The 144,179-nt window shown below is 37.5% G+C and overlaps 2 long non-coding RNA genes and 1 other non-coding gene across 5 annotated transcripts; 2 read left to right on the top strand and 1 right to left on the bottom strand.

Moving 5' to 3' along the window:
• Positions 1–1,407: 1,407 nt before the first annotated feature.
• Positions 1,408–1,543, top strand: LOC112132885 (U8 small nucleolar RNA). The gene has a single exon (XR_002914587.2). It is a non-coding gene; the product is annotated as a U8 small nucleolar RNA (small nucleolar RNA).
• Positions 1,544–45,962: 44,419 nt separating this feature from the next.
• Positions 45,963–116,531, top strand: LOC129058686 (uncharacterized). 3 transcript variants are annotated; one of them, XR_010139269.1, is made up of 4 exons: positions 45,963–46,346; positions 67,595–67,755; positions 77,942–77,998; positions 116,279–116,531. It is a non-coding gene; the product is annotated as an uncharacterized LOC129058686 (long non-coding RNA). The 3 variants fall into 3 exon arrangements; XR_010139271.1 differs by lacking the exon at positions 116,279–116,531 and adding an exon at positions 92,508–92,613; XR_010139270.1 differs by lacking the exons at positions 77,942–77,998; positions 116,279–116,531 and adding an exon at positions 69,270–69,376.
• LOC129058687 (uncharacterized) lies at positions 64,376–126,742 on the bottom strand. Its single transcript, XR_008523976.2, has 4 exons — positions 126,487–126,742; positions 125,690–125,745; positions 84,827–84,891; positions 64,376–68,323 (listed from the first exon to the last, which is right to left on the bottom strand). It is a non-coding gene; the product is annotated as an uncharacterized LOC129058687 (long non-coding RNA).
• Between the last annotated feature and the right edge of the window lie 17,437 nt (positions 126,743–144,179).

The following is a 144,179-nucleotide window of genomic DNA, read 5'->3' as shown; positions in this document are numbered from 1 at the left end:
TACCCTTTGATGTATTGCTATAGAGAATGGTATCTTTTTCTTTTACATTTTGTAATTGCTTATTAATGGTAATAGAAGGGCTTTTTTAAAAAATTTTATCTTTTGTGGGTACATATTAGGTATATATATTTATGGGTAACATGAGATATTTTGATGCAGGCATGCAATGTGTAATAATCACATCAGAGTAAATGGGTATCCATCACCTCAAGCATTTATATTAATATCCTTTTAGTTATTTTAAGAAGAGCAATTCAATTATTTTTAGTATAGTCATCCTGTTGTGCTAGCAAATTCTAGGTCTTATTTATTCTTTCTATTTTTTTTGTATGCATTAGCCATACCCCCAGAAGGCCTATTTTTGTTCATTGACTTTATTATATATTCAGCAATCCTTAACTCTGCCATTAATTTGAATAGCAGGTTTAAGAATTATCTTGGATTTTCTGTGTGGACAATTATATTGTCAGGATATAAGTGCTGTTTTTTATCTTCCTTTCCTATTACTACTATCTTTTCATTTGTTTTTCTAGGTCTTCCAAAAGGCTGTTGAATGGAAGTCATGATGAATATATTCTTGTCTTGTTTCTAATGTTAAAGAAATGTCTTCAAAGTTTGTTTGGCTTGTTGATAGATATCCTTTATCAAGTTATGTTGGTCATTACTCTTTGTTCTTAGATCTCTGCCTTTTCCTTGCAAACTACATCTCCCAGACACTCCCAACTGGGTTTCTTCTATGTTTGGCCAATAGAATGCACTGTTAGGAGACAGGAGTGGAAGAAAAAGTGAAGTTGGGAAGTTTCTGTCCTACTCTTGATGCTTCTTCAGGTAGTATCTGACAGGAGTTCCATCTCCTAGAGACAGTTCCTTTTTCCAGGGTCCTAGTTCATACCAGAGTCTTTATCTACATCCAGCCCTTGCCTGGTAGCCTTAGGTCTTGGCATCTACCTACATTACCTCCTCCTTTTGTACCTCACATTAAGAATGTTATAGCTTCCTGCTTCATTAATATCTGTCACCTTTTAGGACTTTGCACTCTCTCCACACCTCTGTAACTAGTTCCCTATGTTAAATTCTTTAAACAGGACAACTTGGTATGGGATCTATCTTATTGACTGGACCCCAATAATACATCAGATTAGAAAAGTTCCAGTCACTTCTTTGTTTGCTAGTGGTTTTGTTGGTTTGCTTTGTTTTTTGTTTTCATATAGTGAGATTACATTTTACCAAGTCATTTTTGTTATTGAGTTGCTATATGTGAACAACTGAGAATTGTACGTATTATTTCTCTTTTATTCTGTTAATGTGGTATATTAAATTTAATAGACTTCCTAAAGACACTTCATTTTTGCACTCCTTGGGTGAACCCTATTTGTTTATGATGTCCTTTTAAGAACATTGTGCTGATCGTCAGGTGGGAGAATTCTTCCGTGTTCCTCCTTTTGCAGGGCAGATTAGAACACGATGACTGGGGTTCGCATAATATGTGATTAATGTTTCTGTGTAATCAGGACTTGCAACATCCCGAATGCTCTTACCTGACACTTCTTAAAAAAAATAATAAATAAAAACACAGTGCAAAATTTTATTGTTTGCTATATTTTAAAAGAATTTTTGCATCTGTGTTCATGAGTGTAATTATTCTATAATTTTCTTTTCTTGTATTGCCCTTATCTAGTTTAGTAATGCAATTTCAGTGCTCATTATGAGTGTAATTTGTGTTCATTTCAAAGGTAATTTGTTATTTATTTCAGCTTTTAGGACTCTTCATCCTTGACAATTACAGTTCTATTATGATTTTACTCTTTCGAATAGTTATCTCTTTAAATATTACTTCCACATTGTTTCCTTCATGCTTTTATTATATTCCTGTGAGATTTACATTGGACACACTTTCACCTCTGTGTCACTTAAAAATGTAATTACTTCTTTTAAGTAATACCATGTTTTTATTTTTGCAAGTTGAATGTCTTAGATTTTAATTCTTTTTTCATGGATATGATTTGCTTGTCAATTTAAATACTGTAAATATTGATTATACATTCTTTGTCAGTTTTTTAATAAAATTAATTTATCTCCAGTATATTAACATTCTGATTATATATTTTTTCTGTTTGTCTTTCTGGGCTTTAGATGTGGTCCTAGTATTTTGATTTTTAGCCTCATTTTGAATGGTAGTTTCTTTCCCCCTTTTATCTCCTTCTCTGCTTGCTCCTCTCTAATAAGTGTGTTTTTGTTTCCACATAAGCTCCAGGTCCCCAGCGAGAACCAAGTGTTTTAATGTATTTTGGTGCCTGTACACTGATATAATTTTGGTGATATTGCAGATCCAATCACCAAGCCAGCTATTGGCTTAGTTCTATTTCTAGACTTTAGCCTGGGTTGTGTCCTACTACCTTGCCAATTGTGGTAGGCAGAATAATGGCTCCCAAAGATGTGCAGATCCTAATCCTAATCCTTAGAACCTAGGAATCTGCTACCTTATCAGGAAAATAGACTTTTGTAGATGTGATTAAGGTTAAGGACTTGATATGGGGAGATTATCAAGGTGGTCCAATCTAATCACATAAACCCTTAAAACCAGAGAAACTTTTCTAGCTGTAGTCAGTCAGAGATAAATGTGATGACCAGAAAAAGGGTCAGAGAGTTGCTGTCTTTGAAAATGAAGGAAGGGGCTCAAGAACCAAGAAATGATGCGTGGTTTCTAGAAGCTGGAAAAATAAAACAAATTATCCCATAAACCTCAGAGAGGAATGCAGTCCTGCTGACATCTTAATTTTAGCCCAGTGAGAACTGTGTCAGCGTACAGAAGTGTAAGATAATACACTTATGTTTTTGAGGTAATTCGTTACAGCAGTGATGGAAGACTGATAATAATTAGTTTTATAAACCAATTATAAACGATATCCTCAGTAAGAGGTGTACTTCTTTTAAAAGTACTTCCAATACTATAAAAGTACTTTTACATACTTTTTAAAGTACTTTTAATCTAATGCTTTTAAAAGTTCCATTTTATTTCCTTTATTAGCTTTTTAGCTATACCTCTTTTAAATGTATTAATGCTTGCTCTAGGAACCCTTAATAAATAATTACATTACAATAAAGATGTATTACAATGTGCATCTTTAACACAGTCTACATTGAATTAATATTATACCACTTCACACACAATCTAAGAACCTACATTTACCCCTCCTCTCCTTTGTTTTATTATGTATAACTCTTCCATCTATATTATAAACCCCACAATGCAGTCTTGTAGTTTTTACTTTAAACAATTATTTTTGAAAGAATTAAATAAGAGAGTATTTTTAATTTGCCTTCAAATTTACTGTTTCTACTGTTTTTCACTTCCCTGTAATTCCAAGTTTTCAATAGCTTAATTTCCCTTCAAATTAAATAACTTTTTAAAGTACTTGTAAAATGAAAGTATTGGCAAACATTATTTTAGCTTTCCTTTATCTGCAAATACTTTTATTTCACCTAGGTTTTTAACGTATATTTTTGATGGATATGGAATTTTAGGCAAATAGTTTTTCTGCCAGTACTTTATAGAGGGCATTTTATTGTCTTCTGGCTGCCATTGTTTCTTATGAAAAGTCACTGATGATTCTTATCATTGTTTTTCTATATGCACTGTGACTTTCTCCTGTAGCTGCTTCTAAAAACTTTATCTTTTATATTTAGCAATTTAACTATGATGTTTGTAGTTGTGGTTTCTGTTAAAATATTTATTTTGCTCGGGATTTGTTGGGCTTCTTGAATCTGTGACTTGAGGTTTTGCCCATCAAATGTGCAAAATAGTACAATTTCTTCCAAATATTTTTCTGTTTTATTCCCTTTCTCTTCTGTGACTTTAATTATACATGTGTTAGACTATTTAAATATATCTTACAGAATGCAGATGATTCTCTCCTTACAAACTATTTCATTTTTTTCTACAGTTTATGTAATTTCGATTGGCCTGTCTTCAAGTTCACTTAGCCTTTTATGTACTATGTGTGTGCAATTTGCTGTTAATCTTATCCAGTACATTTTGAAATGTAAAATACAGTACAGTATTTTTTTTTTTGGTTGTAGAAGTCTACGTGATTTTTCTCTCTTTAAATGCTCTTTACCTACTATATTATTATTTAATATATTAACAATAATTGTTTTAAAGTTCTATCTGCACCTTAGGTAATGGGGTCATCTGTAGTTCTGCTTATTGTCTATTTGTGTTCCAGACACTGTGATAAGAAGAGCAATAGAGGTGTTTCATCTCTCAGACAAGGTGATTGCTCAGATTCCTTTTATAGTTGAGTTTTTCCAGATTGGGCCACAGCTTTAACTAGATTGAGTTCATCTGCGACTAGCCCAACTTCCAATATCTAGTACAGCTGCCTTTTTTTTTTTTTTTTTTTTTTTTTTTTTTAATCTTAGCTATGTTTGAGCTGGGAAGGGGCTGAGCTGCAGTTTTGGATTTTTAAACTTTGTCGTTATACTCACTCCAACTATGTTCCGGGAATCCAATCACTGTACGAGTATCTAGAACTATGGTTCCAGACTCCTCTCCACTGCAGCTATGACTGTGGGAAAGAAGGTGAATTGTGGGAACAAATACATTTTTTGTGCGAGTGTGATTGCATTTCTTCCAGGTTTCCCCCTGTTTGGCTGGCCCACACTATCTTCTAGAAGCTTGTCTAATTTCTCCTCTTCCCTGTAAAATGTGTCAAGACCAAGGGAAAACTTTTCCTTTACTCTGTAAAGGTTCACTGAAAATCAACTCACGAAAGGCAGTTTAATAGGAGAAAAGGCATACAAATTTATTAACATGTACAGGAGGACTTTATGAAATCTCAGTATAAGATCTCAGAGAAAAGGAAGATTGTTGACACCTTTACATCACCTTGAGATTATAGAAAAAAATAGAGGTTTGGGTCATGGCAAAACAGGTTATTGAAGGAAGAGAAAAGGAGGCCTGGCTAGCAAATGTGGTCTTGTTATGCAGACAAAACCTCACAGGAAGCAGCCCTGAAACAAAATAAATGTTTCTTTCAGACCTCAGTTAATCTTTCCCAGATCAAACCAGGAAAGGTCCTCAGATAGAGCCTGGCTGCAGCAGTGCAGACTTTCTCTAGAGATGCAAATCTCCCACAAAAGACAGCTTTTCAGCTATTCTTGTATTTCCAGCCCTCTCAATAGTCATCTTGAAATACATCAAAAAATATTTTAGGGTGAAATATTTGGTTTCTTTCAAATGTCTTGGTCTGTGGAAAGTCTGATACCCTATGTTCCAGTCCCTAAACCAAGCACCCATCTCCAGGTATGGAAATTTCTCCTAAGAAGGGGTCTGGTTGAAATTTCTTTCATTCGACCACAGATAAGCCATGACTATGCTGATGCTCTATTTCATTGTATAATAATGTTTAAAATTGATTTTAAGTTAAAAAATGCAGACAAATAAGAGACTCAAAAACAGTTTTGTTAGAGTTGCCTGAGACATTTCAGTTCTATTTTATTTACCGTTTGTTTAAAAAAAAAATTGTCTTTTTTCTCTTTAACATCATAAATTGGTCCCCTGATTTTTTTTTAATGCACTATTTATTTTAGTTGGGACTTAAGTTTTCTCATGTGGATTGTCCTTTAACTTTTTTATGTCTTTTTTAGTAATTATAATAAATTTCCACAAATCATAGAGTGGGCTTTATCTTCCGTTTTTTGTTTGTTTGTTTGTTTGTTTTGAGACGGAGTTTCACTGCCCAGGCTGGAGTGCAATGGCGCGATCTCAGCTCACTGCAACATCCGCCTCCCGAGTTCAAGAGATTCTCCTGCCTCAGAGCCCTCAGTAGTCGGGATTACAGGTGCATGCCACCATGCCCAACTAATTTTTTTTTTTTTTTTTGAGTAGAGACGGGGTTTCACCATGTTCGCCATAAAATATTCTTCTGTTAGTCTCTCAGTTGTATCCAGGCATCATGCTATTTTATCACTACTTTAAAAATGGGATGGTTTTCCTCAAATGGCCCAAAGGGTTTATTGATGTGAAAAATTTTAGAATGGCTATTTCATAAGGCATTTTAGAGACTCACATAGTGTGGATGACAGGGAAACTGTAGGGGAGTAATAGTGCAATTTATTTTCACTTTTCTTTTAATTGTCAAAAAATCCCTAAATATAAATGTATTAAAATATGAAGTGAGAGTTCTTCTTTTCATACAGCTGTCACTAAATTATCAAAGCTGAAAACAATTGGCTAATCTGTACCACTCCTTGTATCACATACTGAGTGCCCAGGTAGGAATGGGGTTGCTTGGAGACCCTTTCTATCTGTTTCACTGCTGTACTTGTCTGTCTGGGTACCAGGCATGTCCAGGTGTGTATTTACTTTTAACTATACTATTCAGTAATTAGTATGTTCTTTATATGTGAGGATTACCTTTTTCTGCAATTCGGAAAAATCAACAGCAGTGTATTTTCAGCTGTGACTTCTTACTCATTCTCACTGATCTCCATGTCTGGAATGCTGATTAGCATCATGTGGGAGCATTTTAGTCTATCCTCCAGGACTCTTAAATCCTTTTCATATTTAAAAACAATCTTCATATTTTTATGCTGGCTTTGATTTAATTTTTCTATAGTCTCCTCCAATTCATTAATACTCTTTGGCTAGGATTTATATAATCTATAATTTTTTAATAATAATGATTAAAATTTTAATTCCTAGGATTACTAAGGGCTGCTTCTCCTCCCATTCATATCCTCTCTTTCTCCTTTTCTTCTTTCTCATTGCTTTTTCAAAATCTCTCCTGTCTTTGATGCATAGCTACTTAAGTTGTATGTAGTTTTTATTTTGGCTTTTTGGGATGTTATTCCATTTTTAAAACTTTTGAGAATTTTAAGGACATTTATTTTTCTAGAATACTTTTAGATTATTTTTTATTTGCTTGGAATTGGGTCCTCCCGTTTGTTGAATGTTTTACAATTATTTTGGCCATCTTTCATCTTATTCTGTTATGCGTTCTGATTTTTTTTGTTCGTTCATTTTTGAGAAAAGTCTCACTCTGTTGCCCAGGCTGTAGTGCAATGGTGTGATCTTGGCTTACTGCAACCTCTGCCTCCTGGGTTCAAGCGATTCTCATGACTTACCCACCTGAGTAGCTGGGATTACAGGTGTACACCACCACACTCAGCTAATTTTTGTATTTTTAGTAGAGATAGGGTTTCACCTTGTGGCTAGGCTGCTCCCAAACTCCTGGCCTCAAGCTATCTGCCCACCTTGGCCTCCCCAAGTGCTGGGATTACAGGTGTCAGCCACCATGCTTGACGATGTTCTGGAATTTTAGTTTGCAAGTTCATCTTATGCAGAAGTTTCTTCTCCACCTTCCCCATCTTTCTGTCATCTTCCTGACTCTTGGTGTCTGGTGCTTCCATGGGTTTCAGTAGGGTTCCCCATTCAAAAACAATTTTATATTGGTGGATCAGGACATTTTTTTGAGGAGCTAGTGCTGATCAGTAATAAGAAATTTGGTCCAGTTCCTGTTGTTCTTTCTTGGCCACTCTAGGCAATGGCTCTGTGAAGGCCTCCAATAGTGATGATGCACTGACTTTGGTTAATGGGTTGGGGAAGCCCTCATGGCAGGACAATCTGGCTTGACTCAGTGGGCCTGTCTGCTCTCTTTCCCCACAATGATTAGGGAGTTTCATCCTTGTTGTCATAGTAGAGGTGAAAACTGTCTGCCTGTTTAGGATTTCAGAGCTACTACTTATATCCTGCTTATATCCCTGTATTTTTTTTTCTCTGTTTTTTTTCTCCCTCTGGAGTCATTTGTGTGTGAGGAAAAGTATGTGTTTGCATATTTTCTTGTATTATATCTTTGCTATTTTGGAGTGAAGGCAAGAGGCGGAAAGGTGGTCTTCTATGTGAAATATACAATCTTGACCAGAAGTTCAGATTTATATTTTAGAAAGGTAAGTCTGAAATAAGTATATAGTAGGCTAGAGGGCATTGAAGCCTGAGACATGAGTTCCTTTCTAAGAGATTTTAGGACTTTTTCCTGAAAAAGATAAGAGCGTTCTGTGACAAGAATAATGGAGGAGAAAGAGATAAATTTCAGAGATTTCAAAAACAGTATCCAATTAGAGATGAACAGTGGTTCTCAACAGGGCTACACTGCCCCCCAGGGGGTGTTTTGGAAATTGATGGTAGTATTTTGGGTTGTCACGGTTATGGTGGGAAGCTTTTGATATTTAGCAGGTAAGGTCCAGGCATGGTTAATTTCCAGGAATGTGCAGGACAGTCTTGTTCAACAGTCTTGTATGTCCTGAATGACTTTCAAATGTCCCAGGCAGACACTCATATGGGTGAAGCACCTATTTAAAATCATTTAAGTGCAAACCTATTTTACAAGTTAATACTATGTATTTTTCACAAGACTTTATTATATACTGAAATTTCCAGGAAAACTACAATATTAATTCAGTGAAGATTATACTTTTTTTGTTTGGAACTTCACCATGAATTATTCACCATTTCAGAAAATCATTTCACTGACAGCAACAGTGATTATGGTATTAAATTACCATAATAACAAATCTGAACTATTTTGTTATCTGTGATGTTCATTCACAATGGAGAAAATAAAAAATTCTTTTGAATAAACTTAAAATTAAATATTATTTAATGAAATCACATGAAGAATGAGGATTTCGTTAAATTTTATTGTTTCTTAAGAGAGTTTCATATTATGAAACTGGTGGATCAGGACTTCTGTTTGAGGAGATAGTGTTGATCAATAATATGAAATCATTATTGATCATATTATAGTCATCACATATATTCTTTATCTTTTTTAGTGACACAATGATAAATATATATATTGGAAATTGCATAATGAAATTAGTTATTGCTTTTGGGATCCTGTTGCTCTTCAACATTACTCTAATACTGTCTCCAAAGGCCTAGCACACTGGTTCTCTTTAGTCTTTTGTACTGAAATTCCTTTTTTAAAAATGACCCTTTATTTTTATCTATTAAAAGCTATGATTTCTAGAGTCTTTGTAAATTTTGAGACTAAATGCATGCTTCAACATGTAGGGAGATTTCAGGAGAGATGATAATATTTTTGCGCTGTCTCATGTCATAACAAAAGGATGCTTTTGACACTACACTTATAAATACAGCTTAGCTTATTTGTGAGAGTATCTTTGTGAGGGTATCCTACTTTCACTCATTTCTTCCACTTTGAAAGCATGTAACTAATCTTGGTATTTATCCTTACTTTATTCGATGTTATTTTTCTCTTTCCCTTATCTTACACACACAATTTTGGTGTATCAATACGTATCTTACCAGGTTTTATTCTAGTGCTATTCATATTGCTGTTCTTTTCTTCTTCTAACTACCTTGAATAGTTGGCTTCTGATCATCTTTCTTTTCTTAAATCTAAACATTCTCGTTATAAGTAGATGCAATCACCTGACTACTTCAAAATGTCTTCTATTGTAGTGATGTCTGAGAAATTATATATTGGAATACATGTGATTTTATCATAAATTTACTTTTAAAAGTTTTCCTTTTATACTATAGTTAGGACATTATACTGATTATTTGGTGGACTGAATTTTGTTTTCCCCTCAAATTCATATGTTAAAGTTCTAACTCTAGTACAACCCTCAGTGTGATAGGGCCTTTAAAGAGGTAATTAAAGGGTTAGGTGACATCATCAGGGCAGGACCCTAATCCAATACGACTGATGGCCTCTTAAGAAGACGAAGACTCACTAGGGATTAGGGATAGGCACACATAGAGAAAAGACCATGTGAAGACACAGAGGGAGGCCTTCTGCAAGCCAAGAAGAAAGGCCTCAGGAGAAACCAAGTGAACTGATATCTCGATCTTGGACTTCCAGCCTTCAGAACTGTGGGAAAATAAATTTCTGCTGTTTAAGCCAACCAGTCTGTGATATTTTGTTATGGCAGGACTAGCAAACTAATACAGGTATTATATCTGTAGGCAGGTGAAATTGTCTGTACTTATCGCTTTCAAGCAAGTTAAGAGGGTATCACAACACATTTGTTACAAATGAGGTTTGGGAAAGTCATGGAGTACTCACAAATAGCCACATGCTCTCTCATATTCTCCAGCCCCCAAGCAGCTTGCTGGAGCCATAAAACCAGTATTACTCCTGGCTGTGAGCAGAAATACTTAACGTTATTTCCGGTCTGAGCTATAGATGAGTCAGAATATAACTTCTAGCGGTGTCTTTTTACCTGTGACAGCAATGAGCAAGGTCCTGCATTCAGATGGTGGAGCACAAGGAGCTAGATCTGAGACAGCCGCTGTTGAGGATTGAAAAAATTCATATTGGACGTTGTGTGAGTAAGAAACACACTTTTCTCAGGGTCACAAGGTTTATTTTTTAAGATAGCAAAACTTATTGCTACTCTGATTGTACAAAATTTGGCATAGGAAGAGGGGTGCTATCATAACAAAAGCTGAAATATCTTTTGTTGGCTGCCCTGTCAGGTAGTGGGTAGCAGGAAGACTAGTGGAGTCCAGGAAAATGGTGATCTATGTTATACAGAGTAAAAATATATTAACACCACTACCTTTGGTAATATAGAAGGCTAGCAAGTTTAAGGAAGTAGTTGGAAAAGAGAACATTAACTATGTGTACTGGGTGCTATGGGTGACTTTCAGGAAGATATAAGAAAAGAGGTGAAATGAGTAAAGCATTGTAGTGAATAGAGGGAGTTCAGGACGTTGCAGTGATGGAGAAGCCAACTGCTTTGAGATCCTAGATGAAAGAGGTATTTAAGCAAGCCTTCAGAAATCAACACCCTGAAAACCTCTCAGGTACCTAAAAAGCTTCAGGGAAGAGATGAGATAGAGAATTTGGTCTCCCCATAGTAGCCCAGCAACTTCAAGGTAGCAGCCACCAAGTTAAAAACAAGCAAATATACAAAGAAAAAACAAACAAACAAAAACCCACCAAAAACCTCACATGGGTAAGGGAGAAAATAAGTACAGATTAATGACATCACAAAAAGATCCAAAGTTATAGTTTCTGGAATATTGTTCTTAAAAGAAGCAGATAGATAATGAGACATGAGTCTGGTATTAAAAAGCTGTGACTATTAGATATTTATTTATTTTAATTTTTATTTATTTGTTTTAATTTAATTTAATTTTTATTTTTCCCCATAAGTTATTGGGATACAGGTGGTATTTGGTTACATTAGTAAGTTTTTTAGTGGTGATTTGTGAGATTTTGGTGCACCCATCAGCTGAGCAGTGTACACTACACCATGTTTGTAGTCTTTTATTCCTCGCCCCCCTCCCACTCTCCCCCCCAGGTCCCCACAGTCCATTGTATCATTCTCATGCCTTTGCATCCTCGTAGCATAGCTCCCACATATCGGTGAGAACATACGATGTTTGATTTTCCATTCCTGAGTTACTTCACTTAGAATAATAGTCTCCAGTCTCATCCAGGTCGCTGCAAATGCTGTTAATTCATTCCTTTTTATGACTGAGTAGTATTCCATCATATATATATTATATATCAAAAATATATATATATATCACGAAAATATATATATAAAATGGTTTCTTTATCCACTCATTGATTGATGGGCATTTGGGTTGGTTCCATGATTTTGCAATTGTGAATTGTGCTGCTGTAAACATGCGTGTGCAAGTATCCTTTTCATAAAATGACTTCTTTTCCTCTGGGTAGATACCCAGTAGTGGGATTGCTGTATCAAATGGTAGTTCTACTTTTAGTTCTTTAAGGAATCTCCACACTGTTTTCCCTAGCGGCTGTACTAGTTTACATTCCCACACAGTGTAGGAGTGTTTCCTGATCACCGCATCCACGCCAACATCTACTGTTTTTTTAATTTTTCGATTATGGCCATTCTTGCAGGCATAAGATGGTATTGCATTGTGGTTTTAATTTGCATTTCCCTGATCATTAGTGATGCTGAGCATTTTTGCATGTTTGTTGGCTGTATTAATCTGTTTTCATGCTACTGATAAAGACATACCCGAGACTGGGAAGAAAAAGAGGTTTAAATGGACTTACAGTTCCGCATGGCTGGGGAGGCCTCAGAATCATGGCGGGAGGTGAAAGCCACTCCTTACATGGTGGTGGCAAGAGAAAAAATGAGGAAGATGCAAAAACAGAACCCCCTGATAAAGCCATTGGATCTCGTGAGACTTATTCACTACCACGAGAACAGTATGGGGGAGCTGTCCCCATGATTCAAAATATCTCCCACCAGGTCCCTCCCACAACACATGAGAATTATCGGAGTACAATTCAAGATGAGATTTGGGTGGGAACACAGAGCCAAATCATATCAACACAGAGCCAAATCATATCATGATGCCCCGGGCCCCTTCAAATCTCATGTCCTTACATTTCAAAACCAGTCATGCCTTCCCAATGTCCCCCCAAAGCCTTAACTCATTTCAGCATTAACCCAAAATCCACAGTCCGAAGTCTCATCTGAGACAAGGCAAGCCCCTTTCTCCTACAATCCTGTTAAATCTATAACACGCTAGTTACTTCCTAGATAGATACAAGGGGGGTACAGGCATTTGGTAAATACAGCCATTCCAAATGGGAGACATTGGCCAAAACAAAGGGGCTACAGGGCCCAAGTTAAGTCCAAAATCCAGTGGAGGAGTCAAATTCTAAAGCTCCAGAATAACCTCCTTTGACACCATGTCTCATATCCAGGTCACGCTGTTGCAAGAAGTAGGTTCCCATAGTCTTGGGCAGCTCCGCCTTTGTGGCTTTGCAGGATATAGCCTGCCTTCTGGCTGCTTTCACAGGCTGGTGTTGAGTGTCTGTGGCTTTTCCAGGTGCGTGGTGCAAGCTGTCAGTGGATCTGAGGTCAGGAGGATGGTGGCCCTCTTCTCACAGCTCCACTAGGCAGTGTCCCTGTAAGGACTCTGTGTAGGGGCTCTGACCCCATATTTCCTTTCTGCACTGCCCTAGCAGAGGTTCTCCATGAGGGCCCCACCCCTGTAGCAAACTTTTGCCTGGGCATCCAGGGGTTTCCGTACTTTTTCTGAAATCTAGGTGGAGGTTCCCAAACCTCAATTCTTGATGTCTGTGTACCCACAGACCCAACGCCATGTGGAAGCTGCCAAGGTTTGGGGCTTGCACCCTCTGAAATCATGGGCCAATCTGTACTTTGGCCCCTTAGCAATGGCTGGAGTGGCTGGGATGCAGGGCACCAAGTCACTAGGCTGCACACAGCATGGAGACCCTGAGCCAGGCCTATGAAACCATTTTTTCCTCCTAGGCTTCTGGGTGTGTGATGGGAGGGGCTGCCATGAAGACCTGTGACATGCTCTGGAGACATTTTCCGCATTGTCTTGAGGACATTTGGCTCCTTGTTACTTATGCAAATTTCTGCAGCCAGCTTGAATATCTCCTTAAAAAATGGGTTTTTCTTTTCTACTGCATCGTCAAGCTGCAAATTTTCTGAACTTTTATGCCATTACCCTTTTAAAATGGCATGTTTTAACAGCACTCAGGTCACCTTTTGAATGCTTTGCTGCTTAGAAATTTCTTCCACCAGATACCCTAAATCATCTCTCTCAAGTTCAAAGTTCTACAAATCTCTAGGATGGGGCAAAATGCCACCAGTCTCTGTTAAACATAACAAGAGTGGCCTTTGCTCCAGTTCCCAACAAGTTCTTCATGTCCATCTGAGACCACCTCAGCCTGGACCTTATTGTTCATATAACTGAGTATTTTTGTCAAAGCCATTCAACAAGTCTCTAGGAGGTTCCAAACTTTTCCACATTTTCCTGTCTTCTTCTGAGCTCCCCAAACTGTTCCAACCTTTGCCTGATACCCAGTTTCAAATTTGCTTCCAAATTTTTGGGTATCTTTTCAGCAACACCCCACTCTATTGGTACCAATTTACTGTATTAGTCAATTTTCACGCTGCTAATAAAGACATACCCGAGACTGGGAAGAAAAATAAGTTTAATTGGGCTTACAGTTCCACATGGCTGTGGAGGCCTTAGAATCATGGTGGGAGGTGAGAAGTACTTCTTACATGGTGGCAGCGAGGGAAGAAATGAGGAAGATGCAAAAGCAGAATCCCCTGAAAAGACCATCAGATCTCGTGAGACTCATTCACTACCATGAGAATGGTATGGGGGAAACTGCCCCCTTGATTCAAATTTTCTCCCACTGGGTCTCTCCCTTAACACCTGGGTATTATGGGAGGACAATTCAAGATGAGATTTAGATGGGGACACAGAGCCAAACCATATCATTGGCCATTTGTATATCTTCTTTTGAGAATTGTCTATTCATGTCATTAGCCCACTTTTTGATGGGATTTTTGTTTTTTTCTTATTGATTTGTTTGAGTTCATCGTAGATTCTGGATATTAGTCCTTTGTCAGATGTATAGATTGTGAAGATTTTCTACCACTATGTGGGTTGTCTGTTTACTCTGCTGGCTGTTCTTTTGCCTTGCAAAAGCCCTTTAGTTTAATTAAGTCCCAACTACTTATCTTTGTTTTTATTGCATTTGCTTTTGGGTTCTTGGTCATGGAATCTTTGCCTAGGCCAACATCTAGAAAGGTTTTTCCAATGTTATCTTCTAGAAATTTTGTAGTTTCAGGTCTTAGATTTAAGTCTTTAATCCATCTTGAGTTGATTTTTGTATTAGATGAATGATGGGGATTCAGTTTCATTCTCCTACATGTGGCTAGCCAATTATCTCAGCACTGTTTGTTGAAAAGGGTGTCCTTTCCCCGCTTTATGTTTTTGTTTGCTTTGTTGAAAATCAGTTGGCTGTAAGTATTTGGGTTTATTTCTGGGTTCTCTATTCTGTTCCATCGGTCTATATACCTATTTTTATATGTATAAAATGCTGTTTTGGTGACGATGGCCTATCGTATGGTTTGAAATCAGGGTAGTGTAATGCCTCCAGATTTGTTCTTTTTGCTTAGTCATGCTTTGGCTATGTGGGCTGGCTCTTTTCTGGTTCCATATGAATTTTAGAATTGTTTTTTCTAATTCTGTGAAGAATGATGGTGGTATTTTGATGGGGATTGCATTGAATTTTTAGATTGCTTTTGGCAGTATGGGCATTTTCACAATATTGATTCTACCTATCCATGAGCATGGGATGTGTTTCCATTTGTTTGTGTCATCTATTTCTTTCAGCAGCGTTTTTAAGTTTTCCTTGTAGAGGTCTTTTGACTCCTTGGTTAGGTACTTGGGAATACCCAAGTATTGTTATTTTTTACAGTTATTGTGAAAGGTGTTGAGTTCTAGATTTGATTCTTCGCTTGGTCGCTGTTGGTGTATAGAAGAGCTACTGATTTGTGTAAATTAATCTTATATCCAGAAACTTTGCTGAATTTTTTTATCATTTCTAGAAGCTTTCTGGAGGAGTCTTTAGGGATTTTGAGATATATGATCATATTGTCAGCAAACTGTGACAGTTTGACTTCCTCTTTACTGATTTGGATGCCCATTATTTCTTTCTCTTGTCTGATTGCTCTGGCTAGGACTTCCAGTACTGTGCTGAAGAGGAGTGGTGAGAGTGGGCATCCTTGTCTTATTCCAGTTCTCTGAGGGAATGCTTTCAACTTTCCCCATTCAGTATTATGTTGGTTATGGATTTGTCATGGATGGATTTTATTACATTGAGTTATGTCCCTTGTATGCCAATTTTGCTGAGAGTTTTAATCATAATGGGATAGTGGATTTTGCCAAATATTTTTCTGCATTTATTGAGATGATCATGTAATTTTTGTTTTTAATTCTGCTTATGTGGTGTATCACATTTATTGACTTGTGTATGTCAAACCATCCCTGCATCCCTGGTATGATACCCACTTGATCATGGTGGATTATCTTTTTGATATGTTGTTGGATTCGGTTAGCTAGTATTTTGTTAAGGACTTTGCCATCTGTGTTCTTCAAGGATATCAGTCTGTAGTTTTCTTTTTTGGTTATGTCATTTCCTGGTTTTGACACTAGGGTGATGCTGGCTTCATAGAATTAATCAGGGAGAGTTCCTTCTTTCTCTATCTTGTGGAATAGTGTCAATAGGATTGGTACGAATTCTTCTTTGAATGTCTGGTAGAATTCTGCTGTGAATCCATCTCATCCTGCGATTTTTTGGTTGGTAATTTTTAAATTACCATGTCAGATGGCCAATAGGAACAGCTCCAGTCTACAGCTCTCAGCATAAGCGATGCAGAGGACAGGTGATTTCTGCATTTCCAACTGAGGTACCAGGTTCATCTCACTAGGGCTTGTCGGACAGTGGGTGCAGGACAGTGGGTGCAGCCCACCGAGCATGAGCTGAAGCAGGGCAAGGCATCGCCTCACCTGGGAAGTGCAAGGGGCCAGGGAATTCCCTTTCCTAGCCAAGGGAAGCTGTGACAGATGGCATCTGGAAAATCGGGTCATTCCCACCCTAATACTGCACTTTTCCAACAGTCTTAGCAAACAGCACACCGGGAGATTATATCACGCACCTGGCTCGGAGGGTCCCATGCCCATGGACCCTCGCTTATTGCTAGCACAGCAATCTGAGATCGAACTGCAAGGCGGCAGCAAGGCTAGGGGAGGGGAGCCCTCCATTGCTAAGGCTTAAGTAGGTAAACAAAGTGGCAGGGAAGCTCAAACTGGGTGGAGCCCACCACTGCTCAAAGAGGCCCGCATGCCTGTATAGACTCCACCTCTGGGGGCAGGGCATAGCCAAACAAAAGGGAGCAGCAACCTCTGCAGACTTAAATGTCTCTGTCTGACAGGTTTGAAGAGAGTAGTGATTCTCCCAGCATGGAGTTTGAGATCTAAGAATGGACACACTGCCTCCTCAAGTGGGTCTCTGACTCCCGAGTAGCCTAACTGGGGGGCATCCCCCAGTAAGGGCAGACTGACACCCCACACGGCAGGGTACCCCTCTGAGACAAAGCTTCCAAAGGAACGATCAGGCAGCAACATTTGCTGTTCGGCAATATTCACTGTTCTGCAGCCTCCACTGCTGATACCCAGGCAAACAGGGTCTGGAGTGGACCTCCAGCAAACTCCAACAGACCGGCAGCTGAGGGTCCTGACCGTTAGAAGGAAAACTAACAAACAGAAAGGACATCCACACCAAAACCCCATCTGTACGTCACCATCATCAAAGACCAAAGGTAGATAAAACCACAAAGATGGGGAAAAAGCAGAGCAGAAAAACTGAAAATTCTAAAAATCAGAGCACCTCTCCCCCTCCAAAGGAACGCAGCTCCTCGCCAGCAATGGAACAAAGCTGGATGGAGAATGACTTTGACGAGTTGAGAGAAGAAGGCTTCAGATGATCAAACTTCTCTGAGCTAAAGGAGAAAGTTCAAACCCATTACAAAGAAGCTAAAAACCTTGAAAAAAGATTAGATGAATGGCTAACTAGAATAACCAGTGTAGAGAAGTCCTTAAATGACCTGACATAGCTGAAAACCATGGCACAAGAACTACGCGACGAATGCACAAGCTTCAGTAGCCAATTCGATCAACTGGAAGAAAGTGTGTCAGTGATAGACGATCAAATGAATGAAATGAAGCGAGAAGAGAAGTTTAGAGAAAAAAGAGTAAAAAGAAATGAACAAAGCCTCCAAGAAATAAGGGACTATGTGAAAATACCAAATCTACATCTGATTGGTGTACCTGAAAGTGACGGGGAGAATGGAACCAAGTTGGAAAACACTACGCAGGATATTATCCAGGAGAACATCCCCAATCTAGCAAAGCAGGCCAACATCCAAATTCAGGAAATACAGAGAATGCCACAAAGGTACTCCTTGGGAAGAGCAACTCCAAGACACATAATTGTCAGATTCACCAAAGTTGAAATGAAGGAAAAAATGTTAAGGGCAGCCAGAGAGAAAGGTTGGGTTACCCATAAAGGGAAGCCCATCCAACTAAAAGCTGATCTCTTGGCAGAAACTCTACAAGCCAGAAGAGAGTGGGGGACAATATTCAACATTCTTAAAGAAAAGAATTTTCAACCTAGAATTTCATATCTAGCCAAACTAAGCTTCATAAGTGAAGGAGAAATAAAATCCTTTACAGACAAGCAAATGCTGAGAGATTTTGTCACCACCAGACCTGCCCTACAAGAGATCCTGAAGGAAGCACTAAACATGGAAAGGAACAACCAGTACCAGCCACTGCAAAAACATGCCAAATTGTAAAGACCATCAATGCTAGAAAGAAACTGCATCAAATAACGAGCAAAATAACCAGCTAACATCATGATGACAGGATCAAATTCACACATAACAATATTAACCTTAAATGTAAATGGGCTAAATGCTCCAATTAAAAGACACAGACTGGCAAATTGGATAAAGAGTCAAGACCCATCAGTGTGCTGTATTCAATAGACACATCTCATGTGCAGAGACACACATAGGCTCAAAATAAAGGGATGCAGGAAGATCTACCAAGCAAGTGGAAAACAAAAAAAGGCAGGGGGTGCAATCCTAGTCTCTGATAAAACAGACTTTAAACCAACAAAGATCAAAAGAGACAAAGAAGGCCATTACATAATGGTAAAGGGATCGATTCAACAAGAAGAGCTAACGATCCTAAATATATATGCACCCAATACAGGAGCACCCAGATTCATAAAGCAAGTCCTTAGAGACCTACAAAGAGACTTAGACTCCCACACAATAATAATGGGAGACTTTAACACCCCACTGGCAACATTAGACATATCAACGAGACAGAAAATTAAAAAGGATATCCAGGAATTGAACTCAGCCCTGCACCAAGCAGACCTAATAGACATCTACAGAACTCTCCACCCCAAATCAACAGAATATACATTCTTCTCAGCACCACATCGCACCTATTCCAAAATTGACCACATAGTTGGAAGTAAAGCACTTCTCAACAAATGTAAAAGAACAGAAATTATAACAAACTGTCTCTCAGACCACAGTGCAATCAAACTAGAATTCAAGATTAAGAAACTCACTCAAAACCACTCAACTACATGGAAACTGACCAACCTGCTCACAAATGACTGCTGGGTACATAAGGAAATGAAGGCAGAAATAAAGATGTTCTTTGAAACCAATGAGAACAAAGACAGAGCATACCAGCATCTCTGGGACACATTTAAGGCAGTGTGTAGAGGGAAATTTATAGCACTAAATGCCCACAAGAGAAAGCAGGAAAGATCTAAAATTGACACCCTAACATCACAATTAATAGAACTAGAGAAGCAAGAGCAAACACATTCAAAAGCTGGCAGAAGGCAAGAAATAACTAAGATCAGAGCAGAACTGAAGGAGATAGAGATACAAAAAATCCTTCAAAACATCAATGAATCCAGGAGCTGGTTTTTTGAAAAGATCAACAAAATTGATAGACTGCTAGTAAGACTAATAAAGAAGAAAAGAGAGAAGATTCAAATAGACGCAATAAAAAATGATAAAGGGGATATCACCACCCATCCCACAGAAATACAGGCTACCATCAGAGAGTACTATAAACACCTCTACGCAAATAAACTGGAAAATCTAGAAGAAATGGATAAATTCCTGGACACATACACCCCCCCAAGACTAAGCCAGGAAGAAGTTGAATCTCTGAATAGACCAATAACAGGCTCTGAAATTGAGACAATAATTAATAGCCTACCAACCAAAAAAAGTCAAGGACCAGATGGAGTCACAGCCAAATTCTACCAGAGGTACAAGGAGGAGCTAGTACCATTCCTTCTGAAACTATTCCAATCAATAGAAAAAGAGGGAATCCTCCCTAACTCATTTTATGAGGCCAGCATCATCCTGATACCAAAGCCTGGCAGAGACGCAACAAAAAAAGAGAATTTTAGACCGATATCCCTGATGAACATCGATGCAAAATCCTCAATAAAATACTGGCAAACCAAATCCAGCAGCACATCAAAAAGCTTATCCACCATGATCAAGTGGGCTTCATCCCTGGGATGCAAGGGTGGTTAAACATACGCAAATCAATAAACGTAATCCAGCATATAAACAGAACCAAAGACAAAAACCACATGATTATCTCAATAGATGCAGAAAGGCCTTTGACAAAATTCAACAGCCCTTCATGCTGAAAACTCTCAATAAATTAGGTACTGATGGGATATATCTCAAAATAAGAGCTATTTATGACAAACCCACAGCCAATATCAAACTGAATGGGCAACAACTGGAAGCATTCCATTTGAAAACTGGCACAAGACAGGGATGCCCTCTCTCACCACTCCTATTCAACATAGTGTTGGAATTTCTTGCCAGGGCAATCAGGCAGGAGAAGGAAATAAAGGGTATTCAATTAGGAAAAGAGGAAGTCAAATTGTCCCTGTTTGCAGATGACATGATTGTATATTTAGAACACCTCATTGTCTCAGGCCAAAATCTCCTTAAGCTGATAAGCAACTTCAGCAAAGTCTCAGGATACAAAATCAATGTGCAAAAATCACAAGCATTCTTATACACCAATAAGAGACAAACAGAGAGCCAAATCATTCACAATTCCTTCAAAGAGAATAAAATACCTAGGAATCCAGCTTACAAGGGATGTGAAGGACCTCTTCAAGGAGAACTACAAATCACTGCTCAACAAAATAAAAGAGGACACAAACAAATGGAAGAACATTCCATGCTCATGTATAGGAAGAATCAATATCGTGAAAATGGCTATACTGCTCAAGGTAATTTATAGATTCAATGCCATCCCCATCAAGCTACCAATGACTTTCTTCACAGAATTGGATAAAACTACTTTAAAGTTCATATGGAACCAAAAAAGAGCCTGCATTGCCAAGTCAATCCTAAGCCAAAAGAACAAAGCTGGAGGCATCACACTACCTGACTTCAAACTAAACTACAAGCCTACAGTAAACAAAGCAGCATGGTACTGGTACCAAAACAGAGATATAGACCAATGGAACAGAACAGAGCCCTCAGAAATAACGCCACATATCTACAACTATCTGATCTTTGACAAACCTGACAGAAACAAGAAATGGGGAAAGGATTCCCTATTTAATAAACGGTGCTGGGAAAACTGGTTAGCCATATGTAGAAAGCTGAAAATGGATCCCTTCCTTACATCTTATACAAAAATTAATTCAAGATGGATTAAAGACTTAAATGTTAGAACTAAAACCATAAAAACCCTAGAGAAAACCTAGGCAATACCATTCAGGACATAGGCATGGGCAACGACTTCATGTCTAAAACACCAAAAGCAATGGCAACAAAAGCCAAAATTGACAAATGGGATCTAATTAAACTCAAGAGCTTCTGTACAGCAAAAGAAACTACCATCAGAATGAACAGGCAACCTACAGAATAGGAGAACATTTTTGCAATCTACTCATCTGACAAAGGGCTAATATCCAGAATCTACAGAGAACTCAAACAAACTTACAAGAAAAAAAAAACAAACAATCCCATCAAAAAGTGAGCAAAGGATATGAACAGACACTTCTCAAAAGAAGACATTTATGCAGCCAAAAGACACATGAAAAAATGCTCATCATCACTGGCCATCAGAGAAATGCAAATCAAAACCACAATGAGATACCATCTCACACCAGTTAGAATGGCGATCATTAAAAAGTCAGGAGACAACAGGTGCTGGAGAGGATGTGGAGAAATAGGAACACTTTTACACTGTTGGTGGGACTGTCAACTAGTTCAACCATTGTGGAAGACAGTATGGCGATTCCTCAGGGATCTAGAACTAGAAATACCATTTGACCCAGCCATCCCATTACTGGATATATACCCAAAGGATTATAAATCATGCTGCTATAAAGACACATGCATATGTATGTTTATTGCGGCACTATTCACAATAGCAAAGACTTGGAACCAACCCAAATGTCCATCAAAGATAGACTGGATTAAGAAAATGTGGCACATATACACCATGGAATACTATGCAGCCATAAAAAATAATAAGTTCATGTCCTTTGTAGGGACATGGATGAAGCTGGAAACCATCATTCTCAGCAAACTATCGCAAGGACAAAAAACCAAACACCACATGTTCTCACTCATAGGTGGGAATTGAACAATGAGAACACTTGGACACAGGAAGGGAAACATCACACACTGGGGCCTGTTGTGGGGTCGGGGGAGGGGGGAGAGATAGCATTAAGAGATATACCTAATGTAAATGATGAGTTAATGGGTGCAGCACACCAACATGGCACATGTATACTTACGTAACAAACCTGCAGTTTGTGCACATGTACCCTAGAACTTAAAGTATAATAAAAAAAAATTAACATTTCAATCTCACTGTTTGTTTTTGATCTGTTCTGGGTATCTAATTCTTCCTGATTTAAGCTAGGAGGGTTGTATTTTTCCAGGAATTTATCCATCTCGTCTAGGTTTTCTAGTTTATGTGCATAAAGGTGTTCATAGTCTTTTGTATTTCAGTGGTGTCAGTTGTAATGTCTCCTGTTTCATTTCTTAATGAGGTTATTTGTATTTTCTCTCTTGTTTTCTTGGTTAATCTTGCTAATGGTCTATCAATTTTATTTATCCTTTCAAAGAACCATTTTCTTGTTTCATTTGTCTTTTGTTTGTTTGTTTGTTTCAAATTCATTTAGTTCTGCTGTGATCTTGGCTATTTCCTTTCTTCTGCTGAGTTTGGGTTTGGTTTCTTCTTGTTTCTCTAGTTCCTTGAGTGTGACTTTAGAATGTCAGTTTGTGCTTTCAGTCTTTTTGATGTAGGCATTTAGTGCTATGAACTTCCTCATAGCACCAACTTTGCTGCATCCCAGAGTTTTTAACAGATTGTGTCATTATTGTTGTTCAGTTCAAAGAATTTTTAAGTTTCCATCTTGATTTTGCTTTTGACCCAGTGCTCATTCAGGAGCAGGTTATTTAATTTCTACATATTTGCATGGTTTTGAAAGTTCCTTTGGAGTTGATTTCCAGGTTTATTCCACTGTGATCTGAGAGAGTGCTTGGTATAATTTCAATTTTCTTAAGTTTATTGAGGCTCGTTTTATGGCCTATCTTAGAGAAAGTTCCATGTGCTGCTGAATAAAATGTGTATTCTGCAGTTGTTGGATGAAATGTTCTGTATACATCTGTTAAGTCCATTTGTTCCAAGGTATAGTTTAAATCCATTGTTTCTATGTTGACGTTCTGTCTTGATTACCTGTCTAGTCATGTCAGTGGAGTATTGAAGTCCCCCACTATTGTTATGTTGCTGTTTATCTCATTTCTTAGATCTTTTAGTAATTGTTTTATAAATTTGGGATCTCCAGTGTTAGGTGCATATATGTTTAGGATTGTGATATTTTCCTGTTGGACAAAGCCTTTTACCATTTTATAATGTCCTTCTTTGTCTCTTTTAACTGCTGTACTTTAAAATTTATTTTGTCTGATATAAGAATAGCTACTCCTGCCCCCTTTTGGTGTCCATTTGCATGAAATGCCTTTTTCCACCCCTTTAAGTTTATCTGAGTCCTTATGTGTTAGGTGAGTCTCCTGAAGGCAGCAGATAGTTGGTTCATGAGTTCTTATCCAGTCTGCAGTTCTGTACCTTTTAAGTGGAGCATTTAGGCTATTTACATTCAATGTTAGTATTGACATGTGAGGTACCATTGCATTCATTGTGCTATTTGTTGCCTGTGTACTTTGGTTGTTCTTTTGTTTTTGCTTCTTAACTTGTATTTTTGTTTTATAGGTCCTGTGTGATTTATGCTTTAAAGAGGTTCTGATTTGATGTGTTTCCAGGATTTGTTTAAAAAATTAGAACTCCTTTTAGCAGTTCCTGTAGTGGTGGCTTTGCAGTGGTGAATTCTCTCAGCATTTGTCTGAAAAAGAGTGTACCTTTCCTTCATATATGATGCTTAGTTTTGCTGGATACAAAATCTTTGGCTAAATAATTGTTTTGTTGAGGAGGCTGAAGATAGGGGCCCCCAATCCTTGCTAGCTTGTAGGGTTTCTGCTGAGAAATCTGCTGTTAATTGATAGGTTTTCCTTTATAGGTTACCTGGTGCTTCTGTTTCACAGCTCTTAAGATACTTTCCTTTGCCTTAACTTCTGATAACCTGATGACAATGTGCCTAGGCGATGGTCTTTTTGTGACGAATTTCCCAGGTGTCCTTTGTGCCTCTTATATTTGGATGTCTAGGTTTCTAGCAAGGCTGGGGAAGTTTTCCTCAATTATTCCCCCAAATATGTTTTCTAAGCTTTTAGAATTCTCTTCTTCCTCAGGAACACCTATTATTCTTAGGTTTGATTGCTTAACATACTCACAGACTTCTTGGAGGCTTTGTTCATATTTTCTCATTCTTTTTTCTTTGTCTTTGTTGGATTGGGTTAATTTGAAGCTCTGAATTTCTTTCTTCTACTTGTTTGGTTCTATTGCTGAGACTTTCCAGAGCATTTTGCATTGTTATAAGTGTGTCCAATGTTTCCTGAATTTTTGATTATTTTTTCCTTAAACTATCTATTTCCTTGAATATTTCTCCCGTTACTTCTCATATTGTTATTTTAGATTTCCTTGCATTGGACTTTGCCTTTCTCTGGTGACTCCCTTATTAGCTTAATAACTAACCTCCTGAATTCTTTTTTAGGTAAATCAAGGTTTTCTTCTTGGTTTGGATCCACTGGTGGTGAACTAGTTTGATTTTTTTTGTGGGGGTGTTATTTTTGTCATATTACCAGAGTTGGTTTCCTGGTTCCTTCTCAGTTGGGTAGTCTCTGTCAGAGGGAAGGTCTAGGGATGAAGTCTGTTGTTCAGATTCTTTTGTCCCATGGGGTGTTCCCTTGATGTAATACTCCCCCCCTTTTCCTCTCAGTGTGGCTTCCTGTGAGCCAAACTGCAGCGATTGTTATCTCTCTTCTGGGTCTAGCTGCCCAGCAATTCTAGCAGGCTCAGGGCTGGTACTGGAGGTTGTCTGCAGAGTCCTGTGATGTGAACCATCTGTGGGTCTCTTAGCTGTGGATACCAGTGCCTGTTCTGATGGAAGTGGCAGGGAGGTGCAATGGACTCCGTGAGGGTTCTTAGCTTTGGTGGTTTAGTGCTCTATTTTTGTTCTGGTTGGCTTCCTGCTGGGACATGGTGCTTTCCAGAGAGCATTAGCTGTGGTATATGGAGAGGAACCAGCAGTGGCTGGGGCCCTAGTACTCCCAAGATTATATGCCCTTTGTCCCCAGCTGCCAGGGTGGGTAGAGAAGGACTATCAGGTGGAGGCAGGGCTGGGCATGTCTAAGCTCAGACTCTCCTTGGGCAGGTCTTGCTGCGGCTGCTATGGGGGATGGGGGTGAGGTTCCAGGTCAATGGAGTTGTGTACCTAGGAGGATTATGGCTGCCTCTGCTGAGTCATGCAGGTTCTCAGGGAAGCAGGGGAAAGCAGGCAGTCACAGGCCTCACCCAGCTCCCATGCAAACCAAAGGGCTGGTCTCACTCCCACCGTGCCCCCCTTAATAGCTCCAAGTCTGTTTCCAGGTGTTGAGTAAGCTGGGCTTGAGAACTTGCCCCAGGTTACCCACCTCCCAGCTTCAAAAGAAAAGGGCTTAGTTCTTCTCCTGCCTGTGGAGTCTGCACACTGGATTTGTGCCCTCCTCTGAGTTCTGGCCAGGAGGCTTCTCACCCAGTTCAAATTGTTACCAAGTTACCTGCAGATTTCCTTCTCCCTGTGGTGTTCACCCCTGCCCTCTGGCTCCTCTGTCCACCCTCTTGGTGGATCCCTGTGGTGCCATGCAGGAATGGCCTGCCTCGGGATCCGGTGAGCTCCCAGGGCCTTTCTGCTGCTTTCTCTACCCCTGTGTTTTGCTTGGTTCTCTAAATTGACTCAGCTCCAGGTAAGGTCAGAAACTTCTCCCGCAAACAGACCTTCGGTTTCTCCAGTGGGGTGTGTGTTTTGGAGAGGAGGCTCTCCCTTTCCCACTTCTGCAGTTGGCGCACTCACAGTATTTGGGATGTCTCCTGGGTCCTGCAGGAGCAGTCTGCTTCCTTCAGAGGGTCTGTGGATCCTCTTGGATTGCTGGTTTGTGCTTGCAGTTACGATGTGAGCCTCTGCATGCTGCTCTGTCCGTCTGAGTTGGAGCTACAATCTATTCCTGCCTCCTATCTGCCATGATGATGACTTCTCAGGAGATTTAATACAAAACTTAACTACAGTACGATTTTGGTGGCTTTATACAACCAACTTTTTTTTTTTTCTCATTTACCTCAGATCTGATGCTAGTATGATGCTTCACATTTATTGGCCCTTTGAATTTCATCTTCTATTTATATTTTTTGGCTCATTTTTCTCTTGGTATTTAATTCTTTTTAACTGATTTACATACTGTACCTATTAATCTTGTGTCTCCATGTAGACTCCAAATATTTTCCCCATTTTTCATTTGTTTCTTAACTTTGTTTACATTGTCACTTTTTTTAACATAAAAGTTTTAATTTTTCATGTGATTCAAACTGTCAGTCTTTCACTTTATGGCCATCTAAACATTTCTAAGTGTTCCTTATATATAAAATACTCTTTTTCTTATCTTATTAGGCCTGGCCCTCTAGAAAAATGTCAAAGAGTGGCAGTAATAAAAGTCATCATTGCCTTGTTCCTGGTTTTAATAGGAATATTTCTAAAATTTTACCATAAAATAGTATATTTGCTATAGGAATGACTTGCTTTAAGTATTAGATGAGGTCCTCAGCACATAAGCTATAAATAATAGCTATAATTTATTATTTGGTGAACTGCTTGAATTTCTGTTCCAAGTCTCTCTACTAGTAAACAAGGGATTGTGTCTGGATAATCTCTAAGGTTCTTTCCAGCATAGTGAGTCTTGCAATTCCAGGGTAATTTTTTTTTCTTTTTTTTGAGATGGAGTTTCACTCTTGTCACCCAGGCTGGAGTTCAGTGGCGTGATCTCTGCTCACTGCAAACTCTACCTCCCAGGTTCAAGTGATTCTCTCACCTCAGCCTCCCAAGTAGGTGGGATTATAGGTGCCTGCCACCAGGCCCAACTAATTCTTGCATTTTTAGTAGAGACAGCGTTTCACTATGTTAGCCAGGCTGGACTTTAACTCCTGACCTCAGGTGATCTGCCTGCCTCGGCCTCCAAAAGTGCTGGGATTACAGGCATGAGCCACCATGCTTGGCCTCCATGATAAATTTTCAAAAAGCTTCATGTCATTTTATCAACCTAAATAGTCACTAATCTTATCTATAAAACAAAACACATAATCTCAAAGCCACATAAACACATAAGCACAAGACAGCCTCTCAGCCACCTTAGTAACTCATATTTAGATATATAAAGTGGTCTTGGTAAAGGATTTTAACTTTCCTATATTTATAGTCACTTTATAAAGTTGCTTGGCAACTTTTATTAAAAGAGAAAAAAGAAACTGAGAGGAAATGAAAGCGAAGCAATGATTGGAAAGTCACTGGTGAATATCGCAGTATCCCAGCTTCAAAAGCCAGCTGCAATCTAGTCAGTGTTAGAGTAGAAGTGCTGGGGCTCAGAAAACAACACCCCAACAAAAGGCCTAAGGAACAGCCTTAGAAGCAAAGTCTCTGTCTGACCTTCTGTCTTCTTGTCTCTTCCCCCTCATTCTCCCCTGAGGCAAGGCATAGAAATGAGAATCTCTCTTCCCCTGGGCAGGTCAGAGAAACCAGAGCCATTTTTTCCCCAAAGCCAGCAATAAAACCTAAAAATATTACTCTCAGCTCCCAGCAAACTGCCTTTCTGTATAACAGCTGGTCATAAAGAAATTAAGACCCCATTTCAGAGGGGTCCTACCCCATATCCAAGAGGAAAAAATGCTGCACAGAGAGTCCAAAAGAAATTTTGGACAGGTCTTGCTGATTTTCCACACTCAAGTCTCTTGGCATTAGATTATACCTATACCTGTTTTGTCCTATCATATTTTTACATGGCTGTCCGTACTCTATTCAACCTAAGCATAAATCTTGTGTTACATAAAACTCTGATCAAATAAGTCTGTCATGCTTTTCTCTTCTGAACTTTTCTTTGTTAGAGTAGTGCCGGCCGTGACCTTTATGATGGGGAGGAATGGGATCGCTCCCTTTCCATTCTCACAAAAGCAATTTTAAAATTATTATTATTGTTATTCTTACCCCCCAGTGGGGTGGAGACTCAATGTCTGGGAGGCATTGAGAGGAAGAATACCAAAATTGGGAATAAACAATTTCCTATCTCCCATAAAGATACAAGAAGCAAAGGAAGAAGGCAAATGCTCATTGGGTGTAAGCAACTGAAATTGCTAAAGAATGAGAACTGAGAAGCAGCCAGAAATTATGCTGAGCGGAGGAGCAGAGATTGTGAGAAATTGGCAGGCAGTCACGATAGATGAAGCCAGGAAGGAACACACAAAGGGCCTGAAATGAGTCAGACTTTATAAAAGGAGTTATAGGGGAGGGAGCAATAAAGCATGAATGTGGGTGCCTGCCTGGGACAGAGGAGGGTGAGAAGGGTAAGGAAAGGGTCAAAAATGCAAGGTTAAATCCAGTTCAAGAAGCTACCTAGAAACAAAGGTCTAGTTAGCAGATTGTCAGAGAGCAGATTGTGGATAAAAAATGCCCAACAAATTGGAATACATGGTGCCATCCAAACTCTAAGAGGCAGGGGAAACATAGTTAAGATACAGTGAAGTTAAGAGCAAAACCACCTCCAGTGAACCAGATATGGCAAAAGCTATTATGGGAGGCAGGACTTTGATGAGGAACAACCCTCACATTGTTTTATTTTCAGAAAAGGAGTAAGAGAACAAATGGAAGCCCACATTTCTCATGGTTAAATATTTAAAAGTTATAAATGAAGCTACCAGACTGTTAAATAAAATGTTCTATTTACCCATCTTGACAAAACAGCTTCTTAAGGACATAAAAAATCAGATTCCCATTTAGTATTCTTAATTTTTTTTTTTTTTTTGAAACAGGGTCTTCCTCTGTCACCAAGGCTGGAGTGCAGTGGCACAATCATAGCTTACTGTAGCTTTGACCTCCCTGGCTCAAGTGATTCTCCCACGTCAGCCTCCTGAGTAGCTGGGACTACAGGTGTGTGCCACTATGCCCAGCTAATTTTCATTTTTGGAGAGATGCGGTCTCCCCATGTTTTCAGGGCTGTTCTCAAACTCCTTGGCTTAGGGGATCCTCCCACATTGGCCTCCTAAAGTGCTGGTATGACAGGAATGAGCCACCTTGTCCAGCCTCTTAAACTTTTTGAAGTTAGCCAGATTGTGGCAGTATTCAAAGAGTTGAATGTTCATGGTCCTGGGGCCTTGACCTCTATTCTTCTCACCTTGCCTTCAGCCCTTCTCTTCCATCCCTTTCTCTGTTCTGCACCATGAGGGCCTGCCTGGCTTACTAAGTGTGGGTACCCTACCTAGCGTGTATTCCCAAGCTACGTTCCCCATACCTTTTTAAAAGCACCGTGTACAAATGCCTTTTGCTCACTCCTCAAGCCCAGGTGCTCTGTTGGAAAGAAAGAACAAACCTGGGAAAGGCTTATGTGGCTCTTAGAGGAAGTTTGGGGCTGTTTGAGCAGGAATTACAGGTCCTGAGCTTCCAGAGCATGGCCTTTGGGCAGCTGGGCAGTTCTGGTCCTGTTGGCTCCTCATCCCTTAGAGTGGGGATCACTCAAGAGCATGGGATTAAGGCAGGACAGCCTCCTGTCCAGGTCTAAGGGTAGTGCTTGACTCTGAACCCTGTCAAATGAAACTAGGCATTCTTGTCACTAAGAGTTGCTAGCAGACCAAAGCTCTTTGGAAAGCACGAGTACTTCATTGGTTGACTCTCAAGTTTTCTGGCCATTTTTGGCTTATATCGGGTTCCAAGAGTTTTCCTTCTTAGTTTCCATGTACTGACCATTAAGTTCAGTGTTTCTTGTGCCCAAAGATGAGAAGAAACCAAATGTGGAAAAGTCGACCAGGCTTTAAAAAAAATTGTCTGTACTGTGGCACATATGGAGTCTGGGTGGCAGTGCTCTTTGGTATATAAAAATATCATTAATGTGATTTAACACACATTTTGTCATGTTCACAGGTAAATATCTATTTGCTAAATTTCCGTTACAACTTGTCTTACTCCTATTAATTTTCACATCTTTCCCCTCTCAAGGATATTCTTATTTCTGAAACACTTCTCAGCTCAGTCCCCACTGGTGCTGTGACTTCTGAGCACCATTTGGCATGATGTATATGTCAACAAGCAGGCCATGAATGCCAGCTTGAGGAAAGAGGAGAGTGAGAAGGGCAGATTCATTTAGGAGTTTATTCTTCAGCAACCACATTGTGAAATGACACATCCCACTTCCTGGCTGAGGGTAAAGAGAATTATTTAAATCCCCTGAAGAATCTATGGATGTGTGTGTATCTTCTTGGATCAAGCATTGGCATCAAATGGAGTATTTTGATCTTTCACACTTTTTGCAGAAAGCATAAGGTTAGAATACAAGTCACAATTAGCCCTTAGAATGTAAATGAATTAGTTTATAGGCTTTTTTTTTTTTAGTATTCTGCAGGGGAATATGGAATATAGTATAAAGAAACTAATACCACTGACTATTTGGCAGAATTCTATTTTAAACTCCTTGGAAAAGTAAGCTTTTCATTTCTGAACAAAATCAGAATCTAGTAAAGACTTTGAACTAGTTTTCAACTAGCTCAAATTTAAATTTAGGTCCATGAAGCGTGGGAGTGCCCACAGCCTGGCAAAGAATAAAGCACTCCTGCATAGATCACTTAGCTTGGGTCTCTGCTGTGGAGGGTCACATTGGGGCCAGTTACTTACAGCTCAAGGTTTCATAATTTCAGCATGATAGACATTTCAGGCTGGATAATTCTTTGTTGTGAGAGCCTAGTCTATGCATTATAGGAATATTTAGCAGCATCCCTGGATTCTATCCAGTAGATACCAGTATCCTGTGCCACACTTCCCTAGTTGTGACAATGAAAAATGTCTCAACATTGCCAACTGTGCCCTGGGGAATCAAAATTGTCCCTGATTGAGGACTTCCCAACAGCTAGTTTATTTTCTACTCTCCTATGTGCTTTTCAGGCAGGAAGAGGGAGAGAGAAACCTGTAGGTGACATGAAATCTGCTTTTGGCTTCTGAGACAACATGAGAGAAATGAAAGAGAAAACGAATACTTACTAGCATCTGTTGTGCACTAGAATACACTCCATTTGTGCTTTTACATAAATTTGGGCTTCTTAAACTGGAGAGTGGGCCAGAATTGCACTAAACCAGAAGGTAAACATATAGCATCAATTTTACTTGATGGTAAAAATTCTGAAATATTTATTTTTCTTTAAATCACATGCATACAGAGTAGAATATAATGTATGTGTTAATATTGAAGTTAAAGTATAAAACTACAAATAAATTTTGCATGAGTTAGATTTCTTATGACTGGCCCTGCTCCCAGAATCTGCATAGGCATGGATGCACTCTCAATCACTGTGGGATCTTTGGTGGAAGCATGTAAGAAGCATGATGTATATTAATCAGTTTACATTTCTGTGAACTAAGTAGGTATACTCCTATCGTTTACTTACTTTTTAGATAAAGAACCGAAGGCTCAGAGAGGTTAAGTAACTTATCTAAGCTCACACAGCTATGGTACAAACACTATATGAACTTTTCAAAGTCTTCAAATACTATGTTCTTTTCATTTTCTGAAGAATTAATAGGCAGGGTTAGCTCTGGGTAAATTTTTGAGAAAAGTGAAATTTTGTCTTTTCTTTCTTTAATTTTTGTACTATCTTTATTCTCTCCTCGTGTAACCCCTCTTCCCAGAAATAAAAAAAAACACCCAGTGCTCTTTCTCTGTTCAGATATGAACATCCATCTGCTAAGCATTGCAGGTCTGCTTATTTATTAACTGGAAGAAATGGCTGATATTTCAGACCTTGTACAGTGGTTCTACACGGTGATGGTGATGGAGGTGACAGTAGCAGTAAGTGCAAGAGTTTCCCTTAAGTCACATATGTAGTCAAATCTGTTCTTGTTGAGGCTAACCTAGAGAGTGGAGGTCAGTAGTAGGCAGAGATTGAAACCAGAGAAACCTTTCTGTGTGACTTCAAAGACTTCCTTGTCTTTAACTCCAGGAGTCTAGTGGTAGTAGGGTCCTACCACTTATCTGGTAGGGAAGATTAAATTGTCTTGAATTCTGGAAACTCCCAGATGGAACAAAACAAAAGAAAGTAATTGGGAGGCACAAAACTGTACCCTCCTGGCGCCTTTGTAGGAGTCTTACCATATTTTTTTTCCCTTTCCCCTTCTCAGCACTGTGCTGTCGCCCAAGCATCAGGGGAACCCAGCTGCCTGGTTTTCTTTGGCGGGGTCTTGTGGCTGCTTTTTAGTCTGTCTTGTTATCTCTCTCCTCAGCTGACCCTAGAAATGCTTAATTTGGCTGTGTGAAAGTAATGCTAATTTCAGTCATTTAAGTAATCATTTGCCATTTATACTAAATTGCCGTGTAATATTACAGTGATTATGCATATCATTAAATATGTGTCACATTAGTCTTGTGGTGGGTTTTATTTGATTATAGCACTAAATCATACTCAGGATTCTTAGACTTCTTAGTTTGTTGCTTGTATTATATTGTGATCATTACATAACTTAAAAACTTAGGGAGAATGTTGCCATTGAGGGAAAGTTTGAGAGAACACATCTGTTTCTCTTCCTGCCTCATTATAACCGTGAAATTGACAGCATTGGTATCATTCACATCTTTCAGGTCTCTAAATTTACCTTTTTGATCTCACAACGTGGATTGTCTACACAAATTCATGCTTTTGAAACATTTAATGAATAATCTGTTTTAAATTGTGTTTTAAAAAGCTTATCTGCATTTCCTATTGAATCAGCTTATTTTCTATGTTCACCATGAGTCTTCACCCATATGCATAATATTAATATACAAAAAAGAATAATTGCTGTCCTAAGAATATGCATAGCTTCTTTTTCCATGGGAATACAATCTTAAAGGATATACACTCAATGTTAGCAGTGCTTATCTACATATAGATCTTGCATTATGGGATTTTTTTTAACCTTCTTTATATTTTTTGGTACTTTTGTTTTTAACTAACAAGCATGTTGTTGCACTTATTTTCAGAAACTAAGTAATTTAACACCAAAATGTTTCTTGAATATGTTAATTTTTAATTGACGTCTTCAATATTAATTACCTTCTTGACTATAATATCAAACACATGTAATATTTTGACCCTTTGATCATTTTACTTTGGAGCATAACCATAGGCTTATTATCTTGTAACTATCATGTATAAAAAAGCAACTAAATTTTTATTCTCCCTGTCCAATCAGTTTTAATTCACTTCAGCAAATATCCTCTCTATTCCATGTATCTGGAAATACCACAGGACCCAATTTTACACCAGTTGGATTCCTCATCTCCTGTTTTTTTAAAACTTGATTTTATTTGTCCTTTTTAAAATTTATTATAAGATGCTTCACATTATTTTATAAAAGTAGAAAGGCATGGAAAAAGTAAGTTTGTCCTGATGTACCAGTGCTCACAAGAAAAAGACTGCCGTTTTCTGAGTGCTTCATGGTGGAATTGGGAGGTAATAGCTGCTGTTCTTCATTTTCTCCACATAGTGTTTTATTCACATACTGGAATGCTTTGTGGACACAATTGTCAAAGGCAGGGAACCCCAGCTGCCATGCACTGGCTTATCTCCGCTATATGAAAAATGACAGATTCTGACTTATAGTTTAATTCCAGATTTCTCTGAAAGGCAGGAGAGAGGAAAGGGAAAAAATATGGGAGGGTAAAGATAAGAACAGGCTAACATTTGCACCTATGTTTTACAAAGTTATCTGAAAAGCATAATTTCACAAAGTATTTCCTTTTAAATTAAATTGCTGAGCTGGGTTTTGCACCTGTCTCTCTTAACTGCTGAGACAAGTCCCAAATGGAGATGACATGACTGATGGCTTTAAGTGTTTATCCATTGTGTCTCCTGAGCAAGGATTAAAACAGCTACCTCCTGTCATGTTTGCTTGCCAAGTTTTAGACAGATTTTTAAAAAGAATTTGATTTGAGAACTGTTCTTGACTTTGGTTGCAGTGATCAAATTTGCCACTAGACAGAGCTGTTTGTCTTATTTTTAACCGTTGCAGACTAGGATTTGCAAGACAGAACCAATGAAAAGGAAAACCATAAATGATAATATCTTTTACGAGATGGACACTCTTAAAGAATATACTTATTGCCCTTTTACTGCTGAAAATACATAATTTACAGGTTGTTCAGTGTCATTGTCACTTGGGAGGCTGCAACTCAATTCTCAAATTTCCACTCATCAGCAGGAAGATTTCAATAGCTAATAAAGAATAATCAGGATGTATTATGCAACTTTCTCATTCTTTTATATTACCGTAGCTAAAGTCACAGTGACATCCTACATCCTAAGCTTTTACTGGAAACATCTTTGTAATTTATTCTCTGCTCTTTTCTATGAAAACTACCTATTTTGCAAGCACAGCTTTTGGAATTATAAGAATGTTATACTATTGTATACATTATATGTTTTATTTGCACAGCAATTTTCTACCAAGATGTGCAACATGTTTAAAATTTTTAAATTGCTACCATCCAAACTGAGTCCATCCTAAGCCCAATCCACAAAACCCTAAATTCTGGCTAAAACCACAGTCTAGGGGTTCTTCTGAGGAAGGGCCTGGACAGAGAACCCAAAGCAGGTCTTTAATCTTTACATGCATGAGTCACCTTTACTTGTCAAGGTATACAACTCCACAGTGCCTCAAACAGTAAGTCCTCAAAGTTTAGTCTCTGGATGAGCAGCAGTAGCATCCCCTGGGAACTTGTGAGAAATGCAAATTCTCTGGCCAAACCCAACCTACTGAATCAGAAACTCTGGGGATGCAACTCTGTAATCTGTGTTTTAATAAGCCTTTTGGGGGATTGTGAAGCAGGCTAATGTTTGAGATTTGCTGACATTTCCAAATGAAAAAGCGAAACCAAATTATGAAAAAATAGTCATCTGAAATAGAAACAATACACAGAACAGTAGAGAACATCCAAGGAACTATAATTAATGATCTCAGAAATATACAAGAATGCTGTGAAAGAGAAGAAGAAAGAGCTCCTGAAAATGAAATATTAGTATATAAAATACACAATGAAGATTATTAAATTAACTAAATAAAATTTAAAATAAAAATTTAATAAAGAGTATGAAGATAAAGTTGCAGAAAGTAGTATAAAGAAAAAAACAGGTGGGAAAGAAAGACTAGATAACAAATTTGAATTATTAATATATGACTTCCAGGATCTACTTTAATAGGATTTTCACAGAGACACAGAGGAAATTGTCAAATAAACACTAAAATTGAATATTTAAATACAGAACCACCAAATGATGTAAAATTAATTCCAATTATTTTTTAAACTTTTCTTTATTTAATGTGGTTTATTTCTCAAATTTTTCATACACAATATAATCTGTCAGCTATTCTCTTTTTGCAAATTTTAATTTAAATGAAAGTGAACATTCATGTTTGTATGCTAAGATAAATATTGTTCATTGCTGAGCTATAAACTCTACTATGTGTATGATGTTTCCTCTTTTACATAACTTTTTGTTTTCTCCTGAAGTCAATAATTGATTTTTTAAAAATTTGCTTAGTGTTTATTACCTATGACCTATGTGATAGACCTTTCAACTGCTTATTGATAATATTTTCCAGATAATCAAACATGGGATGATCAACTATTTCATTTTTTTTTTCCTAGAGACCTCAATCCATCCTCCTGCCCCAACAATCTGACAGGTAGTTTTCTGGGCGTGCTGCGCAATTGTCATCCCAGAACTTCCATTGTCACTTTTCCTGTGTTGGATCGACTGCTTCCTAGTGCCATGTCTCCCTAGTCCTTGATTTACCCTTTAACTTTGTTGAAGCACACACTCTGGTTGCATCATAGGAAAGGAGACACACAAGTGAGATAAATATTGTGAATCATTGCATGCCTGAAAAATTCTACATTCTTGATTAGCTCAGTATAGTATTTTAGACTAAAGTTTATTTTCACTTCAATTTTTGAAGGCTTTGCTCTATTGTTTTCTGACTTGCTGTGTTGCTAGTGAGAATTCAGATGCCATTTTCACTTTCTTTTTCCTTTTTATGTGACTTTTTGACTTTCCCATCAAACTTTTAGGATCTTCTGTTTTACCAGGTGTTCTGAACTTTCACACTAATGTGCCTTGCTGTGAGCCTTATCTCATGAGCAGAGCACTGAACGAGCCATTTCAGTCAAGAGACTCACACTTTTCAATCCTGAGAAATTTTCTTTTAGTGACTTTTGGGTTAATGCTGAAATGAGCTGAGACTTTGGGAGACTGTTGGGAAGGCATGATTGGTTTTGAAATATGAAAATATGAGGTTTGGGAGGGGTCAGAGGCAGAATGACATGGTTTGGCTATGTCGCCACCCAAATCTCACCTCGAATTGTAACTCCCACAATTCCCACGTGTCATGGGAGACACCCAATGGGAGGTGATTGAATTATGGGGGTGGTCTTTCCTATGCTGTTTTTGTGATAGTGAATGAGTCTCACAAGATCTGATGGTTTTAAAAATGGGAGTTTGCCTGCACAAGCTCTCTCTTTGCCTGCCGCTATCTATGTAAAATGTGACTTGCTCCTCCTTGCCTTCTGCCATGATGGTGAGGCCTCCTCAGCCATGTGGAACTGTAAGTCCAATTAAACCTCTATCGTCTGTAAATTGCCCACTCTCAAGTATGTCTTTATCAGCAGCATGCAAACAGACTAATACCAGTGTCATGCTGATAATATTAGTTTTGGTACTGGCAAGGGGACTCCCCAAATGATCCTAAACTGAACTTGAAACTTACCTGCCACTCATCTTTCCTATCTCAGTGATTGGAACCACCATCTGACTAGTTGGTCAGGCTGCAGACATAGGGATGGCCCATTAATTCATTTAATAAACATTGAATGCTTACTACATCCTAACCACTGTGCTGAGAACTGGGGATACAACAGTGAACAAAACAAGATCCAACTCTGCCTCAAGGAGCTTATATCCAAGTAGTGGGAGATAGCTAATAACCAAAAAAACTGTACATCATAATTCAAAGAGTGATAGGCATTAAAAAGAAAATTGGAGTACTGTCATGGAGGTTGAAATTTTTAGTGGTATGATCAGAAGAGGCCTCAGTGAAAAGGTGATATTTAAACAAAGACTTGAAGAAGGCAAGAGTGTGAACCATATTGTTATCTGGATGGAATAAATAGCAAGGGCAAGGCTCTGAGGCAAGATAGTGCCAGAAATGCTTGGGTACCACCAGGAGATTGGTGTGAGTGAGGTGGAGTGAGCTTGCAGGAGGCAATGGGGTAGGGGTAAGTGAGGTGGTGTGTTTGGTGTAGGCTTCATCAGTCCCTGTAGCCCACTGTAAAGACTTTGGCTTTCATTTTGAGTGAGATGGGAGACACCAAAGGATTTTTAGCTGAGGAGTGATGTGACCTGACTCATCGGTTGAGAATGATGACTTCCCACTTCCTTTACCCTGCCAGCCAATCATCATGGGCTATCAATTCTATTTCCCCCCTCTCCCTGTCTCTCAGATCTGTCCCACCTTCTTTTCCCCTCATCATTGCTGCTACCACACACTAGTCCAGGAAACCATAATTTCTTGCTTGAGTTATTTTAAAAGCTTCTTAGTAGGGCTTCCTGATTCTTATTTGCTGCCTTCTAATTCATTTCCCACAATGTTTCCAGAGTAACCACTCTGAAAATTTGATAGATTTACACTTCTGGTTAAAGCCATAAGTAGCCTTCTTTTCCCTCTGAGAATAAATTGCAAAATCCTCAACATGACTTTCCATGGTCTATTCCCCAATCTTCAGTTTCACATGTCCCCTGTCCTCCTATTTCACATTATACATTCTGGCCATCCTGAACTTTTCATTCCCTGAATATACGATGTTTTCCTTGGCTTCTGAGACTTCACAGACTACTTACTCGAAGAGCCTTCCTTGGTTTTTAAATCTGGATTGGTTCATTGCTCTTCTAGCACCCTCTACTTCCCCTACACTGAACCTGTCATCCTATATTCCAACTGTTTAATTATCTATTTCCTCACTCTTCTTTTGGGATAGGTGAGGACTGTCTGTCTTGTTCATACCAAGAGATGCATTGTCTGTGACATAGAAGGTGCTCAGTATAGATGGGGGTGAATGATGAATGGATGCCAAAACTGCTCTGTAGATACTAACACAATGAATTACTTCTTGTCACAGCCAGACAAGAAGGCTGTGGCAATGTGGGCTCTTTTTTGGTTCCATATGAACTTTAAAGTAGTTTTTCCCAATTCTGTGAAAATTTGTTGAGTGCATGAAAGAAGGAATAAATGAATAAAATATGTTTTTAATTCTTTATATTCTACTCATTTTCCCCTCATTGTTTAACTGCTCATCAATAATGGTAATATGTGGCCACCCACTAGCCCTACACGTATGTGCAGCAGGTAATGGCTTACACAGGGTAACCTCATGAGCAGTCCTCACTATGAGTTCTCCTCACCTTCATCCCTGGAAGCAGTGGCATGAGCAGCACTGGCTTTGGCTGGCTTTGAACATGTGGTCAGCTCAGAATGCTAAGCCAGCAATGATCTAAGTGGTGGTCAGCCGGGTCAGTGACGTTAGTGGATGCCAGTAGTTGCACAGCCAAGGGAGAAGCTTAATACTGGCTTCCAATTAAAGGGCTGTTTCCTTTATTTAAATCTGAATGTAGTAGAAGCCTCAGTAGTGAATGGATAATGAGAAGATTGGGTTAGGAGTACATTTGAGACATATTTCGGGTCTTTTAGAAATACATTGGTAGTTTTTGGCCAGGCATGTGGCTCATGCCTATAACCTCAGCACTTTGGGAGGTTGAAGTGGGAGGGTTGTTTGAAGCTAGGAGTTCAAGATTAGCCTGGCCGATACAGCTAGACTCCATCTCTACACAATTATTTTATTTTTATTTATTTATTTATTTTTATTATACTTTAAGTTTTAGGGTACATGTGCACAATGTGCAGGTTTGTTACATATGTATACATGTGCCATGTTGGTGTGCTGCACCCACCAACTTGTCATTTAGCATTAGGTATATCTCCTAACGCTATCCCTCCCCCCTTCCCCTACCCCACAACAGGCCCTGGTGTGTGATGTTCCCCTTCCTGTGTCCATGTGTTCTCATTGTTCAATTCCCACCTATGAGTGAGAACATGCGGTGTTTGGTTTTTTGTCCTTGCGATGGTTTGCTGAGAATGATGGTTTCCAGCTTCATCCATGTCCCTACAAAGGACATGAACTCATCATTTTTTATGGCTGCATAGTATTCCATGGTGTATATGTGCCACATTTTCTTAATTCAGTCTGTCATTGTTGGACATTTGGGTTGATTCCAAGTCTTTGCTATTGTGACTAGTGCCGCAATAAACATACGTGTGCATGTGTCTTTATAGCAGCATGATTTATAATCCTTTGGGTATATACCCAGTAATGGGATTGCTGGGTGAAATGGTATTTCTAGTTCTAGATCCCTGAGGAATCGCCACACTGACTTCCACAATGGTTGAACTAGTTTACAGTCCCACCAACAGTGTAAAAGTGTTCCTATTTCTCCACATCCTCTCCAGCACTTGTTGTTTTCTGACTTTTTAATGATCGCCATTCTAACTGGTGTGAGATGGTATCTCATTGTGGTTTTGATTTGCATTTCTCTGATGGCCAGTGATGATGAGCATTTTTTCATGTGTCTTTTGGCTGCATAAATGTCTTCTTTTGAGAAGTGTCTGTTCATATCCTTTGCTCACTTGTTGATGGAGTTGTTTATTTTTTTCTTGTAAGTTTGTTTGAGTTCTCTGTAGATTCTGAATATTAGCCCTTTGTCAGATGAGTAGATTGCAAAAATGTTCTCCCATTCTGTAGATTGCCTGTTCACTCTGATGGTAGTTTCTTTTGCTGTGCAGAAGCTCTTGAGTTTAATTAGATCCCATTTGTCAATTTTGGCTTGTGTTGCCATTGCTTTTGGTGTTTTAGACATGAAGTCCTAGCCCATGCCTGTGTCCTGAATGGTATTGCCTAGGTTTTCTTCTAGGGTTTTTATGGTTTTAGGTCTAACATTTAAGTCTTTAATCCATCTCGAATTAATTTTTGTATAAGGTGTAAGGAAGGGATCCAGTTTCAGCTTTCTACATATGGCTAGCCAGTTTTCCCAGCACCATTTATTAAATAGGGAATCCTTTCCCCACTTCTTGTTTCTGTCAGGTCTGTCAAAGATCAGATAGTTGTAGCTATGTGGCATTATTTCTGAGGGCTCTGTTCTGTTCCGTTGGTTTATATCTCTGTTTTGGTACCAGTACCATGCTGTTTTGGTTACTGTAGCCTTGTAGTATAGTTTGAAGTCAGGTAGCGTGATGCCTCCAGCTTTGTTCTTTTAGCTTAGGATTGACTTGGCAATGCAGGCTCTTTTTTGATTCCATGTGAACTTTAAAGTAGTTTTTCCCAATTCTGTGAAGAAAGTCACTGGTAGCTTGATGGGGATGGCATTGAATCTGTAAATTACCTTGGGCAGTATGGCCATTTTCATGATATTGATTCTTCCTACCCATGAGCATGGGATGTTCTTCGATTTCTTTGTGTCCTGTTTTATTTCATTGAGCGGTGGTTTGTAGTTCTCCTTGAAGAGGCCCTTCTGGCACAAGACAGGGATGCCCTCTCTCACCACTCCTATTCAACATAGTGTTGGAAGTTCTGGCCAGGGCAATCAGGCAGGAGAAGGAAATAAAGGGTATTCAATTAGGAAAAGAGGAAGTCAAATTGTCCCTGTTTGCAAATGACATGATTGTATATCTAGAAAACCCCATCGTCTCAGGCCAAAATCTCCTTAAGCTGATAAGCAACTTCAGCAAAGTCTCAGGATACAAAATCAATGTGCAAAAATCACAAGCATTCTTATACAACAATAACAGACAAACAGAGAGCCAAATCATGAGTGAACTCCCATTCACAATTTCTTCAAAGAGAATAAAATACCTAGGAATCCAACTTACACAATTCTTTAAAAAAAAAAAAATTGGCTGGGGCTGGGTGTGGTGGCTCATGCCTGTAATCCCAGCACTTTGGGAAGCCAAGACAGGCAGATTGCTTGAGCCCAGGAGTTCAAGACCAGCCTGGGCAACATGGTGAAACCCTATCTCCACTAATTCTCTAATACAAAGAATTCTCTAATACAAAGTGTTAGTATTTATACTAATTCTCTAATACAAAGAATTTTTTGTATTAGAGCTAATTCTCTAATACAAAGAAAATTAGCTGGGCATGGTGGCACATGCCTATAGTTCAAGCATGAGAATTGCTTGAACCAGGGAGGCGGAGGTTGCAGTGAACTGAGATCGTGCCACTGCAACCCAGCCTAGGTGACAGAGCCAGACACTATCTCAAAAACAAAAACAAAAACAAAAAAAACCAAATATATTGGCTGGATGTGGAGGCATGTGCCTGTAATCCCGGTTACTCAGGAGGCTGAGATGGGAGGATCATTTGAGCCCTGAAGGCCAAGGCTGCAGTGAAATACGATGGTGCCACTACACTCCAGCCTGGGCTGCAGAGCAGGACCTTGCTTTAAAAAAAAACATGAAAAAGAAATAGGTTGTTAGTTTTGGAGCTGAGATTCTGCGATTATGACTAAGTGGGTATATTTAACTCTTGTCTTTGCCAGTAACTAATCAGAGAAATGATATTATGTGCTTGAACATTATATTCCCAGGCTGCTGTGACCTAGAGAAACATAAGTAATACATTTTACATATAATGCCTATTGGACTCCTCCCCAAATCACCAGGCAACCTATTAATAAAGCAATGCTAAATTTATTAGTGCTCACTGCAGTTAAAAAGACCTTTACCTTAATAGTCATAACAGTGACTCAGAAGGAGAAAGTCAGAAATGATTTAATTTTAGTGCCTTGGGGTCTGAGCTCACATGGTTTGAAGTATGTCTTTCAAACTGAGGAACTCATTTGAATTGGGCAAAATTTGTAATATAATAGTTAAAAATTTGTAGACCCTGTGAAATGAAGGTCTTGAAACAAGGCTTGGTAAATTTGGTATGATAAGAAAATGTTTGCCCAGGTGAGCAGACTCTTATCTCTGATAAGTACTCTGTAGAAATTTCCTGAAGCAAACAGTGAGGTGTTTTTTTATTTTTTTATTTTTATTTTTTTTCATTGGTTTACAGCTTTATCTCTCCTAGGCAAATTTTCCTGGAACAAATAACTAATTCATGATGACATAGCTGGTCTGTATTCTTAATTAAGTCATGTCAACACAGATAGTCTCTGCACTCATACCTTTTGCTTTCATTCATACACACCTTGAGACATTTATGTGTCTTGATGGTTTATAAGATCAGGATTTGAAAAAAGGAGAGAATGAGAGTATGAAGCCTGAGCAGAGGAAGAAGCACTACTGAAAGGGTGGCATTGAAAAAATTAAGGTGACAAAAATAAACTTACTTTTGTGCAATTTTGTTTGAGGCAAGGCTTCAGCAAATATAACAAGCAAACACATATTAGATCTTCCTTTCCAGAGGTATCATCTATAAAAATGAACCACTACTTGTAAGTAATTGAGATGGAAGTCTTCTGCCTCACTCCAGACAGCTGCAACCACTGGAAATAGATATTCCATGGATCTTGTTGGATTGGATGATGGTTTCTTAACTACTCTTCTTTCTCAATCCAGGCATATGAACATCATGGTGATATGTCAAGATGTACCACAGAGAAATGATAATGTACCACAGCAAAAAGAGAACTGTGTTCTGATATCAAAATGGTTGTGGCTATTTGATTATCTATGCTTACTGCTCTAAAACACTGTTTCTAGTCAGAAGCTTAGGTAGATACTCTGTCATCTACTAATTTAACATGGCTGAATTTACAGTTACAGTGGATATTTGCAAAGTTGTAGATTACAGCAATTGATAGCCCAATCTCTGGAGTGAAATAGAATTGGATATGAATCCTGACCCTATTTTAGTTTTGTGATCTTAGGTAAGTTGCTACTTAGTTGCATCTTCAGTTTTTTTCATATATACATCTCAGCTTTTTTTTTTCACGTATAACATGGAGATAGTTAATATCTACCTGATAAGATTGTGGTGAATAACAGCTATGTAAATCTTTCAGTCTTAGTGTGAACTCAGTAAATGTTAGCCATTATTATTAGAACTAGTAGCAGTAGTAAGGTATGCTTTGTTTATTTGAAGATGAGAGTCACGGAAACATAGATTCAGAGAATAGTAGAGTTGGGAATGATCATAGAGATGTTGTAGTCTAGCACCTTTATTTTTCAGGAGAGGGAACTGAAGGCCAAAGGGAGCAAATAACACACAGAGTGAAACAGCCAGTTACGAAAAGGCAGGTATCATGTTTCCATGGTTTGCTTTGCAGGCCAGTGTTTGCCTGTTACTAACAGCTGTGGGAAATGTGCCTCTAGAGCTCTGATACCCCCTGCACAGAGCCTTTTGTTTATCACTATGAAGGTTAGAACCCTCATCCAATGTGCAGTATTTTCAGTAAACAATAGAAAGTGGTGAGACAAAATTTTGAGTCTTGGAGCTCAGATCCTGCAGTTCATTGGGCACAGTTTCATCACTTGGCAATCACTGATATCTTTACAGTGTGAAGTAAATATTTAAGATTAATACGCCCTATGTGAATGCTAAGCTCCTCATCTGTTGACACATTCTTTCTGTACTCAGCAACTACTTCCAGCAATTCCTCTTCCCAACAAAATACTAAATATTGTTGAGAGAACAAACAGCTGCAAATATTGAAAACCTGTCTTTTTAAGAGGTTGAAGGGAAAAACACAGAAAGTGATTTTACTGTGAAGTGAAACTGACCTTTAAGAAGTTGTTATTTCTAGTTGTAAATCAAAGAAATTTTATTGAGCATTTGCTTTATACAAAGCACTGTAGGTGATTTAAAGAAAGAAGTTATTTTTGCTTTTGAGGTGCTGACAATGTAGTAGGAAAGATGAAGATAAGTAAAAGTTAAATTACAAAATGCAACCTAAATAACATTTGAGGATGAAAACCAAAGGACATTGGTAGGCAGAGCCTGATGAATTGATATATGAGTAGTGCAGTCACCATTTGCTCAACATGCATTCCTCCTTCTTTCAGCGACAGTACCCAGTTCAGTTTTTGGAATTATTTTCCTCTTGCAGTCTTGGAGGGCTATAAATCAAAGAGCTCTGCATTTTTTAGCCAAAGTGAGATCTTGTGAACCAGATCATGCCTATTCCACTGTCATCCAGAGTGACTCAAAAATTGAAAAATATAGTTGCAGCTGATGAAATTGTTAACCCCTTTGACTGACCTGGTTGCTGAGCTCTGCTGAGATATCAATCACTACAGTTATGGTCAATTCCTATGCCTTTAGCTCCTCAATATTCTTGAAATAAACTCCTTTTCTGCATGAGTTAGTCATACTTGACATATGTGGTAGTGTCAGATAGAAGGGAAGGAGAGGCCACTTTTCAAGGTTGTTGTCCAGGAAGAGAGGAGGTGACATATGAGTGGGACCTGGAAAGGGGAGGAGAGTAAGCAGAGTGACAGGATTCTCAGTTTGGTGACTTTTTATTATTTCTAATTCTGGAACACGATTAGAACCATTTCTATAGGTTGGAAGAAAGCTTATTCACAAATCCTGAGGATTTAATGCCTAACTAAATGCAAAACCAGGGCAGTAGAGTTGGAAAACATTTTAGGTTCTTAGTTGGGTTAACAAATATAAAGGACTGTAAAGATATGTCTACAGATGCAACTACAACTAAGATAATATTTATTTCTACCCTGAAAATAGCTCGGGAGTCTCTTCTTACTGTGTTTAAAATCTGTCTCTCTTTTTCTCTCTCTCTCTCTCTGTTTTCTATCTTGGCTTTATGATGATTCCCCTTTAATAGTAGAGAAATTCATTCTTTTTTTAAATCAAGATTCAGTAAATATAATCTATACTTTCTTCACTAAACAAGATAGGATATTTGGAAATCATATTCTCTCCATTTGATAGTGTTTGTTAATATTTGACACCATATATGTTTCTTGTAAAGAGCTCTCAGGCACTAGTAAATATGATTTTCCGAATTCACTTTACATGCAAAACAGTTGTATTCCTTGATTAAATAATGTCAGTTAAATTTTGTCTGGCAATACACATATGCTTCCTAAGCCAGTAACAGATAAATACCAATATTTTTTGCTAGAATTTGCTTTAATTAGCACTCTAAAAAATAATTTTACTGTTGGCACAATGGAAATGTGAAGAAGAAATGGGAAAAGAAAAATGGAGAGATTAGCAAAGTCCATCTTCTTTTCTCTTCTACCTGTATTGTTTTTTTCTTATAAGCTAAGCTCTCTTTAAATTCCAGAAAAGGAAAATCTTTTTTCTTAACATGATTTTTAAGGGGTTGGGGAGAATGCATTTGTGCTTCTGCTTGTGGAATTAAAACATTTCTTACACTGATTTTTATAGCAAACTGGTAATGCCTACATTTGAATTTCTGGCAAGCCCTAGACATAACACTATACTTGTTTGGCATTTATTCCTCACTGGCTGGACGAATTTTTAAAACATGAGGGAAATCAAGTGAAAAGATTAAAATCAGATGGTTTTGCATAGACTACCAGTAATGAGGGGTAAAACTGGCATTCTTCCATCTGCTTATTTGATTATACATTTTAAACTTATTTCTAAGGCCGAACTAGAAGAGTTGGAACGTATCATTGAAGTTCAAAAGGGAAAATATTTCTTATTCATTTTTATAGTGAATTTTGAATCTTTAAAATGCCTGTGGCCAGACTATGCTGGGACATGATCAAGAAGATTTTCTCCCTTCAAAGAGTTTATTCAAAAAATGTGTTTGTGGCAGTGGCTTCCCATTTAGTGCATCTACAGGAGATCTTTGAGAGTTTTACCCTTATCTGTTTATGTTGCCATGGGAACATCCATGTTTATATCTTTGGAGGGATACAGTACTGCTTTTCAGAGTGGTGCAACAGAAAGCACACAGGCCTCATAGTTAAGAAATAGTGCATCTACTTCTGGCTTCAACCTCTACTAGCTGTGTGACTGTGGGTGAAATATTTAAGTTCTCAGAGCTTTGTTTTTTATGGCTGGGAGCCGTGACTCATACCTGTAACCTCAGGACTTTGGGAGGCCAAGGCAGGAGGATCCCTTGAGCCCAGGAGTTTCAGACCACCATGGTGAGACCCCATCTTTACAAAAAAAAAAAAAAACCAATAAATAAATAAAAAATTAGCCAGGCTGCGATTGTGTATACCTGTAGTCCCAGCTATTCAAGAGGCTGAGGTGGGAGGATTGCTTGAGGTCGAGGCTTCAGTAAGCTGTGATCACCCCACTGCACTCCAGTCTGGGTGACAGACAAAAAAAAAAGAAAATCCTCAGCTTTTTGTTTTTAAAATAAAATTGAAGTAATTGCCCTCTTAAAGAGTTGTTATGAGCATTAGAAGTAATATATTAGGTAGAAATCCTGGGTGCATCAGAAGACATTCAGTAAATAATAGTAATTATTATTATTGGTGTGATCATGACAAGATGTCTACACATGTAAGTATTCCCTGCCTGACTCCACGCTTCCTTCTTTCTCAGAGAGATTTCTGTCTCTGTCAGCTCAGTCTCTGGATCCATTCATGATGTGAAATTAGAAAAAATGCGAGAGAAGGAGCTGACCTGAGAAGTGAAAGAAAAAGAAGTGCTGAAACCGAGTGTCCACCATTTCATTTCAAGAGCTGGGGACACTGGGGTAACAGGACACTGCACAGGCGGGTGTCCGAGTTTGGTAGTCGGTTACAGTAGAGGCATCGTCCGATAGAACTTCCTGCAGTTATGGACTTGTTCTATGTCTGAGCCGTCCGATAATGTAGCCACTGGCTGCATATGGCTGTTGAGCCATATGTTTGTGGCTCATGTGACTAGAGTATTTCAAATTTCATTTCATTTTAATTATTAGTACTTTACAGTTTAATAGCTACATATAGCTAATGTCTACTTTATCAGGCGACAAAACTCTAGAGAATCAAGGGGATATGAGAGACTGTGGGAAGACAGGAGAAGAGAGGAGGCAAGTGTGATGGATTGTGAATTAGATTTTTCTTATTTCTTGAGGGATAAAACTAAAAGATCAAAATTTATCTGAAATAAGTTTCGATAGCTGGATTACGTGTGTGTGTATATGCATATACACATGTACATATATGTGTATATATATGCACATGTACATGTGTATATATACACACATTGAGTGTATAGGTGTAGATATACACATTGGATGTGTGTATATATATACACAATTGAGTCATATATACATCATATATATATGAGTCATATACATATATAGTTTATTCACAAAATGTGTTTGTGGCAGAGGCTTCTCATTTCGTGCATCTACAGGAGATCTTTGAGAGTTTTACCCTTATTTGTTTATGTTGCCATGGGAACATCCATGTTTATATCTTTGGAGGGATACAGTACTGCTTTTCAGAGTGTGTGTGTGTATATATATATATATATGACTCACAGCTGAAGACAAGATAGATAGGGCCTTGATTAATGTTATTATTACATGAGTAATAACAAAAATGTTCTTTCATTAACATGATGATAATTGATTATTTTCACAGACATAAAACTCATAAGGGAAAGGGATTATTTATATAAATTGTTTTAATTTTAAACACATACCTATCGGCATACTTTTGGCCTTAAACTCAACCTGATATATAAATACTAAGTTTAAATATTTGATTTTGAAAATTAGAACTAAATTAGAATGAATTCTCTATAGGTTTACCAGAATTCGTTTTCTCAGCAGCAACTACTACAACCATCAAGATCTATTTTCTCTCTAGTAGTCCAAAGAATGGGTCTTGAAACTTCAAGAAACTCACCCCAAAATACTTTAAAAATTGTGCGTGTATATTTTTTTTCTGGGAAGAACCTAACATTCATTCGAGGTTTTATACTGGATATTTATCTTTTTTTCCCCTTTCTCTGCCTGGCGCCTGGCAGCCCTTCCATGTGAGTCTTGTTCACCTCCCACTGCGGAAGGTGAAAATGCCAGACAAACGCTTTTGTATCCTCCCTTGAAGCTGCAGTGTGAACACTTGCCCCTTACTTTAACAGTGTTCCTGAACTGTATTTGGGAACTAGAGACCCAAACGTGGGGTATGCAGGGAACTCTCTGACGGTGGTGGCAGTAGGACGCTGCTAGTCCTGCAGTCCTGCCCAGTGACAGGTGATGGTAATTCAAGCAGCAAAGCCTTAGCACGGACACTCGGAGATGCAGCTGGGGTGTCCTCACTGAAACTGATTCTGAAGGAAGATTTTGGACAGAGTTCCTGCATGCCTAACCCCAAAGCTGATTCCTCATCATGCCCAACAATTCTGGGAACTCTCCAGTATACCTTTAATGAATCAGAGTTCTGCTTAAATTGAGCAGAACTTGTTTTTTTCCTTGCAACTAAAAGACATTGACTGATGCAGATACTCAAAGTGGTCTGTGACCCCCAAATACTTAAAAACTATATAATAGATCCTCATTTATTGTGACTACGTGACCACCACAAGTGGTATGATTAAGAACTGAAACAAAAAATCTAGAGTTGAAGATGAATATATTTTGTACTAGTCCTACAAGCATATACTTCAAGTGACAGCTAGTTTTGCTCAAGAAAATAAACTGCACTGACACGTAAACAGAAATGGGAACTTAGGAAAGATCCTTGGTTTGGGAAGAAAAAATATCAAGATTCCGCATCATCTCCGTTACAGTGAACAACTTAGTAATGCAGGAACCCCCTACTTTGTCTGAAGGGTCATGGATCCTGAGCGAAATGCCAGAAGTCATGACACTGTCCTTGTACGCAGACATGTGAATCCAGTGACACTTAGTATCCTTCATCTTTCATTCTCTCTCTCCCAATTTGATATCAATAATGTTTACAGTCAACACTATGACACCCTGTCTAAACATTCAAAGTACTCAAACACATATTAACCTCAGTCTACAATTTGACTATGCCTCTAGATTTGTAGAAACTAGGGCAAATATATAGTCATAAGATTCAGTCTCAGAAATTGATATGCAGTAAGTGAATTATGAAAGTACAATATTTCCCTGCATATTTTAATGAGTATTTCAGCTAAAAAGTAGGTTGGGCTAGAAATATAATGATGCTGGACTGTATCATCTTGGGACTAGAAGTCTGAGATAGAATCCCTTCTTCACAAACAGAATAATAATATTTCGTTAAAGAAATTATATATTATATTCCATCATTTGCTTTGTGTTTACACAATATTAGCATCACTGAATAGTAGACATGCATCAAGGAAGGAAAAATAAGCATTCCTTTCTTTTGGCATAATGAAAGTTCTAAATTGCCACATACTTTGTATTTAATTATAAATTCAGAAGTGTGTGTTATATTTATAAATGGACTATTCTGCACACATATCCTCAAACACATTATGGATTGAAGTCTTCAATATTCCCATTCTTTCTCATTCTGGGAAAGAAAAATACCATAAAATGTAGAAAATAAATTCTTTATACTTTATCATGGAAATTTTTGGACATACGAAAAAATGGCGTGAGTAGGGAAGTGTACCCCTGTACCTATTCCACAGCTTTAATCATTGTCAACACTCAGCTACCTTCGTTTCATTTCTTTTCCCCACCCCTGCCACCTCATTACACCTTTTCTTATTTTTGCCTGGAGTAATTTGAAATAAACACAAAATATTATGTTATTTCACCCATGAATAATTTCGAATGCATTTCCAAAAAAGTAAGGACATTTTCTAATATATCCACAATGGTAATATCATACTTAAAAAATTAATGTATACTTCCCCAATGTTATTTAATATGTGCTCCATATTTAACTTTTGTTGATTTTCTTAAAACTGTCTTTTTACAGTCCCTTTGAATCAAGATCTAAACAAGGTATTTTCCACATTGTTCATTGTTGTTATTTCTCGTCCTTTAAGTCTACCCTCCCCCTCCTGTCTTCCTGCTCACTTCCTCCCCTAGCACCCCACCTTGTTTTTTCAAGCCATTGGCATTTTGAAGGAATCAGGTCCATTTACCTGCATGAGGTCCCACCTAACTGGATTTCACTGTTGCTTCTTTGTGCAGTTTTACTTACTTCTCTTATTGTGCAGACAATGGTAGCTCTAAAGACAGGTTCCAACTTTTTTTTAAAACAAAATACTTCATCAGTGGTGCTGTGTATTTCATATTGCACAACTTTTATGATGCTAAGATTAATTCATGAGTTCAGAAGATGAAACTCTGATCCCTTCACTATAAAGTTGTCCTTCAGCATTTTCCCTCATAATTTTGGCATCTATTGATGACCATTGTCTGAATCAGATTTTTCACCTAGAAGTTGCAAAATGTTGATTTTCCAAGTCTCTCATTCCTTTCACATTTGTCAGTTGAGATTCCTTTTTATTGAACTGCCTCTCATCCATTAATGCTACGAGGTTACTCTGCCAATTCACTTCAAAAAGTCAGAATAAAAGCTGAATTATTTTTCTTTAGTAAGTAACTTTTAGAGGAAAGAGTTGGAGTCAGAAGTTGATGCCATAGTGTATCACTGATCTCCCTTCAGGAATGAAGCACTCATTCCACAGCTGTGGGGAACATTAGAAGCTGCTGCTCAAAGCTGAACCCTCCACAGGAATGTCCTCTGCAGAAGGCAGCTGTATTACCCAAGGTTATGCACCAGCCTCTTCCCTGCAGACAGGCAGATAGATCCAATGACTGGTCACTGGGATGGGAGGGGGAAAAGTCCTGACCTTTTCTCAAATTGTGACAAATCCAAAAGGCCATCCTTGTGACCCCCCACACCTAATAATATATAATCAAGACAATAAACTCAACTCTTTATTATGTGCAAAAGAGTTTTGGTAATTTCAACAAATGGTTTATTTGGAATTTCCTATAGCACCAACTATACACGATATGTTTACTTACAATGCATTACATTCTTTTGTGCTGATTGCTAATAGCAACTGGGTGAGCCAAATCGTAATTAAATTACAAGAAAATTAATATGCAATACATAATTGATAAGGTGAACAGGAAAATAATACAAAACAATGTATAATAATGCAGCTGCAAAAGAGTCACTGTTTTCTCACACTATTAATTTATGTGCTCCAACAAGAACATTGTTTACTATGTTATATTTGGTTCACAGTGCAGTCTTCTCTTGATAATCATATCATGTTCTATTAAGTAGAATTCTCTGTTGACTGAGGTTTCTACATCTTTAAAATTGTGAATTAATGTTAGGAAGGATGTGAATCTGAGTAGTCATAGAAAGGGTTAGCACTGTGGACAACATTATTTTAATTCCAAGAGCCCTCTGTTTCTTGCTACTTCCATGATATTTGGCAATAATAAGGGGCAATTGTTTCCAAATGGTTCTATAAGTCCCCTACTCTTCACCCAATGGTGGGAAGAGTGACAAAACAAGAAACAGGCAAAGTCGGTGGAACTCCTGCTTCAATCAGAGCAATTCCACTTCTTACTTGTTTTCTATACTAGCATTTCATGCACAGTTTTATTTGCAAAAAATGTTCCAGTGCTACCATAATTTTGAGAACCACTGATAAAGGGCATAGATGCTAATTAACTATTAACAAGAAAGATTTAATTAACAAAACATGCCATCTTTGACTCAGAAAATGGTGGATATTCTAAAGATTTTCTATCTTTTTTTTACCTTCTATTATGCAGAAATGTGGATATGTCTCATATTATGTAATTTCTGGATCCTTGCTGGATTTCACATTGAGCCTTATTAGAAAATTAGTAGTACATTTGTTCTGGCCAAAAAATGGCTCAAAAATATAATGTAAATAAGCTTAACTCTGTTTTAAAAGAAAGCTAGTATTTTCATTAAAATGTGCAAATGCACTATGACTTTTAATACAATTAAAATACATAGCAATGAACTGATAGAATATACTGGATTAGAAAATGACAGCACACTCTGTGCCTATTAATTTCCTTCATATTTTTCTGATGGCATGTAGAGAACATGATCTGTTTCCTCTTTAGCATCAAATGTCTCCTTTAGCCTTTTTCAGAGAAACTCCTCTTTTTTCATGTATTCTTCTCATCCAAAACCCTAGAGCTGGATCTGGGTTAGTATAAATGAGAATCATCACATGGAATTTACCTAACATGTTTTATTGGTGCATGTATTTCAGGTTTGCCCCATTAGACAGAATGAGCACTTTATATTCTACAATTGGGAGAGATGTTTTATTTCCTGCTCTGTGTGATTAAGAAAGCCCATTGCCCCAGTTGCATCTGCCATTAGGCATACCCGCAAGGTGGGCCTGTCTCAGAAAGAAGGGAAAAGAAAGACCAGCAGAGCAGAAAAGTAAAAAGAGCTTGTGTCCTTGTTAACATCACTAGGCTGCTGAATCAACCCCTAGACTTCCCCTAATGTAAATCTTTTTTTTAATTTTTTTCTAACTGCTTAGCCTGGTTTTAATTAGGATTTCGGTTATTTTCAGCAGTCTCCCTGCTTTCCCTCCATAAAAACCCTGCCAAATAAATAAAATGGGTATAAATACAGAAGACAGTCCATTATGAACTTTTTTTCCATCTTAGCTTTTTCGTTGGAATTCTCTCAACTCTATTCTGTGTTTAAATCCAGCACTGGACTAACATGTTTTCTGGGAATTCCAGGGAAGCCATGGTGCTGCAGTTTGTTGCTGATAGGAAGAAGCAGAAACTGACACAGGACACTGGAGGCCTGGTTCCGCCAGCTGACTCTGTTATCTTGCCTGCTTTCCCTATATGTTTATTCCGCTTGAGTTTTTGGTCCTCACATCTGGTCGGTATTATTAAAATTGGTCCTGTTAAGTGAGTGTGCAACTTTTTTGCATACCAGATTTTTTCATGTTTTACTTTATTTTAATGACTCAGTGGTTTTAACATATGAATTGGGTTGTTTCAAGAAGTATTAAAGACATTGGTGGCAAATTTAGATGCTACAGTAGAAAATAAAGCAATAGGTAAGCCAATTTGCTGTAGATTAAGTAATATCAACAGTAGGCAAAATGATAAGGATCACTGAAGGGAAGAATAATAGAGTGTACCTGCAGAGCTAAGAAAGGGTTTCTTTTCCAGACAATTTATTCTTGTTTAGATTTAAATAGTTTAAATATGTGTGTATATGTGTAGAATTTTTATTGAAGAAATCTATTAGGAAAATGTGTTGGCATGAAATTATCCTCCTAGTTTCCTAGGCATATTGTTTATTACTGGTGGGAAATAGCACGATGTTTTGTACCATCTCACTTTTTTTACTTACTCTAAATCTCTGCGTGCTTTTGACCATTCATGACTTCAAAGCTCCTCAGATGTTCATGATTTCAGGGCTTAGCTTTAGCCAACGTGTTTCCCCAGCTCAAGATATATTCATTCAATTGTCTATAGGAGGTCACCACCAGAATTTCTGCAGGCAACTCTCTTTTGTCACATCCAAAACTGAATCTATTGTTTTCTCAGAAGCCAGCTCCTTCTTTTCTTCTCCAAGCAAACATTTATGAATGTCTAGTGTGTTCAGGGCTTTGTCTTAAGAGCTCCAACCCTCAAAGGGTACACTGTAGTGAGGAGACAGATAAAGCAATAACTATAGTGTTGTGGCTAGTACAGTGCTAGTTATAAGAGGCAAGTGTGTGATCTTGGACATTTTGCATGAACTCTCTGTAGTTCAGTTTCTTTATCTATAAAATGAAGATAATAAAATCTCCTTGGAGAGTTAATGTGAGGATTAATTCAATCACATATGTGAAAAGCACAGAACACACTACACATTCAATGATTGTTAGCAACTATCATTATTATTATTAGTTACATTATATAGGAAGTGAAAATTAAGCTTTAAACATCACATTTAATGGTGAAATATTAGAGCCATGCTATCCTCACTAAGGCAATTAGATGAGAAAAGTTGAAACATAAAAATTGGAAGGAAAGACGCAAATGTCAATCTGGAGATTATTTGACTATATACATAGAAAACCCAAATAATCAAATGATAAAAATAATAGAAGCAATAGGTAAAAACTCCATAAAATATCTGATTACAGTATTAGTATGCAAAAATCAGTAGTTGCACAACATATAAAATCCACAAAAGAATGTGTTTGCTCTTGCTTCTCTAGTTCTTTTAATTGTGATGTTAGGGTATCAATTTTAGATATTTCCTGCTTTCTCTTGTGGGCATTTAGTGCTATAAATTTCCCTCTACACACTGCTTTAAATGTGTCCCAGAGATTCTGGTATGTTGTGTCTTTGTTCTCGTTGGTTTCAAAGAACATCTTTATTTCTGCCTTCATTTCGTTATGTACCCAGTAGTCATTCAGGGGCAGGTTGTTCAGTTTCCATATAGTTGGGCGGTTTTGAGTGAGTTTCTTCATCCTGAGTTCTAGTTTGATTGCACTGTGGTCTGAGAGATAGTTTGTTGTAATGTCTGTTCTTTTACATCTGCTGAGGAGTGCGTTACTTCCAACTATGTGGTCAATTTTGGAATAGGTGTGGTGTGGTGCTGAGAAGAATGTATATTCTGTTGATTTGGGGTGGAGAGTTCTGTAGATGTCTATTAGGTCCGCTTGGTGCAGAGGTGAATTCAATTCCTGGATATCCTTGTTAACTTTCTGTCTCGTTGATTTGTCTAATGTTGACAGTACGGTGTTAAAGTCTCCCGTTATTATTGTGTGGGAGTCTAAGTCTCTTTGTAGGTCTCTTAGGACTTGCTTTATGAATCTGGGTGCTCCTGTATTGGGTGCATATATATTTAGGATAGTTAGCTCTTCCTGTTGAATTGATCCTTTTACCATTATGTAGTGGCCCTCTTTGTCTCTTTTGATCTTTGTTGGTTTAAAGTCTGCTTTATCAGAGACTAGGATTGCAACTCCTGCCTTTTTTTTGTTTTCCATTTGCTTGGTAGATCTTCCTCCATCCCTTTACTTTGAGCCTATGTGTGTCTCTGCACATGAGATGAGTCTACTGAATACAGCACACTGATGGGTCTTGACTCTTTACCCAATTTGCCAGTCTGTGTGTTTTAATTGGAGCATTTAGCCCATTTACATTTAAGGTTAATATTGTTATGTGTGAATTTGATCCTGTCATTATGATGTTAGCTGGTTATTTTGCTCATTAGTTGATGCAGTTTCTTCCTAGCCTCGATGGTCTTTACAATTTGGCATGTTTTTGCAGTGGCTGGTACCGGTTGTAAATATTATGAAATATTCCTTGTAACAAACCTACTAACAAATTGTTATTATTATCCTCATGTTATAGATAAGGAAACTGAGGTACGGATAGGTCAAGTAATTTGCTCAAGATCTCACAGCTTGTAAGTGGGAGAATCAGGCTTCAAATTCAGGCAACCTGGCTCCAGAGTTTGTGCTCTTAACCAGTACACTGTGAGACAATAAGTAAAACAATCTGTTACGAGCCCAAGAACAAACAGAGATAGAAACATAAGAGTCTAGGAAGAGATATAGATATACATGAAAATTTAGTATGTAATGAAGTATACCTTTTAAGTATGGAAAAATGATGGATTATTCAGTAAATTGTGTTAGATAATAGTGAAAAATAAAGGTACTTTTTTTCATCAAATTCCATGTGGATCAAAATTTAAATATAAAAATATATTAATACCATAGAGTACTATAAAAATATAAAGGAATTTTTTAAAATAATCTTTTAGTGTGTAAGACTTTCTAATGGAAAAATTCAGAAGCCATAAAATTAATCATTTTCATGTGGTACAAGTTATATTCTGAATTTCTCATTTCTCCTTATAAAAGTCTAAAAAAGGTCAAAGAGAAATTTGAGAATTTTTTTTGTTTATGGTGTGAGTGATGTGCATGTAATGTATATATGAGCCATTTATTAATATAAAACCAAAAGAACCCATGGTTACTGGAGTAAATTTCTGGAAATATTCTGTTAACGTTTTTAGTGATTCTCCCCCTGCCTTCTTTCTCATATGAATTAGGAAAAAACATTTATTTACTTGTGTGGTGGGTTGGGGGAGGAAATCAAAACATCTTTTGTATCTGAGTTTAAATAGAGCAATGGATAAGATATTAAAATCAATGATTCTCGTTAGATATAGCAATTAATATTTTGCTTAACTCTGAATTTCATCTTCTTCATGGATCTTGAGGATCAGAAAGGGTGTTTTTAAGAAAACTTCAAATTTATACCAACATGATTCAGAGAAGCTCTGTTTATAATGACTTCAGAAAATTTAAAATATTAAGTAAATATAATTAAATTACTAAAATTGATTTAAAATATTACAGAAAAAGGTAGAAAATGAAACACAAAAAGTTACTTATATCCTACTGCTATAATGTAATCATCACTATAATTTTGGCGTATTTCTTTCAACTCAATTTTTTTCCTATGCGTCCGATCTCCTGCAAAGTAAATATCAGAAAATATGTAAAACTGTAATAGCAAGAAATAGGATGATTTATTTTACAAATTTAACAGCCCAAATGTGTTTTCCTAGGCATGTGTTTTTTTTTTTTTTGAGGATTCTTTGTTAATGTTCCTTGTTCTTTTTGTTAGAAATCCATGATTTTCTCATTGATTTTTATGGGCTCAGTGAAAAATAAGATGCTAGTTTTTTCATATTTATAGCATATACATTGGATATTTTTAACCTATAGGACTTTGAACAATATCTGTAGTCAAATTTAGCAAACCTTATGTTTTGTATTTTTGCTTTTTTTTGCATTTTAACATTTTAAAATTGTAAACTATAATATGGAAAAGTATGCAAATATAAAATTTAGCCATTTCCGAGTTGAAATCTAGAGAGTTAAACATGCATTCTTAATTTATCAAAGTTATTTAACTTTACCCACATATTTACTCTCTTTTGGTCTTTATTCCTTAATGTCTTTTAGTTTTCATTTGGAATCATTTGTTTTCTGTCTGATGTTTTAGCATTTACTTTAATGTAGTTCTTCTGGTAACAAATTTTCTGTTTTTGTTTGTCTAAAAATATTTCAATTTGAATTCATTCTTGATACTTTTGCTAAGCATATAATTTTAATTTTGCAGTTACTTTCTTTCTGCATGTTAAGATATCATCTCACTGTCTTTCAACTTCCATAGCTTCACATAAGAAGATGGCTATCTAATTGCTCCTTTGAAGGTACTGTATCAGTTGCAATTGCTATGTATGAAATCATCATAAACTTATTACCTCAAAACAAGACACATTTATAATCTCACATTTTCTATGGGTTAGAGTCAAACAAGGGTTACTTGGAGTTTCTGCTCAGGATCTCAGAAGGCTGAAATCAAGGTCAGCTGGGGCTGTGATCTAATCTGAGTCTCAGGTGTCTCTTCCAAGGTCATTCAGGTTTTTGCAGAATTCAGTTCCTTGCAGTTGTAGGACTGAGGTTCCTGTTTTCTTGTTGGCTTTTCACTGTGGATTATTCTCAGCTCCTACAGGCCACCAGTTTCTAGTCATATGGCCATCTCACAACATGGCAGCTTACTTCTTCAAGTCCAGCAGGAAAATCTGTCTTTAGCCTGCTACCAGTGAGTCTTATGTAATGTAATCACAGGAGTAGCTATCCCACCACCTTTGCCATGCACTGAAAACTAATCAAGGGAGAACTATCCCATCATATTCACAGATCTCATTCAAGAGGAGGAGGAGGAATTCTGCCTACCATAGCTACTTTGAGATTTCTTCCTTGTCTTTTGTTATCTTGGTTTTATTATGATGCATCTAGGTGCGAATTTATATTTTATTTATCCAATTTTGAAGTTGATTGGTCTTTAATCTGTGAATTAATTTCATTAGTTTTGAAAAATTCTTAGGCATTATCTCTAACCATATTTTCTTTTTTTTTTTAGTTGACACATAGTCATGATACATATTTATGGGACATAGAATGATATATGTATGTAATGTATAATGATCCAATCACGATAATTAACATATCTGTCACCTCAAGCATTAATCATTTCTTTTCACTGTGAAAACTCAAAATCCTCTCTTCTCAATGCTTTTCAAAAATTTGCAATAAATTATAGTTAATATTTACCCTAAGTGCTGCAGAACACTATAATTCATCTCTCCTATCTAGCTGTAATTCCAAATGTAATTTCTGACCTATTCTCTTTTTTTTTTTTTTTGCTTTCCTTTGGAAACAACAGTTACTATATGTAACATGTTTTTACTATGTCCTCTATGTCTCAGGCACTTTTCTATATTTTCCATTCTTTACTCCTTTCTAAATATTTTCTTCTGAGCTCTCTTCCTGTTCACTAATATTGTCTTCATCCAAGTCTAATCTACTACTGAAACCAGGCGCTGAGTTCTTAATTTCCATTACAGTTTTTGATTATAGGGCTTCCATTTTATTCTTTTTCACATTGACTATGCAATGTTTTAATAATTAATTCTTGCCACAATTTGTTTTATGCTGTTATAAGTACAGTTATTGTATTAGTCCATTTTCACACTACTATAAAGAACTGCCCAAGACTAGGTAATTTATAAAGAAAAGAGGTTTAATTGACTCATAGTTCCATATAGCTGGGGAGGCCTCAGAAAACTTACAGTCATGGCAGAAGAGGAAGCAAGCACGTCTTACATGGTGGCAGGTGAGAGAGCAAGTGCAGGAAGAAGGAACTGTCAAACACTTCTAAAACCATCAGATCTCGTGAGAAATCTCTCACTGTCATGAGAACAGCATGAGGGAACCACCCCCATGATCCAACCACCTCCCACTAGGTCCCTCCCTAAACATGTGGGGATTACAGGGTTTATAATTTGAGATGAGATTTGGGTTGTGGGGGGGGGAGCACAGAGCCAAACCATATCAGTCATTTTAAAGTCTGTGACAGATAATTCTAATACATGAAACCCCTGTAGGTATATTTATTTTATCTGTTATTTTTACTATTTCTCATTCATGTTGCCTTTTCTATACATGTACCTAGTTATTTTTGATGGTACACTTAACATGGTATTTTAAAATTTGTAAAAATTTAAAGGCCTAGGATAATATTATCTTCATACAGAGAGAAACATTTTATCTGACTTTTTTAGCTTCAGTTCAATGAAAATTAAAGATTTTTAGAATTGAATTTTGAGGAACAAGATCTGCTGAGCTATCTGAGTGATGCAAAGCTGGTCTGTAGTTCATCTTTACTTGTTTATTTGTGGTTCATTATTACCATTAGGGTACGTCCTTTCAGGATTCCTACCTAAAGGGTGGTGTTTTATAAGGACCAACATCCTTTGCTATTGTACCTCAACATTTGGTTCCTAACATTATAGGACTGTCAAAGATGCCAGTCTTTCAGCTACCAGTGTCATTTGAGCCCAAAGATGACAGGCTTAACTCTCTGAATTTCATAGTCTTCCAAGATCTTAAGCAGGTAATTCTTCACTATTTTTAAACTTCTTCATTCTTTTGAGAATGTTTTTGTATTTTATTCAGTTTTTCTAGTTGTTCTCAGTAGGATGGTTGGTCCAACCTAGCACACTGTTTTTGAAAGTAGAATTCCTGCACTTTTATTTCCTAAAGTTGTTGCATGATGTTTAAACTTAGCATTCTCCTCTAAAGATATGACAAATATTCAATTTAAAAATATTTGCATATGCTTTATTTAGTTTACATATATTATATATGTATGTATTTCTTCAATCTTTTTCTATTATTATTTGGGTATATAATTCTCTATTAATTACTCATGTATTTTCCAAGGAGACAGCTACCAAAAGAAAATTTCTGTTTTGAAATAGCAACTCATTCTGTTACTCAGGTTGGATTGGAGTGGCACTATCATAGCTCACAGTAGCCTTGAACTCCTGGACTCAAGCAATCCTTCTGCCTCAGCCTCCTAAGTAGTTAGTACTACAGGTGTGTGCTACCATGCCTGACTAACATTTTGTATTTTTTTGTACAGATGGGCACAACTAAATACATCATTTCATTAAAATATCAAATATTCTTTATTTTTCTTTAAATTTGAAACTACTTAAATAAAATTGGAGTATGTTAATAGGTTAACTGAAGAATTGCTACCACAAACTAACCAGAATATGCTCTCTAACTAATGGCTACATTAGTGCTTACACTAGTGACTAAGAACTGATGTACATTTTTTCCTACATTTTTCAGTTTTATGAAGGAATAACATGCTGAAGAACATTAGAACATGTTGTAGTTGAAACACTCCTACAGGCTATGAAGAATGCTTTCAAATTTTGATGAGCCAGGGATCAAAATAAAGATCATTCAAATTTTAGCTCAATATCCTGTTTAATGGTTGTTATCAGGTTGAATGTCTTTTTGTTTCTTCTCCATTGCTATCTTAAGCAAAACTAATTTAAAGAGAAAATTTTTCTGTTAATAAAAAAGTGGGTAAAATAGTTTGAGGCCAGTGACTTTGTATGTGTGTGACTGTCTTTGTAGGTGTTTCCATGTAAATGAAATAAAAAGCTCCGTTATCTCTATAAAAATCCAATTTCAAACCCACTAATCTTATTATGTAAAGATTGCCATATAAAATATCATTCTGTGTTTTAAGATAGAGTAGGTAGATATCCTTCTTCCAGCAGTGTATGTGTGTGTGTGTGTATGTGCACACACATGTGCCTGTATATTTAGGTAGAGCTGGTGCACGTGGTCGCGGAGAGTCTGTGGGGAGACGTGCTGATGTGCTGATGGAATACAGCTTAGGAGGGAGGGATAGCTGGAGACAGAAGATATTTTTCCTGTTTCTTTGTGATTTAGCAATTCATAGCTAGAGTTGCTGCCAAGCATTCTGAAATTTTCTGAAGTGACTGAATTTAACATTTGGGGTAACTTTTTATCTCTACTCACCTGTCCTTTGATTTAGATGTTGTTCAGAGTAGAATAAGTCATACTTGGATTTCCATCCAGCTTTATGCTTTCTGTTGAGTGATTTCAGGAAAGTTATGTAACTTCCCTGTGCCTCAATCTTCTCATTGGTAAAATATCAATAGTAATAGCACTTATTTCATAGAGCTTTAGGAAGATTGAATGAGGTAAAGTATGTTAGGTGCTAAGTAGAATGCCTGGCACTCATTAATGTAAACAATTATTGTAATTATTAAATCTTACATATTGAAACTGGAAGGGACCTTTAAAATGCATTGGACCAAACCCTTAATTTTGTAGAGTATAAAATTTAATTACTGAGATATAAAGTACTATTTTTAAAGTCATACAACCAACTAGAGTAGAGCTCAAACTTGAGGTTTTCATGACTCTTAGGATTGAATATTTTGTTTACTGAAAAAAATCAGATAAATAAATGAACAAGAGAGTATTGTAAATAAAGATTGCAGATAATATTCAAGATACATTCTAGATATAATTGTGATTCTAAAATGTAGAGAATGAATCAAGTTTTCTGGAGATTCGAAAAGTATTTTGGATTGTCATCACTATGAATGGTTTAGATAGGGCTTTGGAACACATATGACAATTACAGGCATACTTCATTTTATTGCAGTTCACTTTATTATGCTTTGTGCAAATATTGCATTTTTAAAAAATAGAAGGTTTGTGGCAACACTGCATCGAGCAAGTCTATTGGTGCCATTTTTCCAAGAGCAGGTGCTCACTTTACTTCAATCTGTTACATTTTGGTAATTCTTGCAATATTTCAAATCTTGTTATTATATCTGTTTTGCAGGTCTGTAATTGGCAATCTCTGATGTTACCATTATAACTGTCCTGGGGTGTCACAAATTGTGCCCATATAAGACAGGAAACTCAATAAGTAAATATACGCATTCTAATTGCTCCACCAACTGGCCATTCCCTCATCTCTCTCCCTTTCTTCAGGCCTCCCTATTCCCTGGGACACAACCATATTGAAATCAGGCGAATTAATAACCCTACAATGGCTTCTAAGTGTTAAAGTGAAATGAAGAGTGGCACATCTCTCACTTTCAGTCAAAAGTTAGAAATGATTGAAATTAGTGAGGAAGGCATGTGGAAAGCCAAGGCAGGCTGAAAGCTAAGCCTCTTGAGCCAAACCGTTGTGAATGCAAAGGAAAAGTTCTCAAAGAAAATTAAAAGTACTACTTCAGCGAACACACAAATGATAAGAAAGTGAAATAGTTTCATTGCTGATACAGAGAAAGTTTTAGTGGTCTGGATAAAAGATCAAACAAGTCACAACATTCCCCAAAGCCAAAGCCTAATCCAGAGCAAGGCCCTACCTCTGTGCAGTTCTTTGAAGGCTGAGAGAAGTGAGGAAGCTACAAAAGAAAATTTAAAATTGGCAAAGGTGGGTTCATGGGGTTTAAGGAAATAGGCCATCTTCATAATATAAAAGTGCAAGGTGAAGCAGTGAGTGCTGATAGAGAAGCTGAAGCAAGTTATCCAGAGATTTAGCTAAGATAATTGACAAAGGTGGCTACACTGAACAACAGACTTTCAATATAGACAAAACAGCCTTCTATTGGAAGAAGATGCCATCTAGGACTTTCATAGCTAGAGAGGAGAAGTCAATGCCTGACTTCAAAGTTTTAAAGGGCAGGCTGACTTTCTTGTTAGGGGCCAATGAAGCTGGCAACTTCAAGTTGAAGCCAATATTCACTGATCGTTCTGAAAATCCTAAGTTCCTTAGGAATTATACTATATCTACTCTGCTTTTTCTCTATAAATAGAACAACACAGCTTGGGCGGCAGCAAGTCTTTTTACAGACTGTTTACTAAAAATTTTAAGCCCACTATTGAGAACTAATGCTCAGAAAAAAAGATTATTTCCAAAATATTACTGCTCATTGATAATGAATTTGTCACCCAAGGGCTCTGATGGAGATGTGCAAGGACATTGATGTTATTTTTATGCCTGATAACACAACATTTATTCTGCAGCATGTGGATCAAGAAGTAATTTTGACTTTCAAGGCTTATTATTTAAAAAACACATTTCACAAGGCTACAGCAGTCATAGATATTAATTCCTCTGATAGGTCTTGGCAAAGTGAGTTGAAAACCTCCTGGAAAGGATTCACCATTTTAAATGCCATTAAGAACATTTGTGATTCATAAGAGGAAGTCAAAATATGAACATTAACAGGAGTTTGAAAGAAGTCGATTATCACTCTCATGGATAACTTCGGGGAGTTGAAGACTTCAATGGAGGAAGTAACTGCAGATATGGTAGAAATAGCAAGAGAACTACAATTATAAGTGAAGCCTGAAGATGGGACTGAATTGCTGCAATCTCATGATAGAACTCAGATGGATGAGTGATGAGGAGTTGCTTTTTATGGATGCACAAATAAAGTGGTTTCTTTTTTCTTTTCTTTTCTTTCTTTCTTTTTTTTTTTTAAATTTTTGAGACCAGGTCTCACCATGTTGCCCAAACTAGAGTGCAGTGGCACAATAACATCTCACTGTAGCTTGACCTCCTGGGCTCAAGCAATCCTCCCACCTTAGCCTCCTGAGTAGCTGGGACTATAGGTATGCACCATCATTCCCAACAAATAGAATTTTTTTTTTTGGAGAGATAGTGTTTCCCTATGTTGCCCAGGCTGGTCTCAAACTCCTGGGCTCAAGTGACTGTCTCGTTTTGCCTCCCAAAGTGCTGGGATTACAGCAACTACTGCAACTGGCCAGAAAGTGTTTTTTTGAGAGGGAATCTGTTCCTGGTGAAGACGCTGTGAACCTTGTTTTCTTTTTGAGACGGAGTCTCGCTCTGTCACTCAGGCTGGAGTGCAGTGGTGCAATCTTGGCTCACTGGAAACTCTGCCTCCTGGGTTCACAGCATTCTCCTGCCTCAGCCTCCCGAGTAGCTGGGACTACAGGCACCTGCCACCACGCCCGGCTATTTTTTTGTATTTTTAGTAGAGACGGGGTTTCACTGTGTTATCCAGGATGGTCTCGATCTCCTGACCTCGTGATCCACCTGCCTCGGCCTCCCAAAGTGCTGGGATTACAGGCATGAGCCACCGTGCGCGGCACTGTGAACATTGTTGAAATAACAGCAAAGAATTTAGAATATTACATAAACATGGTTGATTAGGCAGCAACAGGGTTGGAGAGGATTGACTCCAATTTTGAAGGAGGTTCTACTGATGGTAAAATGCTATTAAACAGCATCATAGGCTACAGAAAACTCTTCTGAAAGTAAGTGTCGACAGATACACCAAAGTTCATTGTTTTATTTTAAGAAATTGCCATAGCCACCCCATCCTTCAGCAACCAGCACTCTGTCTGTCAACAGTCATCATAATTGAGGTAAGACGCTCCATCAGCAAAAAGATTATAACTCACTGAAGGCTAAAGATGATTGTTAGCATTTTTCACAATAAAATATGTTTAAATTAAGATATATACAAATTTTAAGACATAATGCTATTGCATACTTAATAGACTACAATATAGTGTATATATAATTTAAGTAAATAAAAAATTTATGTTACTTAACTTATTATTATACTCTTTTTATTGTAGTAGTCTGGATCCAACCCACAATATCTTCGAGATATGCCTGTACAGAGTCTGTAGGAAAAAAGGAAACAGGAGGGAATCTAACACATAATAATTTAAATAGAGTAGTGAAATTGTATGGTTATTCATAATGCAATGCTACATATATGTGAAGAAGTTGAGAATCGTGATATTATGCCCTTTATTTTACAAACGATTTTGCAAAGGAGACCCAAAAGAGAAGTAGGGAGTGGGTGGTTCACTTAAATGAGCATTAAATCAGACCTCCATAAGTGATATACCAGTATTTCCCACTTCAAGAGCTAGATCAATGTGTAGACTCTCACTGCTGACTTGTGGAACGGCCATGTCCGTTTTTACTAGTATCACTGGGACTCCTTGATATTGACTGCTCCCCGTTATTGCCGTTGTGATCTCCTCTCACTTGTAGTCTTCTCTAGGCAGCTGATGGAGGGAATGGGTAAGCCTTGTGCCACTGGGGAAATGGGAGAGGTGACGGTTCAAAGAATTGCAGAATGGCTCTGGGAATAGCCATGAATGTAGTCCTGAGCTTTTTCTCACTGGGTAAAGCAATGAACCAAGGAATCCTAACTTGGAGGAAAAAAAAGTCTTTTTCTTTTTAGGAAAGATAATAAGAGTGTGAGGAAAGGGTGGAGTGAGCAGTAAAATGAGTCGGAGAGAAAGAGGGCAGTTTTTACCACTTGCATTTAGTATCTAACTTTAAGACCTTGGAGATGATTATTTTTGGCATGAATCCATTATCATACAGATATTACTCTTCAATAATGAGGTCATTTAAAAAATGTGCAGTAAAAAATTGGGCTAATGCAGGTCCAGGAAGAGGGCCTGTGTTGTGTCACTGGGAGGTTCAGCATATGAGGGCTTGTGTTATTGCTGTTTATGGCAGAGACACCCTAGGAGAAGGCCTGTAGGCCCTGTGTCTGCCTCAGCTGTCTCATTTCTCTCTGTCTCTCTCTCAAGGATCTACTAATCTCAATTACATAATAATTATCCCACATGTCAGATATGGCGTACATTTCTTGATATAGTGTGTGTTTTAATGATGAGCATGGTGCTCAATGTTAAGAGGGCCAGAAAAGTGGCAACATGCCTCATAAGTTCAGTAAAGTGGAAAGAGAAAACGATTTGCTGAATTTCCCGCATAGCTTGTGAAAGTTATGATAGGGTGGTTTGTTTTCTATCTAAAAATAAAGTCAAGATTGTTGGCTTCTTCCTCTCCTCCCAGTAGGAAGTGCATCCACTCCAGTTTCTCTATTCTATTCCTTCAACTTGCTTGTTTATTCATTGCTACATTTATTCATTGATTAACCAACATCGTTTTAAGATCTTCTACAAAGCTGGACACTGTGGTAGCTCTGAGGAGATGATGGGAGACAGCCATTAGTCCCATACTCATACAAATATAATCAACTGTGACATGTGCTATATGGGGCTAGAAAGAGTATATTACAGAGACTCAACTCCATCAAGACCATGTCAGAGAAGGCTTCTCTGAGAAAGTGATGTTTGGGCTGAGATCTGGGAGGTGACTAGAAGTTAATCAGAAAAAGTCAAACAACTAGAAGGGGTGGAAGGAAGAGATCCAGAATGACAGCAATGTTTTGGTTGGGCAAATATTAGACTCCGCATTGGGAGTCTAATATTTAAGTTAGTATCTAACTTTAAGACCTTGGAGGTGATTATTTTTGGCATGAATCCATTATCATACAGATATTACTCTTCAATAATGAGGTCATTTTAAAAATGCGCAGTAAAAAACTGGGCTAATGCAGGTCCAGGAAGACGGCCTGTGTTGTGTCACTGGGAGGTTCAGCATATGAGGGCTTGTGTTATTGCTGTTTATGGCAGAGACACCCTAGAGACATGGGAGAACCATGTTGCATACTACACAATGCTGGTGATGACTCTGTGCCCTAGCACAGTGAAACGTCTTGACCTGGCACCATCTCACTCATGTATGTCACTTTCTATGGGCACTACGATATTTTTCCTCAAGTTTATGTAAGATATTTTAGGACTCTTCTGAAAATTTAATATACTCCTGCTGTATCATCACTTTGTTTCCTGTCTCTTACCTCAACTCAAAAGTCTTTTCCTAACTAATTATTACAAAGGAGAATACAATGTGGAGATTTAACTGAATTATACAATATAGGATTTCTGGTATTTGGCAGGATCCCATACCATTTACTATATTGACACATGATGGGGCCTAGAATTAAACTCTCTTTAATCATTGACTCACCTGCACCAGAGGTGTACATATTGTGCCTCAGAATCCCACTGGTATAGAAAACTGAACATTGAAATTGTTCCCATCCTCTGAAAAAACCTGCTTTTTTTTTTTTCGTCAAGCAGCTCATAAAAGCATGACCTAGAATTTCTTTCCTTGCTGTTTTTTCTCATTTATTTTTTACATTTTAACAATTTCTAAGCTGGCTACAGACCTTGAACTAACAATTGGGAACACTTTTATAAGTCTCAGTTAAGAGCTCATGAACCATTATATAGCTCAGCAAGAAAGTGTGTGGCTGAGAGGTACAATTACCTATCCATTGGAGTTGCATTTCCCTCCTCCCCACTTCCAGTTGAAGGTAAAAAGCCTCTTGAGGTCACCAAATTAAAGAATGTTCTGTCTCTCAAAAGAAGAGGTACACACGTTCTCAGCATATCGAAATGTTCTGATGAAAGTACTTCCCAGGAAAAATGGCAGGAAAATGTTAAAACTGTGTTTCGTATTTGGTTCATGTTCTGCCAAGATAGATTCTTTTTCACAAAGATGGAGAGGTAAGCATGTTGGAGCTAGAAAAGAGAGAACCCTGCTGGAACTATACTGAAAAACCTGCTGGGTAATGACACTGTTTCCTTTTTATTTTTGTTTGAGCTGCAATAAAGCTGGTACTTCAGAATACAAAAGCTAGATTCCTGCTGTGACTTCTCAAAGTGCTTCTCAAAATACCCATGCAACAGCTGACACATAAAAAGTGTACATGAATGTCTGGATGGCTTCTAGGACCTGTCTGGAGGTACAAACCCAGTTTTCAGGTAGGTTCGATGTATGATGCTCTGAAGTCTGTTTTTCAAGAGTCATAATCTTGGGAGGCCAAGGCGGGCAGATCACAAGGTCAGGAGATCTAGACCATCCTAGCTAACACGGTGAAACCCCATCTCTACTAAAAATACAAAAAATTAGCTGGGTGTGGTGGCAGGCACCTGTAGTCCCAGCTACTCGGGAGGCTGAGGCAGGAGAATGGTGTGAACCCGGGGGGCAGAGCTTGCAGTGAGCTGAGATCACACCACTGCACTCCAGCCTGGGCAACAGAGTGAGACTACATCTCAAAAAAAAAAAAAAAAGTCATAATCTTCCCATGTAGCTTGAAGTTGTGGTCTATCCTGACTGACATTCATGAAGTCATGCATAACCTTAGAAGAATCTATTCCTGACTTCTTCAAGATGCTTGCTTGCATTTTTAGGATTGCTTCTGTATTCTGGAGTTAATCAAGGAAGATGGGCAGAGTCCTCAGAAGCCATCATGAGTCCAGGGTTCTATTATGGTTCTGCTACCAGGCTTATGTTTAATGTTGATCTTTTACTGGATGTCAGTTTCCTCGTCTGTAAAATGAACAGATGAAAAAGGATGACAAGTATAGAAGGACTGTATAAAGTGATGCAGTAGGGCCAGCTAAAACCCTGCCTGATTGATGCCAGAGTCACCTGGGTACCGAGAAGTTTTTATTCAGGCCAAGCTTCTGTCAATTATAATAACATGAAGAAATTTTTGAATCAAACCTTTAAAGAAACATCGTAAGGATTAGTTGAGAATGAATGACAACTATGTGCATGTTAGAATTCTGTTAATTAACATATACCCAGGGGTGTTCTGATATCTTGATGGCTTAGATAACCATTTTCATTTTCTGCTCTATAAATAATTAATGTAAAAGAAACCAGACTGCACTTTTTCCTGTCTTTCTCAAACATAAGTCATTTCTGAGTTTCTTACTTTTATTTTTTTACAGTTCTAATTATTAGTTATGAAAAACATTGTCAGGTCCTACATTTTTCTCAAAATTTATTCCAAATACTAAGTTTTGATATCAGAATTTCTAAATAATAAACTCTGCAAAAAGCCAACTACCTACTTTGTTCTTTGGTCCCCAAAAGAACTGCTTTCTGCTCAGTGCTGCCACTCTCTCTGCTAACAGCTAACATTCACTGCGCTATTGGGGCAGACACTGGGCAGAGTGCTTACATGTGTCACTTGGTGACCACAACTCCATGAATTAAAATGATAATTTATCCTCATTTTACAGATATGCAAACTGAGACTCAGAGATGTCAAATAACTTATCTAGAGTCTCACAGCTAGCGTGTCACTCATTCTAGAACCAAACAGCTGATTTATCTTTCTGAACTAACCTGTGGCCTTTTAAGCTTTCTATGTTTCTTCCTGGGTGTCTACCTTCTTTGTTTTTTTCTGAGTGCTGTTGTGATAAGTAATAAGTTAAAACTACTTTTAGTAGGAAGTATCACTGAAAATAAATTCTCCTACTGGTAGTTCTGTGATAGTCATGACGTTTCCTGTGCAACAGCATGAACTGTTCTCCCGTGCTGAAGCAACAGTTTAGGATGCTACAATTTAACCTTTCAACACTGATTAACGTGTAAGTAAAAAGAAAAAATAACAGTTTAACGAAAGTCACTATAAAATTGCAGTCATTATGTATAGTGCAGTAATTTTCAATCCAATTTCAGTAGTGGGATCTATTCCCATTAGGGGCTTTCCATATATATACTTATTTCAGTAAGCACCAACCACTTTATGATTTCTGATGAGCCCCTGCGTTAGAAAGAAGGTTGAGATTCTCTGGTACGTAGTAAATCCCAGTATGTAGTACAGACCTTGATATAACCTGCAAGAAAACTCTGCTTATTCACTGGGCTCTATGAACACAGTGCCAGAGCTCTAGGTTATTTTAAAGAGCCTACATAAATGTTTGTGACAAGGAAAAGGAACTAATGGCTCCAAAATATAAAAAAGAAATTGCAAAGTGAAAAAAAAGTTTAAATAAGTATCTACATACTGTAACATGTCAGTCTTGTTAATCTTTTAAATTTTATTCATAAAAACTTCATTACGTATGAAAACAATTTGTAGGTTAGATTTTTTTATTTGTATGTAAAACGATTCCTGAGAAATCATAGCACAGTGTAAATTAAATGGCTTAATTACAGTCTCTGAAATTATCTTGCTTATTTTTCCCCTTGTTTATTATCTGTCTCCTTCTATGAGTGTACAAGCTCTGTGGGAGCAGAGATCTTGTATTTCTTTTTCATTTTTGTATCTCCATTGCCTAGAGTGTGTCTAACATATTTATAAAAAATAATAAATATTTTTAAGTGAATGAAACAAACATACACACACATACAAACACTCACATATGGTAAGTTACTACAAGGCATCCTATACTTATGAGGCAGTATATGTCTGATTAAAGGAGATGGAGAATGGATTGGCTTATGTGAGGGCAGTCAGACCCTGAAGAGAATAGGAATGAAGTGAAAGGGGAGTATTAGCACCTTCTTCTCTCCCCAGTCCCTCTGTCCCCTGCTCCAATCAGGATGCCATGTTAACTCCTCAGTGCCATACATTACAATGGGGCAGGAGGAAAGCTGATTGATAGTAGAAAGTTATTTTCTATGTCTACATATTTGCTAGCATGTTATACCACTGGGGGTAATTCTGAAAATTTGATGATTCCACGTAGATTGTATGTAATTAGCTCCACTCGCAGAGATGCATAAGCATCAAGATTTCAGTGTGTAACAGGATGAGTGAGAGAACTGTGAAGCACATGGTAACTGGAATACTGCTTTTCAAAAGCAAAATAAAGCAACACAATGGAAACAGTCACTTTTGCAGCAACAATGCAGACCCCAAGATGATGGCAGAACTTTCGAGTATTGCCACAGTGCACACAGAAGCGGCTTGCTGCTTGGCTGCCCACTTACCCACGTGGCAACCCCTCAATTCTCACCTTTTTGTCCTCAGAAAAAGGAAGCTGTGGCACTTTTCCTTTAGAGCTGAAATATCTTCCAAGTGTATATTCCAAATCAAATTTTTTTAATTATACTTTAAGTTTTAGGGTACATGTGCACAACATGCAGGTTTGTTACATATGTATACATGTGCCATGTTGGTGTGCTGCACCCACCAACTTGTCATTTAGCATTAGGTATATCTCCTAATGCTATCCCTCCCCGCTTCCCCCACCCCACAACAGGCCCTGGTGTGTGATGTTCCCCTTCCTGTGTCCATGTGTTCTCATTGTTCAATTCCTGCCTATGAGTGAGAACATGTGGTGTTTGGTTTTTTGTCCTTGCGATAGTTTGCTGAGAATGATGGTTTCCAGCTTCATCCATGACCCTACAAAGGACATGAACTCATCCTTTTTTATGGCTGCATAGTATTCCATGGTGTATATGTGCCACATTTTCTTAATCCAGTCTATCATTGATGGACATTTGGGTTGGTTCCAAGTCTTTGCTATTGTGAATAGTGCCGCTATAAACATACATGTGCATGTGTCTTTATAGCAGCATGATTTATAATCCTTTGGGTATATATCCAGTAATGGGATGGCTGGGTCAAATGGTATTTCTAGTTCTAGATCCCTGAGGAATCGCCATACTGTCTTCCACAATGGTTGAACTAGTTGACAGTCCCACCAACAGTGTAAAAGTGTTCCTATTTCTCCACATCCTCTCCAGCACCTGTTGTTTCATGACTTTTTAATGATCGCCATTCTAACTGGTGTAAGATGGTATCTCATTGTGGTTTTGATTTGCATTTCTCTGATGGCCAGTGATGATGAGCATTTTTTCATGTGTCTTTTGGCTGCATAAATGTCTTCTTTTGAGAAGCGTCTGTTCATATCCTTTGCCCACTTGTTGATGGGGTTGTTTTTTTCTTGTAAGTTTGTTTGAGATCTTTGTAGATTCTGGATATTAGCCCTTTGTCAGATGAGTAGATTGTAAAAATGTTCTCCCATTCTGTAGATTGCCTGTTCACTCTGATGGTAGTTTCTTTTGCTGTGCAGAAGCTCTTGAGTTTAATTAGATCCCATTTGTCAATTTTGGCTTGTGTTGCCATTGCTTTTGGTGTTTTAGACATGAAGTCCTTGCCCATGCCTATGTCCTGAATGGTATTGCCTAGGTTTTCTTCTAGGGTTTTTATGGTTTTAGATCCAACATTTAAGTCTTTAATCCATCTTGAATTAATTTTTGTATAAGGTGTAAGGAAGGGATTCAGTTTCAGCTTTGTACATATGGCTAGCCAGTTTTCCCAGCACCATGTATTAAATAGGGAATCCTTTCCCCACTTCTTGTTTTTGTCAGGTTTGTCAAAGATCAGACAGTTGTAGATATGCGGCATTATTTCTGAGGGCTCTGTTCTGTTCCATTGGTCTATATGTCTGTTTTGGTACCAGTACCATGCTGTTTTGGTTACTGTAGCCTTGTAGCATTGTTTGAAGTCAGGTAGCATGATGCCTCCACCTTTGTTCTTTTGGCTTAGGATTGACTTGGCGATGTGGGCTCTTTTTTGGTTCCATATGAACTTTAAAGTAGTTTTTTCCAATTCTGTGAAGAAAGTCATTGGTAGCTTGATGGGGATGGCATTAAATCTGTGAATTACCTTGGGCAGTATGGCCATTTTCACGATATTGATTCTTCCTACCCATGAGCGTGGAATGTTCTTCCATGTTTGTGTCCTGTTTTATTTCATTGAGCAGCGGTTTGTAGTTCTCCTTGAAGAGGTCCTTCACATCCCTTGTAAGTTGAATTCCTAGGTATTTTATTCTCTTTGAAGCAATTGTGAATGGGAGTTCGCTCATGAATTGGCTCTCTGTTTGTCTGTTATTGATGTATAACAATGCTTGTGATTTAAACATGGAAAGGAACAACAGGTGCCAGCCACGGCAAAAACATGCCAAATTGTAAAGAACATTGAGCCTAGGAAGAAACCGCATCAACTAAGGAGCAAAATAACCAGCTAACATCATAATGACAGGATCAAATTTGCACATAACAATATTAACCTTAAATGTAAATGGGCTAAATGCTCCAATTAGAAGACACAGACTGGCAAATTGGATAAAGAGTCAAGACCTATCAGTGCGCTGTATTCAGGAAACCCATCTGACCTGCAGAGACACACATAGGCTCAAAATAAAGGGATGGAGGAAGACCTACCAAGCAAATGGAAAACAAAAAAAGGCAAGGGTTGCAATCCTAGTCTCTGATAAAACAGACTTTAAACCAACAAAGATCAAAAGAGACAAAGAAGGCCATTACATAATGGTAATGGGATCAATTCAACAAGAAGAGCTAACTATCCTAAATATATATGCACCCAATACAGGAGCACCCAGATTCATAAAGCAAGTCCTTAGAGACCTACAAAGAGACTTAGACTTCCACACAATAATAATGAGAGACTTTAACACCCTACTGTCAACATTAGACAGATCAATGAGACAGAAAGTTAACAAGGATATTCAGGAATTGAACTCAGCTCTGCACCAAGCGGACCTAATAGATATCCACGGAACTCTCCACCCCAAATCAACGGAATATACATTCTTCTCAGCACCACACCACACCTATTCCAAAATTGACCACATAGTTGGAAGTAAAGCACTCCTCAGCAGATGTAAAAGAACAGACATTACAACAAACTGTCTCTCAGACCACAGTGCAATCAAACTAGAACTCAGGATTAAGAAACTCACTCAAAACCACTCAACTACATGGAAACTGACCAACCTGCTCACAAATGACTACTGGGTACATAACAAAATGAAGGCAGAAATAAAGATGTTCTTTGAAACCAACGAGAACAAAGACACAACATACCAGCATCTCTGGGACACATTTAAAGCAGTGTGTAGAGGGAAATTTATAGCACTAAATGCCCACAAGAGAAAGCAGGAATATCTAAAATTGACACCCTAACATCACAATTAAAAGAACTAGAGAAGCAAGAGGAAACACATTCAAAACCTAGCAGATGGCAAGAAAAAACTAAGATCAGAGCAGAACTGAAGGAGATGGAGACACAAAAAACCCTTCAAAAAATCAATGAATCCAGGAGCTGGTTTTTTGAAAAGATCAACGAAATTGATAGACCGCCAGCAAGACTAATAAAGAAGAAAAGAGAGAAGAATCAAATAGATGCAATAAAAAATGATAAAGGGGATATCACCACCAATCCCACAGAAATACAAACTACCATCAGAGAATACTATAAACACCTCTGTGCAAATAAACTAGATAATCTAGAAGAAATGGATAAATTCCTGGACACATACACCCTCCCAAGACTAAACTAGGAAGAAGTTGAATCTCTGAACAGACCAATAACAGGCTCTGAAATTGAGGCAATAATTAATAGCTTACCAACCAAAACAAGTCCAGGAACAGATGGATGCACAGCCAAATTCTACCAGAGGTACAACGAAGAGCTGGTACCATTCCTTCTGAAACTATTCCAATCAATAGAAAAAGACGGAATCCTCCCTAACTCATTTTATAAGGCCAGCATCATCCTGATACCAAAGCCTGGCAGAGATGCAACAAAAAAAGAGAATTTTAGACCAATATCCCTAATGAACATAGATGCAAAAATCCTCAATAAAATACTGGCAAACCCAATCCAGCAACACATCAAAAAGTTTATGCACCATGATCAAGTGGGCTTCATCCCTGGGATGCAAGGCTGGTTCAACATACGCAAATCAATAAATGTAATCCAGCATATAAACAGAACCAAAGACAAAAACCACATGATTATCTCAATAGATGCAGAAAAGGCCTTTGACAAAATTCAACAACGCTTCATGCTAAAAACTCTCAATAAATTAGGTACTGATGGGACATATCTCAAAATAATAAGAGTTATTTATGACAAACCCACAGCCCATATCATACTGAATGGGCAAAAACTGGAAGCATTCCCTTTGAAAACTGGCACAAGACAGGGATGCCCTCTCTCACCACTCCTATTCAACATAGTGTTGGAAATTCTGGCCAGGGGAATCAGGCAGGATAAAGAAATAAAGGGTATTTAATTAGGAAAAGAGGAAGTCAAATTGTCCCTGTTTGCAGATGACATGGAACAGTATATCTAGAAAACCCCATCATCTCAGCCCAAAATCTCCTTAAGCTGATAAGCAACTTCAGCAAAGTCTCAGGATACAAAATCAATGTCCAAATCAAATGTTTTATAAAAGTAAGTCCCCTGAATTGAGCCACCGTGTGGCTCAGAAGGTGCTTGCTTCTCCTGCCTTTTCTTCCATCCGTAGCCCCAGGATACGATCCACTATTTTTTTTTTTTTTTTTGAGATGGAGTCTCGCTCTGTCACCCAGCCTGGAGTGCAATGGTGCCATCTCAACTCGCTGCAAGCTCTGCCTCCTGGGTTCAAGCAATTCTCCTGTCTCATCCTACTGAGTAGCTGGGACTATAGGTGCCTGCCACCACACTTGGCTAATTTTTGTATGTTTAGTAGAGATGGGGTTTCACCATATTGGTCAGGCTGGTCTTGAACTTCTGACCTCAGGTGATCCCCCCGCCTTGGCCTCCCGAAGTACTGGGATTACAGGTGTTAGCCACTGCACCTGGCCCCATTGACCATTTAAGAAGAGTGGCTTATGGAAGAGTTGCTCTCGAGAGATGGTATTTTCATATGTGATTACCTGGCACATGTAGTTGTCATAGAAGACACAGTGGTACTTTTAGACTTTGGGGAAGAAATTTGAAATGAGTATTAGGGTATTTTTTAGGAAATACTATATCTATTTCAAGTTTCTTCCTAAAAATAGACATAAAAGTTTGATTTCTAATATTCACAGAACAAGTGTATTTTGAAAACTTAGAGTTTGATAGCCTTTAGACATAACAAAATACAAACTCAAGATTTGGGAGAAATTAGTTCAAGTAATCACTGATTTAAGTCTTTGCGGGGGTAAAAATAGCTCACAATTTAAGTAAAACGTGAAGAACTGTTAATTAGTTCCATATTTATTTGACTTTTTGATCCTAAAAGATTTTATTTAGGTTTTTGTTTCCAATATGCCTACTTCCATGAGGTTTAATCAGATTTTTTGAAGAAAATAATTTGTATTCTTATTCAAGAATTAAGTCCCTTCCTGAAAAAACCAGATGTCATTGAGATTAATTGTTCCATATGTGTGTGTGTACATATATATATATTTTAACAGAAAACAGTAAGATTACTTCTGGAAAAAATATTTAAATGGTTTATAACTTGGAGAAATACTTTATGTAAATTAACTCCAGTTGTCTATGGGCAAGAAATAAAATTGGGCAGTTGAAAATCTCCCAGAGGATAGGTGTGGAAAATCTTTTATAATGTAATTTTTGAAACTTATCAAGTGTGTGGATGGATAGTAACAATACAAGTGTCTTGGCAACCTCTTTAAAAATGATTCCAACTTTTAGGTGGGGGGATTGCAAAATTTGTTGGAATTTGGGGCTTTTGGCCTGTTAAATGGTTTGAATAATGATTTGGCTTTAATGCTTCATTCCCTATTGCTCTGTATTTTTTTTTTTTTAAAGCATTTTCATTGTTCAAACTGCATCTTGGTCCATCAGCTCTTAAAGTGACAGCCATCCTGTTCAACATGATGGTCACACAGAATCTGATGACCATTCAAGGAGCATCGTATTTGAAAAGGCTGGGAAAAAGAATTTTATATTACATCTAGGGCTGTTGGCAAGGACGATGGAATGAGCTAACTGAAGGAAAAGAACTGGTTTTAACCTTTGCCCTATCAGCAACACTGGGAAACCTTGGGAAGACTCTTAACCTGTTTGGGCTTTGTCTATAAAATGGACATGCTCCTAGACTTAACCTATCTCACAGTAATAACTAGCATTATACATGGATGTGCCTGAAAAATATAAATGCTGTAAAACCAAATGACGTTATTAAGTTGAATCACATTTTTGCATCATTTTGACAGGTGAAATGGTCAAATAGAAGCATTTCTATAGAGTTTTTGAATCTATCTTAACTATATTATGTTTTTACCAAACTGCATATGCATCAATATCTTATTCTGTGAAAAAACGAGACAGTGGTATTGGGCAGAATATTACATTTAAGGATTTAGTAAAATGCCTGCAATAACTGCTCTATCAACAAACAATGACAGAGTGCCTACTTTGTATTAGAACCTATGTTGAGTACTAAGGATATAGAATGACTAAGAAGAGTTTCTGCCCTCAAGGAATCTGAATAAGTGCTAATATGAAAATATTTCAGAAACTTCTTTTAGCCAAGCTAAAGATGACTTTATGAAAGATCTGAAGTTTTAATATGAATTTGAACCATTTAATCACTCCCACTTGGTGTCTACAGTGCCCTTAGAAGACTCTTCCCACAAGGCCCAATGCAGAGTGAGCCTGAGAAGCAGTGGATTTGGGCAGGTAAAGGGGTGTATTCCTAGCGTAGAGCCTCCACAGCCTCCACAGATGAACTAGTTTGGACTGCGGTTACCCAGCATTGTTCTTTGTATTGTGGCCTTCGAGAACTCCCAGACTACTCCATGTTCACTTTCTTCAGGCCCTGGAAATAAACCCTGAATTCAGGCTCAGAATTAACCTATGTGTGGAGAATGGCCCCATGTGGCCTCAGGCAGTTTGCAAACTCAAGGGTTCACAATTCAGTCACTCCCCTGGGTTTTTCTTGCCTTTACCCGCTATGACTTGGATCAGGAAAGATAAATACAGAAATCTTTTCATCAGTGTTCAAGGGTGGGAAAATGTTCTATTACTGTGATGAGTAACTAGAGAAATTTGCTAGTCAATTATATCAAACAGCTGTCTAAAAGTTCCTTTCATATCCATCCCCTGCCATCACTGAAGCCTGCATAGGTTTCGGGTTTCTAGGTGTCTGTTTGATGATTTAATTCTTACAAGTCTTTAAAAAACAGCACTTGAGCATTTGCAAAAAGACTAACATGTTTGCTTCACTTTGATTTATATCCACAAAGAAATGTTAAGTGTCAGAGCCCCAGTTGATCTGATAGAAGTGGCTCCTTTTCTATTTGCTTATTTGTGCTAAAAGGCAGAGGTTTTTAACATTTGTTCTTGAACTCACCACAATGTGGCGCTATAGTAATTTCTTTATCTCTGGACACTTCTAGGGGATGGAGATGTCTTCAAAATGTTGGACTTCTAGCAAGAGTTCTCTGCCTAAAACTGTGAGTCATCCTCCAAGATCTCCACTTACGAAGTCATGGGGGTTCCAGTTAATTAAGTTATGTGTGCTCCGCTTACATGAGTGTTTCCCTGTGCTTTGCTTAAAACACAAGAACAAAAACAAAGCATATTTTTCTTAATTCCTCAGTCATTACATTTTCTCTTTCTGGAAGATAGTCTAGAAAAATTAAAATCAAAATCTGATTATGTTAACCGTGGAAACAAATCTAAAACTTAGTAAATTTTTTTAGTAAGTAACTGTGAACACAGAGGTATGGAGTGAAATTTCTGGTTCGTGGAAGATACAAGTACATACTAGAGAAGAACGTTTATTTCAAATACAGGAAAAGACAGCAATATTACTCCACGAATTCTGATGGGTTCTCCCCCAGAAAATTTTATTTTCTGATGTGGTGTGCAAGCTCAGTGTAGTAGCCTCTTCATGACCTACAGGTTTGATACCATCATAGCTTCTAGGAGACTCAATTATAAGAGACTTGAAAGTGTCGAGCCGCTTCACCATAGCAGTATATCTGAGTTCTGTGTACCCGCATTTTGACTATCACTTTGACACACAAACCTAAAAGGAAAGCAGTTATGGTATGAACATGTAATATATTGATTCTTATTTAGGAAAGATTTAGACCTGAAATTAAGACTCACTAACAATAGTAAATAGTACTTAGTAAATAGTAAGTACTCAGTAAATCCCTTTCCTGGTACTGTTATCATCATTGCAAAGGAATTTTCTATCCTCTTTTTTAATGTTTCTCCTCATATTTATATGCATATAAAAAAGAAATAGTAGGAAAAGAGAGAAGAATGAGGAAGAAATTGAGAGAGAGAGAAACTTAGAATACTTTTTTCTTAGCTTGTAGGATTTCAGCCTCCTCTCTATTTGTGGTTAAAAAACTAGAATGAAATGACCAGTATTGGCCAAACAAGAACAATTATTAGGCATTTCCCAAACATTACATTTAAGGAGCAAATTATGCAATAACAAAAAAAAAAACACCAAAAAGCAGAAATAAAATAAGATAGGTATATGGTTTTACAAAATAAAATGGAATTGGATTTGAAAGACTGACCTGCTTGTCCACATCATTAGCAAGTTGTCCTTAACTAATTTCAGATTATTTTGTTGTTTTTGACCTTTGAGTTCACTGAACCAGTCCTGTTTCTTATTGCCATGAGACTGTAATTTCTGACACATTCCTCTTGATTTATTACCGACAAACTATGACTAAAAGTAGGCCTGTGCTACATTTCCATCATCTAGAAATGATAAAAACTTGCAAAATATATTTTGAGTATTCATATATTCAACTGTTACCCACCAGTTGAATAGTTTCCTCACTCTTGAAACTTCTATCTCCTAGACCCCAAGCTTTAATCCTACAACTTCTTCCCTTTCATACTGCATCTGCTCTTCATATTAATTATGGTCTCTGAACCTTTAATTCAACTTTATTTTCCAGTTTGTTTCCTGATGATGTTTTAACTTATACCTACCTGAATTGGACCCAGTAAAGAGTTTTCCCTGGACTACTATGGCCTGTTGACCTTCCATGACATCCGCTTTCCCAGACTTCTAACCCAGGCTTCCTACTTCTCTGAGCAGAGTTGGGGAAAGAACATGGTCAGTGAAGTCAGGCTGACTTGAATCAAATTTCAATTCTATTAATTAGCTCGTCATTTTCAAATGATGTAACATTTCTGTCCCCATCACCTACTCTAAAAGGTGAAGATAGTAATACCTTCTTCAGAGTGATTGTGTGGTTTAGATGAGAAGGCATGTGAAAAGTGCTCTCAATGTTAGCCCTCTTCCTCCGACTTTACCTCACAGCTTATGGTCATTGCCGGAGAAAATACAGATTTAAACCCACTAGAAATTCTGACCATCTAATCCCTGTTATTTATTTCTTATTTGCTCTTGTTTGAACCAGAGCTTCTGATTGCCAGCAACAGAATCCACTCTAGCCTGCCTGCCTCCTGTTTCTTTCCCTCCTCCTCCTCCCTCTTTCCCTTCCTTCCTCTCCCCCTTTTTTTCTATCCTTTCTCCCTTCCTTTCTTCCTCCCTCTGCTTCTTTTCTTTCTTGCTAAATTGAGGTATAACATAAACATAGCCTGGGGGAGTTTTACACATGTTTACTCTGTAGCCAGCATCCCAGTGAAGACATAGAACATCTTTGGCAGCCTGGAAGCCTACTCTTTGCATCTTCCTATTACATGCCTCTTGCACCCCTCTCCTGAGGTAACCACCATTCTTTTTATCACCAGAGATTAGTTTTGCCTGTTTTTAAACTTTCTATGTATAGGTTCATAGGGTAAGTCTTTTTCTGTTTCTGTTTTCTTTTGCTCAACAATGTCAGTGAGATTATTCCATGCTATGTGTAGTGGTAGTTTGTATTTTTATTTGAAATTGATGTGTGGTATTCCATTGATATTGTAATTTATCTTTTTTTTTTTCATATGGTCATTTTGGGTTTTGCCTGTAAATAGAGCTGCCATAAACTTTTTTTTTTTTTTTTTTTTTTTTTTTTGAGACAGAGTCTTGCTCTGTCTCCCAGGCTGGAGTGCAGTGGCATGATCTCAGCTCACTGCAAGCTCTGCCTCCTGGGCTTATGCCATTCTCCTGCCTCAGCCTCCCGAGTAGCTGGGATTACAGGCACCCACTACCATGCCTGGCTAATTTTTTGTATTTTAGTAGAGACGGTGTTTCACTGTGTTAGCCAGGATGGCCTTGATCTCCTGACCTCGTGATCCACCCACCTCAGCCTCCCAAAGTGCTGGTGAGAGGTGAAGTCAGCTGGGCTTCTGGGTCGGGTGGGGACTTGGAGAACTTTTCTGTGTAGCTAAAGGATTGTAAACATACCAATCAGTGCTCTGTGTCTAGCTAAAGGATTTTAAATGCACCTAGCACTCTGTAAAAATGCACCAATCAGCACTCTGTGTCTAACTAAAGGATTGTAAATGCACCAATCAGCACTCTGTAAAAATGCACCAATCAGTGCTCTGTGTCTAGTTAAAGGATTGTAAAAGCACCAATCAGCACTCTGTAAAATGGACCAATCAGCACTCTGTAAAGTGGACCAAGGAGTAGGATGTGGGCAGAGCCAAATAAGGAAATAAAAGCTGGCCACCTGAGCCAGCAGCAGCAATCTGCTCGGGTCCCCTTCCAAGCTGTGGAAGCTTTGTTCTTTCACTCTTCATAGTAAGTCTTGCTGCGGCTCACTCTTTGGGTCCACACTACCTTTATGAGCTGTAACACTCACCACGAGGGTCTGCAGCTTTATTCCTGAAGTCAGCGAGCCCACAAACCCACCAGGAGGAACAAACAACTCCGGACATGCCAGCTTTAAGAGCTGTAACACTCACTGCGAAGGTCTGCGGCTTCATTCCTGAAGTCAGTGAGACCATGAACCCACCGGAAGGAAGAAACTCCGGACACATCTGAACATCTGAAGGAACAAACTCCAGACACACCATCTTTAAGAGCTGTAACACTCATTTTGAAGGTCTGTGGCTTCACTCCTGAAGTCAGCAAGACCACAAACCCACTGGAAGGGAGAAACTCCAGACACATATGAACATCTAAGGAACAGACTCCGGACACACCATCTTTAAGAACTGTAATGCTCACCACGGCTTCATTCTTGAAGTCAGCAAGACCAAGAACCCACTGGAAGGAACCAATTCCGGACACACAGGGATTACAGGCATGAGCCACCGTGCCCGGCCCCATAAACATTTTTTAAAAAGTCTTTTGGTAGATACAGGTATGTTCATTTTTATTGTGTATATACTTAAGGGTGAAATTATTGGGTCTTAAGAGGCACATATTTTAAGTTTAGTAGCTACTTTAACCAGGAAGTAATTTACTGAGGGGTATCAGATAGTTCACAGATTCAATGGACAAACAATATCTATGGCTGAATTTTCAGAAACACCTTCCAGAGTAGGAGCACTGCAGAGCTGGCCTGGTGAGGCCATTGTTGCTTCAGCTGACCCAAAACCATGCTGCCTCTGATATAATAGGAAGCTCCAACGGTGCCATCAACCCTGAAAACCCACTGCTGGATTGAGGAGGAGGAGGATTACCTTGCTGCACTGTGTGGTAGAGACAACCTGAGAGACCAACGCCTTTGAAAAATGACTTTCAGCTAATCTTCTTGTTTTAAGCCCATACTTAGAAATATGTGGTACTTCAAATTCCTGAGACATGCTGTAATGAAACATTTATGGTGCCTCTTATTTTTACCATTGCAAGAGTGTGTTTTAGCTTCCTAAAGATTTCTAAGTGGATTTCCAATCATCCTTCTTCTTGCTAGCTTTCAACTATTTATTAAAATCTCAGATCTTCTTCTTATTCTTCTCTTAACTTTGCTCTTGTGCCGTTTTTCATTGCCTTATTGTCATTTGGTGGAGATTCAGGATAGAAATGCTCTGTGTATAGTTCACATTTTTAGAAGCAGAAGTCTACTTACTGTATCCCTTAAAATGCTGCTCCAAAACTTATCTATTTATTTTTCCAAATCTTTCCCGAATTCTTTCCTTACTCTAGGTCTAACAGATGGCCTCAGTTCCTATGATCTCAGTTCAACTCTCCGTCTCAAAACTTCTCTAAATTGTTGTCTATTTTAGTGGTGTGAGAAATTAGAAGGACAAATCTGTCCTTTCCAAGGATAATTCTTTTGTTTGTAACCATAGCTTTCTCTGGGCACTTGTTCCATCCCTTTTAACCTGTAATATGCACTTTTGGAATTGGAGGTAAAACCGAATCAGTACTCTGTTAAGTCCTTGTGGTACAGCCTCTTTGGAAGTTCTTACCAGAATAGTCTGTTGGTAAAATATCTTCTGTTTTCTCCAAATTTCTTGAAATCATAACTGTCTGTCAGCCACAGTTTTTTCCAGCTACAACTAATGTAATTGGTTGTCAGTCCTTTCTAGCTTCAGTGAAGTTTTTGTAGCCCTTCTTAATTGTCATTAATTACTTTCTATTAATTTGGTCATTTCCTTGATGGTACATGGAACTGTAGCAAAATCTTTATGTTTACATCAAACATTCTTTCTTTGTCTCTTTGTGGTGGTTCTAGCCCCAGCATACTTTGTTAGCCATTATTAGTCCAAACTGTGGGCCAGACATTTGGTATTTTCTGGAATATAAAATAAGTATCAGAGAAAGAGTTTGCATTAAGTAAACAAAAGCCACATCTCAGAATGGTGTGGTAGCTGAGATTACTTCCATTTGGAAGCATTAAAACATACTGGCTTAGAGTATACAATAGCTTTCAGAACATGGAAAGATCAGTGTTTATCACTGTTCTATAGCCAGTTGTGTGTGTGTGTGTGTGTGTGTTTGTGTGTATACATGCATTGAATTATATAAGCATACACACACACATATACTGTTTAGGTAAATTGTTTCAGTGACAAATAGCATTATAACCTCAGGCTCTGTTGAGTAGTGTGGGAATTATCTTTTATCTTTCCTTCTCTACTGGGTACATTTTCCCTAGAAAAATACTCAGGTCTTCTATATACTGAAATAAGCTTTTTATCTACCTTGATTCTTACAATTTTTTTCCTTTTAAAATTCAGACATGTCACAATTGAAGTTTTTTATTCATTTATGTTACCCTTGCTCGTTGACTCCTTGAAATTTGCTTTTTATCTCTTACTGCTTCACTTAAACTACCTTTATTCATGACACTACTGGTCTCCTAATCCTGGAATTTATTGCCATCTTTACAGTGTTGATCTTTACTTCCAGGAACATTTGTCACTCTTGTCCTGCCTCTTCTGTGTAAAAATCTCTCTTTGCTCATCTTCCTTTACGTTTTAGCATCCTAGTTTTCCTATATTTCTATGTTTCCCCTTGTCCTTTCTTTTAAATAAAACCATTTCTTCAAATCCTGTATCTCCTCTCTTATACTTATTCCCATCCCCATGCTCCACTCTTTCTTTGTATGTTTAACCACACTCCACCATCTTGTCTTCAACTATTACCACTGCATGAACATCTACATTTGTCCTGATCTCTGTTAGTATCTCCTTTTGGTATTTCCAGCTGCCTGATTGATTTCTCCACTCAAATGTAATGCAGTATCTTTATTGTGTGTCTGAAACAAATTTACTTTTTATCTTGCCAATAAATTTCTCTTTTTGACATCCGTGAGTACCCCATTCTCTAAAATTCTAAGTTATCCTTGTCTCCTCTCCTTTCTTGCTTTCCTGTGTTTTTATTATTATACTTTTTATTGATACGTAATAATTGTACATATTTATGGTGTACATATGATATTTTGATACCTGTACACAATGTGTAATGATCAAGTCAGGGTATTCAGGACAGCCATTGGCTCAAACATGTATCATGTTTTTGTGTTGAGAAAAATTCAAATCCTCTCTTCTAGCTATTTTATTGTTAAGAAACAACAAAATTTTGACCCTAAATCAATTAAGGATAAAAGGATGAAAATTTTAAAGACTCTTCTAGAGAAAAGATGTTAGCAGAGTTTTGAAGGGGATTAAAGGGAATCAACCAAGAGAGAAAATCAAGGTTGGACATAAAACAGGAAAGTGAGTGATTCCCAGTGGCAAGGAGCCTTAAAGGAATCTGGAGTCAAAGGAAATTGAACATTCAGTGTTGTTTATGTTTCTGTGATTTAAACGCTCTCCATCTCTCCAAGTCTGACATACATTCTTCTTATGTCCATGTTTTAGAAGGAAAACCAAGAAGTCTTATGTGTGGGTAAAAGTCTTGGTTTGGTATTACTATAAGGGAATACCAGAGGCTGGAGAAAAGAAAAGAGGTTTATTTGACTCACGATTCTGTTTTCTGGAAGATCGAATATCTGCATCTGGTGAGGGCCACAGGCTGCTTCCCCTTGTGCTGAAAGATAAAGGGGAGCTTCTGTGTATATCAGAGACCATTTCATGAGACAGGATGTAAGAGAGAGAGAAGGGAAATGACAGGCTCTTTTTAACAATCAGCTCTTATGGGAACTAATAGAGTTAAAACTCACTTACTCACCCCTGCCTCCTCAAGGAGGGCATTAATCTATTCATGAGGGATCCACTCCCATGGCCCAAACACCTCCCATCAGGCCCCACCTCCTACATTGGGAATCAAATTATAAAATGAGGTTTGAAGGGTCAAATATCCAAACTTTGGCTGTGAATAGGGAATGGAAACTGTAGGTGAGGGACTAAAGATGAGAATGAAATTGAGTCTGAGTAAGAGCCAGAAGTTCAAGCCAAGACATTATATTGGAACTCCAAGCCAGAATTTTCCAAGAGAAACTACAGTCTTGGGAATACAGTGGCCCTTTTGCAAGATATAGGAGAAAGACCTCTGGAAAATTTTATGTATTTCTCAACTCAAAGAATAGAGTGACTTTGGCTGATATCTAGGTTACACATACAAGCACCCAATTAATTGGAAAAAATGGGACCAGCTTAGGACATCATAAAGAAAAGCATTCTGTACATGCCATTCCTTTCCTCTTTTACTGTAATGACTGAGGAAAATGTGTTGAAATAAAAAATAAACAAACAAAAGGTGCCGCTTTTTAGGCTGAAGGACCTTAAAATCTTAGCACTGTCTCTTGTATGGCCTTTGGTAAATTTCCTACAATTTAAAGCTTTGTTTTTCTCATGACTAAAATAATCATAATAACATGTCATGCAAGGTTATGCAGGGCACAACACCTGGAAGATAGAAACTACTTAATTACTTGTTACTGCAGTTATTTCTTTTTTTCTTCTTCAACTTTAAGTTCAGGGGTACATGAGCAGGATGTGCAGGTTTGTTACATAGGTAAACTTGTGCCATGGTGGTTTACTGCACAGGTCATCCCATCACCTAGGTATTAAGCCCAGCATCCATTAGCTATTCCTGGTGCTCTCCCTCCCACAGCCTTTCTTCCACCAAGCCCCAGTGTGTGTTGATTCCCACCCCATGTGTTCATGTGTTCTCTTTGTTCATCGCCTACTTATAAGTGAGAACATGCGGTGTTTGGTTTTCTGTTCTTGTATTAGTTTGCTAAGGATAACGGATTCCAGTTCCAACGGATTCTAGTTCCATCCATGTCCCTGCAAAGGACATGATCGCATTCCTTTTTATGGCTGCATAGTATTCCATGGTGGATATAAACCACATTCTCTTTATCCAGTCTATCACTGATGGTCATTTAGGTTGATTCCATGTCTTTGCTATTGTGAGTAGTGCTGCAATGAACATATGCACGCGTATTTCTTTATAATAGAATAATTTATAATTATTTGGGTATGTGCCCAGTAATGGGATTGCTGGGACAAATGGTATTTTTGCCTCTAGGTCTTTGAAAAATCACCACACTGCACTGTCTTCCATAATGGATGAACTAATTTACAATCCTACAAACAGTGTAAAAGCATACATTTTTCTCCACAACCTCTCCAGCATCTGTTGTCTTTTCGACTTTTTAATATTAGATTGTTGCAAAAGTAATTGCGATTTTGAGATGGTATCTCATTGTGATTTTGATTTGCGATTCTCTAATGATCAGTGATGTTGAGCTTTTTTTCATACGTTTATTGGCCATATAAATGTCTTCTTTTCAGAAGTGTCTGTTCAGGTTCTTTGCCCACTTTTTAATGGGGTTGTTTGGGTTTTATTTTTGGAAATTTGTTTAAGTTCATTGTAGATTCTGGATATCAGACCTTTGTCAGATGGATAGATTGCAAAAATTTTCTCCCATTCTGTAAATTTGTTTAAGTTCCTTGTAGATTCTGGATATCAGACCTTTGTCAGATGGATAGATTGCAAAGATTTTCTCCAATTCTACAGAATGGAGAAAATTATTTGTTTACTCTGTTGATAGTTTATTTTGCTGTGCAGAAACTCTTTGGTTGAATTATATCCCATTTGTCAATTTATGCTTTCATTGAAATTGAAATTCAGCGTTTTTGTCATGAAATCTTTGCCTGTGTCTATGTCCTGAATGGTATTGCCTAGATTTTCTTGTAGGGTTTTTATAGTTTTAGGTTTTGCATTTAAGTCTTTAATCCACCTTGAGTTAATTTTTGTATATGGTATAAGGAAGGGGTCCAGTTTCAATTTTCTGTATATGGCTAGCCAGTTCTCCCAGCACCATTTATTAAACAGGGAATCCTTTCCCCATTGCTTGTTTTTGTCAGGTTTGTTGAAGATCAGATGGTTGTAGGTGTGTAGTCTTATTTCTGAGTTCTCTATTCTGTTCCGTTGGTCTATGAGCCTGTTCTTGTACCAGTACCATGCTGTTTTGGTTACTGTAGCCTTGTAGGATAGTTTGAAGTCAGGTAGCATAATGCCTCCAGCTTTGTTCTTTTTGCTTAGAATTGCTTTGGCTATTTGGGCTATTTTTTTATTGCATATGCATTTTAAAATAGTTTTTGCTAATTCTGTGAAGAAAGTCAATGGTAGTTTGATGGGAATAACATTGAATCTGTAAATTACTTTGGATAGTATGGCCATTTTTACGATCTTGATTCTTCTTATCCATGAGCATGGAATGTTCTCCATTTGTTTGTTTCTTCTCTGATTTCTTTGAGCAGTGGTTTGTAGTTCTCTTTGAAGAGGTTGTTCACTCCCCTTGTTAGCTGTATTCCTAGGTATTTTATTTTTGTAGCAATTATGAATGGGAGTTCATTCATGATTTGGCTCTCAGCTTGCCTGTTGTTGGTGTATAGGAATGCTAGTGATTTTTCCACATTGATTTCATATCTCGAGACTTTGCTGAAGTTGCTTATCAGCTTAAGAAGCTTTTGGGCTGAGATAATGGGTTTTTCTAAATATAGGATTATTTCATATGCAAACAAAGACAGTTCGACTTCCTCTCTTCCTATGTGAATATGCTTTATTTCTTTCTCTTGCCTGAGTGCCCTGTCCAGGACTTCCAATACTGTTGAGTAGGAGTGGTGAGAGAAGGCAGCCTTGTCTTATGCCAGTTTTCAAGGAGAATGTTTCCAGCTTTTGCCCATTCAGTATGATGTTGGCTGTAGGTTTGTCATATATGGCTCTTATTATTATGAGGTGTGTTCCTTCAATCCTAGTTTATTGAGAGTTTTTAACATGAAGCAATGTTGAATTTTATTGAAGGTCTTTTCTGCATGTACTGAGATAATCATGTGGTTTTAGTCTTTAGTTCTGTTTATGTGGTGAATCACATTTATTGATTTGTGTATGTTGAACCAACCTTGCATCTTGGGGATGAAGCCAACTTGGTCATAGTGGATAAGCTTTTTGATGTGCTGCTGGATTCAGTATGCCAGTATTTTATTGAGGATTTTTTGCATCAATGTTCATCAGAGATATAGGCCTGAAGTTTGTTGTGGTTGTTGTTGTATCTCTGACAGGTTTTGGTAAAAGGATGATGCTGGCCTCATAGAATGAATTAGGGAGAAGTCCCTCCTTTTCAATTGTTTGGGATAGTTTTAGTAGAAATGGCACCAGCTCTTCTACCTCTTGTAGAATTCAGCTGTGAATCCATCTGGTCCTGGGCCTTTTTTTGATTGGTAGGCTATTTATTACTGCCTCAATTTCAGAACTTGTTATTGGTCTGTTCAGGGATTCAATGACTTCTTGATTCAATCTTGGGATGGTGTATGTTTCCAGAAATTTATCCATTTCTTCTAGATTTTCTAGTTTATGTCCATAGAGATTATAGTCTTGTCTGATGGTTGTTTGTATTTCTGTGGGGTCAGCGGTGATATTCCTCTTATCATTTCTGATTGTGTTTATTTAATACTTCTTTATTAGTCTAGCTAGCAGTCTATCTATTTTACTATTTTTTTTAAAAAACAGCTCCTGGATTGACATTTTGAAGGGTTTTTCATGTCTCTCCTTCAGTTCAGCTCTGTTTTTGGTTATTTCTTGTCTTCTGCTAGCTTTGGGGTTTGTTTGCTCTTGGTTTTCTAGTTCTCTTAGTTGTGAGGTTGTTGATTTGAGATCTTTCTAGCTTTTTGATCTGGGCATTTAGGGCTGTAAATTTCCCTCTTAACACTGCACTTCAGCTGCATCCCAGAGATTCTGGTATATTTACTCTTTGTTCTCATTAGTTTCAAAGAACTTCTTGATTTCTGCCTCAATTTCATTATTTACCCAAGTGTCATTCAGGAGCAGATTGTTCAATTTCCATGTAGTTGTGTGATTTTGAAAGAGTTTCTTAATCTTGAGTTCTAATTTGATTACGCTGTGGTTTGAGAAACCATTTGTTATTATTTCAGTTATTTTGCATTTGCTGAGGATTGTTTTACTTCCAATTATGTGGTCAATTTTAGAGTAAGTGCCGTGTAGAGATAAGAAGAATGTGTAGTCTGTTGTTTTGGGGTGGAGAGTTCTGTGGGTATCTATCAGGTCCTCTTGAACTAGAACTCAGGTCTAGAGCTGAGTTCAGGTCCTAAATATCTTTGTTAATTTTCTCTCTTGATGATCTGTCTAATATTGTCAGTGAGGTGTTAAAGTCTCCCACTATTATTGTGTGGGAGTCTAAGTCTCTTTGTAGGTCTCTAAGAATTTGCTTTATGAATTTGGATGCTCCTGTATTGGGTGCATATATATTTAGAATAGTTAGTTCTTGTTGAATTGAACTCTTTACCATTGTGTAATGCCCTTCTTTGTCTTTTTTATCTTTCTTGGTTTAAAGTCTGTTTTGTCAGAAACTCAGATTGCAACCCCTGCTTTTTTCTCTTCCATTTGCTTGGTAAATTTTCCTGCATCCCTTTATTTTGAGCCTATGTGTGTCTTTCCATGTGAGATGTGTCTCCTGAAGACAGTATGCCAGTGGGTCTTGGCTCTTTATCCAGCTTGCCATTCTGTGTCCTTTAATTGGGGCATTTTGCCCGTTTACATTTAACATTAGTATTGTTATATGTGAATTTGATCCTGTCATCATGATGGTAATTGGTTATTCTGTAGGCCTGTTTACGTGGTTGCTTCTTAGTATCACTGGTCTGTGTACCTCAGTGTGCTTTTGTAGTAGCTGGTAATGGTTTTTCCTTTCCATGTTTAGTGCTTCCTTCAGGAGCTCTTGCAAGGCAGGCCTGGTGGTGATGAATGGCATTTGCTTGTCTGAAAAAGGATCTTATTTCTCCTTCACTTATGAAGCTTAGTTTGGCCAGATAGGAAATTCTGGGTTGGAAATTCTTTTCTTTAAGAATATTGAAAATTGGTCTCCAATCTCTTCTGGCTTGTAGGGTTTCCACTGACAGGTCCACTGTTAGTCTGATGAGCTTCCCTTTGTGGGTGACCTGGCCTTTTTCTCTGGCTGCCCTTAACATGTTTTCTTTCATTTTGACCCTGGAGAATCTGAAAATTTTGTGTCTTAGGGCTGATCTTCTCATGGAGTATCTTACTGGGGTTCTCTGGATTTCGTTAATTTTAATGTGGGCCTGTCTTGCTAGGTTGGGGAAGTTCTCCTGGATGATACCCTGAAGTATGTTTTCCACCTTGGTTCCATTCTCCTTGTCTCTTTCATGTACCTCACAAGTTAAGACACACTGGCTTGGAATTCCAGGCAGACAATGGCAATAGGTAAGAATCTGCCTGAGATGGAAACCAGTTCCTGGGGGAAGGGGTGGCCTCCATCTCTGCACTTCTGTAGGCTCAGACATTCCAGCCTGCTGGTATTGGAGAATCCAAACAGTCTGGAAGAGCACAACTGCCTTGCCAGATCATGGCCAAACTGCTTCTTTAAGTGGGACCCCAATTCATTCCTCCTCACTGGGCAGGACAAGTGAGTCATAGTTTGGTCTCTTTACCTAATCCCATATTTCTTGGAGTTTTGTTTATTCCTTTTCATTCTTTTTTTTCTTTATTCTTGTCTGCCTGTCTTATTTCAGAAAGATAGTCTTCAAGTTCTAAGATTCTTTCCTCCGCTTGATCCATCCTGCTATTGATACTTGTGATTGCATTGTAAAGTTCTTGTGTTGTGTTTCTCAGCTCCATCAGGTCAGTTATGTTTCTCTCTAAACTGGCTATTCTATCGGCTCCTGTATTGTTTTATCATGATTCTTAGCTTCTTTGCAATGGGTTACAGCATGCTCCTTTAGCTCAGCAAAGTTCATTATTACCCATTTTCTAAAGCCTACTTCTGTCACTTCAGCCATTTCAGCCTCAGTCCTGTTGGCCACCTCTTACAGGAACACTCAGGCCAGCAACAGGTCAGTAGCCCCCTGGGACAGAGCTTCCAGAGGAAAGAGCAGGTGGCCATTTTTGCTGTTTCATGGCCTTCACTGGAGATACCTCCAGGTATAGGAAAAAATGAGGCAACCAGTTTTTTCTAGTTGTTGGGAGGTCTCACCCAGTCAGGAGGAACAGGATCAGGAACCTGCTTAAAGAATCTCAGTCTGATTGCTTGTTGGTAGAGCAGGTGTGCTGCACTGGGGGTACCCTTCCTCGTCCAGACTTTCTGGGTTCTCCAAAGCCGGCAGGCTGGCACGGCTTAGCCAGACCACAGAGATGGTGGCTGCCCCTCCCCCAAGGAGCTCCATCTCAGGGAGAGATCAGAGCTCTCTCCATAAAACCCTGGCTGAAGTGGCTGAAGCCTCCACAGAAAGTTTCCGCCCAGTGAGGAGGAATGGATTGGGGTCCCACTTAAAGAAGCAGTCTGGCCACCATCTGGCAAGGCAGTTGTGTTGCGTTGTGGGGGACCCTTCCTCTTCCAGACTGTTTAGATTCTTCAACTCCAGTAGGCTAAAACGTCTGCATCTACCGAAGTGCAGAGATGGAGGTCACCTCTCCCCCTGAGGAACTGGGTCCCATCTCAGGCTGACTCTAGCTTGCCTAGCATTGCCATTGGCTGGCTGGAATTCTAAGCCAGTGTGTCTTAACTTTTGAGGTGCCATGGGAAGTGGGGCCTGCAGAATGACACTCCTTGGCTCCCTGGATTCAGCCCCTTTGCTGGGCATATGTACAGGCAGATCTCCCCCCTTGCCAAGGATCCTGGAGCTGGGGTACGTAAAGCTCCTGGGTCTTTGTGTGTGCCCGAGTAGCTGTTCTGCTGAGACTCCATACAGCTTTGTGTATCGGACTCAAGGTCCTGATGACATGGGCTCATGAGAGGATCTCCTGATCTGCAGATTGCAAAGATCCGTGGGAGACACCTGGTTTCCTGGGATATGGTTTGGGGTTCATTTGGCTCCATGGTGCTCCTGGGTGGGCCATTGCCCCACTTTGCTTTTCTTCATTCTCTGTGGATTGAGTTGTTTGCCTAGTCAGTCCCAATGTGAGAACTTGGATATTTTAGTTGAAGGTGCTGAATTCACTCGCAGCTTTCATTCCTCTTTGTGAGTGCCACAGGCCACAGCTGCTTCTCATGGGCCATCTTGGTCCCTCCCCTTCATTGTTATTTCTACTAATAAATAAGGATAGTTATCATTATCATGTACTTAGTATGTGCTGGGCACTCCTTCTAGCACTTTACTTGATTTGTCTCATTTAATACTCACAACAACCTCCTAAGGTAAGTGAAAATATCTGTCTTACAGATGATGAAATGGAGACAAGGTGGTGGACAACTTTCCCAAGGTCACATAGTCAGTGTCCAAGTCAGGCTGTGAAACCAGGTGAAGCCTGTTCTCTCTACCCGGTAAGCTATGGAAGAGAAAGTCAGGCTGTGAAACCAGGTGAAGCCTGTTCTCTCTACCCAGTAAGCTGTGGAAGAGCATAATAGGTCTAGGGATCACCAAGGTGAACTCCCCCTGATAAGGTGGCCTTCAGCTTGGCATGAAAGTATCTAGAAGGTTTACTGAGTCATACTTCACTTCTAAATAAACATGGAGAAGCAGGAATACCATGGTGGTCAGGTTGAAAAGAAAAGCAGTAAGAATAGATAGAATGGTAGAGGCTTATGCAAGGCTGTGGTTAGGAGTAACGTGGAAAAGTAACTTGAGGTGAGAAGTTCAAAGGTGCAATGGGGGTGAGTTTGGAGAACAGTTTATTGATTTTGACTTATAGAATATCAACAGATTGTGTGTACGTTGGGTCGATCAGTTGATTAACTAAAGTTAGCTCAAAAATGGTACGTCTTACATCCCATGAGGCGAAATCTTAGCAGCTGGATTATTCAGTGCTTATGTTGTGAAAACTGAGTTCTTTTCCTGATGACCCACCCAGATTAGAGAGATTACACAGGCAAGTAGCTGGAAGCAGTCCAGAGCAAAGACTAAGTGATGCAAGTTTACTCTACCTACCCCTTAACAAGATCATATGAGTTCATATAGAGAAGAGAAGAGAATACAAGGAGAGGGAAAAATGGGGAGGAGGGAACAAGTGCAACAAATCAATTGGTTACACAAAAATCCATGTGCATTTCAGTATCACTAGTTTTGCCCACATACGCCTGACCAGCATTCTCTCTGCCCATGGCTAGTTCACTTTTCTGGGCTGCATGATTTCATCAGGTCAAATTAATTCTGCCCTTTTCCATACCTTTTTGGCCACGTTACTGGTAACATTAAGCATCAAACAGTACACTGCCTGTTATTATTATGGATGCAGACTTAGAAGTCATGCATTTGAGCTCAACGAGATGGGCAAGTATGTGTATTTATCCCCATTTCCAGATGCAATGATGGAACACATCAAGGCTAGTTCTTTGACCTCATGCTGCTATATTTGATCTGAGCTGAATTGTATTGAAACGAAACACTGTTTCTATATTGCATTGTAGTTATCTCTTTATGTCACCATTTCTCCCATTTGTGTGCTGCAGCTGCAGAGCCCAGCATACTTGTAACTGGCACTAAGTAGGGTAAATGCTTACTGAATGAGTGAATACAATTATACTGAAGAGGAGCTGAATAAAAGGTGAATGTAAGGTGTTACCGGCTGAAATAAATATTCAGAAATATTCTGACCTGACCCAACAGTTGTCTGGATAAATCTGTATCATTGGTCCAACAGGATTGTTTTCCTTTAGTTCTCTCTCATCTCTTGATCTCGCTTACATACTTGACATTTCTTTCCACCAAACCCATGACCTGACTTTTGCTGCATCGTTACACCAGCAAATGTTTGTAAACTCAGTATTGTGAGCAGTGTACAATATAGCAGTAATCCCATGGGGATAAGAAGCTGACTTTTCAGAATATGTCCTAGTTTTGAATCAGACTAATTATTTAACAAACCATAAAAACAGCAACTAAAATCATTGACATATAGTCTTTCCTTTTCATAAAATAATTGTATTATCTGATGAAAGAATTTTAAGCCCTCAGCTATGTTCTACACTTACTGCTGTAGGGGACATTAGAAATAATTTAGCCCTATGATGACAGAGCTTATTTTTTTTTCTCCTTCGTGTTAAATTCTACTCTGAATAACAGTTACGAAGCTAATGCTAAGTCATTATTTTATGATAAAGTAAGATCTTCTTAGCTTACAAGGTTATAGGATGCATGGATAAAGTGTTACAGGATGAAAAACTGCATAAAGATTTTCCTTTCCTAAGAATTGTTTCTCTTGCCCCACAAAATTACTAGAAATGGCATACTTAAGTAAAAATATTTTTCATCCAAATGTGTCTAACATAACTTTTAAACACTGAGTTCTTTTATAAAGTGATTATGGGTGACACAATAGATTAGCAACTTTTTGTTTTCATTTTACTCCTTCTGAAAAGCCCTATATGTCATATTTTTTATTTCAAAGCCCTGAAAACCAAAGTGAGATTGACACATGCCAGTGCATGTTAAAGCTGGTGATCTGGAACAGGTGCTTATGCAGGTGATGCACCATTTCAACCCTCAGAAGGCTCCATTCTTTGTCTACTGCCTGCTGAGCCCCCCAGATCACTTCTCAGTCAGCTTGTGGCATCTCTGTGCCCTTTCCAATGTCCCACAGATCCCAGGGATTAAATTTCAGCTTCATTCATTCTTAACTCTGCCCTGGGGCTTCTTTTTCCCCCAAATATGCTTGTCGCAGAGTTACAGGCTTTCCTTCTCTTTCCTTCTTTTCTGTTTCCTTTTCAGCACACTGTAAAATGCAAATAATCTCTTTCTTGTAAACAATCTTAATGTTAATTATTAAAAAGAGAGATACTGGACAATGAAAATGACACAAACATACACATTTCTCAGAGTCATTGAGATGAAATATGAGAAAGAGTGACTTTTATAGGGCACGTGACTAAACAAGTTTTGATCGAATTTCAAAGGAAGGCTGTACATACTGTATTGTTTTGTCATTCGGGGCACAAAATTCTTAAATATAATAAATAGAATTCATTTGGCTAAGAAATTTATATTCAATAATAATTGAAGGAGTTCTTCAATTCTGGACTTGTAAAACAAAAGGATTTGTTAAGAATCCACACCCTGTAATGAGAATTGTATGCTGTTTCGTAACTATGGTCAGAGTATAAATGGTCAACGGCATATTTGATAATAATAGCTATAATTTAATTCATCCTTATTATTGTGGGAATTATGCTAAGTGATAATGATCTTCCCCACAATCATTTGATACCACACCTGTCCCTCAACTCTTAATAGATGGTCTTGCCACCAGATTCCACATGGAGAAAATGGAAATCACCTTGATTTCCCACCACTGACCCTGCTTATTTTTGTGAATCTGTATTCATCTTTTCTTTGTTCCTTCTTATCACAGTTGAGATGGTGTCCCTCCCTTTAAGACCAATCCAATAGTCTTCTGCTAATGTTTAACAAATAGCCTTCTGAAAAAAGAAATCCTGATTTGCAGCATTTGCTGATTTCTGTAGTGTGAAACTTACTACCATGGCTGATTTTAAGCTACTAATATGACATCAACTCACTATGCATGGAAAGAGATGAGCACATAGGCTTTGCATCTAATACAGCCCAGCTCTAGCCCACCCCTGCCTCAATCCCTCTTGTCTTCTGAAGAAGCAGTAGAAAATGGTAGATCCGTACACAGACTTTACAGTTGGGTTTGCTTGAGTTTGTATCCTGGTTCTACTCCTTAATATGTCTAAAGTTTTGAACAAGTCATAATTTTTCTGTACCTCATTTTCCTAATTGGTAAAATGATGATTAATAAAAATATACCCTGTGGTGTATATCAACATTATCCTCTCAATCTGTAACAAAAGGATAAAACATCTTTGAAGTATAGTACTATTATTAATATCCATTTTACAAATGAGGGCATTGAGAAACTAGCACTACTGCTCTAATTCTTTCTCCTTATTTAAACAAATTTTATTTCATTTCCTCCTCTCCCACCTACTCCTCAATACATTCCAAACTGGCATCAGTACCCACTCTGCATACAGCTTTGACTTTTGGGAATAACCTTAATCTCAGGCTGGGTTTTCTGGAAACAGATTTTAGAAAGAGGTTTTACGTAGGAAGTTTATGGAGAGTACTTTCAGAAGAGACTATGAAGAATTTGGGGAGGCAGGATTGAAAAGGAGAGCTTGCCAAACTGATGCATTTGTACCAGAGGCCTTACCAAATCTAATGGGAATTCTGGAACTGGCATGGTTCACCAGAGCTTTTCTGAATTGATGTAAGAGGGTAGGTCCTTTGTCTATAATTGTATTAACCGGCATTAAAATAGAAGGGGAGAAACCTTGGGTAAGGAGGTTCCCTTTGGCACTTTCAGGAGAGAAATACAGCTGTGAGGCCCCAGCAACTAATAAACCCATCAGTCACCTGGGGAAATGAGTTCCTCTTTTAGAAAGATGACATGGGTGAATATATCCATTGGCCTGCTCAGATCCATTTGCTTCATATGGTAAGTTCACCACACTGAGGAGTAGTTGCTCCAAGCTTCTTATTGGTCTCATTTCTTGGGAAATCTTACACAATGAATGTTAATAGGAAGAACTAGAGCTCCAGCTGTTATATCTAGTCTTGAGACCACAACTGATTTTCATACCCATTCCCTCATGGTCACCCAAAGTCATCATGTCCTTCTCAGGCTATGGTTGCTGGACTTGTCCATTTGCCCAGTCCATTTACAGTTGGGCAGAAGAGTACCAAGAAATGTCCCAGTGGATCACTTGGGTGCCAGTAACACTCTTCCCTATCCACATTGTGTAACGGTAGCCCCACTTCCTTCTGATCAAGGTCAATTACCCTTGTCATGTGATAACTCCTTTCCTTACTTTTTGGTCTCTTGGTACATGGACCTGAATTTAGTAGCCATAACTCAAAGTTAAGTGGAAGTCCTGCTGTGTCTTCTCATGAAAGCATTTCCTCTTTGGGAACTAGGGTCTCTAGACCTGTAATGTCTAAACTTGTGGTAGAAAATTCCCAACTGAGTCACTAGGAGGGATGGTAAGTGAGGCCATTCCTACTTTCACCCCTTTGCTGCTGGTCCCATATACTCTACCTACTGGAAACACAGCACCATATAACGCTCATTGTATAGGATATATAATTAATCCTGGTAGATGGTGTCCCATCCTTTTAGGGTCTCACCTCCATTTGGTGCTTTAGCTGCACCTTGGAAAGATTGTCTTGTTCTATCATGCTGGAAGCTACTTGTTGGTATGGTGTGGTATAGGCTTAGTGTATGCCATAGTCATTGCTACACCTCTTTTTCTATAAAGTGAGTCTCTTTGTTTGAGGTGATGTTATATGGTATTTATTGTCAATGGATCAGTACTCTGTAGGCTCTTAGACAGTAGTGTTGCCTAAAGCCCTGTGGGCAGCAAAGGTAAACGAATACCCAAAGTTGTGACAAGTCTAGTCGAGATAAATTTCTGCTCCTTTGAGAATAGATGGAGTCCAAACTACCTTTTCACCAAGTGCTTAAGGAGTGATACTATATTGGGAGCTCAGTGTTTATTTCTGCTGCTGGCAAGTTGACTCTTCCATAGAAGAAGCTAGATTATCCTTAGTAAGTTGAAGCTCATACTGTTGGATCCATGTAGAGTCTCTATCCCTGTTACCATGGCCATGGCACTCATGAGTGATTATGCCAGCAATAACAGATGTTGGCTGACATCAATTAGCTGACTCATTGTGCCTACCTGGTTGTTTAGTGCCTCTTCCATGGTTCTCGGGTGGGTGTTAACATATGATAAAGAAAGCCCACAGAGGCCAGGGTGTGTGGCTCATGTCTGTAATCCCAGCAATTTGGGAGGCTGAGGTGGGCAGATCACCTGTGGTCAGGAGTTCAAGACCAGACTGGCCAACATGGTGAAACCCTGTCTCTACCAAAAATACAAAAATTATCCGGGTGTGGTGGCATGCACCTGTAATCCCAGCTACTTGGGAGGCTGAGGGAAGAGAATCACTTAAACCTGGGAGGCGGACGTTGCAGTGAGCCAAGACTGCACCACTGCACTCCAGCCTGGGTGACAGAGCAAGACAAAAAAAAAAAAAAAAAAGAAAGAGAGAGAGAGAGAAAGAGAGAAAGCAAGCAAGAAAGCAAGCTAGCCTACAGAAAGCAAACAGCCTTGCAGACTCTTCTAGCATCCTTGATACATAGGAAATCATGCAGCCAGATGACAAACCCAATATTTGGTTTTCAGAGAACTACCCCCAGCATCACAAAACAAAGTAAAGGTGGGTGGGTTTGGAGTTGAAGATCTATCCCAAAATAACAGATAGGACCACTACTCTGCATACTCTGATTTTTAATGGTGAGATTAATCTGTCATTACTCACTGTGATATTGTTTTTTAATACTTGCAATCTCGATTTGGGATAGGAAATCAATTCCAGGAGTTTACACATGGTCTTGGCAACTCTGAGAGCTCTTATATCACATGTCACTGAATCAACATAGGGTTACTGCCAATTACGAAGTGTGTCCAGTTTGATCTTTCATTCAGATAGTAGAGAAATGATCATGAACAGAGATGACCTACTCTAATCTCATGTACCCCTCACTCTAATATGGGTGTCAAGATAATACTTTAGGTTGTTAGATATCCACAGCAATTCAGACTCTTACCAACATTCTCAAAAGTTCTGACTATTACCTGGTATGTGTTTACCCAAATAAATGACCATAGGTCCCTTTGGAGAAGAACTAAGGAGAATCCTTACCTTATGTTATTGCTATAGAATTAAATGGTTCTTTCCCATGAGAATCCAAACCCTTTTTTAGTTAATGTGTTTCAAGCCTAAGATCTGCCTTAGCTTTAGAAACTGGGTAAGTCATCAATATTTTTGGGGGGGTCATTTGTCCTCAACCTTCCAATTATCATATTCAATTTCTTTTGGTTATAAAAATTAAACAATATTTTTCTGGTTTTCCACCTATTTTTATCCTAGAACACCACATTCTATTAAACATTTCTGTAGATCTCTGCAGGTCAGGATCCCTGGATGACTCTGACCTTGTCATTTGTTCCAAAAATTGCACCTGTTTCTGACACCAAGCCTTTGTTACTCTGGGGTCCTATCATCATTGGATTTTGTAACAGCACCTCCTACCTTCAGCCCTGGGATCCATAAGACAACCATCACTGAGCTTCTCAATCATGTTAATACTTCTCTCACCAGCATGCTCTTTATTGCTTTGGTAAATCCAGTGTCCTCTGGGCCCTCACATGGATCATAGTCAGCCAATGAATTTTCTAGATTAAATACTACATTCATTCTGGCATGGCCGCTTCTCTGCTCCTTTTAGTCTTTCCTACCACTGACTGCTATGGCAGTGCTAGCATTACTACTTCACTGTTTTATCACCATCTCTTGAGGTGTTTGCCAGCATATTAAATTTTGTGTTACAAGAGAGGGTTAATCCAATATTGATATACTCTCCCTTATCCAAGTTCATATTCTGTTCTGTCACCCCCATTTTCATACAGCACTTTCAGGATCCTATATACACTCTCCTGATTCTTGCGAGTTCACGTCCTGGAGAAGATACTAGAGCCCTATATTTGTATAATCCCTTTTATTCTTTACAACACCTTTCCTGCTGGTTATACTGTGAATTAGCTCTAGTCATTGGCCTGGAGACCAGGAGGCAAGGTGCAGCTAAATCTTGATGGGCACACATGAAATCGTGTATGATGGTCGGTTTTATGTGCCAACTTAGCTAGACTATAATCAACACTTATTAAAGCAATTTCTCATCAAAGTGGTGCTGTCAAGGTATTTTGCAGTTGTGATGAAAGTCTATAACCAGTTTACTTTAAGCAAGGAAAATGACCCTACGCAATCTGGGTGAGTATGATTCAATGAGTTGAAAGACTGTAAGAGCTGAACTGAGGCTTCCCAAAAGAAATTTCACCTGTGGACTGCAGTTTCAGTATTGCCTGAAAGTTCCAATTTGCCATTCCTGATAGCCTGCCCTGTACATTTTAGACTTGCCTAGCCAGCTGTCACATTTGCTTAAATTAATTTATTGCAATAAATCTCTTAATGTATATTTCCTACTGGTCTAATTTCTCTGATGGAACCCTGACCAATACATCTTTCATGGCAGAGACCTTGCATCATCTTCAACAAAGGGGGCATTGCTAGCCTTAAATAGAAACAAATTGTCCAATTATCCAGGTCCAGAGGACTCAGGGACTTTAAGGATTAATAAATCTCCAGTGCACTTGCCCAGATGTCTTTATCCCAAGTCTCCCGACCCCACTATTTTTCAAAAATGGCCCTGATCTTGGTATAGCATACCTGAGGGGGTGGAGAATTCAACTTACTCTGCAGTTTCTCTGTTGTTGTAATTAATCGTGGACCCAACCTTCAGATTATTCTACTGTAGCTGCAGGGGATGGGAGACTCTATGTATATTACTCCTGATGTCCTAAGAATACTTTAACCTTATATCCACGAATAAACTTATCTTTCCCTTCAAATCTGACTTTCTTCTATTCCATAACTCTTATTAATGAGTCTACCATCTATCAAATTCTGCAAATAGAAATGTGGGAGTAATTCTGATAAATTCTCTCCTTATTTACTTTTATTTTTTATCAGCTGCTGAATGCAGTTAGTTTTGTCTTCCAAATATTTCTTGATTCCATCTACTTTCTTTTATTTCTCTCACCACAAATATTCTAGCCTAAGCACTGCCATCTATCAGCTAGATTACTGTTATAGCTTCTAACTGATCTCTTGTGTCCACTCTTGCTCTACTCCAATCACTGCTCCACAATATCCAGAATAGTCTTTAAGAAGTTAAACTCTGATAGACTAGATTAAGAAAATGTGGCACATATGCACCATGGAATACTATGCAGCCATAAAAAAGGATGAGTTCATGTCCATTGTAGGGACATGGATGAAGCTGGAAACCATCATTCTCAGCAAACTATCGCAAGGACAAAAAACCAAACACCGCATGTTCCCACTCATAGGTGGGAATTGAACAATGAGAACACTTGGACACAGGAAGGGGAACATCACACACCGGGGCCTGTCGTGGGGTGGGGAGAGGGGGGAGGGATAGCATTACAAGATGTACCTAATGTAAATGACGAGTTAATGGATGCAGCACACCAACATGGCACATGTATACATATGTAACAAACCTGCACATTGTGCACATGTACCCTAGAACTTAAAGTAGAATAATTAAAAAAAAGAAGTTAAACTCTGATTATGTCACTCTCTTGCTTACAACTTTTGTATGGCTTCTCCTTGCTCTTTGAGTATTGACCAGAAGCTCTATATCCGGTCAAGGCCCTTTAGTGATCTCCTGTTTCACCTTGCTACACTCTGCCCCTCCCTCCTTCTGTGCTGCTGTAGACTTTCAGTTCCTTGAAAGTGCCCTTCTCCCTTCCACCACTAAGCCTTTGTGTGTGCTGTGCCCTCTCCTTGCAACACCTGTGTCACACTTACCCCTTTCACTAGCTCTTGGTCATTGATTACATCTCAACATAACCATCTCTACTTCAGGGAAATATTCTTATTGGGCAAATTGATAGAAAGGGCTTGAAAGTCCTTTAAGCTGAAAGAATCTCCTCTTATTTTCAGTCAACTGAAAATGGATCCTTCATTTGTGACGCATCCTCATGGCTCTTGCTTGTGTTACACCATTGAGCATTTCCAGGCAAATGTAGAAAAGGGCATTGCTGTTTAATCACTTCCTGATTAACATCATATAGATTACAAATGCTCTCTAAAGTGCTAGCCAAGTAATACTCCTCATTCATATTTCACATGACGAAAGTCCCTGATTCTTATGCAGATAAAGATCTTATTCACTCTTTTGTACCAAGAAAACTGGGAGTAAAGTGAACTGGAGGTGGTTACTCTCATTTTTACTGCTCTTCCTTTCCTTCAGACTGAGTTCTGAGCAAACATAAATATTTTGTTCCAGGTTTCTATGCCTGATACAACTCATGTTTCCTCTGCCTGAAATTCTTCCCTTTTTGAATCACCCTGTGTACTACCACCTGCCTACAGCCCCCCAAAGTGTGCACATATCTTAGATTTTCAAATTCTATTCATGTTTATTTTTTCCACGAAAGTTGTTTTCATTCCATGTCCCAATCTTGTCCTTTTTTTCATTCCATGTCCCAACCTCTTGTCCCAGTAATCCCTTTGATCAGAATTCACACTATTTTCCAAAACTCTCCTATGGTAGGCTCATGTATCCTTCTTTTTATTTTAGCCTCTTGTGTGCAGGCTTTATTATAATGTTTGACTTTTAAAAATTCCTCGCTGTAGGGGCCGGGTGCAGTGGCTCATGCCTGCAATCCCAGCACTTTGGGAGGCCGAGGGGGGCGGATCACCAAATCAGGAGATGGAGACGGAGACCACCCTGGCTAACATGGTGAAACCCCGTCTCTACTGAAAATACAAAAAATTAGCCGGGCATGGTGGCGGGCGCCTGTAGTCCCAGCTACTCGGGAGGCTGAGGCAGGAGAATGGCGTGAACCTGGGAGGCGGAGCTTGCAGTGAGCAGAGATAGCTCCACTGCACTCCAGCCTGGGCGACAGAGCGAGACTCCGTCTCAAAAATCAAACAAACAAACAAATTCCTCGCTGTATGTGGCACAGTGCCTTGCTCAAACAAGGTCAGCAATAAATATGTGTTGAATAAAAAATTTAATGAATGAAAAATGTTGATGACCAGTGAGGAATCAAGGACCACACAGGAGCCAGGGCAAATAAATAAAGCAGTGAGTTGAAAACCAGATAAATAACTCAAAAGGCAGAGAACAGAGACACCTCTCCAAGAAAAGCAGACCATGAGACCATAAGACAAAGCTTAACATTAGATGATTCCGTTGAAATGGCTGAAATTGTAGGAATTCCAAAATCAGGATCAAGTTAGGTGACTCGTGTTGAGTCATAAAAAACTCTGCTTAAAAGAGGATGCTGGTTGGTTTAAATTATTTCAGTTATTTTGGGTAGTTTTCCTTTCCTAATTTAAAGTCAGAGAAGGAAAATTGTGTTTCCTTTGAGTGGGAAGGCAGCTGGGAAGATATGAGGAAAAGAGAGATTTTTAGCAATAAAACCAATCTTGGGGAGTAGAATGATAGATTTAAAAGAGAAAACAGTAAGTTTTTTTTGTAAAACTTTTCAAGGATAAGCAGGAATGTAATCTCTCAGAAAATTTGAGGTCCCAAAGAAAGAGAGAGTACGGAGTAAAATGATTCAGTGGCATGGTATTAGATGAAAGCCTAAGGAATCAGAAGGGCTTGCTAATACAAGAAATAAAGCAAAAATAAATTTTCCATGAAGCTTTAGTATTTATACTTTGTTACCCTTTATCTGTATTTTTGGTTTGTATTCAAAACTTTCTGGTTGACTGAATTTAATTTTCATCCTGATGTTCTGATATGATGTAGGCACAGTTTAAAAATCCACTGAAAATAGTACCAAATATATCTTCAAAAACTTGACTGATTCTTCTATGTTTTCTTTCGATTACAGAGTCACTTTGAACAAAAGGTATTAAAAGTTAGAAAATTTAGACTTCAAATGACTATAACCACATCATTCAATCTTTTAGTCCTTAGATTCAAAGAGTCAAATAAGATTAAGATCTTTATTTGACATTAAGGCATACCAATTTTCAATACCTCAGTTCACACTAATACATCTTATGCATGAGCTCATCTCTTCTTTCATATTATATGCATTCTTTGCTGCTTGGAAAAGTTTCTCAACACAAGGCTCATTGTATTCTATCACTCTTATATTCTAGGATGCCAGCACCCAAATAGTAATGATCTCATGGTTGATGAATCAAGTCTTAGATGTAGTATGAAAAGGACAAATTATTGCTAGGAGAATCAGGAATATTAAATGCAATGGTGTTTTCAATTTTGAATTATACATGCACATACAAAGAGAAACTCAATTTTGTGTAGTGTCTGTGATAATACGTAGGAATGTCTTTAGTTTTGAAGGCAGACTTAATAGCATACATGTTATTTATGTATCAAAGTAAAAATTAAAAGCATTAAATATAAGCCGAATCACTGGAGTGATTATTAGAAAAAACTATTCTAAATTGCAAAGCACTATTCAAGAAACAAGAAAGCTTTGGTTATAGCTTGGCATTCGGGATAGTTGGGTAGAATATTGCATGAATCTGTTAAATGTCAGAGGAGAATGAGAATAGCTCCAGCAAATACTTTTCTTAGTCTGTAACATACATGGTTTTTTTAAATATATATATAGTATTTTAAAATTTTCTGTTACCTAGCACCAAAGAATTCTTATTTATCTTTTTGTTCTGGATAATAATCTTAGGATATATTTGTCTTTCTTTTCTCTCCTTTTTCTTTCTTTCTTTTTTTCATTTTGTAGGCAGAGGAGCTGAAATAAACATTAGCTTATAGTGTCACCACAAATAAATAACTTCCAGAATTATCTGAGACTTCTTGGAGAAATAGTTCTCAGAATATCTATTACTGTCATCCCTCCATATACACTGGGGATTGGTTCCAGAACAACTCCAGTACACCCAAATTCATGCATACTCAAGTTCTGCAGTCAGCCTCACCCAATCTGCCAATAGGGAAAGTCGGCCCTTTGTATATGCAGGTTTTGCATCCTGCAAATACTGTATTTCTGATTTGCGTTTGGTTGAAAAGTTAACCTGTAAGTGGACACTCACAATTCAAACTTATGTTGTACAAAGGTCAACTGTATATTTAAAGTCCCATGGAATCAGTGGGACTTAACTGTTCTTATATAACAATAAATGTTTTTCATTAGGGTGCAAGATTATGTGAATTGGTCATATTGGATAATTGTTCTAACCATGGATCAGTAGAAGAATTAAATGCACATGGGCAGTACATTGTCCAGGCCTGAAAACTTTCTGAAATGACTATCAACATTTTATGTGTGGTTTTTATATTATGCCAGACCAAATTTATTTTATTTTAAGTCTTAATTCTATCTTTTGCAGAATTATGTATGCACATAATTTGAGTCAAAAAGTTGTACAAAGTTTGTTAACAAAAGAGCAGTGTCAACTCTTTTTCTTTCTCTTTTCCTCACTAGAGGCAACACTTTTACCTGCTTTAGTTGATTCTCTTGGTGTCATGTGTTTAAACATGGTTTTAATTGTTACTCTCTGATTTTTCATTTTTAGCCATTACCTATTGAATTTCTATTATGTATGACAAAGATGAAGCTCTCTTTTCTCTTCTAGCCTTCACCATCCTCCTCAAATACTGTGATTCTGCTTAGATGAATATTCAACACTTATATTACTATAACTGTACAATGCAATTCACAGAGAAGTCATGGAGTAAACTATGATTTTTCCTTTTCTATGCAGCTATTTGTTTTCAAAGGTGTCAATTATCATCCTTTATTTTCTTTTGCTTAATTTTCTAATGTGCTTATTGCGAATCACTCTGAAACCTTTTTGGCAAACTTTTCCTTAAAAATATTCTATAAATCATTGACTCTTTTAATCCGTTCACCTTGCTGTCTCTTTTACAACTATTCAATTCCGCCATTGTAGATTGGGCCCATGGGCTGTATGTAGTTTGCAGCTCCTGGAGTAAATCATCCCTCAAGATGTTCAGTTGCTTCAGATATTCTATTAATTTTTTTTTTTTTTCCTCCAGAGAAGTTTCTCTTTGAGATCCCTATACTGCTTTCTGCACCTTTGCCATAGGCGCCATCCTGGGGTCTCCCTCACAATGACCCTGGGATTTCCTTTGCCTCGTGTCTCTCGTGGGATCTCCTGTTTCCTGTATCCCACATTTTTCTTTTTCTGGGCTAATGCCCTTGTTTTGGTGAAAAACCTTTTCCAAAAGCTTTTAGAGAAGGGACACAGATGAGATGATGCAGGTTCTTTATTAACATGTGATTTTCCAGTAATTCACTATGATGTGAGATGGTTTTATTTGCTTGCTTGCTTTTTTGCCACACTTTCCATTAGACTTACCAGAATTTGACCAAGAAAAACTAATAAATGCTAAATTAATTTTATGTAAATTTTTTTTCTTTTAAATAAGATCAGGAAACAAAAAGAGTCAAATAGATGTCTGGGACTTGTGACTACAATACTCTACTGACTCATTTTAGTTTTGATGGCAAGGAATGTGAGGATGGTAATATATAAAACTGGGGGTGAAATTAAATTAACAGTAATTTATTCTTTCCATAAACCTGTGATAGCTTCAGAATGACCTCCACTGCAATCCTCATTATAATGGTGGACTAAATGTTTCATAGTATACTCCGGCTAGGAAGTTTCAGAGAATTAATATTGATGCCTTAGATACCAATATGTTTCCCTGAGAAAAAGGGTTTTGCTGCACATTTTAGGGTCTTTCTTAATAAAGAAGAAATTTTATAAAATTGAAATTTGTTTATAACACTTATAGTAATTGATTACAGCATTGAAAATATTTTAAAGCATTTGATTTTTGACAAATAAAGAAATAAAATACTTAAAATATGTTAAACTAAATTAGATTTAAAAATAATTTTGTGGGAATTTGTTTAGAAAATCAAAGGGGAATGCATGGTATTCTTGTGCCAAGAAACCTGGTTTGAAATGGGTTTTTAAAGAAGAGAGTGCTTGTGTTCCCAGAGATCTCTTAAGAGGTATGTTCAGAATATTAATGAATTAGATGGGAACTATCCTTGAGCACACTGTTCTGTACTAACATACTTGGTGGCTCATTTGAATAAAGAACCAAGTAGAAACATGGAGCTCCTGAGGCTGATGGGTGGCTTTAACTTTGACCTTTGTGGCCTTAGTAGGTTTCTTTTCCCTTAATGTGATTTTTATGTCTTTTAATTTTAGGTTTAATATGAGTGTGGATATGTCATGTAATTGTGGCTTTACTATGGTAACTGCTTGGCATAAACAGACCTCAAGGCAGTTGTACCTATAAGTTAGACTCATCTTTCATTAAAAATTTTGCATAATCTATTTTTAATTTATGCCCTTTCATATGGGTTGAAAGTAGGCTTAACATCTATCTCACTACTCGACCCCCTTCATGGTTAAGAAAGCTGTGAAGCACATGAAAGCCCCTTTGTTCTGAGTGTGCCTTTAGCTTTTTGATTCTATCTTTGTAAAACTTCTCTGAAAAGACTATTTTTAATTCTACTCTTTCTTTCAGATGTAAGCAATATAATTCCTTGGCTTTATTTTAGAAAAGTATTGAATGCATCATACCCGGTAAACTACGAGTCTTCTTTTGTAAATAATAGCTTTAATTACTTTGGGGTGAAAAATCACTCTCATATTTGGCAAACTATAGGTAAAATTGGATCTCATTTTTCTGGAAGGTATAATTGACTTATGGAGGCTGTCTGAGAGTCATATAAAAATATTGATAATAAGAGTCACACATTTTAAGGATGTGGCTTAGAAAAACATAGCCTACTCCTAAGTGTGAAAATGAATGAAGACCATGGAAATGAGAATAGGCATAGACTGTTTATTTAAAGCTTGCTATAGCAAGGAAGTCAGCCACCATCATTTGCATTTGGCAGAAACTCAAAGGCAGGTAGTGAAGTGGAAAAGCTTTATGGTGGGAAAAAATCAAGGCTTCAGGTCTGCCCTTAATGGAGGCTGTTGGCAGGGGAAGCTGGAGGTCTACTAACTCATGGGACATCCTATAAGATTGGTTAGGGGAGCAATATTTGGCTTTCTCCCATTGATCGCAAGTTGGAATCAGGGACAAAAGTTAAAGAAGCTGTCAATTATTGATCAAGTCCTTACCATTTTTGGACCAAGTGCTACAGAGGTTGTGGTTTGGCTTCCTGGACTGGTTACAGCAGGTTATGGGCCAGAGTTCTATTTTAATATGTAATCTAGCAGTTGTGCATCTTATGTTCAGTCTCTTACAAGGAGCCAGAAATGTCTCTCATTTGATGACAAATTACAAATAATTCACAGGAACTAACTTAAAATTCAGGATAATTTTCCAATCATCATATTGTTCTAGGTATTTTTTTTCTTTTCATCAGTAAAGAAAAACAGTTGATTTGCTCCTTTTCCAGTTAAGGAGAATTCTTGACAACTATTACAAATAGTGATAGAGTCAAAATTAATTTTTGATTTAGTAATATTAAAAATCATTAAAATAATTTAATCACAAAAGGCTTTCCCTTGCTTCTGTGAAATGATGAAGATCCTCTCATCTGTTTCAAGGTTTGTAAACAGAGTGTGCTTTGAATTTCTTATAAGAAAAATTCTATTGCATAAAACCAAGCAAAGGCTATTCTCTAACACTTTTTTCGTTTTGCTTTGGCCTGATATTACCAATGGACTTTTTGCAAACTACTAATATATTGACTCTTCAATGTAAAATTGTCCTCAACTGCTACACTCTTGTCACTGGATCTAAAAATCTGTTGTGTTAGATATAGGTAAATAAAAGTACAATACAAAAAAAAGTGTGTATACAGGCAAATTATGCTAATGGAGTTCCACTTTCTTGACATAGAACACTCTGAAATGGCAGTTAATGGTAATTAATAAGTGATAAGCAAAACAATTAAAGTCAGTCTGTAACTAACCTCGCCAGACTGCTAATGTTGCTCTGACTCCCACCAATCAGTCAAGCTAATTAGGAGGATCAGACAGTCATTAATAGCTTTTGTCTCTGAGACAAGTGGCATGTTATGAATACTGTAGAGTTAAAGGGGCTGCACTGAGGTGTGACTATCCCAAAGGTGGAAACCAACAGCAAAAGAGAAAGTGCTTCTCCAATTGTTTCCTCATAGGCTCCTATTTGCACCTTTTTCTAATAATGTATTATTCAAATTTTATATTCATGGCTCAAGGGAAGTATTATATATAAATACTATAATTATTCAATTGTGTTTTTTAAAGTGAAAAAATATGTTAAATGTGCGTTCTTTTTATTCTTTCATGAATATTTATTTAGGTGGCTTATAATTATAAACAATACCAGCATCTACCTTACCTCTGTAGCCTTTCATTTTCACAATGAAGAATGTGTATTAGTTTACTTGCATTTTTCCCTATATAAATCATTGGCAATGAGAAATGATAAACTCATTCTGCCCAGTATTATGCGGGTGATCAATAATTAGTAATTAGAAAACAACTTTCCAGTGCGTTGTTGAACATTATTGAGCTGATGATGTTTTAGATAAAATCATTTCCATTTTGAATGTGGCAAATTCATATTAAAGACACTACATATGTTCTTGGCATTAGCTCCCAACTCTGAACTTTTGCAGTAAATAGAGACAAGGTGTTAATTAAGAGAACTGCCAGTCCAAAAGAATAATGGAGTGCTGGAAATAGCATGGGTGAACGCTTGACCTTCTGCATCAAAGAGGTGCTCCAATGATGAAGTCTCAATTTTGGAATTATGACTGCAGAATAATGAGAATGTGGAAGGGTAAGAAGGATAGTAGGATCTCCATTAACTCATTCAGCTACTCCTAATTAGTTTTTAAAAACTGTCAGGCAATGTTTAATGAAAGGCTTTTCAGGAATATGAAATGAATAAAGGTCACAATACATACAATTTCTTCAACCCAAAAGGGTACCAACTAAATATTAAGTAATAATAGATATTTTGTAAGACCCTTCCTAAATAATTTGCATTAAGCAGCAGCATTAAAAAAAAGCAGCCTCTCTCTGACACTCAGCTGGGCCAAGTTAACTCAGCTACCTCAGCCCAGGGGAGAGACTGGGGTAGGGCAACAAGTAGGAGTTCAGGAGAGTGTCCATGATCAATCCAAAGACAGCCACCTTTGACTTATACGTGTCCTGCAGAGAGGGCTGTGTATCTCAGTCTCAGTAACCTAGTTCAGGGAAGTTAGAATCTGAAACCTTTAACCAGGTAACTCTGTTCCTCATTCGAACTTGACAACTAAGTTGGGAAGTCTTTCTTGACTATGAGATTACACCCGATTGATAAAGTATCCAGTCACCACCTAGTCAGGATACTGAATTACACATTTCTAAGGTTTTAAACATCTTTGGACATCATTGTTTGTGAAGATTCTTCTGAAGCTACTAAAGACCTCAGGCCACGAGAGTAAGAAACAGTTCAGTGAGGCCAATGCTACTACTGACTTAGTTGCTTTAAGAAAGTAGCTTTGGCTTTGGACAATTTGCCTTCTTTTCTGGGAAAGCTCCAAGTTGAACAGAGAATAAGACAGGAAAATTTTACTGTAAAAATGAGTGACATTTATCAAAGGCTACTATGGACATGCACTGTTGTAAGCCCATGTTAAATCTTCATGACAACTTTTTGAAGTAAGAGCCATTATTCTACCCATTTTACAGATGAGGAACCTGAGGCATGAGAGATAAAGTAACTTCTCCAAGAATACTATTACATCCAAGTCCCTAGTTTTAGAAATTAACCTTGGCACTGAGGATGTCACAGTGATCTATTGTGGTCCCTTGTTTTCACCTGAACTCCAGACACTGTGATTTTGTTTTCTCTAAGGTATTTTACTCAGCTTAAGTTGTAACATATGTCCAGGCTTATAGAAATAGCTAGCTGTTTCCACCCAACTTCAATACACCTAGGTGGATAAACTGAGCAGTCACACACTCAGACAGAAGCATATTTATTGTATGAGGAAGAAAGTAGTGCCTTTTATCCACATTGGATCCAAGGATAGGGATTTTCATAACTGGGAATGTTCTTCCAAGTTGATTGTTGTCTTAGTCCATTTTATGCTGCTACAGCAGAATATTTGAGACTGAGTAATGTATAATGAACAGGCATTTATTGCTAACAGTTCTGGAGCCTGGGAAGTCTAAGACTGAGGGGCTGGCATTTGGATAGGGCCTTCTTGCTTCATCATCCCATGACAGAAGGTGGATTAGCAATTTTAGTCTATTTTCTTTATTTTTGTTTTAAAACACCAAACTATTTAATTGTCCATCTTCCCCGGGGTGGCCTATGAACTTGAAGATCCATTTTCCTATAGTTTCTTATATCCATAATATATTTTATATCTATGGGAGGGTTGCTAGATAAAGATAAAATACCAGTTAAATTTACTTTCAGAGAATTTCAGACTAGGTATCATATATTTTTGTATGCTGAATCTGGCAGCCATATTTTATAACTAATTCATTGGAAATGAGGGAAGGGGCAAGTTACTTCTTATTGGGCAAGCCATCTTGTTTATGCAGATTAATGTAATAACACCAGAAGATAAAATATTCCCATGGTTAGCATCACAGATGAATTCAAAGTTTTTTCTAACTTATTTATTTAAAACTGTATATTCTAAACCTATTTCATTCAGAGTATAAATCTAAACATATTTAGTGTGATTCCTACGGTTTCTTTCCCCATGGTAAGATTATCACTAGAATAGATTTTAGAAAGTTTATCTTATCATTTGAAATTAAGATGCACCATTAAATATAAATTTTCTTAAGTACTAAAACTTTTAAATTTAATTTTTTTAATAGAAATCCTTCTCTCTGGGTGTAGTGGCTCACACCTGTAATCCCAGTACTTCTGGAGGCTGAGGCAAGAGGATTATTCAGACCCAGGAGATCAAGACCTCTCTGGGTAACATAGCGAGACTATGTTAAACAGTCTCACTATGCTATGCTCTTGTGATTTCTGCATGCTGCCATTTGCTGTCCTCTGTGAACACCTCTGGGAGATATACTTCATCACCAGCAGTGAGCCTCAACTCCTGAGTTGTAGCCTTAATTTGAAAACAGTTGTGTGGGTGAAGAACTGAGGGAAGCTCATTTATGGATTCAAGTGCATCATAGTGTCTCTACAAAAAACACAGAAATCAACAAAAAACCTAGCTAAGCATGGTGGTCTGTGCCTGTAGTCCTACCTACTTGGGAGGCTGAGGCAGGAGGATTACATGAGCCCAGAGCCTGGGGTTTGAGGCTGCAGTGAGCTATGGTTGCACCATTGCATTCCAGCCTGGGCTGAACAGAGTAAGACCCTGTCTTAAAAGGAATCTTTCTGAAGTGTATTTCACACTAGATTACCCACTTAAAGGTGATATATTGAACATGAGTTCCTCTGGAAAAATTAGTGTTATCATTATTAATAATAATTATTTCAACTTTTAATATGTAATATACACCCAAAGTCTGCTGATGTGTATAGAACTATTTTTCCTATCTGTAAACAGTCTCACTATGCTATGCTCTTGTGATTTCTGCATGCTGCCATTTGCTGTCCTCTATGAACACCTCTGGGAAATATATTTCATCACCAGCGGTGAGCCTCAACTCCTGAGTCGTAGCCTTAATTTGAAAACAGTTGTGTGGGTGAAGAACTGAGGGAAGCTCATTTATGGATTCAAGTGCATTGCTTTGTGCCAGCTATTTTTCTTGTAGCTACTTCAGAGGCCTGCTGGCGCTTCCAGGACTGTACTTTGTTCTTTGTACGTGAGCTTTGTTAGGTATTGAAGTGCTGCTCTGTGTTTGTCAGTATTACTTCCCAAGATGTGTCCTACAGGACAAAAGTTCTATAAAATGTTAATAGGTGCATAAAAAAAAAAAACCTTTCCATGATTGAAATGTTTGGGAGACAGTGTGCTAAAAAATGTTATGCTTGTAAAAAGTTAAAGTCTTCTTTACAGGGATTTTCATATGCTAACATGGAATGTAAATCCTCGGGTGTTTAAAATGGTATATAGTACATTTTGATCTTATCTGTGCATGTAATCACTTTGGTGGAAGATCTGACTGGACGTTGTGGAATTTTGCTATGACTTACAGTTGCCACGTTAACATGGGAGTTTTACACAGAAATAAAATGGTATATAGCACATTTTGATCTTATCTGTGCATGTAATCACTTTGGTGGAAGGTCTCACCGGACGTTGTGGAATTTTGTTATGACTTACAGTTGCCACGTTAACATGGGAGTTTTACACAGAGAAGGAAAAGAAATGCGGTGAAATGATTTATCATAGGGATAAAATTAATATCCTTCATACATTCAAATCCTTACTCCTTGGAGATAGTTCTTTGAAAATAATAAATAGCAAGTGTACAAGTCTTCAGGACATTAATCAGGGGACAGATTTCTCCTTTAGAAATAAGAGGTTAAGTTTCTGAATGCTAATACATTAAAAAGGAGTGACATGTCAAGGTTTACACCCCACAAAATATAATAACAAAACTCCTTCCTGCTCTCTGGACAAATTCGATGAGAAGATAAAACAAAAGTGAAATAGAATTAAATGCCCCAAATAGAAACTTCAGGAAACAGGCCAAATATTAAAATTGTTTCTTTTTCCTTTTGAAACTGCCACTTTTTCTCTCCTTCTGCTCTTAAAAATATTTAGTTTAGATGAATATTATTGCTTGTAATCAAATGTCTTGATATTATTTTGACATTTTTGGTAGTCTTTACTACTAAGTATTGAAGGAAAGGACTTTTGCATTTGTTGAAATGAATGCATTAATATTTAGCTTACTGGCACAAGATAGGGATGCCCTCTCTCTCCACTCCTATTCAACATAGTGTTGGAAGTTCTGGCCAGGGCAATTAGGCAGGAGAAGGAAATAAAGGGTATTCAATTAGGAAAAGAGGAAGTCAAATTGTCCCTGTTTGCAGACGACATGATTGTATATCTAGAAAACCCCATCGTCTCAGCCCAAAATCTCCTTAAGCTGATAAGCAACTTCAGCAAAGTCTCAGGATACAAAATCAATGGACAAAAATCACAAGCATTCTTATACACCAATAACAGACAAACAGAGAGCCAAATCATGAGTGAACTCCCATTCACAATTGCTACAAAGAGAATAAAATACTTAGGAATCCAACTTACAAGACCTCTTCAAGGAGAACTACAAACCACTGCTCAATGAAATAAAAGAGGATACAAACAAATGGAAGAACATTCCATGCTCATGGGTAGGAAGAATCAATATCGTGAAAATGGCCATACTGCCCAAGGTAATTTATAGATTCAATGCCATCCCCATCAAGCTACCAATGACTTTCTTCACAGAACTGGAAAAAACTACTTTAAAGTTCATATGGAACCAAAAAAGAGCCTGCATTGCCAAGTCAATCCTAAGCCAAAAGAACAAAGCTGGAGGCATCACGCTACCTGACTTCAAACTATACTACAAGGCCACAGTAACCAAAACAGCATGGTACTGGTACCAAAACAGAGATATAGATCAATGGAACAGAACAGAGCCCTCAGAAATAACGCCGTATATCTACAACTATCTGGTCTTTGACAAACCTGAGAAAAACAAGCAATGGGGAAAGGATTCCCTATTTAATAAATGGTGCTGGGAAAACTGACTAGCCATATGTACAAAGCTGAAACTGGATCCCTTCCTTACACCTTATACAAAAATTAATTCAAGATGGATTAAAGACTTAAATGTTATACCTAAAACCATAAAAACCCTAGAAGAAAACCTAGGCATTACCATTCAGGACATAGGCATGGGCAAGGACTTCATGTCTAAAATACCAAAAGCAAAGGCAACAAAAGCCAAAACTGACAAGTGGGATCTAATTAAACTCAAGAGCTTCTGCACAGCAAAAGAAACTACCATCAGAGTGAACAGGCAACCTACAAAATGGGAGAAAATTTTCACAACCTGCCCATCTGACAAAGGGCTAATATCCAGAATCTACAATGAACTCCAACAAATTTACAAGAAAAAAACAAACAACCCCATCAACAAGTGGGCGAAGGATATGAACAGACACTTCTCAAAAGAAGACATTTATGCAGCCAAAAGACACATGAAAAAATGCTCATCATCACTGGCCATCAGAGAAATGCAAATCAAAACCACAATGAGATACGATCTCACATCAGTTAGAATGGCAATCATTAAAAAGTCAGGAAACAACAGGTGCTGGAGAGGATGTGGAGAAATAGGAGCACTTTTACACTGTTGGTGGGACTGTAAACTAGTTCAACCATTGTGGAAGTCAGTGTGGTGATTCCTCAGGGATCTAGAACTAGAAATACCATTTGACCCACCCATCCCATTACTGGGTATATACCCAAAGGACTATAAATCATGCTGCTATAAAGACACATGCACACGTATGTTTGTTGTGGCACTATTCACAATAGCAAAGACTTGGAACCAACCCAGATGTCCAACAATGATAGACTGGATTAACAAAATGTGGCATATATACACCATGGAATACTATGCAGCCATAAAAAATGATGAGTTAATGTCCTTTGTAGGGACATGGATGAAATTGGAAATCATCATTCTCAGTAAACTATCACAAGGACAGAAAACCAAACACCGCATGTTCTCACTCATAGATGGGAACTGAACAATGAGAACACATGGACACAGGAAGGGGAACATCATGCTCTGGGGACTGTTGTGGGGTGGGGGGACGGGGGAGGGATACCATTAGGAGATATACCTAATGTTAAATGACGAGTTAACAGGTGCAGCACACCAGCATGGCACATGTATACATATGTAACTAAGCTGCACATTGTGCACATGTACCCTAAAACTTAAAGTATAATAAAAAAAAATTAGCTTAAATGTGTATGCCATTTGCCTTTGCCTAAAGACTCACACACATTAAAAATATACATTTTTTATTACTTTATTATAAAACGTCTAATCATGTATAACAATGCTCTCCATTATCTGTTCTGTCTCATGGCCTTGCATTGTGATATTTATATATTTCTATAACTTAGCATCACTGATAAATTGTAACTTGGATATTTAACCTAATCTGTGTTATATTTAATTTAATCTGTGTTTAGACATTTGTTACAAAGGCAAATCCATAAATGCCTGCCGCTATTTTGGTGCCTACTGGACTCTATATGTTAGATTAATTTGTGTGGACAGGCAAATTTTAATAATAATAGCTAACACATATATCAGCTATACTTCTCAAATGTTTTATATACATTATTTAATTTTCACAGCAATGTGAGATGGATACTTTCATGATTTTCATTTTACAGATGAGAAAACTAAGGCATATTTGTCCAAAGTCACACAGTAAGTCGCAGACTACGGACATGAACCCAAGCAGTGTGATTCCAGAGGCTGCTCTTAATAACCATTAAGAATGGAAAGATGAGAATGAGATTGTAATCCTGCACTTCTACAACCTTCCAGAGGGTTTTCCTAAAGCAACAAAATCGCTGAACTGCGTATTATCTTCTTCACCAAAATAAGTAGATGAGGTCTGGCATCTCAATAAATATTACTGAAGTGCTGACTTTCTCTGTAGCCAATGTCTTTATCTTCTGGAGTAACAACAAAGAGTATCCTAAATCCTAGGTGGAGTATGGGCTCTGTCTCACTGTTCTTTAATATCCCACAATGCCAAGTGCTTAGTAATTATTCAACAATTACCTGCTGAATAGTCTTCACTTTATTGATGAAATTGAGGCTCAGAGAGTTGAAGACCTTGATCAAGGTACATAGTAAGTGGCAAAAATTCCACCCGTGGTTGCAGGTCCACTTAATTTTTCACTCTACTACACAGACACTCAGCATTCACTTAGTGAGTTAATAATTTATGGAAATTTTAAATCATTGGAATTAATGAAAACCATATTTATTATTTCTCAGGCCCATTGTGATCATACTAGAATATACACAAATATCCTTATTATAGTGGCTGAAAGATCCGATCTTGCTAGTCGTTCCTAAACAAATGGTTCTCCAGGTGTATTAGTGGTGTACTACAGTCATATTCCCAGTAGGAACTTTGTCTCTTCCTCATAGAACACCCCTATGTTAATGCAAGTTGGACAAATCCTCTCCATAGCATCCCAAGCAGAGTCTTAAGTTGTGGTAAATGAATGCTTCTCCTGTTTACCTTTGAAAAAGCTAATGAATTAAGAGAAACTGTTCAGTGTTCATAGGCCCACACACCCTAACCTCTTCCCTGACAATGTATTTATCCAAGTCACTTTGAAAAGTACTTGTTTCCAAACAAGAACCATTTATATGGGAATGTACTGTTAAAAATTAAACTGAGGTGCATTAAAAAGTTTTTAAGCATTTATTTGAGCAAACTACTATTTATGAATTGGGCAGTTGAAAACTCAAAGGCCTTGAAGAAAAAGCTTTTATAAAGTAAAAGTGGAGGCAATGCAAAAAAAAAAAAAAAAAAAAAGATTTGTTATAGCTATGTAGTTGCCTTAATTGGACTATATAAGTAAAAAGTTCTATTTATGTAATTAGAGGTAAATTGGTGGTTTCTGATGATTAAGTTTAGATTTTGTTTTCCTCTAAGTCAGTCATTTACAAGAAATGCATTTGAGTCTGGTTTTGATTTGCCTGGGTAGGAACCCAGGGCATTAAAACCACTTCAGTCTAATAGCCTTCTATTTATTTTAAGACTTTCTACATGTCTTGTCATCCTGAATCTTTTTTTTTCTGACTCTGACAGATGGAGAACAACCTGTGTCTTGATAAGTGTTTTTCATTTTTCTTTCCTTTGCCTACCCACTATTACTGATTAATCATTTTCATATATATATAGATATATAGATATAGATATATACACACACACATATATGAGCTCTCTCTCTCTTTCTCTCTCTCTCTCTCTCTATATATATATATATACACACATATATACATATATTTTACTTTTGGCCAGTTTTTATAGGTGCCTGTTCTTTCATGCCTCTGAGTCTTATCCATGCTGATATTAAGAAGGCCAAAAATGCAGTCATCACACTTTTAAACATTTCATTATTGATAATGATTTTGGAAACAAAATGCTTGTCTTTTTCTTTTTTAGGCAGAAATGTATGCAAAAGATTACAGGAAAATTTCTGGAATGTACTATGTGTAATGAAGTGTTTTAGTGTCATTGACTTTGCAATTAGACTAAACTTACGTTAGGATTTTGGGTCTAAAACATTACCATGTGACCCTGAACAAGTTACTTAGCTGTTCTACACCTTAGTTTCCTTATCTGTAAAGTGGTGTTAATCATCAAATTTGTCTCATAGGCCTGTGAGTATTCAATAAAATAATGCATGAAAAGTGCTCAGTATAGTACCAGCCTGTAGTATATATGTGTTAATTACTTACATCTTCCATACTGATTGATACAATGAATAGATCTTATCAGATCTCTCAAGTGGGAAGTGTCATGTGGGCCCAGAAGTTATGGTGAAATATTCCAAATATAGTAGGAAAAAAATACTTACTGAAAAGACATATCTATAGGAAATGTGCAAGCATGAAAATAAATGTCAATGGTACCAGGTACCCCATTCAATATGATACACACACACACACATACACACACACACACACGGAGCAAAATTGCTAAGCGCAGCAACAATAACACAAAGACTACCAAATTATATTTTGAGAACTAATATCTTTATAATCACATGTACTCAAGTGTGATTTATGCTTTTAGTTCTACTTGCCACATTAAATTGGAATTATAACTCTGCTTGTTAATACTAATATAATATTTTGCTTTTGTGGCTGAAATAATATATTTGTTAATTGCCCACACTACAACTAAATTAGGAAAGTAAGAATTTTCATTTGGGTAAGGAAGATAGCTGGTGGTGGGCACAGTTCCCTTGCTTTTTATTCTTGCTGGAGTACAATAGACAACCTAAACTTGTGGGTGCTGCCTACCCCTAACCCCCGCAGCTTTTCTATGCTTGACTTTCCTCAAAAATATATTTTCTTGTTTTAGCAAGCTAATGAGTATACAAACATTTATAGGTTTATTTTAATACTAGCATCCAAAAATCTATTAGGCAATTTCCTAGTTAAAAAAAAAGTAGCTGCTGGGGGTGTAAATGTTAAAGATCAAGTCTTTTAGACTTTTATTGCCCATCTCCTAACCTAGTTAGTCTTAGTTTCAAACACTTTGTGGAGAAATTACTTATGAAATGCTCTACAAAACACCTGACTTTTAAGGATCCCTTTTCTTCAAGATAGGGTGGCCGTATTTACCAAATAAAAATTAGTAGTTATGACTATATAAAGATTTTGCTTCTGGGTGTGATAAGCACTCTCAGAAGTGATGTATTAGACGCTTAAAATATTTTCAAGTTTTATGGCAGTTGTTTCCAAACTTGTGTGGGGGAGTGGTAGGGATCTGAGGCAGGACTTCTAAAGGAACTATAAGGAGTAGAGAGGTTGAATTGCCAAGTGGGCAGGGACTTAAGGCCTGCCTCTAAGTCTTCAATGAGAAAAAATGGGCTTTTATTTGTTCTGCATGTTCTTTAAAAAAATTGAGATATAATTCACAAATTTAAAATTCACTGTTTTAAGGTGGGTTTTCAATATTCAGTGGTTTTTAGTATATTAACTTAGTTATGTAAGATTATGTAAATTATGTAAGATTATGTATTGATCACTATTATCTAATTCCAAGACATTTTCATCAACTCACAAAGCAACCCTGCACTCATTAGTAGTCACTTCCTATTTTCCCCTTCCCCCAGCCCCTGGCAATCACTAATCTACTTCCTGCCTCTATGGATTTGCCTATGCTGGACATTTCATAAAAATGGAATTATATAATATGTGGTCATTTGCATCTGACTTATTTCACTTAGCATAATGTTTTCAAGGTTCACCATGTTGTAGTATGTATCAGTACGTTATTTTTGATGGCTGAACAATCCATTGTATGGATATACCACCTTATCCAGACATCAGTTGATGGAGATTTAGGTTCTTTATACTTTTTGGCTGTTAGAAATGCTGCTGCTATGAACTTTTTAAGGTATGAACATATGTTTAAATTCTCTTGGGTATACACCTAGGCTCAGAATTACTGGGTCATATTGAAACACTGTTGAACTTTTTCAGGAACTGCCAAACTGTTTTCTACAGCGGCTGTACCCTTTTACATTCCTGCTCGCAATATGTGGTGAATTGAGAAAAAACAATTTGGGGAGGGAAAATGGAACCAGGGACAGTTTTTTTAAATCCTCTAATTTATGGGTAAAAATGGGAAATTGTTTGAAATCAAGATGATCTACTAATAATATCTAGGACATATGTCTATAACTTTTCACCATTATCTTTAGAGCTTTTCATGGTGCTGATGCCTAACTTTATGTGTTGTATATGAACTTCTTCTCTCGTCAGGTTGAAGACAATAACAGTTCAAATTTCATGGTTTAGCTCACTCGGTCTATTCTTTCTCCCTGCCCAATCCATTTCTCTCTACTTCTGTGAATATTATTTAATTCTATTAATTACAAGACTCAACTTAGATGTTGTCAAAGTCTTTCCTGACTAATCCAGCTTCTCGACAGATATAACTTTTATCCATCTAGTACCCACTCTACCCATTTTGGTCTTAATCATACTGCCTAATACCAGTTGTTTGTTTGTGACTATACGTGCTTTGTAGCTCTGAAGACAGCACTGCATGTAATATTTCTTTTGCTTTTCCAAGGCATATATTCTAATATTTTGATTACCATATGTTCAGTAAATAGTGAGATGATTGGTTTTAAAAAATTCTTGGGAATTACCACTTTTTGAACACTTCTTATGTGCTAGGTTCTAAATTAGGGGGTTATCAGTTAATCTTCTTCACAATCTTATGAACTGGCTATTTATAATTTTTTTGTTCTTTTGAAGATATTGAAGCTTAGACGGATTTTCCCCAAATCACATGGCCAGTAAATGACAGAGGTGGGGTTTGAGTTCAGATCTGACTCCACCATGTTATAGAGATTTGTTAAATTTTAAAGGTTTCAATAAACTATTTAGAAAAACTCTTTAAAAACATAGTAGATTTTTATGCATCTGGAATTGTTTAAATATGGGAGTCCTAGAAGCAGGGAAAATAACTACATACGTCTTTGAGACTCTTTGCAATGTTTAGAATCTCAGTTTAACAGGTCATGCTAAGTTCCTTTTAGTTTTTACTCAACAGAAGCTACTTAAGAGAAAAAAGATCTGATTTTGAATATTGACGTAAAGCTGTTAAATGCTAATTTTCTTTACAAAGTATTAAAAATTCTGGATCAGTGCTTACAATCTAGCAAGTGTATATGCTATAAAGCGCCTGTCTACTGCAGTATAAATGTAGTTTTCACAGTGACCAAAGATAATTTTTCTATGTTATTGTAAGTATGTTGACACTGTTTTTATATCATCTTTGGTTTGTAATGATGACTCGTGAAAGTCTCCACGTATGAATACAAATATCCACATAATTCACATATTTATAATTTTGAAAGAATAAGGAAAGCACCCTGATATTGTAGAAACAGCATTGAACTTGGAGGAGGGAGATCTGGGCTTTGTCCTCATGTTGCCATGAGGTAGGTATGTAGATCTGGATAACCCATTCAATCTCTCTAGAGCCAAGTCTTCAGTAATAAAATTGTAGGGTTGGATCAGGTGATCTACAGGGTCTTTCCAGTTTTAAGGTTAACAATCATCGTGATGAGGGAATACTAGAGAACAAACACTACACTAAAGTGGTTGTGCATGCTCTGAGTTGCCTTTTAGAAAATTAGCAATAGTCTTTAAATCAATCATAAATGAGAGGACGGAGCTGCAGTGTGTGAATTGAAATGCTTCTTGGTCTTAATTTTTGGGTATGTTTCTGACACTTCAGGCTGGTTTAAATGGCTCTGAGTGCCCTAATGCCAAACAAAGCTCACATCAGTCTAATCATTATAAAACCTTCACAGATGTGCATGGGAAAGATTTTCTGTGGAAGTTGGAAAAATGAAACTGTAAATGCCTTCCAGCTGGCATGCTTAAATGTTCTTCATCTCATTGGAGACATGTTCAGGTTAATTTCAGTTGATGACTGATAGCTCATCCAAATGTTACTCAAGATAATGTGAAGCAATTTTTCTCTCTTAGTGATGAACTCAGATAAGAGGATGATTATTGAAAAACATGTAGCTAACATTTGTCAATTGAAAAAAAATCATTACAAAAATACAAAACTAAATTGTATAATCTCTTAAAAAGAAGAAAAAGACTCAAGGTCGGGATTGAAAAAGCATAAGGCTAATTACACACATGCATATGGTGTACATTTTAGTTAAGTTCTGAGGGAGTTAACACCTTCGAGCCCAGTTGGTTTAGGTCATGCCATTTACATCCTGCTGTTCACAATAATGATAGAAATGGGCTGCCTGCTATCACTAAATGCCAGCTATAGACCATATGGCAACAAGGCAACATCAAACTGAAAAAAAAAAAAACTATCTCAACATTTAACAAACTTGATAGTTTAAGATATGCAATCTATTACACATTTTCTTAATTCTTTTAAATTCTTTTAAATTTAATTAAATTCCTGTTCTAATCCTTGCTACTGGCTGCGTTTCAGCTGTGTCTTGTGAATGTGAAAACAAACAGCATGCGTCTTAGTCTGTATTTTGTTGCACATAATAGAATACGTGAAACTGGATAATTTACAAAGAAAAGAAATTTATTTCACACAGTATGGAGACTAGGAAGTCCAAGGTTGAGGGGCTATATTTGGTGAGAGCCTTTTTGATGGTGGGGACTCTCTAAAGAGTCCCAAAGAGGCTCAGGGTATCACATGGTGAGGACGGTGAGCATGTTAGCTCAAGTCTCTCTTTATCTTTGCATAAAGTCAGCAGTCTTACACCCATGATAACCCATTAATCCATTAATCCATTAGTGAATTAAGCCATTCACGAGAGCAGAGTCCTCATGACCCAATCAGCCCTAAATTAATCACCTCTTAAACATTGGGATTAAATTTCAACATAAGTTTTGGAGGGGACACATGTCCAAACCATAGCTGACTGTTAACAGTATCAGATAAACTGGAATCTATGTTCATTATTTTGGATGATTCCTTCATTAAATGATAACCACTCTCTTTATAGATGCCAGAATTCCAGAAAGAAAAACATAAAGAAATTAATTATGATGGTTGGTTGAGAAATTATCTTAGTGAACAATTGATAAGCAGATTCAGGGCTTTGTGATTAAAAGCAATACATTTCTAACAAAAACAATACATATTTTAAGGAAAATTAAATGCATCATAAATATGATTTTATTTGTAATTGAATTAGTTGGTTGCCCTAACCACTCCACTCATCAAATTTTTTATGTCAATTTCATAGTTATGCCACTAACCTTTCAGTATACACAAACTAAAAGTAACATATTTTGCACAATCTAACGAGTGATTTCCTCTTCTGTAAAATTAGCCTACATGCTTCAAAGGTCTGTGCAGCTCCAGCAGATTATGGTTCTAAAGTACCCTGTTCACAATGAAGTGAAAGATTCAAAATGAAAGAACTCATCCCACTTTCTCATTTCTACAAAACATTGTTTGGAGTTTTGTTGGATTTTCAAGTGCCCGTTGAGGCTGTTTTCATCTGACTTCAAAAGCTACTCCCAGACTTATCTTTTACTGATTTCAAAAAGGCATCACTGACTGTATAATATTGGTTAAAATTACTTTTTTGTTAAAGAAAGTTTAATGACTTCAAATTCTGCCTGAATATTTCAGAACATCATTCTCAAGATAAATGTTCAGAAATTTCTACTTTATATCTTTAGAAACATTATCCATTTTCCTGCAACTCACATTTAAATGTATAAAATAGAAGGCCCTTGAGGCTATTTGCATCTGTGGAGAATTTTTTAAATTTTTTTATTTGTTAGCAGCAATGCATTTTTGAAAGCATTTAAAGTTAAACTGAATTCACTTAAATTGCATTAGGGTTTCATAAAATCTCTTTATATTTTCATATTTAAACCCTGTGATGAAAACCAATCTCAGGTATCAGAGCATCAGGAGGGATAGGTATAAAAATGAGGGACACAGCCCTGGGTAACAGACCTTTTAATTGTATAACAGAGTGAAAAATTCATCTTAGAAGCCTAAACTTAAAGTTAGAGCTAACAGCTGATTTGTTAAAAAGTGTTATTCAATTTTGATTTGAGTGTAAACTACTCAAGGACTTCAAAAGAGAAAGAGAAATTGTTGTTAAGGAACACAGTAAGAATTATAGTAAAAATTAATCATTGAATTTCAGAAAAGTCATTGCTTACCCATTTCAATTTTTGTCAAATGTTTTAGAGAAGGGTAGGACAACTGTTCTATTACAATGCACGTTTGTAAATGACACTGGCAATATGTGATAACAATTTTGGATCATAAAAATGAATGAATTCTGTTTTCTTATTCAATTCTCCAATAAAAAGAACCAGGGCTCTTTGGAAAAATATTTGTTTCTATGGCTGGTGCAAGGAACATATAAGAAAAGTCTATAGCATCTTGTAGTCTTCTTCTCACCCACTGCCATCCCATTACTGGGTATATACCCAAAGGACTATAAATCATGCTGCTATAAAGACATATGCACACGTATGTTTATTGTGGCACTATTCACAATAGCAAAGACTTGGAACCAACCCAAATATCCAACAATGATAGACTGGATTAAGAAAATGTGGCACATATACACCATGGAATACTATGCAGCCATAAAAAAGGATGAGTTCATGTCCTTTGTAGGGACGTGGATGAACCTGGAAATCATCATTCTCAGTAAACTATCGCAAGGACGAAAAACCAAACACCGCATGTTCTCACTCATAGATGGGAATTGAACAATGAGAACACATGGACACAGGAAGGGGAACATCACACTCTGGGGACTGTTGTGGGGTGAGGGGAGGGGGGAGGGATAGCGTTAGGAGATATACCTAATGCTAAATGACGAGTTAGTGGGTGCAGCACACCAGCATGGCACATGTATACATATGTAACTAACCTGCACATTGTGCACATGTACCCTAAAACTTAAAGTATAATAATAATAATAATAATAAAAGTACTCAAAAAACAAAACCATGGAGGGTTTTTCAAAGGGACACAGGAGATAAGCTCGGTGAGCTTCCAGTGGCCAAAGCTAAAAAATCTGAACAACAAAATAAATAACATAGCATTGGATTTACAGCCCAATGTATAAAGCAAATACACATACTTTTTATAAGTACATATTAGAATATGTGAGTAGTACTTCTATACATAAATGAATAAATAAGTACATAAATGAAACAGAAACAAATCTCCTGCACAAAAGAATTCCAAGTAATTTATGTAGCATGTAACTTTATAGTAGAGAAAGCTGGCAAACACTGTCTCAGTCAATTGATCAATTATTAACATCACCAGGGATAAGTTGTGCTGATAACATGCACCCCTTGATATGATATGATAAGGAAGAGGCACTTCACCTTTGTGATCTTGCTTTCTCAAACCCATAGTTTCAGTCTAAGAGAGAAAATATTAGACAAACCCAATCTGAGGGACATTCTATAGAATGTATTGCCAGTAATCCTCAAAACTGCCAAGATCATGGAAAATATGGAAAGTCTAAAAAGAAACTTGCACAAACCAGAGGAGATGAAGGAGCCATGATGACTAAATGTAATGTGTATCTGGGACTGGATCCTGTAACACAAAAGAGAACAGGACAACAGGAGGGAAAAATGAATGAATTCTGAATTAAGTATGGAGTTTAATTAATAATAAGGTATCAGTATTGTTTATTAGTTGCACCAAACATACAACACTAATAAGATACAAACAATAGGGGAAACTAGCTGTGGGGCACCTGGGAACTCTCTTATTTTTATAATTTTTTCTGTAAATATAAAACTATTCTAAAATTAAAAGTTTAATGTTCTTGGACTGTGGTTGACCAAGTGTAACTGAAACCACAGAAAACAAAACCATGGATAAGAGGAGGTTACTATATAATTAAAAACCACATTATGTGTTAATTTATGGGGATAAACGAGATCATGTTTTACATTTACTTTTTGAAGATAAGGATTCTCTAACCTATAGAAACTCCCTCCAGCAACCAATACATTATTGAGAACTCAACAATAAATATGATAATAATTGTGAAGTAATACTAATGATGGTACACATTTTAAGTCTTTTACAATTTACAACTTACTTTCATAAGTTTTATCATGTTAGAGAATGAGTGATGACTCTATAAGGCACTTTGAGCTTTGTGGCAGGGGAAGTATAATTTGCAACAATTTATTTCTCTGAGACTCATATGAACTATAGCCATCATGCAAGTCTTCTATTGCCTAGTTATTCCAAAAGTCTTTGTAAACAAGATCTAATAAAATAGAAAATGCAAAAATAAATAAATAAATAAAACAAGCAACATACCTTTTGGAAGCTCTAGAGAACACATAATCAAATTCCTTTATTTTTAAATGGAAAGCAATTCATGTTTTAAATTGCATGCTGTTCTGAGTAATGTGATGAAATCTCATGCCATCCCACTCTGTCCTGCCTGGGAAGTGAATCATCTCTTTGTACAGCACATCCACGCCGTCTATATTACCTGCTCATTAGTCACTTAGTAACTAACCGTCTTGGTTATCAGATCAACTATTGAGCATCACAGTGCTTGTGTTCAAGTAATCCTTATTTTACTTAATAATGTTCCTAAGTAATGATGTTGGCAATTCAGATATGCTAAAGGGAAGCAGTCAAGCACTTCCTTTAGTGAAAAGATGAAAGTTCTTGACTGAATAAGGAAAGAAACATAATCATTTGCCAAGGTTGCTAAGACCTACAGTAAGAGCAAATATTCTATCCATGAAGTTGTAAAGAAGAAAAAAGAAATTTGTGCTAGTTTTGTTGTCACACCTCAAAATGCAAAAGTTACAGCCCCAGTGCATAATAAATATTTAGTTAAGATGGAAAATGTGTGTATATATGGTTTGGTACTATCCGCAGTTTCAGAATTCCACTGGGTGTGTTGGAACATATCCTCCATGAATATGGGGGGACTGTATAGCTGTGACCTTAGGAAGGTTAAGCATAATTGTCCAGTTTGTTTGGTTTCTCTTGCCTGGGTCAACCAAGAGCTCCACATCCTGAGTGATATGAATTATATTTGATGAGCCATCCTAATAAAGAAAGATAACAATACTGAAAATATATTTCACATGCACATGATTTGGCTTTGGAGTATGCAGACACTGGCTGACTTACTCAATAAGGCAAAGCTGCAGACAGTAAGGCAAACTTGCTGAATGTTTATTTTCCTGAGTACACACTTTCCGAATATGAGTGAGTGACAAATCATTTTAAAATAAATTTGGACCTTAGCTGTCTTTTGAAATAAAGCAGTGGTTGAAGTAAGAAGAAAACTAAAGCCAAAATGCAAATGCATTTGTGAGACAGATTGACAGTGGTGGAAACTGCTGTGAGCTTTCTCTGTAGATTAAAAAAAGAGTTACAGTTGGCATATAATATATTGCACATTTTAAAGTATACAATTTGGTAGTTTTTGACATATGTATGCCACCACGAAACAATCACTACAATCAAAATAACGAACATATCTACCACCCCAAAGTGTCCTGTGCCCACTTGTAATCTCTCCCTCTCATCCTTCTCCATGCCTCCTTCATTCTTTTTTGCCCCAGCTTTATTGAGGTATAATTAAATAATAAAATTATAAAAGTTCAAGGCATAAAATGTGATGATTTAATATACATATATTGTGACTTGATTACCACAATCAAGTTATTTGACACATCCATCACCTCATGTAGTTACCAGTTTGTTGTTTGTTTGTTTGTTTGTTCATTCATTTTGTATACCACCTCCATTCTTGTCCCCAGGTAATCACTGATATACTTTTCATGACTCTGGATTAGTTTGCATTTTTTAGAGTTTTCTTCAAAAGGGATTATACAGCATTTTTCTTTTTCTTTTTTAATCTGCCTATTTCATACAGCATTATGATTTTTGAGATTCCTTTGTGTTGTAGCATGTATCAATACTCCGTTCCTTTTTAATACCATTGTATAGAAATAGCATAATTTATATATTTATTCACCTGTTTATGACCATTTGGGCTGCTTTCCAGTTTTCGCCTGTTACAGGGAAGGCTGCTATGAACATTGTAATACAAATCTTTGTATGGACATTGCCTCCTTTTCTCCTGGGTAAATACCTTTGAGTAGAATGGTAGGATCACATGGCAGGATATATGTTTAATTTTTTAAATAAATAGCCAAACACTTTTCCAAAGTAGTTGTACTATTTTAAGTTTCTACCAGCAATGTATCAGAGTTCCAGTTTCTTCATATTTTCACCAACACTTGTTTTAAAATTTATACATTCTTGTAAATATGTAGAGATAGCTCATTGTGATTTTAGCATGCTTTTCCCTAACAACTAGTGATGCTATACATCTTTTCTTGAGCTTATTTGTCATTAATATGTCTTCTTTAGTTAAGTGTCTGTTCAAATCTTTTGCACTATTGAGTTGTTTTCTTATGATTTTTGAGAATTCTTTGTATATTCTAGATGCAAGCCCAGATGTATTAAGTCTATACTTTGCAAATATTTTCTGGAAGTCTGTAGGTTGCCTTCTCATTCTCCTAACAGAGTCTCTGGGAACACAGAGTGTTTAACTTTGATTAAGTCTAGTTTATTAATTTTTCTATTAGTGATCATACTTTTGGTGTCATGTCTAAAAAAATCTTGGACTAGCCCAAGACAACAGAAATTTTCTTCTCTTTTTTTTGTCTAGAAGTTTCATACTTCCAGGTTTTACTTGTTAGTCTATGAACCATTTCAAGTTAATTCTCATATATGGTACAATGAATGGAGCAAAGGTCACATTTTTTGCAATATCAATATGTAATTGTAATAGTAGCATTTATTGTAAAGACTAGACTTTTTCAACTGAATTATTTTTGTACTAAGTTAAAAACCAGTTGGTTGACAAGTATGGGCCTATTTCTGGAATTTCCATTATGTTCCACTGACCTATTTTTCTTTCTTTATTTCAATATCATACTGTTGTAATTACTGTAGCTTCACAATAAGCTTTGAAATCAGGTAGTGTTAACCCTCCAACTTTGTTCATCTTTTTCCAAGTTGTTTTTGACTATTTTAGATCCTTTACATTTTCATATAAATTTAACAATAAGTAAAATTTTATTTTGTAATTTTATTTTTGCTATAAAAAATGTGTGCTGGCATTTTGACCAAGATGGCATTTTATCTATAGATTAATTCAGAAACAATTGACATCTTAATAGTATTGAGTTTTCCAACCCTTCAACAAAATATATCTTTCTATTTTTTTCATGTCTTCTTTGCTTTTTTTCTCAGCAATGTTTTGTAGTTTTCAGTTTATAGGCCCTGAACACCTTAGAGGGATAAATTCTTAAGTATTTCATATTTTTGTTGCTATTATAAACAACATTTATAAAATTTTAATTTCTAGTTGTTGTTAGTTACTACAAATAAACCACCATCATTATACACTGCTTCTGCGAGTTTGACTGTTGTAGATTCCACATATAAATGAGACCATACAGTATTTTTCTTTCTGTACTGGCTTATTTCACTTAGCATAATGTCCTCCAGGTTCACCCACGTTGTTGCAAACAGTAGGATTTCCTTTTTTTAATGGCTGAATAATATTTCATTATACACACACATATGTACATGTGTACCACATTTTTCTTATTCACTCATCTGTCAGTGGGCATGTGTGTTGTTTCCATATCTTGGCTAGTGTAAATAATGTGGCAGTGAACATGGGAGTGAACAGATCTCTTTAAGATAATGGTTATATTTCCTTTGAATATGTACCCAGAAGTGAGATTGCTGGACCATATGGTAGTTCAATTTTTAACTTTTTAAAGAATCTCCCTGCTGTTTTCCATAATGGCGGTACCAATATATATTTCTATCAGTACTGTACAAGGGTTCCCTTTTCTCCATACCCTTGCCAACACTTGGTATCTCTTGCATTTTCATAGTAGCCATCCCAACAGGTGTGAGGTGATATCTCATTATGGTTTTGATGTGCAATTCCCTGATGATTAGTGATGCCAGGTTAAAGGGCCATTTTGGAGGCTGCTAGTTGTCCACCAAAATCTGTTCCCCAGGTCTTCCACAATATTAGAATTATAGCCAGGCCATGGCTTCCCTGCTGAGCATTACAATTTTCAGCTCCTTTTGGAGTCAGGTGTGGTTAGGAGGCTAAGTTCTCACTCTTAGAATGTGAGTCCAACGGAAGTGTACCAATTCCAGTACCAGCCTCACACATGCCCCTTTCCATGCTCTTTCCCCTTGCCATTAGCTGGAATATGGGTCCAGCTTCAACTCTGCAGATGAGAACATGCCATAGGGTAGCAGTTCTCCAACATTTGGTTCTTACAACACCTTTGTATTTTACAAATTACCGAGGACCCCGAGTTTTGCTTATGTAGGTTATATCTATTCACATTTATCATACTGGAAATTAAAACTCAGAAACTAATTCATTTAAAAATAATAATAAACCTATTTATATAGTTTTATCAAATATATATTTTTATAAAAATTATTTTATGAAAATAACTATATTTGTAAAACAAAAACATTGAGAAGTATGATATTATTTTATATTTTTGCAAATATCTTTAATGTCTGCCTTAAAAAAGAAAACCTGTATTCTCCTGTCTGTATCTAAACCCTATTCATTGTGATATGTTGTTTTGGCTGAAGTATAAATGTGAAAAAAATCCAGGTTCACACAAATATGCATTTGGAAAAAACAAGCGTGTTTTTTAGTCTTTTAGATAGTTGTGGATACTCTTTGTAAATTTTTTTTATCAAAGCTCAACAAGTGGTACTTTGTTAAAAATTAGTTAAATTGTAGACTCTCAAACCATGTCAATAAACTTTTCATATTTCCTTGTGTTAAAATCCATTAGTCTTTCAATGGATTTTTCCCCATGATGTTAAAAATGCTTTTTAAAAAGATACCTGTTAAGAAAATATTGCTTCAATTGCAACAAAAGCAAGAATTGACAAATGGGATCTAATTAAACTAAAGAGCTTCTGCACAGCAAAAGAAACTATCAACAGAGAAAGCAGACAACATACAGAAGGGGAGAAAATTTTTGCAAACTATGCATCTGACAAAGGTTTAATATTCAGCATCTATAAGAAACCTAAACAAATTTACAAGAGAAAAACAACCCCATTAAAAAGTTGGCAAAGGACATGAATAGACACTTTTCAAAAGAAGACATACCTGCGGCCAAAAACCATATGAATAAAGCTGAACATCACTGATCATTTGATGCCATGTCACACTAGTCATAATGACTATTATTAAAAAGTCAAAAAAATAACAGGTGCTGGCAACATTGCAGAGAAAAGGAATACTTGTACACTGTTGGTGGAAGTGTAAATTAGTTCAACCATTGTGGAAAAACATGTGGAGATTCCTCAAAGACATAAAAACAGAATTACCATTTGACGCAGCAATCCCGTTACTGGGTATATACCCAAAGGAATATAAATCATTCTGTTACAAAGATACCTGCATGCATATGTTCACTGCAGCACTATTCACAAGAGCAAAGACACAGAATCAACTTAAATGCCCATCAATGATAGACTGAACAAAGAAAATGTGGTACATATACACCAGGGAATACTATGAAAAAGAATGAAATCACATTCTTTGCAGAAACATGGATGGAGCTGGAGGCCAGTATACTTAGCAAACTAATGCAGGAACAGAAAACCAAATACCGCATGTTCTTACTTATAAATGGCAGTTAAATGATGAGAACACATGGACACATAGAGAGGAACAATGAACACTGGGTCCTACCAGAGGATGGAGGGTGAGTGGAGGGAGAGGATCAGGAAATGTAACTAATGGGTACTAGACTTAATACCTAGGTGATGAAATAATTTGTACAACAAGCCCCTATGACACAAGTCTTCTATAACAAACTTGCACATGTACCCCAACCTTAAAAATTAAAAAAGAAAATATTGCTTCACTGAGTTAGGCAAGTATCTTAATGTTGACATTTTAAAATTGCACAATATCAAAACATTACCACAGTCATTAATATCAGCACCAATCTCATCAAAAACATTTTTAAGTATTGTATAGCTATTATGGCCAACAAGTGGTGAATACACGTTTTCCAAAATTCTAATTTTTTGCTTGAAAGCTTGAATGTTATTATTGGCATCAAATGTTGTCAATTGTTTTCCTTAAAATAATACACTCACTTTGCTAATTTTCAAGTAATTGTTGACCAGTATTCAAGTACTAATAACCATGGCTTGTCAATCATTCTTTCTGTTAAAATGTCATTCTATAAAAATGTGGCCAGTTCATTTTGCCACTTAAATAATCTCAGAAGCATTATTCCATGAGATAGTCATCATACTTCAGTAAACAACATAAGTGCTTATATACACTTCTCATTTTAAATTTAAATTTAAAAAAAATTTTAATTTTTAATTTTTATTTTTTACTTTTGTAGGTACATAGTAGATGTATATATTAATGGGGTACACAAGATACCCTGATACAGGCATGTGATGCATAATAATTGCCTCATGGAAAATGGGGTATCCATTCCCTCATGCATTTATCTGTTGTGGGAAGTCAGGGACCCCAAATGGAGGGACTGGCTGGAGCCATAGCAGAGGAACATAAATTGTGAAGATCTCATGGACATTTATCAGTTCCCAAATAATACTTTTATAAATTCTTATGCCTATCTTTACTTTAATCTCTTAATCCTGTTATCTTTGTAAGCTGAGGATATACGTCACCTCAGGACCACTGTGATAATTGTGTTAACTATACAAATTAATTGTAAAACATGTGTGTTTGAAAAATATGAAATCAGTGGACCTTGAAAAATAACAGAATAACAGTGATTTTTAGGGAACAAGGGAAGACAACCATAAGGTCTGACTACCTGTGGGGTCAGGCAAAAAAGGCCTTATTTTTCTTCTTGCAGAGAGCCTATAAATGGACATGCAAGTAGGAAAGATATCGCTAAATTCTTTTCCTAGCAAGGAATATTAATATTAATACATACCCTGGGAAAGGAATGCATTCCTGGGGGGAGGTCTATAAATGGCCGCTCTGGGAATGTCTGTCTTACGTGGTTGAGATAAGGACTGACATACGCCCTGGTCTCCTGCAGTACCCTCAGGCTTACCAAGGTGGGGAAAAACTCTGCCCTGGTAAATTTGTGGTCAGACCAGTTCTCTGCTCTCAAACCCTGTTTTCTGTTGTTTAAGATGTTTATCAAGACAATATGTGCACCGCTGAACATAGACCCTTATCAGTAGTTCTGCTTTTGCCCTTTGCCTTGTGATCTTTGCTGGACCCTTATCAGTATTTCTGCTTTTTCCCTTTGTCCTGTTCCCTCAGAAGCATGTGATCTTTGTTAGACCCTTATTAGTAGTTCTGCTTTTTACCTTTTGAAGCATGTGATCTTTGTACCTACTCCCTGTTTTACACCCTCTCCCCTTTTGAAACCCTTAATAAAGAACTTGCTGGTTTGAGGCTCAGGTGGGCATCAGGTCCTACCAATATGTGATGTCACCCCCGGCGGCCCAACAGTAAAATTCCTCTCTTTGTACTATTTCTCTTTATTTCTCAGCTGGCCAACACTTATGGAAAATAGAAAGAACCTACATTGAAATATTGGGGGCGGTTTCCCCTGATATTTATCCTTTGTGTTACAATCAAATTATACTCTTTTAGTTATTTTTAAATGTACAATTAAATTATTGACTATAGTCACCTTGTTGTGCTATCAAATACTAGGTCTTATTAATTCTTTCTGGCTGTTTTTATTTTGTACACATTGACCATTCCCACTTCCCTCCCATGCCCCCAGTATACTTCCCAGCCTCTGGTAGCCATCCTTCTGTTCTCTATCTCCATAGGTTTAATTGTTTTGACGTTTAGCTCCCACAAAAAAGAGAACTTGTGAAGTTTGTCTTCACATACCTGACTTATTTCCACTTAACATAATGACCTCCAGTTCTCATTCTTCTTTATGGCTGCATGGTACCCCATTGTGTATATGTACCACACTTTCTTTATTCAATGATCTGTTGGTGGACACTTAGGTGGCTTCCTAATCTTGGCTATTGTGAATGGTGCTGCAACAAACATGGGAAGGCAGGTATTTCTTCAATGTACTGATTTCCTTTCTTTTGGGTATATGTGTCACAATGAGATTGCTGGATCATGTGGTAGCTCTAGTTTTAGTTTTTTGGGAACTGTTTTCCATAATGGTAGTACTAATTTACATTCCCACCAATAATGTGTGAAGGTTCCTTTTTCTCCACATCCTCATCAGCATTTGCTATTGCCTATCTTTTGGATAAAAGCCATTTTAACTGAGTTGAGATGATATTTCATTGTAGTTTCAATTTTCATTTCTCCAATGATATATGATGTTGAACACCTTTTCATATACCTGTTTGCTATTTCTATGTCTTCTTTTGAGAAATGTCTATTCAGATCTTTTGCCCATTTAAAAATTGGATTATTAAGGCGAGGCACGGTGGCTCTGCTAAAACTACAAAATTAGCTGGGCATAGTGGTACACATCTGTTGTCCCATATACTCAGGAGGCTGAGGCAGAAGAATCACTTGAACCCAGGAGATGGAGGTTGCGGTGAGCCGAGATTGCACAATTGCACTCCAGCCTGGGCAACAAGAGCAAAATTCCATCTGAAAAAAAAAAAAAAAAAAAAGAGATGATTATATTTTGTCTTACAGAGTTGTTTGAGCTCCTTATATATTCTGGTTATTAATCCCTGTCAGAGGAGTAGTTTGCAAATATATTCTTTCATTCTGTGTGGTGCCTCTTTACTTTGTTGATAGTTTCCTTTGCTGTGCAGAAGATTTTTGACTTGATGTAATTCCATTTGTCCATTTTTGCTTTGGTTGCCTGTGCTTGTGGAATATTACTCAAGAAATTTTTGCCAAGACCAATGTCCTGGAGAGTTTCTTCAATGTTTTCTTATAATAGGTTTATAGCTTGGGGTCCTATATTTAAGTCTTTAATCCAGTTTGTTTTGATTTTTGTATATGGTAAGAGACAGGGGTCTAGCTTCATTCTTCTGCATATAGGTAACCAATATCCCCAGCACCATTTGTTAAAGAGATTATCTTTTCCTCCAATGCATATTATTGGCACCTTTGTCAAAAATTAATTGATGGTAGATGTATAGATTTGTTTCTGGGTTCTCTATTCTGTTCCATTGGTCTATGTGTCTGTTTTTATGTCATTACCATGTTGTTTTGGTTATTATAGCTGTGTAGTATAATTTGAAATAAGGTAAAGCAATTCTTCCAGTTTTGTTCTTTTTGCTCAGGTTAGCTTTGACTATTCTTGGTCTTATTTGGTTCCATGTAAATTGTAGGATTTTTTTTTTCTGTGAAGAATGTCATTGGTATTTGATAGGGATTGCATTGAATCTGTATATTTCTTTGGGTATTATGGACATTTTAACAATATTGATTCTTGCAATCCATGAACATGGAATATCTTTCCCTTTCTTGTGTCCTCTTCAATTTCTTTCATCAGTGCTCTATACTTTTCATTATAGAGATCTTTCACTTCCTTGGTTAATTTCTGAGTCTTTAATTTCATGTGTGGCTATTGTAAGTGGGATTACTTTTTCAATTTCTTTTTTAGATTGTTCACTATTGGCATACAGAAATGCTACTGATTTTTGTATGTTGATTTTGAATCCTGCAATGTTACTGTTTTTATCAGTTCTAATAGTTATTTGGTAGAGTCTTTATGTTTTCCAAATATAAGATCATATCATCTGCAAACAAGGATAAGTTGACTTCTTCCTTTCTAATTTGGATGCTCTTTATTTCTTTCTCTTGTCTGATTGCTCTAGCTAGGACATCCTGTCCTATGTTGAATAACAGTGGTAAAAGTGGGCATCCTTGTCATGTTCCCAATCTTAGAGAGAAGCCTGTCAGTTTTTCCTCATTCAGTATGATACTAGATTTGGGTCTGTCACATATGGCTTTTATTATACTGAGGTATGTTTCTTATATATTTATTTTTTGAGAGTTTTTATCATGAAGGGATGTTGAATATTATCAAATGATTTTCAGCATAAATAAAAATGATCATTTGGTTTTTGTCTTTTATTCTGTTGATACAATGCATCACAGCAATTGAATTGTGTATGCTGAACCATCCTTGCATCTCTGGTATAAACCTCACTTGGTCATGATGAATGATATTTTAAATATATTGTTGAATTTGGTTTGCTATTTTTTTTTAGGATTTTTGCATCACTATTTATCTGGGATATTAGCCTATAGTTTCCTTTTTTGATGTGTCTTAGTCTGGATTTCAGTAATACTGGCCTTGTAGAATGAGTTTGGAAGTATTCCCTTCTCTTCCATGTTTTAGAATAGTTGGCATAGGATTGGTATTAGTTATTCTTTAAATGTTTGGTAGACTTCAGCGGTGAAGCCATCAGGTCCCAGGCTTTTCTTAAGTGGGGGACTTATTACTATGGCTTTGATCTCATTACTTGTTACTGGTTTGTTCAGGTTTAGGATTTCTTCATGGTTCAATATTGGTAGGCCATATGTGTCTAGAAATCTATCCATTTCTTTCAGATTTTCCAATTTGTTGGCATATGGTTGCTAATAGAAGCCACTAATGATCCTTCGAATTTCTGCAATATCAGTCATTATGTCTCTTTTTTCATCTCTGATTTTATTTATTGGGTCTTTTCTTTTTCTTACTCTGGCTAAAGGTTTGTTAATTTTATTTATCTTTTCAAAAAACAAACTTTTTTGTTTTGTTGATGTTTTGTATCATTTTCTTCATTTCAATTTGATTCGTTTCTACTCTGATCTTTATATTTCTTTTTTCCACTAATTTTGGATTTGCTTTGATCTTGCTTTTCTAGTTGTTTAAGATACATCATTAGGTTATTCATTTGAAGGTTTTCTTCTTTTTTGATATGGCCACTTATACTATGAACTTCCCACTTAGTGCTGCTTTTACTGTCACATAGGTTTTGCTATGTTATGTTTTCATTATTATTTGTTTCAAGGAATTTTTCAATTTCTTTCTAAATTTTTTCATTGACCCCACTGGTCATTCAGGAGCAAACTGTTGAATTTCCATGTGTTTGTTATGGTTTCCAAAATTCCTGTTGTTACTGATTTTTAGTTTTATTCCATTGTATTCAAAGAAGATACTTGATATTATTTCAATTTTTGAATATTTTATGAGTTCTTTTGTGACCTAGCATATGGTCTATCCCTGAGGATGATCCATGTGCTGAAGAAAAGAATGTGTATTCTGTAATGATTGGATAAAATTTTCTCTATGTATCTATGAGAGACATTTGGTCTATAGTGTGTAGCGCAGATTAAATCTGATGTTTCGTTGTTGATTTTCTGTCTGGAAGATCTGTCCAATACTGATAGTAGGGTGTTATTGTCTCCAGCTATTAAGATCTGTCTCTCTCTTTAGCTCTAATAATATCTGATTTATATATCTGGGTGATCCACCATTGGTTGCATATATATTTACAACTGTTAAATCCTCTTGCTGAATTGACCTCTTTATTGTTATGTAATGACCTTCTTTGTGTCTTACCATTTTTGTCTCAAAATCTATTTTTTTCTGATATAAGTATAGAGACTCCTGTGCCTTTTTAGTTTCCATTGGCATGGAATATCTTTTTCTTTGCATTTATTTTGAGTCTATATGTGTCTATAGGTGAAGTGAGTCTCTTGTAAGAAACACATCATTGGGTCTTGTTTTTTAATCCATTCAGCCAGCCAATGTCTTCTGATTGGAAAGTTTTAGTCCATTAACATTCAGTGTTATTATTGATAAGAAAAGACTTACTTCTGCCATTTCTTATTGGTTTTCTAGGTGCTTTGTGATCTTCTCCTCCTTCTTCCCTTCTTGTCTTCCTTTTAGTGAAGGTGATTTTCTCTGGTAGTATGATTTAACTTCTTGCTTTTTAGTTTGGTTATATTTGTGGTATGTTTTCCAATTTGAAGTTATCATGATGCTTGCAAATATTATCTTATAACCCAATATTTTGAACTGATGACAACTTAACACTGATTGCACAAGCAAACAAGTAAACAAACAAGCAAAAAAGAAAACTAGGGGGCTGGCAAGATGGCCGAATAGGAGCAGCTTTGGTCTGCAGCTCCCAGTGAGATCGATGCAAAACGTGGGTGATTTCTGCATTTCCAACTGAGGTACCTGGTTCATCTCACTGGGAATTTGGAAAGTGAGTGCAACCCATGGAGGGCAAGCTGAAGCAGGGTGAGGTGTTGCCTCACCTGGGAAGCTCAAGGGGTCGGGGACTTCTCTCCCCTATCCAAGAGAAGCCGTGAGGGACTGTGCTGTGAGGAATGGTGCACTCCAGTTCAGATATTGTGCTTTTGCCATGGTCTTCGCAACCCGCAGATGAGGAGATTCCCTCCAGTGCCTATGCCACTAGGGCCCTGGGTTTCAAGCAGAAAGTGGGTGACTGTTTGGGCAGACACTGAGCTAGCTGCAGGAATTTTTTTTTCCATACTCCAGTGGCACCTGGAATGCCAGCGAGAAAAAACTGTTCACTCCCCTGGAAAGGGGGCTGAAGCCAGGGAGCCAAGTCGTCTGGCTTGGTGGGTCCCACCCCCAAGGAGCCCAGAAAGCTAAGATCCACTGGCTTGAAGTTCTTGCTGCCAGCACAGCAATCTGAGGTCGACCTGGGACACTCAAGCTTGGTGCGGGGAGGGGTGTCTGCCATTGCTGAGGCTTGAGTAGGCAGTTTTACCCTCACAATGTAAACAAAGCTGCTGGGAAGTTCAAACTTGGTGGAGCCCACTGCAGCTCAGCAAGGCCACTGTGGCCAGACTGCCTCTCTAGATTCCTCCTCTCTGGGCAGGGCATCTCTGAAAAAAAGGCAGCAGCCCCAGTCAGGGGCTTATAGATAAAACCCCCTCTCCCTGGGACAGAGCACCTGGGAGAAGGGGCAGCTGTGGGCACAGCTTCAGCAGACTTAAACGTCCCTGCCTGACGGCTCTGAAGAGAACAGCAGATCTCCCAGGACAGTGTTCGAGTTCTGCTAAGGGTCAGACTGCCTCCTCAAATGGGTCCCCAACCCCTGTGTATCCTGACTGGGAGACAACTCCCAGTAGGGGCCGACATACACCTTGTACAGGAGAGCTCTGGATGGCATATGGCAGGTGCCCCTCTGAAACAAATCTTCCAGAGGAAGGAACAGGCAGCAATCTTTGCTTTACTGCAGCATCTGCTGGTGATACCCAGCAAACAGGGTCTGGAGTGGACCTCCAGCAAACTCCAGCAGACCTGCAGCAGAGGGGCCTGACTGTTATAAGGAAAACTAACAAACAGAAAAGGATAGCATCAACATCAACAAAAAAGATGTCCACTCAGAGACCCCATCCGAAGGTCACCAACATCAAAGACCAAAGGTAGATAAATACATGAAGATGGGGAGAAACCAGTGCAAAAGGCTGAAAATTCCAAAAACCAGAACTCCTCTTCTCCTCCAAAGGATCACAATTCTTCACCAGCAAGGGAACAACACTGGATGGAGAATGAGTTTGACGAATTGACAGAAGTAGACTTCAGAAGGTGGGTAATAACAAAATCCTTCGAGCTAAAGGAGCATGTTCTACCCCAATGCAAGAAAGCTAAGAACCTTGAAAAATGTTAGAGGAATTACTAACTAGAATAACCAGTTTAGAGAAGAACATAAGTGACCTGATGGAGCTGAAAAACACAGCATGAGAACTTCATGAAGCATATACAAGTATCAATAGCTGAGTTGATCAAGTAGAAGAAAGGATATCAGAGATTGAAGATCAATTTAATGAAATAAAGCAAGAAGACAAAATTAGAGAAAAAAGAATGAAAAGGAATGAACAAATTCTCCAAGAAATATAAGACTAAGTGAAAAGACCAAATCTACATTTGATTGATGTACCTGAAAGTGATGAGGAGAATGGAACCAAGCTGGAAAACACACTTCAGGATATTATCCAGGAGAACTTTCCCAACCTAGCAAGACAGGCCAACATTCAAATTCAGGAAATATAGAGAACACCACTAAGATACTCCATGAGAAGAGCAACTCCAAGACACATAATTGTCAGATTCACCAAGGTTGAAATGAAGGAAAAAATGTAAAGGGCAGCCGGAGAGAAAGGTCAGGTTATCCACAAAGGGAAGCCCAACAGACTAACAGAAGATCCCTCTTCAGAAACCCTACAAGCCAAAAGAGAGTGGGGGCCAATATTCAACATTCTTAAAGAAAAGAATTTTTAACCCAGAATTTGATATCCAGGCAAACTAAGCTTCATAAGTGAAGGAGAAATAAAATCCTTTACAGACAAGCAAATGCTGAGAGATTTTGTCACCACCAGGCCTTCCTTACAAGAGCTCCTGAAGGAAGCACTAAAAATGGAAAGGCACAACCGGTACCAGCCCCTGCAAAAACATAACAAATTGAAAGACCATCAGCACTATGAAGAAACTGCAACTATTGGGCAAAATAACCAGCTAGCATCATAATGACAGGATCAAATTCACACATAACAATATTAACCTTAAATGTAAACGGGCTAAATGCCCCAATTAAAAGACACAGACTGGCAAATTGGATAAAGAGTCAAGACCCATTGGTGTGCTATATTCAGAGACCCATCTCACATTGCAAAGACACACATAGGCTCAAAATAAAGGGATGGAGGAATATTTACCAAGCAAATTGAAAGCAAAAAAAAAAGCAGGGGTTGCAATCCTAGTCTCTGATAAAACAGAGTGTAAACCAACAAAGATTAAAAGAGATAAAGAAGGGCATTACATAATGGTAAGGGATCAATGCAACAAGAAGAGCTAACTATCCTGAATATTCATGCACCTAATACAGAAGCACCCAGATTCATAAAGCAAGTTCTTAGAGACCTACAAAGAGACTTAGACTCCCACACAATAATAGGCGGAGACTTTAACACCCCACTGTCAATATTAGATCAATGAAACAAAAAATTAACAAGGATATTCAGGACTTGAACTCAGCTCTGGACCAAGTGGATCTAATAGATAACTACAGAACTCTCCACCCCAAATCAACAGAATATACACTCTTCTCAGCACCTCATCACATTTATTCTAAAATTGACCCATAATTGGAAGTAAAACACTCCTCAGCAAATGCAAAAGAATGGAAATCATAACAAACAGTCTCTCAGACCACAGTGCAGTCAAATTAGAACTCAGGATTAAGAAACTCACTCAAAACCACACAACTACATGAAAACTGAAACTGAACAATCTGCTCCTGAATGACTACTGGGTAAATAATGAAATGAAGGCAGAAATAAAGATATTCTTTGAAACCAAAGAGAACAAATACACAACATACCAGAATCTCTGGGACACATTTTAATTGTGTTTAGAGGGATAGTTATAGCACTAAATGCTCACAAGAGAAAGCAGGAAAGATCTAAAATTGACACCCTAACATCACAATTAAAAGAACTAGAGAAGCAAGAGCAAACAAACTCAAAAGCTAGCAGAAGACAAGAAATAACTAAAATCAGAGCAGAACTGAGGGAGATAGAGACATGAAAACCCCTTCAAAAAATCAGTGAATCCAGGAGATGTTTTTTTGAAAAGATCAACAAAATAGTAGACCACTAGCCAGTCTAATAAAGAAGAAAAGAGAGAAGAATCAAATAGACACAATAAAAAACGATAAAGGGAATATCACCACTGATCCCACAGAAATACAAACTACCATCAGAGAATACTATAAACACCTATATGCAAATAAACTAGAAAATCTAGAAGAAATGATAAATTACTGGACACATACACCCTCCCAAATCTAAACCAGGAAGAAGTCGAATCCCTGAATAGACCAATAACAAGTTCTGAAATGGAGGCAGTAATTAATAGCCTATCAACCAAAAAAAAGTCCATGACGAGATGGATTCACAGCTGAATTCTACCAGAAGAATTCTACCAAAGAGGACCTGGTACCATTCCTTCTAAAACTATTCCAAATAATAGAAAAAGAGGGAATCCTCCCTAACTCATTTTATGAGGCCAGCATCATCCTGATACCAAAACCTGGCAGAGACACAACAAAAAAAGAAAATTTCAGGCCAATATCCCTGATGAGCATCGATGCAAAAATCCTCAATAAAATACTGGCAAACCGAATCCAGCAGCACATCAAAAGCTTATCCACCATTATCAAGTTGGCTTCATACCTGGGATGCAAGGCTGGTTCAATAAACGTAATCATCACATAATCAATAAATGTAATCCATCACATAAACAGAACCAATGACAAAAACCACATGATTGTCTCAATAGATGCAGAAAAGGCCTTCAACAAAGTTCAACACCCCTTCATGCTAAAAACTCTCAATAAACTAGGTATTGATGGAACATATCTCAATATCGTAAGAGCTATTTATGACAAACCCACAGCCAGTATCATACTGGATGGGCAAAAACTGGAAGGATTCCCTTCGAAAACCGGCACAAAGATGGGCGCAGTGGCTCACGCCTGTAATCCCCGCACTTTGGGAGGCTGAGACAGGCGGATCACGAGGTCGGGAGATTGAGACCATCCTGGCTAACATGGTGAAATCCCGTCTCCACTAAAAATACAAAACATTAGCCAGGTGTGGTGGTGGGCGCCTGTAGTCTCAGCTCCTTGGGAGGCTGAGGCAGGAGAATGGTGTGAACCTGGGAGGCAGAGCTTGCAGTGAGCCGAGATCATGCCACTGCACTCCAGCCTGGGTGACAGAGTGAGACTCTGACTCAATAAAAAAAAAAAAAGAAAAGAAAACAGGCACAAGACAAGGATGCCCTCTTCCACCGCTACTATTCAACATAGTATTGGAAGTTCTGGCCAGGGCAATCAGGCAAGAGAAAGAAATAAACGGTATTCAAATAGGCAAAGAGGAAGTCAAATTGTCTCTGCAGATGACATGATTGTGTATTTAGAAAACCCCATCGTGTCAGCCCCAAATCCCCTTAAGCTGATAAGCAATTTCAGCAAAGTCTCAGGATACAAAAATCAATGTGCCAAAATCACAAGCATTCCTATACACCAATAACAGACAAACAGAGAGCCAAATCATGAGTGAACTCTCATTCACAAATGCTACAAAGAGAATAAAATATCTAGGAATGCAACTTACAAGGGATGTGAAAGACCTCTTCAAGGAGAACTGCAAACCACTGCTCAAGGAAATAAGAGAGGACACAAATAAATGGAAAAAGATTCCATACTCATGGGTAGGAAGAATCAGTATGGTGAAAATGGCATACTGCCCAAAGTAATTTATAGATTCAGTGCTATCCCCATCAAGCTACCATTGACTTTCTTCATAGACTTGGAAAAAAACTACTTTAAATTTCATACAGGACCAAAAAAGAGCCCACATAGTCGAGACAATCCTAAGCAAAAAGAACAAAGCTGGAGGCATCACGCTATTTCAAACTATACTACAAGGATACAGTAACCAAAACAGCATGGTACTGGTACCAAAACAGATATATAGACCAATGGAACAGAACAGAAGCCTCAGAAACTAGACCACACATCTACAACCATCTGATCTTTGACAAACCTGACAAAAACAAAGATGGGGAAAGGAGTCCCTGTTTAATAAATGGTGTTGGGAAAACTGGCTAGCCATATGCAGAAAACAGAAACGGGACCCCTTCCTTACACCTTATACAAAAATTAATTCAAGGTGGATTAAAGACTTAAAGACAAGACTTAAAACCGTAAAAACCCTGGAAGAAAACCTAGGCAATACCATTCAGGACATAGGCATGAGCAAAGACTTCATGACTAAAACACCAAAAGCAATGGCAACAAAAGCCAAAATTGACAAATGGGATCTAATTAAACTAAAGAGTTTCTACACAGCAAAAGAAACTATGAGAGTGAACAGGCAACCCATAGAATGGGAGAAAATTTTTGCGATCTATTCATCTAACAAA

This window comes from Pongo abelii, chromosome 2 (assembly GCF_028885655.2).
Source record: "Pongo abelii isolate AG06213 chromosome 2, NHGRI_mPonAbe1-v2.0_pri, whole genome shotgun sequence".
NCBI classification, from domain to species: Eukaryota; Metazoa; Chordata; class Mammalia; order Primates; family Hominidae; genus Pongo; species Pongo abelii.
The sequence above is the reverse complement of the archived record's forward strand: the minus strand, read 5'-3'. Positions and strand labels throughout refer to the sequence as shown.